We start from the raw sequence: 121,896 nt of genomic DNA, 5'->3' as shown, positions 1-121,896 counted from the left end.
AGAAGCGGGAGATGAAGATTCGGAGGATCCCTATGCCTACTACCAGGAGGGAGATGAAGACGATGGCGCTCAGTAGGTCTTAGTACGGTCGTTGCCTGTGGCAATGGCAAGCCGCTGCCTGAATTCCGCTGCCTCATCTATTTCTGCTTTTGGATGTATTCCGGATCGCTCGGTCCGATAATTTAAGACAATGCCTGCGGGCCTATGATGTAATAATTAGCACTAGACTCTCGTGTATGAGCTTTTGGTATTTCAGCTATGAACTCGTGTGTACCAGACTACTTGATCCAGGGAAATGGTACTGTTTACACGAATGATTCCTGTTATAAAAACGGGGGTCTACACTACGCCTAATAGGAATTGCGCTTCGCACTCGGTGGATTTGGCTGCGCCGCGCTGAGCCAGAGCGTTCTTGGACGCGCATTGCACCTCTAGCTGACAGAAAGTCGCTGCACTGCTTTGCCGCTGGTAGCAAAGTACTGCTGGGGAACGGAGCCTCTACCTTGTTTTGGTGCGATAGCTTGTTGCCAGACGGAGGATCAGTGCAGTACAGATTCCCAATTCTTTTCTCCTTCGTCAAGCTGAGTGACATCACAGTGGCTGCCGCTCTCTGCAACAACTCCTAGATTGCAAATATTAGGGGCGGCCTGTCTGTCCAAGCGATGGGGGAATACCTTGCGCTCTGGGACGTGATCGCCGGGATTTCTCTTGACCCCAGAAGTACGGACTCTATGATATGGAAGGCGGCACCTAATGGTGACTTCTCGGTGCGGTCTGCCTACTCTATCCTTTCGGCCGGTAGAACATCCTGCCCGCTCGGCAAGATTATCTGGAAATCCCACGCACCAGCAAGATGCAAGTTCTTCATGTTCCTTGCGGTCCGCAATGCTTGTTTAACAGCTGATAACCTGTAGCGCCGAGGCTAGAAGCTTGCACCAATTTGTCACCTTTGTTCTAAGGATGGAGAGTCCTGCCAACACATCTTCCAAGCCTGCACCTTCTCGCAGCAAGTTTGGGTGCAGGTTCAGGCTCGTTTGACCCTCTCCTGCTCGCCGCCGTCCTCGGACTTTGCCGGCTGGTGGCTCGCTGCCGGCAAACTGTTGCGAAGATCGATCGCAAGACGTTTGACGCCGGGGTCATCCTCGTTACATGGTTGATTTGGAAAGAGCGCAACGCACGGGTTTTCGAGGGAACGGCCTCGTCGGTCACGCAGTTGTGTGCGACCATGTGTGATGAATGGGAAACTTGGAAATCAGCAGGGCTAGTTACCTCGTTGAATGTTGCTGCAGTGCCAGCTTTAGAAAGATTACAGACTTTGTAATTTGCTTTTTGTTGTAAAGGCGGTGCTCTGACGCACTGCATTTGTACAGTTTTTCCCCTTTTCCTTAATATACATCGGTCGGCATTCTTCGCCGTCCCGGCAAAAAAAAAGATTGAAGATTAATTGTCCCAGAAACAATTGAACTCAGCTTTATTAATCATTCCTTCCAAATGCATCAATCTGTTTTTGACTTCCCCACTTATTAAAATCATTATACAAATATATATATATTTATTGTGCTTGCATTGCTGATGTATAATTTCACCACATAGCTAGTAATTATGTAATGGGAGCTTAATTGCAGGGAGTAGGGAGCGGCGGTCCGCAGAGGCACTTGTTGTGGAAGAAGGAGTACTGATCGAACCTCGCGGCGCCGGCGGGCAGCTCGCCGCAGAGGTGGTTGTAGCTGACGTTGAAGTCCTGCAGGCTGCTCAGCCCGGCCACCTGCGCCGGCACGCCGCCGTACAGCATGTTGTGGCTGAGGTCCAGCGAGCTCACCCCTTCCTGCAGCCGCAGCCCGGTCATGTCGAAGCTCAGCGCGTTGCGCGACAGGTCCATCACCTCGAACGCCACGCCACCGTACTCGGCCGGGATGCCGCCGGTGAGGTTGTTCCGCGACAGCCTCAGGTAGGCGCCGCCCTGCTGCGTGGTGTTGAGCTTGCTGAAGAGCGCCGGCGGCAGGGGGCCGGTGAGGCGGTTGCGGCTGATGTCGATGCCGCTGAGGAAGGGGAGGGCGGCGAGCGACGGCGGGATGGCGCCGGTGAGGGAGTTGAAGGAGAGATCGAGGAGGGTGAGGCTCTTGAGCCCGCCGAGGAAGGAGGGGACGGGGCCGGAGACGGCGGTCCAGGAGATGATGAGGAGGGAGAGGCGGTTGAGCTTGGCGATCGCCGGCGGGATGGGGCCGGAGATCTGGGGGAGGTGGTGCCACGTGAGGGTGCGGAGGTGGGTGAGGCCGGCGACGGCGTCGGGGATGGTGCCGGTGAGGTTGGCGTCCTGGAAGACGGAGAGCCCGACGACGCGGTCGGTGGTGTCGTCGCAGGTGACGTCGTACCATTCGCAGCAGAGGTTGTCGGGCGTCCAGGAGGCGAAGTGGTAGGGGTCGCCGAGGGCCTTCTTGATGGCCAGCAGTGCGGCCTTGTCGCCGGCGTTGCACTCCTTCTTCTTCGTGGTGGCAGCGGCGGCGCCGGCCGCGGCGAGCACAAGAACGACGACCATGGCGCGCATCTTGTTCTTGTAGGATATCGTATTAATTAGGTAGTAGCCTCCACTCCAATTTAGTTGGGCATTTCAGTGAGTGAGCTAGATGATGAGATGTGTTATATAGAGAGAAAGGGGGAGAGGGAGATTAATTTGATGGTTGGTATTAATCAACTGTTGTTGTTGACTTGTTGTATGAAATTATTTGGAAAATTAATCGCAAGGAAGAAGAATCAAGTTGAAAAAAAAAATCCAACGCATGCAATAGCGAGTCAACAAAAAACATTGACCACCGTACCCATGCAAGCGTGCATGCTCTGCTCATTTAATGCACATGCATGTGAGTGTGAGGCGCCGCAGACGCAGTTTCTTGAAGCCGCCAGGGAGCCAGCCAAACCAAAGTAGGAGTAGGAGATAAAATACAAATACTGTAGCAAGCACGGGAAAGCCAGGGAGAATGAAATGGTCAAAGTTGGCAGTGCCAAATTGCCAAACTTGTCCAAATGGAGAGTCAACCCAGGCCTACCACGCCTGTGCAGGGACAGAGCACCTTATTGATCTAGGACAAATAATATTCTTCTGCTTGCTTATTGATCTTGGACCACCATCATCTATCCATGGGAACATTATTGATCTTCTTGTCCCACAAATATCCAATTTTCTATTCTTATCTTGTGCATCTACTCGCTCCATCCACAAAATTAAGCTTTATCATCTTCGTTTCTCTTCTATGCTTAAGTAGAGACCATGCCTCCAATTGTCAGTTGCAAATGTCCCGTATTAGAGCTTGGCTATGCCAAAAGTTTAGCCGAGCGTCGAAGCATAGAAAACAGTCTTAATGAAAGGCATGATCATCCTTTGACATCTGAACTAATCTGTCAGATATTAGCTAGCTTCAAAAAATATAATCTTTTAAGATAGTTGGAGTATAAGACTTCTATAAATGCTCATATTTCTAGAGAAAGGGAGTATCTATGGTGGAGATGATGCGTATGGTACAAATGACAGAATGATCATTTTCCCATTATCTAAAATTTATAAGACACTTTGATTTTTTTCCCCTTAGTTTGTTAACTTTACATAAGCACACGCATGTTTAGTGCGATTCGGGCATGGGGGGGGGGGGGGGGGGCTAGTTGGGGCGTGCGCGCCCCCCACACGCGTTTCGGGACTAAAGGTAGGAGGTATAGTTAACTAATCAATTAATTAGTTTTAGATAATTATAGCTTAAGATAATGACAGTAGTAGTTAGGATTTTCTTTTTTTCACAAGATTTTTTAACTAACAAATTGAAAAGAAATCTATTTCTGAAGTCAAATTTTCAAAATTTTAAATCCAGATTTAAAAATTTTAACTCGAAATTTGAATATTTTTTAAGTCAAATTTTAAAAACTTTTAACTTTTCATCTCACATTTGAAAAACTTTCAACTCGAGATTCGAAAATTTTCAAGTCCAGATTTGAAAATTTTGAAAACTTTCAACTCGAGATTTGAAAACTTTGAGCTCAGATTTAAAAACTTTCAAGTCCAGATTTGAAAATTTTGAAAACTTTTAACTCAAGATTTGAAAATTTTTAGCTCGAGATTTGAAAACTTTCAAGTCCAAATTTGAAAATTTTTAAGTTAAGATTTAAAAATTACTAGTAAACTAATCAGTAGTAAAAATAGGAGACTAATCATTACTCCCTCCGTCCCACAATATAAGGGGTTTTGAGTTTTTGCTTGCAACATTTGACCACTCGTATTATTCAAATTTTTTTTGCAAATATAAAAAACGAAAAGTTGTGCTTAAAATACTGTGGATAATAAAGTAAGTCACAAATAAAATAAATAATAATTTTAAAAAAAAATTGAATAAGACGAGTGGTCAAACGTTGCAAGAAAAAACTCAAAATCCCTTATATTCTGGGACGGAGGGAATAGTAAACTAATTACGATTTTTTCTCCCGTGTGGCAGAAAAAAGAAAAAAAAGGAAAAAAGAAGAGACGGCGGTGCGCCAAAAGAAAAAGAAAAAAGAGAAAGAGGCGTGCGCGCGTGCGTGCATGGGCCGTGTGGGCCGGAGTATGCGCCGGCAACGCGTGCGCGGGGATTAGCTTTTCCGGGCATCGGGTACCCTAGGCCATTGTCCGAAGCCTGGCATCCCATGGCCTTGTGGGCTGCTTTTTTCTACCATGGATTGACTATCAAGGCCCAACCCGTAATGGGCTGGCCCAGGTTATGGCCCAATCCTAGCTCATATAATTAGAAATAGATTTGCTAGAAAACTTTCAGATAAGATCTCAGTACTATGTAACCAAACCATTGTTGAATTTAAGTTTTATTAATAAGTTATATCGTAGTTATATTGTAGTTAGTACAATGTAATTACACTTCAATTATACTACAGATATATCTGAAAGTTTTTGAAAAAAAAACCTTGCGACAGTTTTTTAGATACTCCCGTTAGAAAACTTCGTATTTGCTGGTACAATCAGTTTTATTGTGTGTTGTAAATTAAGTTGAATGAAACACATTTATAGTAGCATATCCACTCCAATGTTCATCTTTCAAGTACATCTGGAACTATAATATAAAAGTTGGCTGATTGATTGATCATATTGCAAGACGACATGAACATTGTTCTCTTCACTTACACTCGTTCTCCGTACATTACCAGTTTTCCAGTCGTAGCTAGCACAGTACAATACTCGTAATTACTAGTAGGATTTAACAAGGAGTTCAGATAATTAATTTTAAGTAGCGATTAGATGTAGTTTAGTTGAAAGTTTTTATATAAATGTTTTTGTAGTATTATTTATCGACGACGGCAGGCGGTGGCGAGGGGAGCGCCGCAGAGGCATTTGTTGTGTTGGTAGCAGTAGGCGTCGAACCTGGGCATGGCGGGCACCGCGCCGCACATCTTGTTGTAGCTGACGTTGAACGTCTGCAGGTTGGTGAGGTTGGCCACCTGCGCCGGGATCCCCCCGCGGATGGCGTTGTGGCTCACGTCCACGTAGTACGTCTCCTCCGCGAACTCCACGCCGGACATGTTGAAGACGAAGCCGTTTCGCGACAGGTCCACGTACCTTGCCCGCCGGAACACCGCCGACGCGTCGCCGGTCAGCGCGTTCCGCGACAGGTCCACCAGCGCCAGGTTCGCCGCCGCCAGCAGGTCCGCCGGGACGCTCCCGGACAGGTTGTTGTGCGACAGCCGGAGGTACACCTCGTCGTCGTCGTCCTGCAGCTGCAGGTTGGAGAAGAGGCCCGGCGGGATGGGGCCGGAGAGGCGGTTGCGGCTGAGGTTGATGGCGGAGAGATTGGTGAGGGCGGCGAGGGAGGGCGGGATGAGGCCGGTGAGGGAGTTGAAGGAGAGATCGAGCATGGTGAGGGAGGTGAGATTGGCGAGGAAGGAGGGGACGGGACCGGAGACGGCGGTCCAGGAGATGGTGAGGTGGGTGAGGTCGGTGAGGGCGGCGAGGGAGTCGGGGATGGGGCCGGAGAGGCTGGGGAGGTGGTGGAGGAGGAGGGTGCGGAGGTGGGTGAGGTTGGCGATGGCGTCGGGGATGGCGCCGGTGAGGTTGGTGTCCTGGAAGACGGAGAGGGAGACGACGCGGCCAGAGTCCTGGTCGCAGTCCACGTCGTACCAGTCGCAGCAGGAGGTGTTGCGCGTCCACGACGCCAAATTGTAGGGGTTCCCGAGGGCGTCGTCGATGGCCAGAAGCGCCGCCTCGTCGTCCTCATGGCATTGCACCTTCTGCTGCTGCTCATCGTCGTCCTTGGCCATGGAGGCAGCAGACAGGAGGAGGACGGACAGCAGCAGCAGCAGGAGGAGCTTCACATCCATGGTCATCATCATCATCATATATATTGGTCGTTTAATTTTACCAGCTTGAGCTAGCTGCTTAATCAATTGCCGACTGATCGAGTATGTATGTATGTATGTATGTTTGTGCAATTGGAGTGAGGTCGCAAGAGATATTGAGATGCATATGGTGCATGCAATGCCGTGTATATATAGCCTCGCCTGGGCCCTGCTCTCTCTCTCTCTCTCTCGACTGAAAAGAGATCTTTTTCAGGTGTTAAAAGGTTATTAAGTTGGGAGCACCTGCACTACTGAGACAGAGATAAAGAAGCTAATTAAGATAGATAATTTTGGATTAAAATATTGGGAAAAAGCGCAGGCAAGTGCGCGACAAAGATACATGGAGGCAGGCCAGGCCATGCAACGCCAATGCAGTAGCGACATTCACTTACTAATTGCTCAGATATTTCACCCAGTAGTAGCATTTGCATTGCGGACCTAACCTCATGTGATCTGAATCTGACTGACATGGATATGCATTTACTAGTATTTCGCCGGTCTTTCCATCGATGGATGCTTACTTGCGTGGACAGATAGTTGCAGACGGCCAATTGCAACACCAGTATTCACGCATGCTTCACGGATTAACAGCCCTTCTAGTGAGGGAGGAGGCACTGAATTCTCATCACTCAGCACAGGAGTCAGGAATCGTAATGGCCAACCAACTGGATTGTTATTGCCTGCAGCACATTAATTGTTCCAACAGGGGCAAATGCTCTCCATCTTTCTTTCTTCTATTAGACACAAAAGGCCTTATGTTTTGTCTACAGTGTAAATTAAATCCTAGCGACACCTAAAATTATGTGGCCCATCTTATCCTATCAAAACAAAACAACAATCCTATGGACAAAAAAACATCATGGTTTCTGGTCGACCACCGGAAGCTACGGTATCACCTTCCAGGACCACTGCTCTCTCTGCCTCCCTCCAATCGCCATGATCAACGATAATGCTTCATTTCAGATGGTTTCAGACCGTATCGCTGCTGAATGCTCCTTCAAATGCAAAGGGGAGGCTTCACCACCAAATTATATATGCTCTCCTTTCATGACGCATAGCACTGAAACAGAGGCACGCGCATCCATGGTTTCCTTGTCTTGTAACTTTGTTATCTACTAACGAGCCAGCTTTGTTTAAATATACCACCTTTCCTGAAGTTGCGTCCATGTGGAGATGCAGAATCACCTTGATTTCGGTAGCACTGAAAAACACAATGTTAAAATGTTTAGACGACTTTATGCGCATGGTTTTTTTAAAAACAAAAGCAGCTGCTAGAAAAAAAATAATAGCACAAGCAGTTCCAGCTCATTTCTCAAAGGGTTAGGCAATCCAAGTAAACCATAGATGTCCAATATCCAAGTTGCTAAGCACAGCTAATTTGATAATGCTGCTTTTGTACGAGAGAATTCACCTGCAATGCATTATCGGATAATAATCCAGAGTATGCATCTAACAACCAATCACGTTTTCATTCAAAGAAGTAAATAGCAAACCAAACAGCAAAATTGTTTTGAGTTGACATACCCTGTAGCATACAACTGAGTCATCTGGGTACATGACAAACAGCTTGGTGCCAAGGCGAGCTCGACATGAATCACATATGCTCTCGTCAGTTAGCTGCACATGCCTTGACCTCTCCTCTAATCTGGTCAACCGTGCATCAAGGTTCGTTGCGCGTGATAAATTATGAACTATCTATCAATAGGCATAGAGCGAAAGAGAAAATGGTAAGTCAAACTTCACATAAAAGATAAGACCAACCTGGGAGCAAGTTTGAGTTCAAGAGAAATATTAACAGTGCAGAGGCAGAATAGTTCCTCAAACAGTCACATTTCAATAGAAGACATTGGCTGAAAAACAGGAAATGATTATGTTTACCTGCCCTTGACGATGATGGTGCACCCGGGCTCTCAGCATTCGCAAAATTGTATCTGATGCTAGCTGAAGAGGCATATCAGCAGATAATCTCTGGCAAAAATAATTATAGCTCAGGCTTCAGAATTCTTGTTCTAATAAAAGTAGCACAAAATAGGATGATCATACCAATAGCAGCGATAATATAAACATAAAAGAACACGGTGGGATGCCCCTACACCAGTTTTCTATTATCCATGTATTCTTTATTTCTTTCAAAGACCAATACACAGAGATTAACAAACAGGACATCTCATTTACCTTTTGTTATATATCAACTCCTAAAGAGAAGGATCACAGCAGACCTCTATAGACCAGGATGATTAAGGAATATCAGGAACCCAAAAAGGTAATAAATACTAAATACAACATTCAGGCAATGAGCATTTGATGGTTCGGAATCCTGTTCTGAAGGAACAAGTGCACACTCATTTTTTCTGGGACAACACAAATTGCTTTTCTAGACTCACTCCCCATGATCATAAATTACCAAGGGCTAGAAACACTAGCCCCCATGTTAACTAGCATGCACATCACAAATAACAAATTAATATCATCAAATAGGTTCTGATCATACTTCTGTAAGAAAGCGGTACCTCCAACACTTGTATTGGATCCAATGATTCCCCATGGTTATGGAGAAGTCGAACGGCTGCTGTAAACATGGGTCCTTTCCCATTTTTGGGGTCCAGATACAAATCCAACAGCCTGAGTTCACAGGAAGATGTAGAGAATATGAACTAAGGACCAAGGTCATGATGCATGAAATTATGCTAGTAATACTAATAAGTCAACATAGAAAAGCTAAAATCAAATCAAAACATAGAGAATGTACCAAGAATACTAACAAGCCACCATGTAATAAATACTGAAGTGAGGTAATAACATACTGAATATAGGCATCATCTCGACCAATCTCTGCACAGTACTGCTCAGCAGCTTCACTATCCTCCAGTTTCCTTCATCATAAATGAAGAAGAACCAACAAGAAAGTTAGGGAACAGAACTTGTAGGGGTGTACAAGTCCAGTTAAACAAAACATTACTGCTGAAATTTACAAGTAACAACAAACCAATAAAAAATAAATGCAGCACAGGATCTTACAGCGCTAATATCTGAAGTACAATGTTCTCTTGGCCCATCTTCCTATACAAAATAGCCTGCCAGAAGGAAAGAGATTTTTATGTCAAATATGTCAGATATAAGCGATGAGGACTATCAAGCAAGCATAAATTTCAATGGGTAGGACACAAAATGAGCTGGCATGGAACGCGAGAAGGAAGAAATAAATTGTATAATCACCTTTTCCAGCCATAGCTCAGATTCTGAAATCACATCTAGCACTTCTTCTGGGTCATACAAATCTGACGATTGCAAAAAAAATTGCAACCTTTCCCTCAATAGATAAATGAACTGCATATCAGAATCAAATTCTTTATTGTTTCTCTCTTCATTGTTGGATCCCAAACAGACTGCGTCCATGGCAGATCTGGAGAGGGACAATGCATATGACGTGTGATAGTGAGGCTCATCACATTCCTGTTCCTCAATCAACCATTGCAAATATCTGCAAAACTTAGCATATTCAGATTTCAGAAAAGCTGAGGAATTTATTCAGCAAGAGTACAAAAGGCATAGAACACATAGAGCTTTCAAAGAAACATGCAAATGGTAACTATATTTGATTAAGAACTACCTAATATAATATGCATATGATACAGTAGCTTCAAGTCATAATGTGTTATTTCATTGAGCCTCATTATGTTTCCTTCATATATATTTAGAATACGCTTAGGTCCTGTTTGATTTATACCCCAATTCAACCATGCCAAATAATTGGCAACACCAAGAAATTTGTCACCCATTTGGTTTGCAACCTAAAGAACTGCCATTGCCAAATTATTTGGCATCACTCTTATGCCCATACAAATTAGAACCCACTCATTCTTGCCAAAATTTTTGGCAATAGACAAATCTTGTCATTGCCCAAAAAAATTGGTAACACTAGGAATGGAATTGATCCAAACAGGCCCCCCTTGGTTACAACTATTATTGTCAGCATTTACTCGAATAATCTGGCATGGAAAGACAAGATTATCAATCAATCGTATCAATGTTCAGGTCACTCTACAGTGGTGATGGATCCCAAGATACCAAGTAATTAGTAAGAAGCCTGACAAACTGCTATTAGTTCATTGTTTATGATCATGCAATTGTATAATGAACAAACTTGCACAACGTATACCCATAATTCACTCTGTTACTATTTAACATTTTTTTTAACAAGGAACATTGGAGGATCATCATGGAATCTTGAGTTCTAACTTGTAATGATTTTGTCGATTCATTATATGTACCTTTGGTGAATGCCAACCTTCTCTGGATCAATGGCAGCAACAACCTTTTCTGTAGAATAACAATCATCCAGAATAAATGTTAACGCATGTTAGTTACACCCAAAAAAGTTTCCTAGCAGCCCTAAGTAGCAAACACAATTTTCTGGATGCAATATAGGCTGATATAGTGAAAATATTGTTAGTTCTAAAATAGGAGAAAGAGAGCCCATCGATCCATGATTACATATGCCTACTACCATCCACACTATGTTATATACACATTCATAAGTCAAAAGGAGAAAAAAAACTGGAAATTGTGTTGATCTGCCATGGATAAGCCATAAAAGGCACACTGGTATAGTGGTTTATCTAAAACAAAGCAATTACCAGGAGAAAGCTGTTTTTCCCTCATTTCAGATGTTAAAATTGCAGTTGCAAGCTCTTGATCAATGTCTGCCACCTAAACGCAAATAGTCAGTAGAAGTACACAAAGTGGAACAGATCATTGATCATGGAGTCCTTAGTGTGAAGTAAATACCCATCCAAGATGCTCCAGAACAAGGTCCTGATCAGATGATGCTTGAAGTATCTTGGAGGCTTCAACGGCAGCAATTTCCTCACCAGACATTTTACCAACAGAAGTTTCAAGAGAGTCAGTTTCAGGTAGGATTGCATGATCCTTCCACAAACCAGTGCTGTAATTCCTTGCCAAGATACGCCAGATACCAAGGGATTTGGAGCACATTCCTTTACTGCCATATAAGAATGCAAGCGTCCGCAGATGTCCAGAGTCATCCAAAAGTGATTCTAGTTCCTCCTGCACCACCATAGTATTTTTATTGTATCTTTTTTTTAATTTGAACACATAAGAATATCACTGAACTATATGTAGTTATGTACTGTTCTCAAATGAAGAGTTAATGTCGATTTAAGTATCGTAGGTGTGTAACAGTCTTAAACGCTTCAAGGTTGCAGATGTTTAAAGGATTTACATACCACAACACAGCTATTCTGAGATGATGCAAGCTTCTCCATGTCATCAACAAGATTGAGAGCTCTATAAAGATACATCAGAAGAGTATCAACCCCTTCCATCTCTGAAGAAGATAAATCCTTCTCTCGGGATGCACACAGGTACCTAGTTTCATATAGCATTCAGACATCAGCTGGATGGAGCAGCTTATTTGCAATTCGTAATGAATAAAAAATGTCGTGAATGAGCAAACCTGATAATATTTCTGATTGCTACTTCCAGCAGATCAGCTCTGCTTGGTGGATTTGAAAGGAAATCATCATCCACAACTGTGTCCACACCTGCCTTTTTGAGAAACAATGCCTGTTGAAGTGTTACTAGCCCATCATCAATAACTTCTTCAAGAGGCTTTGGGGGAGCATGCAAGCCCCAATAACGCTTTCTTGGCACCTAAAATTTACAAAGTTCACAATCAGATAAAAAACTGCTGAATACAAAAGGCAGCCAATCATAGTGGAAGATGAGCAGTTTGTCTTGAGAACTTAATCAGTATGTTAGGTGATGAAAACTACAGATTCCATTTGACAATTACAAAAATATGTTGACAAATTAATCTAGCAGATCAAAACTTAACAGATGTGCCTACCAATATAAGCTTTACGCTCAAATTTGAAGGAACCAGCTCATGTTGATACTCAAGAGGAACGGGTTCATATATCAAGAAATTAATGAAGTCTTATCCATTGAAAACCACATTAAAGAGATAAAAGAAGTTGCAGCATTCAACATGAACTTTTCACATACAGAAGAAAAGGTTAAGAGAGTATCATGAGAAAGGTTGTGCAGTTAGTCAGCTCCTCGAGCACATTACAGGATAAAACATAAAACAAGGAATGTGTTAAAACAGTTGTCTTATTTATACCCAGTGGCCAGTGGATTTTACAAGGCGTATTTTGATTTCAAAGAGTCTGCAGTGTTAAACCTTGAGCATGGATTTTTTTTGTCATAAAATATATTCTAAATAGAACCAAAATTGTGTGAAAACATTTTGAACTGGTATTTGTAACTTGTCTAGTTTTTGGTCAAAATCTACAACGTTTGACTTTTTAAATCAAAATATGCCTTATAGAAATCAACGAGGAGATACAGCATTACAATTAACATGTGGTAATGAGGCATACCAGATCTGACCAACGATTAGGGTCCCGCATGATGAATGGAAATATTTCTGCTGGTTGCATAGTTTCCGAGAGCAAGAAATGATTTACAGCATCCTCGAAACGCAAGTCGAAAAACAACAAGAATCCAAGTTGTGCATGCACAAAGGAAATCATGTCATTTGAGATTTCCCCATCGGCCTCGAACTCTTGTAACAAAGAAATAGCTTCTGCATAACTCTTTCTTCGTAGTAGTGCCTTGATCTGTTCCACCGCTGATACTTTACGGTAGCAAAATACCTGGCCAAGCCAATAAATGTGTCCATAAGTACAGTGTGTGATACAAAATCGACATGATAAAATGGCGCTGCACATTTATGAGAGAATCCATTGTCAGGGTTTCACTTGAGCATACAAAATCATTGTCTTGTCATTGGAAATTGTAATTATTGAGTATTACTAACAAACACAGAACGCAGCTCAGTAGCTAAGCAATCCGGTAGAGCAGATTGGAAATTTTGAGTCAAGTTGCACCGATGGATGAGTTGACATACCTACGTTACCTTATAAGCCGTAGCAATCACAACTACGTCGCTGCCAATTCCGGCATCCTCGCTTGCTACAATTAGTCCACCTGTACCAGGCCTTGCAAAAGGAATAGCCTGCAAATGTGCGCCGTTCTTTCTTCTGTAGACATCTACCTTGGAGTCCCCGGCAACAACAACATAGGGGTACACCTCCGCTATACAATCCGGCGTGGTGTTAAAGACGAAGCTGCTTCCAACGGGATGCCCCGATCGGTCCACGACGACACCGACATTGTCGACGAGCAGCATGACCTCGTCGCCCCCGGACAGGGGCTTCACCCTGGGTGGCCTGGAGGACTCAGGGAGCGTGAATATATCGCCACCTTGGGCGTTCGTGGTGGAGAAGAGCGAGTAGCCCGAGGCAGTGCCGACGAAGACGGAGTCCCCGACCCAAGCGAGCGCCTTGACGCCATCGACGAGGGCGATGTCACGCGTCCGCACCTCCAACTCGTCGGCGTCGTGTAGGGTGAGGTCAACGAGGAGCAGCTTCTTCCCGACGGAGACCGCGAGGGAGCAGGAGGGGCGATCATCGTCGGATTCGGAGGCGCGGGCGGCGACGGCGGCAACGTTGCGGACGGAGCCAAGGCGGCGGACGGGGCGGGAGAGGAGGGGGTCGGCGAGGAGGAGGAGGCCGTCGGCGAGGAGGAGGAGGCGGGCGACGGCGGGGAGGGGGAGGATGGCGGAGACGGGGCGGGTGGGGCCGATGGGGAGGAGGCGGAGGAAGTCGGGGGAGGGGGAATCGAGGGTGAAGAGGAGGAGCTTGCCGCCGCCGGTGCCGAGGTAGAGGTATGGGGAGGAGATGGCGGCGGAGCGGACGGTGAGCGGGGAGGAGGCTGGGAGGCCGGCGAGGGCGGCGGGGTCGAGGGTGGCGAAGGGCTCGAGGGCGGCGCGGGAGGGTGGAGTGTTGGATCCCATGGGTGAGCTAGGGTTGGGAGCAGGGGGACGCCATAGATAGCTGGGGAAGACTAGAGTGATCGATCTCTTCGAGTCGAAGGAAGAAGACGACCAAACAACTACTAGTCTCTTCTCTCTTGTAACAGTGTTAACTCCGATTAGATTAGAGGAGTCCACCAACAAGTCTAACAACTTGGTTAGTTGGTGACTTTGTTGTTGGCGAGAGATATACAACTCTTTAACCCGAAATTCATTCAAATCTTCACAATTTTCACTCTAAACTTATTTAGCATACTATCTCCGTCTCAAAATAAATAAATCTATTATTCGTAGTAATAAAAAAAATACCCGTGCGTTGCAACGGGTAAAAACATTTTTTATCATGTACATTAAGCTCCCTTGATTTTGGACCGAATGCTTCCTTGTTTTTTGGACCGAACGTTCATTCCTTCCTTCCTTTTCAGCTGCTACCTTCACTGCTCGGCATATCTCTCTTCGGCTCAGCCCACAAGTGAAGCTGTAGGCTCAGCTCGAACAGTCTCGTGTCTGGCCTACCTCTTTTCAGCTCAACCCACAAGTATTGCTGTAGGCCCTGCTCGAACAGTCTCATGTCCGTACCATGACGAAGTCGATCCTCTCCGTCAAATGCGGTCGAATCTTTCTCAATCTCCAAAATTGTTGAGATATTTTGATCCACTCGATCCTCTTTTTTGATTTTTTTATCAAAATCGAAGTGATCCTCTTTTTCGATTTTTTTATCAAAATCAAAGCAATCCATAAAACTCAGGATAAAAAATGACGAAATGAAAAGAAAATTCCGAACTGAAAAGAAAATTCAAAAGGAAAGTAGTGGAGAATCGATTTTTGCAATTAATTGAATGAGGCAAATCGACGTGGCGGCGGCGCTAGGCATACATAGCTGGGCAAGAGTGATCGACACAAATCAAAGGAAGAAGACGACCTTCTCTTCTCTCTCTGTAACAGTGTTAACTCCCATCAAAGGAAGAGTTCACCAGCAAGTCTTTGCTGTTGGTGATAGACGCCACTACAACTCCTTAACCCGAAATCCATTCAAATCTCCACCATTTACACTCTAAACTTCTCCATTTAGCATATTCCCTTCGTATCAGAATAAACAAATCTAATACTATATGAGTAATATTTGATTATTTTAGTACACTTTGGTCTAAAATATTCGATATTCGTGATAAGATTTTCAAATTTCAACCATAAAAAATCTCTAAATATTCAGTTTAAAGGTATACTTGGCACGGGTATTTATTATCAGAAAAATTGTAAAAGTTTAATCAGATTCTGTTCCAAACATTAAATATTTTTTTACCAGGATAGTCCATTTACATTTCCTATCATCAATATAGTTACCTACCTATAGAAAACTTCACCAATTAAACCATGTCTAATTTTGAGCTTATTCATCCCGCTAGAGATGAAGAACAAGAACCAATAAACCACCGCTAAGCATTATCATCAAAATAGACATACCCAAGGAATGATAAAATAGAAAAGATCCATACCATACCGGTATGCTTGCTACTAGTAGTACTTTATACAAGAAGATGGAGTACATTACATACATATAGTTATAGGTGCCATTGATTGTACGCTAGGAAACATAATCTCCATTCATATATGCTACAAAATTATTAGTAACAAAGAGATGAGATGACCGTAACATAACAAATATGCCAGCATTGCTGCAGCTCAAGGCGTTGTCATTCCCATTGGGGCAGCCATATTCCAGTCTCTACCCATCATCCAGCCGCTGCTCTTCATCTCCTCTCCAGCTTCTTTACAGATTCGGTCCAGCATGGCAAGGAACTCCCTCACACTGCCAAAAACTCTCGCCATGTGCCCTTCGTCGCCGCTGCTCAATTCACCATGGAAGTACTCAGTCACCTCCTTCACACAAGACAGGCAGATGCTCTCTTGCGCCTGGAGCTTCAGGATCTCCTCCTCTGCCTGCCTCAGGAACATGCTCATTGTGTTGTGGAACCGCCTCGCGCTGTCCGCTGAGGTCACCATGCTGTTTAGCCTCAACACGTCGTGGATCTTTCCAAGCCCTACGCCGAGCTCTGAAACATCTCTGCTGAGCTTCATCATATCGATGGATGAAGCTTTCTTGGTATTGCTCAGCTCAGCCGCAAGTTTTGACACAACCTGAAGACCATGTTTTCTGTATTCCACATCATACTGCTGAGTAGTATTTGCATTCGTTTTGCACACCGGACTGTAGCCTTCAGGTTTCACAATTTCATGGACAACAAATTGCAGGAGAGCAGCCTTGCCATCAGCTCCTTTCACATCAACGATCTTCAGCAGAGTGTTGGGTTCCATGGCATGTGAATTCGGAGATCCTGTATCGATACTCATCAAGTTGCCAAAGTTCAAAACAGCCTCAAGGACCTTGTGGAACAACCTGCTGTTTTTCAGCTCCTGGCAAGCTGCCTGTATGAAAAACGATAAGAAACCCTCAGAGATGAGTAATACTATAAACAAGGAAACAGTAAGTGAGGGTCTATTCCATTCACAGATTCAAATCATTTGTGTAAATATTGATATGCATAATACCCAATTGCATATGAAAGTTTTGTTTTGCTTCTTTCAACAAAGGGTGCAAAACAATTTGTACAAAATATTCAACCAAGGGCTCAACTATACCTCAAGAGTAGCATATGACATTCTGAGCTGATTGACCTCCAAATAGAAGTTGGCAACATAGAGCATAGCATCCATTCTCTTGAACGCAAATGGAACATCTAGCACTGCCTTTAGAAAAGCTTCCACAGGGCAAAGTTTGGTGGATAGATCATCTTTGAAATATTTCAGTTTAAGCTCTTCCTCATTGGTGAGGACCATTTGCATGAGCATTCGCAAGGCTTCAACTCCCAAACCATGTGCATTACCTATATCCAGCAAACACAAATTAAACCATGTCAACTCCCAAACGGCAGGAATTAACAGTGCAAACCGTACCCATATTGTATTAAGGCATAGCATGAAAAGTGAACAAATAATGTTATCAGGCTCAATAACTGATTAGCTATGATGTTTGTAACAACTTGAATGCAGATCTACGTTGCTGAATCAAAATACAGAAGCCCACCACAGGGAAACACATAGTCACCAAAAAAAGTCTATACCAATATGGCAATATTGGAAAAATGTGGCCAGTACTATATTGATACCAGAGGATGCAAAATACTGAAAACAAGTGTTTTTCCCCCTTTACACAAAGAGGAGGCAACTACAAAGAAGAGATCAGACGATCACAAGGGAACAAGGAAATTTCATGTGCACCTATGTCAAAAGGGCGGGTTGTGAAATAAACTATTTCAGTCAGCTAATCAGGCCATGTGGGACAATCACAGGGCAAGAAACAAGTTCAGCAGGTGGTTCAAACATGAAGTTAAAATGCAATAAACACTGAACCAAATTGTGCAATATAACTGGTGAAAAGGCAACCAAAGTTGAAAGGACAGAGGCACCATGCATCATCTATTCATCGTTGATGGTGGGCATAATAATGCATCGCAAATATGGCCAATGGTAACAGCCACCCATTCCAAAGGCCCCCACAATAGGTGAACACTAGTTTCATTCAGAAAGATGACAACTTTAGACAGCATAATTCAAAACCACAACATTGCGCGCCAAATCCAATTGCTAGGAAGAAGCAGCCACACATACCTTCCAAGATGGCTTCGCGCACTTGCTCCTTGGAAATACCCAATGCTCCCACCAGCATTCCAATGCCATGGCACCTCGGAGCGCCCAGTAAGCACACCTCCCTCGGCATCGCCGCCACCATGGAGTTGTTCAGATATAGGTGGATCATCTCATCCTTCATGCTGCAAATTAACAGGAAAAGCAACAGGAAGCCATCAAATCGAAATAATTCTTTTAAAAAAAGTTAGCAAGTTGAGATCAAAATTGAGTGGTTGCATTGGGGGTGCATCTTACTGCAAAGACCCGGGCTTTAGCTTATCCGAGTGCAAAGGCCGCGACTTGCGCATGCTCTTCTCGGACGGCGAGTGTTCCTCCTCCTCTTCCGAAGGAGGTGCTTGAGGCGGCATGGGGACGAAGGGGTTCCAGGCGTGCGCTGCCATTGGCTCCGGAGGCTGCGGCCTCCGCTTGGGGGGCGATGGATTGGGGGCTCGGGCACGCGGCTGCGGGATGGAGGGCGGGCGGAGATGGACAGGGCTGGAGCCGAGCGTGGGGGAGGAGGCCGACGGCGAGGAAGGGGATAGCGAGGAGGAGGAGGCCTCGGCGGCGGCGGGTGGCGCGGTGCTGGGGTCGGAGGCGGAGCTCCGGGATGCGAACTCGCCGGAAGGTGGGCCGACGCGTGGGAGCGGCGGGAGAGGGCGGAGCTCTGGCGATCCCGGACGGAGATGGGAGGTGGTCGGGGGCGGCTGTTGCGGCGGGGCGGCGAGGGTGCCGAGGTAGAGGAACTCGGTGCTGGGGTTGGAGGAGGAGGTGGGCATTGGCGGCGGCTTGAGGCGGCGTCCCTCCTCATCGCCGTCTCCGTCGTCATCGTGGTGGTGGTTGGTGGCTCCGGAACGGGATGAGGGCGAGCGAGCGTTTGGGTGGGAGTGGGAATGGTGGCGGTGGCGTAGGCGGCGGAAGAGGTGGAGGGAGAGGAGGGCGGAGAGGAGGAGGAGGCAGAGGGAAAGGAAGGAGAGGAGGAGGGCCTGGAGGACAGGGAAGCGGCGGGGTGGGCGCTGGGTGGGGTGGACGAGAGTGGAGATGTTGGCCGGGAAAGTGGGTAGGCCGCCGTCGCCGGATGGCTGCTGCTGCTGCTGCTGGGTAGGGGGTGGCGGGGCGGCGAAGTTGGGGAAGAAAGGGTAGTTGGTGAAGGGGTAGGCGTCGGGGGGAGAGGGGTTGGCGGAGGAGGGGAACTTGGGTGTGGGTGTGGGAGGTGGTGCTGGCGCCGGCGGCGGGGGAAGTGGCGGTGCGGGCGTTGGCGATATCGAAGCGGGTGGCGGTGGAGGAGTGGGGAGGAGAGGCGGTGGCGGTGGCGGGATGCGATGGTGGCGGCGAGGAGGCCGGGGCGCAGGGGGCGGAGGTGGAGGGGTGGGCGTGGTGACAGTGGGGGAGGGGAGAGGTGGAGGAGGAGAGTCGGGAGAGTGGAGCTGCTGCAAGGTGGTTTGGGTTGGGGAGGAGGAGCGGTGGTGGGTGTTGTTGTTGGGGACGGAGACGGCGCTGCAGTAGGGTGCAAGAAGAAGAAGCAGCAGCATGAGATTGAACAAGGAGAAGAAGAGGGGTGGGGAAGACGACGGCATTGCCATTGCCATCGCCATGGAGGTAGGTTTGCCGTTGCAAGTGCAAAAACAAAGGATGGGTTTTGGGGAGGTTTCTCTACTCCCTCCTCTCCTCACAGAGACTGTGCACAAGTGCAGTGATGATCCTGGCCCTGGCCGGTGTAGGGGGGCCAGCTAAGACGGTGGCAGGAACGGCAGCGGCAGCATCTTTGCTTGGTTATTGGATTCTTGGTAGTAGTGGTGATGTGGTGAGTGCTCCTCCTCCTCCTCCCTTCCTCTTGCTCTGCCTGCGCCTCCGTGTCTTGTTGTCTTGGGAATACAATTAAAGAGGTCTTCTTTCTCACTGGTGATGGATTATTACCAGTGGGAAATGCATTTTATTAGCCACTAGTAGTAGTAGCACCTCCACTTTTGAAAACTGGTGTCCTTTTCCTGTCAGTGTTGTCTCTCTTTAGTTTAAATAAAATGGACAAATGAAACCGAAAATGCAACCTGCTCTTTCTTCGGCTACAGCTTTATTTCTGAATGAGCACTACTACGGCTGTGTGCATCTAAACTTCACTACTTTTCTATCACATCAACATGTCATACACACAACTTTTCAGTCACATCATATCTAATTTCAACCAAAACCCAAACTTTAGATCCAACTAAACACAGCCTACATCTATTTTTTTTACAAAACTCTTACAAATAATAATATCAACCGTTTAACTTAAATATATAAAAATTATAGATAACCTGAATGTATTTACAGCGTGACATATAAATGGCCCAAGAATAATTTATATTAAAACTAATCTCCTAATATAATAGATTTGCTGTAAGATTGTTTTCGACATGTTAGCTTCTCCACAGTAGCATAAAAGACGGAGCGAACCAATAACTAGGGCCTGTTTGGTACAGCTCTAATTCCTAAATATAACTCCAGGAGTTAAGTCTGGAGTGGAATTGTGGAGCTGTCAAAACCCAGCTCCACAGCTCTAATACGTTTTGTGAGAGAGCTCTACTCCCAGTTTTGGTGGAGCTGAAATTGTTTGGTTGAGCTCGAGCTCCAGGAGGGGTGGAGCTGGAGCTGGAGCTGGAGCTGTGCCAAACAAGCCCCTACTCTCATTATCTTGTGGCCTGGTGCATTGGCAAGCCATCCTTGATCGTATCCGTTGTGGTTAGGAAAGCTGGTGTTGCCACTCGACATGGAAGAGGAGGTCAAGCTTGTATCGTTGCATACCTAGGGCTGGGACTATCATCGCTAAGAGCATCAACACCAACAATAGTTGTGGATGCCATATACCTTAGGTGGTATCACTGACGTCCCGTGTCTCAGTGCGGACTCTCTAGCTGAAAACTTAGTTATGGTTTTTAGGATATTTAGAATAGTGACGATGATACTCTAGATGCTATGATATTTTTTGAGATGTCGTATTGTAGGTTTCATGTTAATGGGTGTTCTGGATAACTTCTGTCTTCGACAGATCGGCTTCGATGGCTATGGCCCGGCTCAGTTACTCTCTAACATCAATTTTTGTTTTGGTTTGATGCCTGTTCTCGACAATGATGTGTGTGGAATTCGATCGACGCAACGATCAAAGTTGATTTTAGACATTCTGATTTTTCAATATGAGAAAAACACAAAGACTACATACAACTTATAAAGCATTGAGAAGAAAATAATAGTTATGCGTATTGTTGTCAACTATAGATAGTAAGTCACTATCTTTAAGGTATTATAAGTTGTTTTATTGGTTTTAATCAAGCAGTGATTTAAAAAAACCTAAGTCTACTGTAAACTGTAACTAAATGGTGGTAGAACATATATGGCCTCATCAGATGGCCAGATGCTTTGGCTGATCAGCCATTTAAGCAAAATAAGCTAACCAATATACATTGAAATTTAGCTGAATTAGAGGCAGTTTTGCCTGATCAGCCAAAACATTTGGCCATCCGATGAGGACCATATTATACACCTATTATAACACAAATCAAACACAATATCGTTTTGTCTAAGAAAAACCATATTAATGTATACTCTCATAGTAGGGTATGAGTATTGGAAATATCAAAATCACTTACCTATTCATTCATTTTAAAATATAAAAAAATTTTAGTTAGATATGATGCATATTAGTTGCGAATGTGGAAAATAAAGAGTATGTAATAAGTAGTGGTGTGTATCAGGTGGTGTTTGGGAAGTAGGGACTAACACACAAAAGCATAATTCCCTCCTTCCCAAACACCACCTCAGTGTAGTATGCATGTAATATGGGAGGGAAATTTGGTTTGGAACTTAAATATAATATAAGCTCTCTATCATAGATAAAAAAAATATTCCTTTCAAATATGGCACTGTTTAGTTTCAGGGGTAAAATTTTTTGGCGTGTTACATCGTATATACGAACATACATTTGAACATTTGAAGTATTAAACGCAGTCTAATAACAAAACAAATTACAGATTCTGCCTGTAAACTGCGAGACGAATTTATTATTAAGTCTAATTAATCTGTTATTAGCAAATGTTTGCTGTAGCACCACATTGTTAAATCATGGTGCATTTAGGTTTAAAAGATTCGTCTTGCAATTTACATGTGGTCTATGAAATTAGTTTTTTTTTCTATATTTAATACTTCATGCATATGTCCAAATATTCGATGTGACAGGGTGAAAAATTTTTGTTGGGGACTAAACAGGGCCTGTATAGGAGTACTCCCTCCGTCCCATAAAAATCCAACCTAGTATTGGATGTGACATATCCTAGTACTATGAATCTGGACATACATTTGTCCAGATTCATTGTACTAGAATGTGTCACATCCAATCCTAGATTCGTTTTTTTGATAGAGGGAGTACTCCCTTCATCCTCTAATATAAGGGATTTTGATATTTTATTTGTACTGTTTGACCACTTATCTTATTTGAAAAAGTTGTGTAGATATAAAAAACAAAAAGTTGTGCTTAAAGTACTTTGGATAATAAAGTAAGTCACAAATAAAATAAATAATAATTCTATTTTTTTTAATAAGATGAATGATTAAACAATTCAAGTGAAATGTTAAAATTTGTTATATTAGAGGACAGATGGACTACTCCCTCCGTCAAAAAAAGATAAACCATGGGTTTCCGTGTCCAACTTTGACTGTCCGTCTTATATGAAATTTTTTTATAATTCGTATTTTCATTGTTGTTAGAAAATAAAACATGATTAATATTTTATGCGTGACTTATCTTTTTAATTTTTTTCATATTTTTTTTAAATAAGACGAACGGTCAAATGTTGGACACGAAAAGTAGGGTTTTTTTTTTTTTTTTGACGGAGGGAGTAGTTACGAAGGGGGCACAGGGAAATCATCAAAAGGGGGAAATTGCACTCGTAGCTCTGTAAGGGCTGGATCACGAGCTGCATAGGAATGTGGTGGTACTAGTGCAAAAGCAGGGATGGTAGTGGGGTGCAACGTGCACGGCTGCACGCACCAAAAAAATGTGTACGCACATCACCTCACCAGCGTACTGTATGGAGTACAGTAACAGCACGCAAGCACACGCACACGGAGACACGAGTCGCAGAGATAGGCTTTTGGCGGGAAGCGGGCCTCTGCCATTCCCTCCCGCCATCTTCTACATCCTGCTCTCCTGTGGCCTTCTCCTTCCTCCATCGCCATGGTTGGACTGGATCACTGGAAATTGGATGCTAAAGCTTTGTTTGCTTCCAACGACATGCATCCAAAAGAAAGGGCGCCTGCTTCCCGGCCTCTTGTTCTGCTTGCTTGCCTGCCACTGTGCCACTGCCGACCAATCTCCTCTCTTCTTTTCTTGTGATATATTCCTATATAAAGTGTTACTTTTTGTTCGATTTGTCAATGAACTATATATTGTGTGATTATTACTGCTCTCCATTACTAATATTCAAACAAGAGGAGAAAATTAATGTTCAACAAACTCGTCACAAATTAAGTTTGTTATGTTTGTCCGCCCCTCTGCCTGTCGGGATGGGATGCATATGGATGGAGTATGAACAAACCTGATCTGAAGTAGTATAGTTGGCAAAGTCGGTGAGATTTGAGACAAGGGTCAACAAAGTACTTGAGGTCGTTGCATGCGTTGATGAGTCGTATTAACGATCACTTCTTCTCTTTATTTATTGATGAAGCCTGTTATCTTTTGCAGGAAGCCGGTCGGTTATCCGCCGCCGAGGATGAAGAGCTGTTGAGGAGGCTGCGACTGCTGCACTGGAAAAAAGATGGACGACGACGACCATGACCACCACGGCAACGGCAACACCCTCTTCTCCTTGGCCTTGGCGCGCTCCTGCGGTGAAGTTCATCTCATCGGGCCGGCTTGCAGTTTAGCCCAGCCCAGCAAGGCCCATTGGCCCACTGGGAGTGGGAGGAACAGGACGGGGGGGAAACCGAGCTCCTCATCCTCGAAGACGAAGACCTCTCTCTCTCTCTCTCATACGCCTGGCGCCGCCTTCCTCCACCCCACTCTCTCCTCCTCCGCCGCCGCATCCTCACCAACCCCCAACAGCCTTCCCTCCCTCCTCGCCAAAGGTAAAAAAAAAACTTAGCCGGATCTCTCATCTGGAGACTTGCTCATCCTTATCTATCTTTTGGGGATTTCTTCATCTCATTCTCATGCATGGTGTAGGCCAAAGTTTATTGCGATGGATCTGATGTTTGCTTACATCCTTTCCTAGTCAATTTCCTACTCTGCCTAGGAGTATATTAGAGCGAGGGAGTCTTTTTACAAACCAACTCTGAATCTGAACAAAAAAAAAAAAACCAATACAGAGACCTGTCTGTGCCGATAATATGAAAATCTTTGCTTTCTACACAATTACTGCCTTTGGTTTTTGGGTACCACTATAAATCCAGTATAAAAGGAGCTCTGAGATATTTATGATTTTAGTGTACTAACATCATCAGTAGCTGAAACAGGTGATGATGAGTTTCTACGCTCTAATACTAAGGCCCTTCACTCTGAATATGATAGCTTATTTTTTATTTTAGGGAGATCAAATACTCTCCCTAAACAGTAAACACCCGAAATTACTAGTCTAGCCAAACTCCAACCATCAAAGCTAGTTTAAATCTCTAATCTTTCTTTGGTCTAAAATTATTAATCTCTCAAAATTTACTGCTGTGAGGTAAGTCTTTTCCTTTTCCATGTCCAAATCAATCTAGGCTATGTTCTGGTATGGTTCAATCCCCTCCCCACTGCTAAGTAAGCTAATGTTATGCTCTCGAACTTGCCATTGCCAGCTGCACTTGTAGCAGATGGGTTCTGTCCAGGATTGATATTCTAGCACTGACTAGCTCGAGTGTTTTCTAGTATAATCGGAACTTGTATTACAAATTCCCACTTTTAGTTATACTGTGATTTAAAGACAAACACTAGTTTAGGTGGTGTTTGGATCCAGGGACCTAACTTTAGTCTCTGTATTTAGACACTAATTTAAAGTATTAAATATAGACTACTTACAAAACTAATTACATAAATGAATGCTAATTTGCGAGACAAATTTTTTAAGCCTAATTAATTCATAATTAGAGAATGTTTACTGTAGCATCACATAGGCTAATTATGGATTAATTAGGCTCAATAGATTCGTCTCGTGACTTAGTTCAAGATTATGGATGGGTTTTATTAATAGTCTACGTTTAATGTTTATAATTAGTGTCCAAACATCCGATGTGATAGGGACTTAAAAGTTTTAGTCCCATCTGAACAGGGTCTTAGTCTTGAGGCTACATCAGCAAACCATATCTATCTTCAGTTTAAATTCATATATCCCATAAAGCTCTGTGCCTTGGCTAAGGTCAACTGGCATCAGTGTGGCACCACTTCTTCCTGTTTCTGTAACATTCTCTTCTTCAGTTTCTGCAACAACCGGTGCAAACTAAAGATGGCGGGATTCGGCAGCCTGGCACCCAAGACCAAGAACTTTGTGGTGGCTGGAGGACTGTCTGCTTTCGTCCTCGGCGTGTATTACTACACCATGAGAGCGGTGGGAGGCACAGATGAGCTGCAGGTCGCCATTGATAAGTTTGAAGACATGAAGAAAAAGGATGCTGGGAACTCATCCACCGCGGGATCCTAAGAACAGGGTTTAGAATTGGCTCCATGTCCGCCTCTATACTGAACTGATGACACTTGGTTTTGATCCTAAGAACATGGTTTAGAATTGGCTCCATGTCCGCCTCTAGCCCTCTATACTGAACCGATGACACTTGGTTTTGTACAATAATGGCTCGATACTAGGTTGTGCTTATGCTTTGATGATAGGCTGGAATAATTTTTGACTGAATGATGGCTGCAGAGTTGGATTGCAGTTTTAATTTTCTGAAAGTTCATATAACAGTATGATGACCTGTGTAACTTGAAGGTTTCTATTTGTCTGTGGGTATGCAAAAGACAACAAAAGTGTAGCAATGTTATGGGACTATTATCACGTTAGATTCCCCCTCTTGTATGATGTATCAATCACCTTTTTATTGAGTAGCCCAACGACATATAGCAGTTCACATGTTCACATTTATTTCTTAAAGAGTGAAATAATATATTTGTAACCGGACACAAAAGAATGGGTTGTTTGGTTCATGTGCTATGAGAGGACAAGCGTATACTAATATCCTCTTCTGGAAGGAGGAAGAAGAAGATGACAAGGTCCTTTCTTCTCCTCCAAGAAGCTGTAGTATTATTCAGGTTTAAGGTACTGATCTAATCAAGACAATCTATCATCAAATTGAGCTTTGATCTGGTATTGCCGATGCCATATTATTATTCCCAGGACTTTGTAGTTTGACCTACAATATGCTTTACAATAATCCAATGTACTACTCCATTTAAAAAAAAAACCCTAATATAGTATTCAGATTCATGGTACTCTAGTACTATATTTGTTTTCCTTTAGAATGAAGGGAGTATTATTATTTGCCCTTATCAAATTACCAACATGCCTCTAAACTTATCCTAAGGCCTTCTTCGGTTAATCCCATCGGGATTAAGGTGCGGAATTAATCTACTCAATCCCTTCTAATCCCTCTCTCGTGCGGAATAATAGAACAGTCTAGAGTGAGTAACCTAAGGTGCTTGGACATGAATAAAAGGATAGTAAAAAAAAACTATCAACTATGAAAATAACACACGTGATCTTTTCTGCTTATTCAACATATTATTGACGTGGATTATTTGCTCTATACTTCTAAAATTACGGGCTCAAACAATGTTCTTATAGTATAAGGCCATGTTTAGTTCCCACGAAAAACTTTTCACCCTATCACATCAAATGTTTGGACATATGTATGGAGTATTAAATATAGAAAAAAAAATAATTACACAGATTACGTATAAAATGCGAGATGAATCTTTAAAGCCTAATTGGACCATGATTTGACAAATATGGTGCTACAGTAAACATTTGCTAATGATAGATTAATTAGGCTTAATAAATTCGTCTCGCAGTTTACAGGCGGAATATGTAATTTATTTTATTATTAGACTACGTTTAATACTTCAAATATGTGTCCATATATCTGATGTGACACGCTAAAAATTTTCACCCCCTTGAACTACACAGTGCCTTATACTATATTCCCCTACATTTCTCCCTCACACACACACGTGAGTAGTTGATTCGACCCTTTTTTTCTTGTGATGCGTATTCGTTGCTGACCATATATATCATGTAAGTCAGGCTCTTCTAGTGTGGCTACGAGCTGAGTCCGACTTGAGTTTATTCTTGGGCTATTCCTCGACTCTAGGTTGGGTGAGAGACTTGTTTGTCACGAGATGGAAGTAGCACTAATTTTTGGCTAAGAACAAGTTTGAGTTGGACTTATCACGCAATCACACTAGATGAGCACGATCTAGCTTGGGAATGAGCAATTTTCAAAGCGACAGTGTTGGGTAGGTTGGTTTTTGCAATATAAATAGGTTTCGAGGTAGAATATCAAAACAAGGATGATTAAAGTTGAGGCAGTTTATGCAATTTTGTGATAAAAAGGAACATGGGACGGATTAAAAAAACGTAGTGGCAATGTCGTAAAAAAAATAGGATTAGAGGGGAGCGTGGGAAAAAGAAAACGGGTAATATACTGTCTAACTTCAACAGGTGACCGTCTCAGATTGAGATCTCCCCTTGGCCTCCCTGCCCCGTTAATAATTACAGTATTCTATTCTCTCTCTAGCAAACAAGTAGGAGTAATTTTCCTCTTTCTTTATTCTACTAGTCTAGGGAAAAAAAAAAAGTAGTCGATCGATCGATCGAGAGGTTTAATCTGTCCTCCCTCTCGCCGGTCGCCGCCCTCGTCCCCGCCGCCGCCGCCGCCGTTAGATTGAAGCAGAGCTACAGGCAGGAGGGGCTTCTCCTCGCGCGCCGCCATGGTGCTTGGCAACGTCGCCATCCTCGTCGGCTCCGGTGAGTCACTTTCCGCCGTCTGCTCCCTCCTGAGGTCCACCCGCAGCCCTAGCTAGCTTCTCGTCGCCCAGCCCAGCCGGTTGACTTTCGACTTGGAGATTGATAGATAGATAGGAGTAGATGCCACTTGCAACCATAGCGCAGTCATAGATAGATTACCAAACCAATCCCTCCCACTTCTAGGGAATACCACTACCAAATCCCAACTTATTTGCTCATCTTGTACGGAGTATTTTGCTTTACCAGATTCCAATACATAGATTGATCTAGCCTTTTAGGGCCGGGGCCGGGGTTTGTTTAGTTCAACTAAGCTTTCGCTTCAAACCAGAGGGGAACTTATTACCTGGGTATCCCACTGCTACATGAAACACCACTGTCAAATCCCCCCCAACTTAGTGGCTTCCCCAGTACATAGGCTGATCCTGCCTTTCTTTTTATCTTAAGTATAATTACGCCTTCACTAAATAACTATACTAGTTTTACTCGGTACCAATGTTTATGTTGTTTGCTTGCCTGCAGGAATTCTTGGATCAGTTCTTGTAGGTGGTGATGCCAAACTCCCTAGTGCCGGGGAGGTACTTTCTGGTGCTGCCAAGGTATTGTATTATTGCCCCTCCATGTCCTAACTATCAACCCAGAATACTACTGCTATATTGATTATATATCTTATAACTCACCGTCACATGATTCCTTTCCCCCCTAGTTTGTCAAGAAGCATGGAAACGAAGGGAAAGATACATCGTCTAACACCGATACACACACCGCTCAGCTATTATCTCAGGTCAACCATCTCAGACAGGAGATACAATCTCTAGGCTCAAGGCCTGTTACAGTTGTCACCAATGCTGCTAGATCAGGTAAGTTCCTGCTGACTAGTTACTATGTTTTAGTTACAGACTTATGCATGGGGCACAGATCATACAAACATAAATTTCACATGACACTAGACTTTGTGTATGCCCCGATGTCGACATCTCTTGCTAAGAATTAATGCGATTTTAGAGTGTTAGATATTTCTATTACCTTTCGATTTTTTTTTCAGACTTGGTCTGTTGTTTTTATATCTACATGTTCGACAGAGCTACAATTGCGTTGTCTGTTCATATACAGAGTATACCATTTTGCGATTCAGTTCACATGTTCTTTTCTTTTTCTTTCCTTATTATTATTTGTCATGGTCTTGGCTATGCACTACTGATTATCATTATGTTATTCGCTGCATTATAAAGGTTCTTGGACACGTGAAAGTTTTTATAGTTGCTAATAAACTTTCATCATGCTCTTTTGCCTTTAAACATACACAATTACATATGTTTGCCCCTCTAGGTTACACACATTCTTTCTCAAATGTCCTTGAACGACATTCATGTAAATCCTTCTTCTGTAGGACCTGGTACATTTACTATAACAGCAGTGGTTGTTGCTGGGGCTGTTGGCTACGCCTACATTAAGTGGAAGGTAATGTTTGATTCTTTCACCTCAATGGAAGTACAGAATGAGGAGGACATAATCTTTGATTATTCTAGTTGCTATCTTGATGTTTATTGTTCTGTCCGTCATTCTAGATCATGGACGCAAGTGCATATTATTACAATCCTATCTTCTTGCCATTTCTTGTTTCACTGTTCTAGCTAGTTTCTAAAGTTACATAGATTTGCAGGGCTGGAAACTTTCTGATTTGATGTTTGTCACGAAGCGTGGCTTATCTGATGCTTGCAATGTAGTTGGCAGCCAATTGGACAAGGTTTCAGATGATGTCACTGTAAGTTTTTAACTTCTTTCAGCAACGCTGAACTCAAATGTGTTACTTGTGATTCCATGTTTTCATTGTTCCAACCAAAACATCTTACTGGCCTTTGATTTTCACTATTCAGTCTGCAAGGAAACATCTCACTGGAAGGATTGATCGTGTGGATATCAGTTTAGATGAAACACAAGAAATTATTGAAGGGACAAGGGATGAGGTTGGAACTGTTTTTCCTTTTATTTTTTGTGTTTACTTTTATAGTTTTTGATGCATTTTCGGCGACCTAATGGCATTTCATGACTGACTTGTAGGTCACAGTCATCCATGGGGATCTGAGTGCTTTCCAAGAGGATTTACAATCAGTTAACCTTGTAGTTCGGAGTCTGGTATGTGCCTCGTACCGGAACAGATTCTACCTTATTTACTGAATATCCAGATTTCTACCTTATTTACTGAATATTACTCGTGTACATTTTTTGTATCTTGTATCATGCAGGAATCAAAGCTTGTGAGTCTGGAATACACCCAGGTGAGTAGAAAGCTCATGTTTTTTTTTTAGGAAAAGTAGAAGCTCATGTTACCAGTACATATTACCAACAAACTCATCGACATGCTCCTAATGCTATCTTCTTGAAATCATTTTAGGATCATACGGCTAATGGAATATCTGACTTGGTTGAGTTCACCCAGAAAGCCACTATTCGCCAGGCAAGTTTGAATGGTCTAGTGATTCCTTAATGCCATGCTTCTTCTATGCTTTATTTAACAAAACCAGTTGCACCTCAACTATAAGCATATTCTTTTCCTATATGCTTATTCTGAAGAGATGTTTTGATTTTCAGGTCCCAGCAGCATCCGTTCCTCCAGCTATTGGATCTTCAGAGCGAGTTGTTAGGAGGGTAAAGGCTTGCACTTTTCCCAGCTTTGTCATGGTCGGAACATGCCCCAGTTTGTTGACTTGGGTTCATGTGTTTCTGGTTGCAGGTTTCTTCGTTGCCTCAATCTACTGCTCTTCCAGCTCTGCCGACAACCACACCTGCAGCTGAACCATCACCTAGGGCAGAGGTGCCACAGGTGTGGTTTCAGTTTGACGTTGCACTTTGTTGCATGCAATTTCAGTTTCCTCTTGCGCTTTCCATGATTGAAACGAGCTATTGCTGGACTTTTGCAGGAGGAACAGTGGGGTTTTGTGAGCAAAACATCATCTAGTAGGGAAGGATTAGGGCGTTTGCAGCAGCAGCGGAGTGTTGTGACCAGAACGTCGTCTATGAGGGAAGGACCTCCTGAATCTTCAAATGGAGCCTCATCCTCAACTGGAGCAAGCACAGGAAGGAACACAAGCACAGGAACAAACACAAGCACGGGCAGATTTGGTGGGCTTAGGCTGCCTGGACTTGGGTTTCTTGCAAGTTCGACGAGTTAGTTGGTGAGGTGTTTTTATTTAAGTTAAAAGATGGTGCTGCCAGGAGCTCTCCATTGCTTTGCTTGTAGTTTTAGGTTGTACAGTAGGAGAGAAGAGATAACAGTAGCAGTGATGTGATGGAACAACACATATACGTGCGGGGCTGGGCTCGTTTGTTCTTGAGGAAGCCAAATTTTTGTAGAAAAAAGAGGAAAACATGTGCACCTATGTGTATATCTATCTATAGCCATGAATGCATCATCCAGGGCAACACCTTGGTCTTTCATGTCGAGATTTTTAACTTAAAATGCCAAGAGTACTAGTACTTGGTTAATTAATTTTATGAAGACGAGTCAACTGGTTGGTTGCCTTTGTTACTAGTATCTTGTATGACATATGCCGATATTTCATCCAGCTTAGGGCCATGATTCGTTTCAGACTTCTGTTACTGTATATATGTCATATGATATATGATTTGCTTGGAATTTCTGTTAAGATCCCGCTACTGTATCTCGTATGATATACAGTATATGATTCGTTTGGTATGTCTGTTAAGATGTGCTACTGTATCTTGTATGTGACATGCTGATATTTGGTACTCCAGTAGAGATCTTATAACAGGAAAAAAATGTGAAAGAAAACAAACTTACAAAACAGCAGCCGCCTGATATGATCTGATGAGAAAGAGAAGGAAGAAAAAGAAAGCCGAAGATATGGGCCGTGTTTATATGGGCCCAAGCCCTAAGAGGAGAGTCTAGGCGACGGGACGGGAGGCTTCCTCCTCCTCCTCCTACTCGAGACTCGACGCCGCCACCTCCACCTCCCGTCTCGTCTCCAGAAGCTTCTGGAACACCCTTCCGGCTTCAATTCCCCCCTGCTCGGGTCGGGTAGCTCCCTTCCATCATCCATGGCCGACGCCCCCGCCGCCCTCTCAGGTACAGTACCATCTTCCAACTCAACTGTTGACCTAGTACTAGTACTGAGGTCTGAGGTCGCTTCGAATTCATTGGCTGCAGCTCGGAGCAAGGTGCAAGCTTTCCTCGAAGCGGCGCGTGCCGGTGATCTCGACTCCCTCAAGAGTAGCTGCCCCCATGCCTTCCCTCTCTCTCTCCTTTGCTTTCCTTGCGTTTCTTCTCATCTCCTCTCCTCATGCGCCATTGCAGAGCTCGCTGCGGCGCTCGACGAGGAGGGCAAGGGCGTCGCCGCCGTCGCTGCTGCCGTCAAGGACGCCAACAAGCGCACCGCCCTGCACTTCGCCGCCCGCGAGGGCCGCACCCACGTCTGTCACTTCCTCATCTCCGACCTCGCCCTCCCCGTCGACCCCAAGGACGACGATGGTACTACTAACTATCACTATCTCTTACTCTCATCTGATTTCTTCACAATCTCTCATCCATCAGTTTACATCCACTCCACCAGGTGAAACTCCACTCATCCATGCTACGCGCCAAGCCCATCTCCAAACTGTAACCTATCTGCTTCACCATGGAGCAGATCCTTCCGTTGCTTCTTCCCTCGGAGCCACGCCATTGCACCATGCTGCCGGCATAGGTAAAATTCATCATCTATTTGCCATTTCACTTCATTCTTTCCATGGATTGATGGTCTATACTCTTTTCTTTTTTCTCCCATTTTGATTGTGCCAACGCCTCTATAAATGCGTCCAACACCACTCTCCTTTTTTTTTGTTTGCATCTGCAGGGAACCTGGACCTTATGAAACTATTTCTCTCCAAGGGGGTTGATGTTGAATCAGAAAGCGATGCCGGCACACCCCTCATATGGGCTGCTGGTCATGGACAGCAAGAGGCAGTCAAACTTTTGCTTCAACACGATGCTAAGGTTGCTCCTCCATAAATCCACTATCTCCTATCTCACTTCATACCTCACTGATTTAACGAACCTGAGCTTCTAGTCATTCTGTTCAGAAATCTTCATTATGCTGAAATTTTAATATGTCGCCTTTTAATATTGTCAAATACTAGTAGCAACTGACACTTTAACAGTAACCACCAAGGGTTCTCAAGCTTGCTATTGTTAAGAAGATGCTATCTTTTGGTTCTAATAGCATCCGTATCTATTATGTTTCTTTGAATTGGACAGGCTTCTCTTTGTTTAGCACTCAACCACCTTTCAATCAGCCGTTCATGTGGCCTTTCCTTAACTTTTTTACTGAAGCTAGTTATTGCTTGGCAGCCAAATACTGAAAACGATGATGGTATTACGCCTTTGTTGTCTGCTGTTGCAGCGGGTTCCCTCCCATGCTTGGATATTCTAATTCAGGTACACAAATCTAATTTCAAGAGTAAAATACCAAAATCTGTTGCTTTTACTTTAGGATATTATCCACTTCGATGCCATTCATTGGTCATATGGTTTCTGTATGCTATATTTCCTTGTTTAATAATCTGGCTTGTGCAATGGGGGTTCAGACAAGCTCATTTTTCGTGTTATTGATTAGATTGCTGCATGGCAAATCATAGTATGTCACATTCTTATATGTGTGCTACCTATATCAAAAGATTTTGATAAGAGGATCAAAGTGTCTGTTCTTACTTTTGTCATATGCTGTTTCTGTTCTTGGTTTTGTTTGATCCTCTGTTGCTTCTACACCCCTTACATCTATGATTCGTATAAAAAACCGATCATATAATCTGCTACACAGGCAGGTGCAGATCCGAATATCAGAGCTGGTGGAGCAACCCCATTACATATTGCTGCAGATGGTGGAAACATGGAAATAATAAATTGTTTACTTAAAGCTGGAAGTGACCCCAATGCATGTGATGATGTAAGTTGTACATTAATCAGAATTCCAGTGTATCATTAAATATTTAAATGTCAATAGCCAGGTTCATGTGCATTGATTGGTCAAAATGATTCGTAAGAGGGTGTCAAGCGTTTTCTGTTTGTTCCACACCATGTATGATAATGAATATCCCTTTCTTGGTCAGCATGTGTTACTCTGAAAATTTCCACCGTTTCATTATGCAGTGAATAACTATTGTAACCCTGTAGTGTATTGTTTAGCTGGATTGGCAACTGCTTTTGCAATTCCACCATCTGTCCTTTCTTGCATTATTATTGAGCAAACAGCACTCGGCTGCATAATTTCACTGAAGGACATGACTGTTGATTTTGGTGTAGCAGTAGAGCTAAGTAATGCTAATGGTTGAATAACTATTATATTCTTCTACAGGATGGACTAAAGCCAATACAGGTTGCTGCTTTGAGGAATAACCGTGAAGTTGTGGAACTTCTTTTACCTTTGACATCACCAATTCCAGGTGTTTTGAGTTGGAGTATTGATGGAATTATAGAAAACACTAAATCAGTCGAGGAAAAGGTGCAACTTCAATCTTCTCATGATCTATTACTAGTTGCAAGTTCTTTGTCGATCCCAATGGTTGAATAAATTTTGCAGGCACAGGTAAAGGAAGCTACAACTCAGAAAGCAGACAGATTACAAATACCACAACTTGTTGAGGTGCATTGCAATTTACTTTTATAGTTTTATTCATCTTCAAGGCTCCAACTATTTAATAACTGTAAGACTCAAGATCTAACTATTGCTGCAAATGGTGCTTTCCTGACACTGTACAGGTGTCATCTGAGGCAAAAGAGAGATCATTGGAGGCAAAATCGAGAGGTGATGATGCCTTCAGAAATAAAGACTACCTAGTAGCAGTAGATGCCTACACACAGGTAAGAACCAAACCGCAAGACAGCGTGTATTTTTAGAAAAAGCGCATAAGTTTATCATATGAACCCAAATTCAAAGAGTAGAATGGAATGGAACTGCATTTCAGGCTATTGAGTTGAATCCAAACGACGCCACGTTGCATTCAAACAGAAGCCTTTGCTGGCTACGGGCAGGGCAAGCTGAACGTGCTCTGGAGGATGCAAGAGCATGTCGAGCGCTGAGGCCAGACTGGGCGAAAGCTTGCTACAGGGAAGGCGCGGCACTGCGCCTGCTGCAGGTCTGTTGATTTCAGTGATAAGTTTGGGAACTGATAGGCAGTTGTGATTACCTACCTATATATTTGTTGCTGAAGTTGTTGCGGTGATACCAACAGAGGTTCGAAGAAGCCGCGAATGCCTTCTATGAGGGGGTGCAGCTTGAGCCAGAGAACGGCGAGCTTGTGAGCGCGTTCAGGTAGTAAAGCCTTCCTCTGTGAGCAAAGAAAAGCAATGAATTCCTCCGTTGTTTAGCAATTAACATAGACATATATAGGGTGTCGTTATGATTGGTTTGGAACTCATGTGTGTATGTGTTTGTTATTCCATGCGACAAGTGAAGTTGATTACTTAAACTGATTGACAGGGAGGCGGTTGAAGCCGGGAGGAAATTCCATGGGACGGACAAGAAGCAAAAGGCAGATGCATCAACGTGATGTGTTTTTGGAATGGCTTAGACCTATACAAGGAGGAATCACTGAATCTGTACCACTAGATTAGTATTAGTTTGGCTTGGCCAAGAAACGGAGCAGCTGAAATCTGAACACCTCTTTTGATGTTGCTACAAATTTATTATATTAGTATCAATTACTATCAGATTGAATTCTGTTTGTGTCGTGGCTGGTTCTAGATTCGAGTGGCTAAACTGTACCCATGTTCTTCAGCATTTCTTTAATCTACGGTATTGAGAAATTCATATCTTCCTCATCATAGGATGATTGATTACCTAAGGAGCTCCCTCGTCCCTCTGAACTCTTGGCATGTCAAGAGACAATGGAATGGATGGCATCACGCATGGCATTAATCAAAGAAAATATCATGAGTGAATACACAGTACTATGACGACGATAAGGTTTGGGGGGGAAATGTTTTTAGAGAAAAAAAAAACTCCATAACAAAGATGTTGGAAGGAAGAAAAAAAAATGTTGGGAGGAAGAAAAGAAAAGGTCTCAGTCTATATATATATATATATATATAAAATATATATATATATATATAGAGAGAGAGAGAGAGAGAGAGAGAGAGAGACGCAATGGCCCAATGAAGAAAAAAGCCCAATAATAGTAAGTAGAAAGCCCAACACAGACACAGAGACAGGGCAGAGGAAGAGGAAAAGCTGTTCGTCTCCCCAACCCCAACCGCGACGAACTAGGGCGACGGGCCATCGCCGTCGTCGCCGCCGCCGCCGCAGCTCGCGCTCGCTCTCCTCCTCTGGCGCCGTTCCTCTTTCTCCTGCGTCGCCCCATCGACCTCGACCGCTCAGGTAAGCATCCGCTCGATCCCCTCGCCAACTATCCCTTCAATTACCTACTTTTTAGGACGTTAGGATTTGCCATCGGAATCGCGGTGTTGCCGCGAATCCGGTAATTGATCTCTCGCCCACCTTCCTGCACATGCACTTTTTATGCAAAGAATCCTCCTAATAGCCAATTGTCTAGGCAGATCTGGCAGCCGAAGAAACAAAGATAGATGATCTTGAATTAGGGGATGACTCCTCCTTTTAAAATAAAAAAAATTAAGATAAATGCCACTACACTGTTTGCTCTGATTTAACTTGGCACACAGTCATGCCTAGTTTACAGCTTCTTCTTCTATGCTCCATACTCTGTCAGTATCAACCAAGCTGTATAAATGTTTCTCATCTTCCTTCACATACAACCAGCACAATGTGCTTCATTGTATTATGCTACCATATATGATGAACATGCGCTTTTTACGACTGCATTTCAATACCTCCTGTGTATGTGCTTGCTGCATTGTGTTACTACTTAAGTAAACTTCATGCTGATGCCTCAACCTGGTTTCCTTTTGGTTACTTCTATTGCAGCGTCTGTTTGTAACTTTCTGTTATGGGTGACTACACCATCCAGATTAGCACCAAGCTAATCGACCAGCTTGCTCGTGATGACGAGAAGATCAAAAAGAAAACCAGGAAACCCAAGCCTAAGAAGACTGTCAAACAACATCAACAAGAGCCCCAGGACAACTCAAGGGAACTCCCAGCTTCTGAACCCAAGGCTCCTCCTGGCTGGCCACTGCAGCCTCCCATGTATCTCCCCGTAACCCCTGCTCCTCCACCACCCCCACCTGCTTTTTCAGAGCTGGAAGCCATCCGTGCCGTTCTGGAAGAGAGCGAAAAGGTTCAGGAGAAGCTGGATAAGCAGCATGCTGGGATGCGCGATGAACTCATCAAGAAATCAAAAGACCTGCGTGACAAGGAGTTCAAGCTGCCGTACCAAAACCCCACGCCATGCACTGAGGAGAGGTCAAACTGCCGCCAGTGTTACGTGAGCAATGCACAGGACCCACTCAAGTGTGCTGAGGCAGTCAAGAGATTTGAAGCATGTGTTCGCCTGGCGAGGCAAAGGGGCAACACAAAAGTTGCTCAGTAGCCCTGGAAGATTTGTGATGAGGAAAGAACTGATATACGATTTTGCTTTGCTGTGATGATTTAATAACCTGGAATTTTGATGAGACCTAAGACATATTTCTACAATTCTAATGGCATCGCACCAGGCTAGGTGAGGAAGCTACAGATCCTTGAGTTTAGGGATTCTGTATTGCAAATATTGGGTAAAAATGAAACATGAATTCTGGGTGTTTTTCTCTGATTGGTATCATGAGTGAAAGCGTTATCCATACATAATCTATGCTGTTGCCATTTGCGTTTTGCAAAACCCTTATTACTCGTCTGCTTTTTACTCCCTGGTTTCTGTTGTGGTTTAGCTATGCTACTGCAGCATGGTTCTTCTTGTGGTATCAATCCCTGATTAAAACCCAACCATTGATAGTCATCTTGTGGGATTGAGCATTTTTTTTCTTACTGGTAACCGAGCAAGGCGAGCATGCATTAGTAACTGTTTAGTACTGCATTGTTGGCTTCTCCAACAAGATGTCTTGGTGTAAAGATAAGATGTCGAAGAACTTTATGGTGTAGTAGTTTCAGAAGTAGATATCTGATATCATAATGCACTATTACAGTCAGTCTTAAGCATTCATGGATGTTTAAGATGTTAGTCTTTCAGAAATCAGAATCACCTGGATGGAGTACCTTAATTTGCCTGGCTTACAATCTAGAATAGTGTTTTTGCTTGTGAAATGGTAGGTTCTTATGGAGACCTAAGAGATGGATTCCATCTGTGTAGGAGTTGGAACTTGGATTTCTCTTTTGCTATAATACTGTCTATGTTGCTGCTAAAAATAATCCACTGCGTGTAATAGCTACGGAGTACAAAAACAAGCCCAATATCTTTTTCAGCTTGATCAACTAGGTACAAGATGGAAAGCTAGTGCATGTGTTGTTTGCAGCTAATGTTTAAGTAATGTATACTCCATTTTACACTTGTGAAGGTCTTTTTAAGTGAAACATCTGCGGCTGTCGTGATGCCTGTATATACGGTCAAATGTATTGAATATCAGAAAGCGAAGGGTATAAAGAAATGGAGGAAAAAAGAAGGCAAGAAAGAGATGTTGCATAAACGCTCTCCATTAAATAATTCAGCTTTCATCCGTGACGTTTCAGATGAAAGGGCAGGGAACCAAAAGGCAGGCAAAGGTGTGAGTGAGGCTGACTAGCATTTCGCTTGCTCTTATCATCTTAAGATGATGGCCGGTAAACGTTCCTGACCAGACAAGGCCCCGTGCGAAAATTCGATCAATCAATCTATGAGTGGTAACAGGAATCTATCTGATAGTATGGTATCTGTCAAGAGATTAGTTACTTGTTGTGCTTGTCAGCTTCATCCTCTAGGTAAAGCCTGTGGTGCATTGCATATATACAAAACCTCAGCTTGAAGCTTCAGTTGGGAAAACAGAATGGTATAAAACTTCAGTTCAGCTGGGAGTACAAACAGGTAGCGTATAAAGTAGACTAGTACACATATACACACGCAGATGGAGTGGTTGGATGGATGGATGGATCATGAGCAGTGATGAGAGACGTACTACGCATTAGCACTTGCAGTGTCAACGTAAAGTTGATGGCACTGGCGCCTTGCAATTTCCCTGTCCTGATGGACTCTCTGATTCTACGCTTCAACGACTTTATGCTTGATGTGGTTATCCATTATTATAACTAAATGTTTTTGCAACGCCTGTGTTAATTTGTTTGCCTGTCATACATACATACATACATACATACATGCATATATTTTTACACTTACACCACCGAATACTGATCGCGTTGATCCATTTCATGGATGATTCTGAGCACACGCCTTTAAACTGTACAACTAGCTAATTGAATCAGATCGAGAACAGGCCATCCAATGATTACATTTATACAGGAGATGATAATAATAACATGAGTAATAAGAGTAGAGGCTGAAAATTTGGGAGAATATATGTGCCAAACTGCTCAATTAAGCTAGCTATGAGATCTGAATTTGATAGCAGTGCCAACTGCCCATGCATATATAATACTAGTAGAAAACAGTAATAATTTAAAACAGTCTTGGTTTATGCATGGTTTGATGTGCTGAACATCAAGGAAGCACCATGTAGATAGTAGAATTAATATGAGGTAGGATATATATGGAGGAGGGGAGAAGACAGGATGAGCAAGAAAGAAGAAGATAGAGATTACAGAGGGCAGGGCAGACGAACTGCAGAAATGAAGAAACTAAAGAAGAAGTAAAAATTAATCGGTGGTGATGTGTACTCCGATGACGATGACAAAGAGGGTGATGAGGGCGAAGTAGATGATGGAGTGGACGACGATGGACATGGCGCTGGTGTGCAGGTTGCCGAACTCGACGAAGTGGTGCCTCCCGGGGAGCTGGATGAGCAGCCCCGGCGAGAGCAGCACGAACAGCACCACCGCGATCACCACCGGCCCCCAGTCTGACATCCTTCCTAATTTCCTTTAATTAATGCTTGCTTTGCTTTCCTTCCTTAATCCTTCTTCCTCCTATTTCTTTCCCGATAGAGCTTCCTTCTTCTTCTTCTTCTTCTTGTTAGGAGCAGGAGGGTAGTAAGTAAGCGAGGCGAGCAGTAGTAGGAGCAGGTAAGGTAGGGTATGCAGATGCAAATGACTCACTCACTGTACTAGTATTGGCAACGTACGTACAGTACAGAGAGAATGAAAGAGAAAGAAGGTGAGGTGCGGTTCGTGGGAGTGGATGGATGGAAAGCACAGCAGAGAAGAGAAGAGAAGCGCAGGTTATTAGGCTCGAATTCGATCGGTGCCTGCTCTACACTGCAACTGCAACTGCACTTGTTGATCATGCTTTCATTGCCATTCCATATTTCTTTCTGTACCGGTTGTATGCGGTTGGTGCGGCTTCGCTTTCTGTTGCACATGCTGCTTGCGACTCATTGCTACCGTTTCCTCTTTCTCCACATAATACTCGCAGCAACCATCTACTGCTGTTACTTACTATACTACTTCTCTATTCACATCCCATCTATTAATCTATAGTATTATTACTATATGTGTATGTATTATCTGCTTATATATCTCGTTGATTGATTTCATCCTGCACTTGCAGCGATTACTTTGGTCGTCAAAGTCATCATTTTGCTGATTACCCGGAATTAAGGACGGACTCCTGTCTATATAGCATATATACTCCTGTCACAATAGGCAGCAGTACCATCGCTCGTCTTTATTTATTTATTTTTACATTTATTGATAACGGACACACAATGAATGAATATATATAATTTCATGCTGAGCTCAACTAGCAAACTAAACTAGTAAAAAATTAAATGCTTCTTGCATGCCTGAGCCTGACTCAGCTAGTGCTCACCTAATGACACTCGATCTTCTTTTCCTTTCTGAACAAGCTCAAACGCATTTGAAGAGAGCACTACTGCTAATTGCGTAGTAATTGCGTGTGCTAATTAGTTGCTAGTAATAGAGAGGAGCACAGACTGTTCGATGGTGCTATCTTAGCTAGCTGCAGCAGCAGGAGCTCCTCCCTTTTTAATGCTTGGACGGATTAGATAGAGGGGACTATTACAACCAATCTCAAGCTTGTGGCTCTAGTAAGTGCTTGTGTTTCATGTCTCGCTTTCAGCCTTTTCTTTCTATGGCCGGACCAAAATTTCAGCGCAAAAGGATATATAGATCAAACAAAATTTCTTTTCTTTTCTTTTCTTTTGTGCGTTGAAAAAGAAAAAGAAGCCGATCAAGGTCGGATACGCAACCAAAAGCCACAAGTATGTCTGGAACATATGGATTGAGCTATCAAGTTAAGTTGTAGCTGGTCCAGGAGGAGGAGATGACCAAATACAATCGATGGAGTGACCTGGATATGCTGCTGCCATTCAAAAGCAGAGCAGTACCTCAATCAATAATGCATGGACATTTTCATACCAGTGCAAAACATAGTATTCATCATCCATATATTTTTGTCCTTTTTTTATATATATATGGTGTGTTCCATTTCATTAATCCCCCCCCTTTTATGATGCATTCGTGGTGATCGACGGGTCTGTGTTGCTTCATCTGAATGAAATCATAACTACTTAACCTTTGCTCTGGAAATTAAGATGAAAATTATTAAGCCAGTTCTTAAACCAAATCATCAGATAGATGAATTGATGAGAGTAAAGCAAGGAATCTTTTTTTGGTGCCTAGGCTGCTTGCACAAGAAGATATATATCTCCATCAGCCTCTCCAACTAACCATTAATTTAAGAGATGATATAATCCAACTGCATTTGTGAGATGAGTAGAGACAACAGCAGTACATTCATTATCGATATCAGGATGGAAAATGTGCAGCTCAGTGACGCATGCAATCAGCCGAGATGTCGTGTCAGTGTGCTAATCTCAGGCCACCTTTCATCTGGATCGATCGCCTGCCTAATTCACTTACGTTTCTCCAACCTGTTGTTTGCCCTCTTAACTGTAATCCGCGTAAGCATACTGCAGAGGTCAAGCAAAGCGGCTGGCAGTAGCAGGCTTGAGCATTTAGTTTTTGGTTAGAATCTAACAACATGATTAACAAATCGATTAACTTTCTTCAGCTGAAACTCTGATTAAGATGGACCGAGCAGCTGAGTTCAGTTTGTTCAGATGCTACGTTATGCTGCCAGTACCTTTCTGGTTATTTAATCATTATTATGCTAGGCAGATACCAAATTTAATTCAGTTCCGGGTGGAGCTAGCAACGCCACACCACACCACACCACACGGATAAAATTCTTGGAGATTTGTTCAATATAGATTGTGAAATACTACACTCTATAGATGTGTGATCTATCCTGAAGCTTGGTTGCAGGAATAGAATAGGATGGATATATGGATGGTCAGTCGGTTGTACTGTGCACATAATGTGTAGCTTTTGTTTTGTAGCTCAACTTAATTTGACATCCATCCAGCTCCAGGTCCAGGCCCAGGTCCAGGTCCAGGGCAGTCGCTGTGAATGGCGATGGGGCAACTACTTCATGCTTTCCATTACCATTGTGCCACGCAAAATGCCACCAAAATTCTTCCTCCTTGGGACCCTGCTGCTACTGTACTGATGCTGCCCTGCACTCCCAATGGTTTTGGTTGCACTTGCAGCAATTAATTAAACTGCCTCTGCTGACTATATGTTATTAGTATCTCCCTATTATAGTACGAGATAACTCTTGAGGTTTACAAACTACCACATTAACAATTATATTGTGTTGATGTAGATTAATTGACACAGTTTTATACAAAATATAATTGTATCTATTGAAAAACAAGGTAAGAGTTGTGTATGAAATCTAAAACATATTCTTAAAAATCTATTGTACGCAAAATACAATTGGACGTATAGACATAGAAGCTAGTGGTAGTATATCAAATGTAATTCTACTTTCAAAGATCTATTGTATACAAAATACAAATATCTATGGAAACAAAATATATGTGTATGCCAAATCCAGCTCTTACTAAAAAGAAAAAGAAAAAAATTGGCTTCGCGTAATTTTGCGTGGGAAATTTGCTAGTTGTAATTTACTTGAAATGCTATGAATGGTGCACTTTTGATTTTGCTACATATATATGTGGAGGAAGAAACTAAGTAATGAGTAACTCTGAAATCAATTCCTTTGAGTCACAATATTATGCCAAGAATTGGAAGGAACACACAAATAGTAGTACAAATTAACGAGCTAAGGTGAGTAGAGATGATGGATGGAGGTGCATATATACTGCTATACATATGCAATTGAGATTACCTAGAAGAAACAAAGAGAGAGAATCAGGGAGAGGAGCCAAGGTTGATCTGGACGCCGATGGCGACGAGGAAGATGGCGTCGAGGGCGAAGAAGAGGATGGTGTGGACGAGGATGGAGACGACGCTGGTCTGGAACTTGCCGAACTCGATCAACCTGCACTTGCCTGGTATCTGGAACAGAAGCCCCGGCGACAGCAGGATGAACAGCACCCAAGATATCAGCACCGGACCCCAGTCCTGCATCTTCTTCTCCTTGCTTGCTTCTTCTTCCTCTTCTTGCTTGCTTCTTCCTGTTGCTCTTCTTCTTCTTCTTCTTCTTCCTACTGATGATGATGCTCGAGGCTTTCCTCCTTGTGAACGAACCAACCAACCAAGGATCGGATATGATGATGATATAGGAGAGGAGAGGATGCTGCCTACTGGAGTAGTATTACATTCTTCTCTACATACAAGTATGGATATGCAGCTGACCACAAGGTCCACTCGATGAGGAATGTGCGGTGGAGATATATATATCTACCCACCATAATGTTTACTATACTACACTAGTACTTGCTGCCTATAGTCCCATCACTTGAATTGCATATAAGAAAAAGATTGGATATAAACTCCCCTCTTTTTTTTACTAGTAATTATTATAGCCCAGTTTCCTGATTAAAAATTGTAGTATTATTAACCCAGATTAAGCTGTGTTGTTGCAAGTCAAGTCACAGCAACACTAGCAACAGCCCCGTTCGAATGTCCTGAAAACGGTGGATTAAATTTTGGATTAAAGTGGCATGCTTTTCAAACTGCTAAACGGTGTGATTCGTGCGAAAACTTTTTATATGAAAATTGTTCTAAAATATCAGATTAATCCATTTTCAAGTTTATAATAATTAAAACTCAATTAATCACACGTTATTATCCTCTCATTTTACGTGAAACACTTAATCTTTAATCTTTAGGAGATTCAAACACCACCAAATTCATCGGTTATTTCCTCATCAGCTGCAAGCCTGCAATGTAGTACTTAGGTAGCATCAGCTAGTTCTTTCTACCTAGTGCAGCGCCCAGTATAAGGCCAAAACCAGAGGATGTTCAAAGAGCAACTGAGGGGTAAAGTTTTCACGTGTCATATCAGATATTATATAGGATGTCGCATCGGGTATTTGGGCACTAATAAAAAAACTAATTACAGAATCCATCAGTAAACCACGAGACGAATTATTAAGCTTATTTAATCCATCATTAGCAAATGTTTACTATAGCACCACATTGTCAAATCATGGAGCAATTAGTCGCAATCTGTGCAATTAGCTATTTTTTAGCATATATTTAATACTTCATGTTTGTGTTCAAACGTTTGATGTGATAGGATGAATTTTAGGGTGAGATGTAAATAGGGCCTTAGTAAATACTCCCTCCGTCCCAAAAAAAAGGCAAATCCTGAGTTTCCGTGTACAACTTTGACTGTCCGTCTTATATGAATTTTTTTTATAATTCTTATTTTCATTGTTGTTAGATGATAAAACATGATTAATATTTTATGTGTGACTTGTCTTTTTAATTTTTTTCATAATTTTTTCAAATAAGACGAACGGTCAAACGTTGGGCACGGAAACGAGGGTTTGTTCTTTTTTTTTAGGACGGAGGGAGTATGCAGCAACAAAAGGTATTGGGAAAGGAGTAACTTTAGTCTGCGTAAGCACGAAAAGACAGACATTTGATCTTTCATGAACCACAACATTATTTCCTGACCCTCGACAGGTAAGAACGTTTTATTCCAGCCGAACAATAGAGGATTCTTCTCAACTTAGAAATCTTGGCCTCAACTCAGCATGATCTCTGACTGCGCGGAGAACATGCGATAAGTTCACAGCTTACTATGAAACCGAAAACAGCAAAGTCTCCGGGGGAAGAAGATTAACCCTCTGGCACCTATTAGACCACTGGAAGCTCCCCACACTCACTGATGACCACCTTCTTCTTCGGGCGGTCCCCTCTGTCAGTCTCCTGCGATTCGATCATCTTAACGATGTCCATGCCTTCAATAACCTGCCCAAACACGACGTGCCTCCCATCCAACCAAGGTGTCTGCATTCGCAGGTAGCAGTCAGCGCAATGTAATTTTGAGTGAGTTTCGACACTAGTACACAGTGAACATATCAGTACAGTGTTACCTTGACAGTGCAGATGAAGAACTGGCTGCCATTGGTGTTTGGCCCAGCATTGGCCATGCTGACCACTCCAGGTCCAGTATGAACCACTACAAACATTACAAGACATATAATCAGCACAACCACAAGATAAGAAGCAGAAAGAACGATCAGATTAGGTCATTTGTCAGACGTACATTTGAAGTTCTCGTCTTTGAAGGTCCGGCCATATATGCTTTTCCCTCCAGTACCCTGAAATATTCATTTTTTGAAACCTACTTTATCCACATGCAGAAGTTGAAAGCTGAATGGTTTGATGTAGGCTAGGTCAAAAATTCATAATTCATGAAACCAGGCAGCTGCATGATTTAATTTAGGCCATCAATTTAAAGAAAAAGGATTTGGTGCTAATCTCCTTGTAATCTAGCCATGAAGTCAATAATCACTGCATACACATTATGCTGATCACAAACTACCAATTCATACTCATAATGTACATGATGCAAAGCAGTATAATGATCTAAAACACCATAGGGCAAGCACTGAAGTGCATAACACAAAGTTGTATAATGATCCAAAACACATATATAGGTCAGCTTTCTATCCAAAACAGCATAAAGCGCTAACATTGATAAAACAAATCAAACTTTTTTTTTTGGAGAAATAGTTGGCTCAATGGTGATAGATAGAAACAAACACATGAGCTCATTCAGTGTTGTGAGTAATGTTACACTATGTGACTTTTTCCAATAGAGTTTGTCAGATGAAACAGAGGAACAAGTGCAACATAGGAGTAGATTATAAAGAAAGTAAATAATGAAGACATACGTTGCCCTTGTCAAAGTCTCCTCCCTGAATCATGAAGTCCTTAATGACACGGTGGAAACTGGACCCCTTGTAACCAAACCCTTTTTCTCCTGAAAAGGAAAAGGGCAATGGTATGTGTATCATGCACCAAATCTGGGTAATCCTGTAAAGTAGTAGATGACAGAAGAGAAGAAAAGCAAGAAGCCCTTTGTACCAGTGCAAAGAGCACGGAAGTTCTCTGCGGTCTGGGGAACATCATCCCCGTATAGGCCAATAACGACCCTCCCAACGTTCTTCCCAACAGGGTTTCCGATGCTTATGTCAAAGTACACCTTGTTTGTGATTTTGGACTGGAGGTCCACTTCCTGCAATGTATGGGAGAAGTTTAGCAAAACTGAAAGAATAAATTTGAAGCGTGGTATCCAGTTCTCCCACATAGGGTAAGAATAATCGATACTTGCGCTGTTCTTTTATGTATGATGTTAATTGAACTAACCAACGTCATATATTAAAGGAAGGAGGTAGTATATCGTAAGTTAACATCTAGTGGAGGAAAACATGAAAGCGCATAGTGCACATGGTAAAGGAAAACCCAGCTTTCAGTAGTACAGAAGGGCAACGTGTTTCCTCACAATGTTGCAGGCAGTCACTGATGATGAATAACGTGTTTACATTCAGTGCACATACAAGGTAAGACCTGTAAGTAGCAGAACCCTATGGTCGAGGCAACTAAAATTATTAATCAGAGCAGGTGAATACATAATAAAGCATTGGTGATGATAAGCCTGAGATTGCAATTTTGGTAGCATAAATTTCACCTGGTGATTTAAAAATCTGATAACAAAATTTGACATACAAAGGCATTACTAGTATTAGTTTTAATTTAATGGTGTTGGAAGGTTGAGGTCATCTGTGCTAACCCAATATCTCTTCCTCCAAAGAGGCAACAAACAGGGGCCGGTATTGCGGAGGCTGATTGCATAATAATAGTCCAGTAAGGTGGAGTAGTAAATTTGACTACTAGACAGGATTACAGGAATGGATGCGGTGCGGCAATAGAAAGATATATGTAGGGCAGATAAAAGAAGAAGATCCGGGGACACAGTACCTTGGGGTCAGCGGTGGCGGAGGAGACGAAGCGCGCGCGGCTGTGAGCAGCGGAAAGCGCAGGAGTGAAACCTCCAAAGACGGCCGATGAGGGGAGGCGTGCGGTGCCGGTGCCGGTGCGGATGGAGAGGAGCGGCGAGGGGGTTTTGGAGGCGAGGAGGGCCCGCTCCGCCGCCGGCCGCGCGATGGCCTGCAGTGCAAACACAAGAGAAGAAAGAGAGACGATAATAAGATTGAGAGCTCGGTGGGGAAGAAGAGGAGAGCAGAGGCCATGGATGAGTGAGCTTACGAGTGTGGCGAAGGAGGTTGCGGCCGCCATTGTTGATGTTGAGGAGGACACCCTTTCTCTCTCTCTCTCGCTCAGGTGGATTGGGATTGGATAGGTAGATAGGGCATTGCACTGGGATGAATGGATGGCATTTTTGCATATGTGTGCACAGGAAATACAATAATCACACACACCTCCTTCATTGGGGGAAGTACTATATTTTGTTTTTGGGACCAAAAGCATCTGTTAAATCAACTCTATTTGTCCCAATCCAACTATTTAAAATTTATTTATTTACAGTGTCTCTTTCTATAATATATCGGTAAATTATCAATTATTCTACAATATACCATCGGACTATACTATTTTCAAAAATACTCAAAATACACCCTATAAGGTTAATATTTGATTTATCCTACCATAAGTTTCAGAAGAAAAAAAATGCTAGTTTATGCACTAGTTTCAAGATTTTACATTTTTATATTTTTTTTTGAAAAAATGATTTATCCATTATATACTGCAAGAATTTTTTTTGCTGTTTTTAATGTAACTTTTTTCGAGAACATATCTCATTTCTAATGTAAATTATCTTTTGCGTAAGTAATTTCTCTCTCATAAAAAACTCAAAAATATTTTTTTTAAAAAAGTGAAAACTTGAAATTTATATATAAACTTTAATGTTGGGTAAGTAAGCTACATAAACAATTCATATTTTTAAACCCTTAGATGAATAAATTAATTGTTAACCTTATATGTATTTTGGGTATTTTTTAAAACTAGGACCTGAGTAAATATTTTTCTTGAGTTTTAGGTTATAAGACTTCACATTCATATATGTCTAGATCTATTAACACATATATAAATATGAACAATGCTAAAAAATAAGAATAGGAGGTGGTATTATTTTTTTTGGGTAGAGAGAGAGAGGGGAGGGGTGGGGGGCGCATAGGAGGCAGGAGGTAGTAAAATGGGCTGATGGGCATAGTATTCACGGGGGCCCATGTAATAGATGGGATGGGCTTGAACACACATGTAATGTAACAATAGCCTCGGTCGAGGTGAGGTGGAAGAAGCAAAGCAATCTCCGTGAGCGGTGATGGCGCAGCAGTGGCGATCTCTCCTCTTCCTCCTCCTCGTGCCCTTCGCCGCCGCCGCCGGGCAGGATGCGCCGTTCGTGGTAGCACAGAAGAAGGTTGCGCTGTCCCGCCCGGGTCCAGGCGTGGAGCGCCTCGCCGTCACCCTCAACCTCTACAACCAGGGTTCCGCGTCAGTCCCCTCCCCATCTCATCTCCCTCTTCCCCCAGATTTAGATCCACATCTCTCTCTCTCCCTCTCTTCACTTTGTTAACCTATTATTGCTCTATCCGCCTTTCCTTATTGATTAATTCGCATAGGTCAAAAACAACGGGAATTCCTACTGTTAGCTAGACTTGATAGATAGCCGCGAGCCCATGTTTCCCTTTCTCTGTGTAATAATGTCAAGCTGACTCACTTGTTGATAACACAAATTATCACGCTACTATTGTGCATATATACTACTCCTACATGACATGACATGATTGATAGTCACATACACACACATCAATCGCTAATCCATTTCTCCATCTATCTAACCACACTGCTATTTTAGGGAAGGGGAACCGGAATCCTCATTATGGGGGTGTTTACATCCAGGGTTGTAAAGTTTTGGCGTTTCCGGGTATTATATAGGGTGTCGCATTGGGTGTTCGGCACTAATAAAAAAACTAATTACAGTAAACCGCGAGACGAATTTATTAAGCCTAATTAATCCATCATTACCACATGTTTACTGTAGCACCACATTGTCAAATCTTAGAGCAATTAGGCTTAAAAGATTTCATCTCGCAAAGTAGTCGCAATCTGTGCAATTGGTTATTTTTTTAGCCTATATTTAATACTTCATACAGGTGTTCAAACGTTCGATGTGATAGGGTGTAAAATTTTGGGGTGGGATCTAAACAGGCCCTATATTCTTCACTGCCAGTGCCATCAACCATTCATCTTCTATTATTCTATCATGTTGTTTACTACTCTCTCTCTCTCTCTCTCACATTTTTTACAGGACCGCCTATGATGTTAGCTTGAACGACGACTCTTGGCCACAGGAGGCTTTTCAACTTATCTCTGGAACCACATCAAAGATTGTGGAAAAACTTGATCCGTTAGTAACAACACTTACTAGTTACTTATGCTTTCTCACACCAATATTTGCCCTTTGACAATCCTTTTTACCTCTTGTGCTTTCAGTGGTGCTACTGCTTCCCACAACTTCATCTTGGAGACCAAAGTGCAGGGCAAGTTTCAGGGCTCTCCTGCCATTATCACATACCGTGTTCCCACAAAGGCCGCACTTCAGGTACATCAAAATTTTCATACTTACACTTCAGGTACTCATGCAATTTGATGCTTGTCATATGCTTTGTTTCACAAGTTAAACTTGAATTTTCGTTTCGTGATGCTTTGTTTCACATGCCATCACAATCGAGTGAGTATACCGTTAGTATTGAGCACCGGATGAGCCTTTTCTAAGGACTGCAGTGTGATCGATCTCATTATTCCATGGATCATAGTGAAAGGGGCTAACTTTGCTCAGCTTAAATAGCTCATTACGACCCTAGTACTTGGTGTTCTAATTATCATTTTCACCATACTATTCCTGCACTATTCTCTTCTTGAGTTTAAACTGCCAATTATTTTTCTCAAGGAGGCTTACTCAACGCCCATGTTTCCACTTGATATTCTTGCTGAGAGACCTCCCCAACAGAAGTTTGAATTGGTTAGTTATCTCATACCATTTGCTTTCATTAAGAGTAAAACCTTTCCTGATTCTTATGTCTCAACGCCTTACTTTTTTGGTGCTGGTACTCAACTTATGGATATGCAACTTTTGCACTTGACCTTTCCAGGCTAAGGTACTGCCATTGCCCTCTGTTTTATGTAAACTTATGTGTTTTATCTAAGTAGGAAATAGGCGATAAGAAAAGAAAACCATATGGCTAGACATTGTGATCTAATGTGTTAACAAACGTCATCTGCAGAGACTTGTGGGGAAATATGGGTCGCTGGTCTCCGTTGTTTCCTTTGTCGGTGTGTTTATCTACCTGGTTGCAAGCCCGTCAAAATCCACTGCTGCAAAAGGAAGCAAGAAGAGGCGCTAAATCTGTTTTGTTGCCTTTTTTTTGTTGTACTTGGTTTTACAAGAATGTACTCTCTCAGGTTTTATAAGGTTCTCCTATGTACTCTAAGGGATTAACTAGACTAAGGCATCATCTGTCATTTTGGCCTTCTGTAGTTGAGCATCTCGGGTGAGGCCTGAGCTGACTGACTTAAAATCAGAGGTGTAGATTTGATACATCTTAAATCATTTTAGTACATTCAACCTTTTGTGCCTGGTTCTCATTTCATCTCCCGTCATGGGTCAAGGGTAAGAGTGTTGTCTATTGTGATTCGGATAGGGCTTGAACCTAGCTTCAAGCGATGTTCTTGGGGAGATTTTGTTTGATTGCTACTGTAAGCGGTAAGATAATAGTGTATGATATGGTAAGCTTAGCCGTTTCTTTTTTTTCCCTGAGGAGCAGGTGAATTGTACAAGGAGCAGATGATGGATTGAGAGGCGAATTCACAGGGTAATATGTTTCCCTGTCTCCTGAATTGCTAGTTCAGATCCTATTCTACGATGTACTGCGGAAAGGGACCACATGATGCATGTTATTGAAAATTGACACTGGTGCATCTTGTGTTCTGCATATCTGAGCCTTGATGGAAAGAAATTATAATTCTTTGAGTTAGAACTAAACTGAGGTATGAATGGCTTTTTTTTGGTTTTTCACGGTGGTGCAGCGCTCAGGTGTGTGTTGGGGGGAGGAGCAAGGGGATGTAAGGAGGACTCTGTTTTTACAACCGTAGAGATAAGTACTGGTAAGTATGAATCAATCATCGTCCTATTTGTGTGCTAAAGCTTGGAAAGACAAGATGATGCAGATGCAGTACAAACCGCTTACTACTCCAAATAACATGATGCTGGGGCAGGAGCCTTGTGGAAGTTGGCCCACCCAATTAACTGCACAGAATTCTAGCCTATCTGCCCACTATCAGTCACATAGGAGTATATATAAGCAGCAGCTAGGGGGGCTAAAGAAGGAAGAAAAGCAGATAGAGACCTGAATCCTCAACTCAACTGCAAACAACTCTTTCTTACACATAGCACATACTAGGCACATAGGAGTTACTAGAGATACTACTAGGAGTAGTAGCAATAGAGCATCAACATAGGAGGCAGCTTACCAATGGAGAGCTTGTGTGGGCAGCTTGAGCATGAACATGAGCAGCAGCTGCACCAATCCTCCTCATCTTCACTTCTCCCCTACTGCTTCCTTTCTGCTCCAGAGCCTCTTCCTGTCCCAGGCTTCCCTGCCGGCTGCAGCAACCTTGAAGAGAAGGCAGCAGCAGCCATGGCGGCCTATGAGTATGAGAGCAGCAGCTGCAGCTCCCTTGACCCCACCTCAATGCCAATGGTGTACTCACCAATAGTGCTGCAGCCACAGGAGTGCCCTCTTTCCTTTGTCTTTGACAATGCCGCTGCCGCTGCCGGCGACAACAAATGGGTGCCTGGCATTCAAGGAAGTTGCCCTTGTTCATTGGGCTCAACTCAAGATATGGTAATTAAGCTCCTACTACATGTGCTATCTTTGCTCGCACTTTGCCATGAAAATGTATATATACAACTAGATGAAACTGCAAAATTCAGTAATATATATTTTTTTTTTCACAAAGTGTTTCAGCATACATATGTTTTTTTTTTACCTCAAAGGTTTAGCTTCTTCCCACATGATGCATGATATATTGAAGAGTTATTTGCTTGGTGATCATCTTTATCTGAAAAAAATGCGGCTTCGTCCTACTAGTACCAAGTGGAAATCTACCCAAAACCTGGAACTAAGTGCATATACATATGTAAATGTAGCAGTGACTGCTTTCTGATGCAAGTAGAATTATCATTGATGTTTAAGTTGTTAACCCCTTTGGTAAGTGTCCAAATATGTATGATGGGCCCATTTTATGTTGTGTTCATGTAATGATCTACCTTATGTGGTGCTGGGGGTTACTATGTGGTCTTGCCATTTAGGATGCAAGTTGGGGCAAGAGTAGAAAGCACAAGAGGAGCAATGTGGGCTTGAAGGGACTTGAGGAGAAAAAGGCAAGAAGGGTGGTACTACATCAACATGATGATGATGTGAAGAAGAAGGCCAAGGAGGCAGCAGGTGGGGAGCCACCAGCTGGGTACATTCATGTGAGGGCAAGGAGAGGCCAAGCAACAGACAGCCACAGCCTTGCTGAGAGGGTCACTCACTCACTCACCAGTCTTTTGTTCTCTTATCTGAATCGTTGTTATCTTAATTAGTAGTAACAGCTGTTTGTTAGTGCCCTTCACTTAACTACAGGAGTAGTAACATCTGTTGATTTGTTACTTATAGGTGAGAAGGGAGAAGATCAGTGAGAGGATGAAGATGCTGCAAAGCCTGGTTCCTGGTTGTGACAAGGTCACAGGGAAAGCCCTCATGCTAGATGAGATCATCAGCTATGTGCAATCTCTGCAGAACCAAGTTGAGGTGCTGCTATATGTCACTCAGATAAGAATTGAAATAGCTAATTGAGCACGTAGTATCATCGATGGCTCTTCTGCTCTGTATATGAAGAACTGATTCATTCTTTTGTGCTCATTCAGTTTCTGTCCATGAAGCTTGCCTCCCTTAGCCCTATGATGTATGAGTTTGGACCGGGCATTGATATGCACCCAGATGTTCTTCGACAGGTAAAGTAAAAATAGGGAACAATGACAGCATCAATCCAAACGCAAGCAAGCATCTCTGAAGAATTCTGTGATTCCAGTTTTGCTTCTGCCATGCATGCGATCAATATCTCTGACTCTCTTAGTACTTAGTATTACCTTCCTTGTTTGATTAAGCTTGCAAAGATGCCACATGAGATGGTGCAGTGCATGGGCCAAATGGGGAGTACAGGCATTTCACTCCAAGGACTAGGAGGAGGACCCACAGGCTTTGCTCAGGTCAAGATGATAACCATAGTCTCTCTGAATCTGAACCCAATCTGCATGACTGCATCAGATGTGATGTCGCTTCTCCTGTGTTGAACACAAATTATTCCACCAAGCACTCATCAAGAGTAGTAGGAGTAGCAGATAAGGAAGGCAATGTGACACTGATCATGCATGCGCTGCCTGTGCTTCACCTTTGCATTGCAGGATGGCAGCAGCCACATGAACATGGTGGTGATGCAAGTTGGAGAGCAAGGCCAGCAGCAGGGCTCTCTTCACCAGGTCGAGATGAGCAGCCACTGCTTCTTTCATTAGTAGTAGAACCCATGCATATTCTGGTAATTGAGATACAAGCATGATTGATTAGCAAGAAGCAAAGCTTATGTTCTTTGCAAATGGTGACTGATGATGTGTTAACTGTTGCATTTGCCAGACTAATGCAGCTATCTAGTAACATTTGTACAAACTAGGAATGGCCACGAAGCAGCATCACATAGAGGAGGAGATGCCGAATCAACAAGTGAAGTGAAGTGAGCAAGCTGAAGAAGAAGAGTGGGGCAAGCCGACAGAGTTGAACCTCCTGAAGATCTCACAAGGATCCTTTGGTTGCTGGCTCAGCTGTACCATCTCCTCCTGGGCTCCAAAATCCACACTATCGATATCTCTGCCTTCACCGTCACCAAGACTGCATGCAGACAGTACCAAGACGAGGACATGTACTGTTGCTCCTCCTGCGTTTCGCTTCATTCATTCATCTGCTGCTGTGCTGTTCCTCCCCCTCTTCTGTGTGTTGCATCTGTAGATACTCTACTCCCTTTTCATGTGTTTAATACTCCAGAAATGTGCATGTGTGTGTGTGCAATATGCATGCCTTGCAAATGTGTACTTGATGCTGCCAGCCTGATCGATATGACTTGGCCTCCTGCCTCCAGTCCTCTCTTTTACACTGTACCATCTCTCTCTTTATCTCTGCTCTGGGATCCATTCAAAGCTTGCAAATGCAAATGCAAATGCAAAGTGGAATCTTTTATTAGGCAACCTGATCTGACCTGACCTGCTGCTTGTACTCCTATTTGGACACATGAAAAATGAAAATGGTAGGAGAAGCAAGGGCCATATCTGGGCTTGTAGCCAGTGAACATTGGACTTGGAAAGATTCATCAAAAAAAAAATTTGCTTTCCCAAAGCTGCTGCTGACCCAGCACCTTTCAGAATTCTCAGATCGGATGCTTGTCTTTTGAGTTTTGAGCCTTGACCAGGTTAACTACATACTCCTATGCAACTTCCTTTCTGCAAGCTATGTTATGTACAGTACATCTGTACATGTATGACGGCCGCTGTAGATAGGACTACAGTGCTATGTTGCCATGCATGCTCTGCTGCACCTTTTGGGCTGAGAATTCAATGTTGTTTAATCCTTTTCTGCTAGGGTTGGTACTATAGTAGGGATAGCATTCACAATGAGTTCATCAGCTGGAGCCAATATTCAGCTCAAATTAAGGCAAAGCATTTGCAAGTTAATCCGGTCGCCAGTAATGCATACACCTTTCATCCTATAAAAAAACACTTGTATAATATATATATGAATTTAGATATATTCAAATTCATGTTTAAAAGTGAACTTATTTTGAGACAAATGGTGTAGACACTCGACGCATTAATAACAATGCACTCAGTCACACTAATCAAGCTTTTACTTTTCTTGCCACAATCTTCAGTATACATCAGCCCAACAACACTCCATAGATCGCTTATACAAATATGCTCAAATTCTGGAGCAGTGCAGACTAGTATCAAATCTCTCTAGTCTACTGGACTTCCTTGAGAAAAGTAACTACTCCCTCTGTGAACTCCGTTTCACAATGTAAATCATTCTAGCATTTTTCACATTCATATTGATGTTAATGAATATAGACATATATCTATCTATATATCTATCTAGATTCATTAACATCAATATGAATGTGAGAAATGCTAAAATGACTTACATTATGAAACGGAGGGAGTAGTAGTAATAATACACAAGATATCTGAATCAGGTAAAGCAACCAAACTGAACAGGATATCACCAATCCTTCATGAACTGCAAGCCAGCAAACAGATTAGTCTGATGACATATGCCGACAAGTGAATGGACAGAAAGAGGTCTGCAACAGGCAAAACCATTGTTTCGAGATGCAAGGGCAGCTCATCACCAACACAGAATAAGGACTTATATATGTATGCCCCAGCAGCCAATTAAATTTACACTGTACTTCAAAAAGTAACAAATGCTTACATATAGACCCTAAACAAAACAATGAGAAAGCTATTTCCAATCTTAACAAATTGCAGTAGTATATGAGCAAAGATACACTGAATTTGTTATTGCATACGACATTATGTTTTTACAAAACGAATCCAATCAACTACGGATCGATGCTTGTGGCACTGTCGGCAATCCCAATTCGTCCTCCTGCACCAACAAATAAAAGCAACTTTCAAATTATTATTATTGTTCACAAGAGAATCCATTAACTATGCCTAAATGGGGTATTTGTTTCCAAAGCTCTGAGTGAATTCATTATAAATGAAGCCAAAGGGCCTATTTGGCATGAAAAGGTTTTCATATTATCCTTTTATGTGCCCCCCATCATCGTCACGTTGTGAATATCTGGTCTATAAAGGGCAGGTCGACCAACTGTAGAATATAATCTATACCCCTACAGACTTCGGTTACACGGTGTACTATCCTATCAGCTACTCCCTCCGTTTCACAATGTAAGACTTTCTAGCATTGCCCACATTCATATAGATGCTAATGAATCTAGACATTATTATATATATAGATTCATGCTGCATCTATATGAATGTGGACAATGCTAGAAAGTTTTACATTATGAAACGGATGAAGTACCAAATTCTGCAGTGAGTAAATGAATTCAAATCTAATAAATACAAGTACAAAGATCTTCAAATCTGCATCCTATCAAATAGTTCACATCAAGATAAAGAAAATTATTTAGAGTGAACTTCTAAGCAGTCTTATTGAAAGTAAACATTGTCACAGTCCATGTACCTGCTGCCGGTTTGGTGGGGCGGGTGTGTGACCCGTTGGTGCAGCAGGCAAGTTAAGCTCAGAATCTAGATCTGATTCCTTATCTGGTTGAAGGTACGAGGGGACTGAATTTGATTCAAAGTCCATGTCGGCTTCCAAAGCATCAAGCTCTGCATTTTCCACATAAAGAATCAGGACATCAAGCAGACAAGCATTGTTTCTTTGCTTTCGGTAAGTCAACACATGCAAAACACAGAACTGGTGAAGGACCAATAGCAAAGTACCAAAGAGATGGATTCAGAAAAAAATAATAATTCATGAGCATCTAGACTGTTTTCTGCCTCAACACGCATACAAATTTAGGTTGAAAAGAAAATCCACCAGATCACCATCAGAAACTGGAAATTATTTTCAATTAGACGGCAGTAAGCAGCTATGGCAAACCCTGACTACACTATGGACAGAATTGTGGGGAGAAAAAACAAGTTGATTGCATAACTTCAAGGCAAACATTTTTGTGGTGCCAGTATAATCTACGAAAACTGAAAAATAAGATCCATACCCCCCATAAGTTCTTCCTCGTCAATGTCATCAGGGACATTGTAGCTTCTTCCGAGAGTTTCCTGTATTTCATTGCTCACATCCATAAGATCCATCATCTCGTCTTGCAAGCTCTGCAGATAAGAAAAGCATGGGTCTAGATTCAGATGCAATTGGAAACAGAAGAAAACAGGGAAACAACGAAAATCCATTGCAAGCCAGAAAATCTTGAAAACATGACGAATATGTTACACAAAAAGATGCTGCGTACATCTATATCTTCAAGCTTGACAGTTTTCATCATTCCTTTCAGCTCTTTATTGGCTGCCTTCATTGCAGTCATCTGCCCAAATGAAAACACTTGTATCTTAAGTTTGGGAATCAGGATGTAAAACATCATGGAAATAAAACTTCTTGAGTATACTATAGCTATATACCGTTTGCTGAGCATCTTTAAGTCCCTCTGATGCAAAAGCAACTTGGTCAAGGTTATATGTTTGGTTGTACAGCATGTCACGCTGCCCTTCGTACCTGTCAGGAAAGCATATATAAGACAGTATACAGATGAGCACAGTACCGTAATAGAGTAAGTAATTCGAAGGAGAAGCAAAAGAGCTCAACAAGATATACAGAGTGAATGGTAAATGATGATTGGGTTCCTTAACTAAGTAATAAAATAGAAGTCTCTTTTTTTCTTATAACATAACTGCTACCCTTAGGAAAATCTTTCAAAATATATATGAAGAACCACAACGGTACTTAACCAAAAAAAGAAGATGAAGTACACTTAGAAAGGAAAAGACTCTGTGCTTATGAAAGGACACAAACAATTTACAGAGTCAAAATTATGCCTCTTTTTATCTCAAATGACTTGTAAGACGATGAATTGTAAAAATTGGCGTAACCGGGACTTGGTACAAGATGCAACGGTTTATAATGTCATCAATGGCGAGTTCTTTAATTTTTCATTCATGTGTTGTTGTTGTCCACAAGGAAGAAGGCAGTGCAACAATTTGATAGGCAACACAAGGGCAGGTTGCAAGAGCTCAGCTTTGGTGTCTATGTATGATATTTGGGTGAGGGTTGGATGGTTGGGGTTGCAGTAGAGATTATTATTATTAGGCAAAAGTAGAGTAACCAATCTTCTTCTAATCTAATCTAAGAGTATATAAGTATGATAAGTAATGATGATGAAATAAAAAAAAAGGGGAGATATACATTCTTCGCTGCTTGAGGACCCTCATGGCGCGTGCCTTGATGGCCTCCTGGGCGGGGCCTGGCCTGGTCTTCTTGATCTGGTCCTTGTAGCGGGCGAGCTCAGCGTCCAGCTTCTTGATCTTGTCGTCCACGGAGTCGCCCCTCTTGCTGATCTGCGGGTTTGTTTGATTCGATTCATTCGATTGCTTGGTGGATGAATTGAATAGAATAGAACTGAAGATGGAATCGAAACAAGAAAGACAGAAAGAAACCCGATCGGTGGCATCCTGGATGCTGGGCGGGGGCTCCTGGTTCTTCTTGGCGCCGAAGATCTTCTTCATCGGAAGGAATCGGAGGCGGAGGCGGCGATTGGCTTGGATTTCCTCCTCGTGTTCTTCTTTCTCCTCCTTGCAAGTAGTCCGAAAAGAGCAGGGAAGGGAGGGGAAATTTCTCCTCCTTACGTGTCTGTTTGTTTCTTCTGTTTGACTCGTTTCGGTTTCTCTCTCCCTTCCTTCCAGATCAAAGTTTTTTTTTTCTCTTTCTGTATATATATATATATATATATATATATATATTTCTTTTTTTTTTCGGGGATGTATATATATATTTCCTCCTTGTGTGGGAGGGATAATGCTTTCAGAAACGAGTCCTCCTCCGATTTGGATTATTCTGGTCCGTGTGCCTATCTGATCCACTGCAAATTAAGGCCCATCTCAGCCCCAGCCCACCTCATGATCAATCAAAGGAAAAAAAATTCAAACTTCCCGCAAAAAATTCGCATTGAAGGATTTTCACGAAATGCCAAAGTTTGACACATTTTAGGGTTATCAAATTTTAATTTTAGTATCGCTAGATGTCTTTTCATTCATTGCCTCACTAAATTTTGCTAGCCTTTTCGTAAGGACAAACTTCCAAAAATGCGAAATGATGATAGAATGACATTAGCATACATATGTTTAGTTTGTTATTCTACCACCGTTTAGTACCACTAAATTCTGATAGATTTGAAAGTAGTAGTAGCAAACTAAACAGGTTCTTAGTACCTTTCTACTAAATTAACTAATAATATAATAAATTGCAAGGTGGGTATAATAACTTAATTAGTAGTTCATCTTGAATTGACATTACAAAATCATATCAAATGTGTGTTATGTGGGTTATCCATTGACCATACTCACCTCTTTTGTAAACATGGGTCGCGCACGGTTTACAAAATAAATCAATTACTCAATACTTTTAGTAGTAAGGATATGTTTGGTTCGAAACCCTAATTGGTAGTGTTAAACCTTTGAGTAAGTTTTTACTATAATAGGGAAGAGTAGTATCAACTCTGTTGATTTGGGTAAAAATTAGTATCAATCCAAATGACTGACTAGTTATACTATATATATTAAACCCAATATATATACACACGTAACCTTTCTAAAAAATTCTGATTTTTTTATCATGATTCAGTAGCGCAACTATTTCTGAATCTTCTTGAATCATGTTTCGGTACATAGAGCACTTGTTCATATTAGGGACAATTTTATTTTTGCCCCTACTTTGATGTCCAATATTGATTTTGCCCATGTTTTTTTAGGTTTTTGTTTTTATCCCTACTTTTTTTTGAAACGAATCAACCGTTTGCCTCTGTTACGTTAATTCTGGCTAACGGTGTTAAATGTGGGGGTAAAAAGATAGGTATACTCTTAGATATTTTCTCGCACTTTTGACATAATCAAAATACAAATATCTCGATGCCATTCTATAGCAGTAATTTAATTTGTCAAATTTTTGTGAAAGTTTACCAAAATTTGGATCAAATTTGAAACATAGGAAGAATCAATTTACAACATGTTCAAAGTTCGTGTCAAAATGGCTTATCTCAAAGTAGGGCAAATGTGCAAGTGGTGTACAAAAGTACGGGGAAATATCTAAGGCTATGCTTGTCATTTTTACCCTCATTTAACAACATTAGCAAGAATTAACGGAATAGGGGCAAACGACTGACTCGTTTCGAAAAATTAGAGGCAAAAACGAAAAAAATAACTGAGGCACAATCAATAGTGTACATTGAAGCAGGAGCAAGAACGAAATTGCCCCTTCATATTAAAGTATAATTATTTTCTTCAAACATATAGCATAAGGCCGGGAGGCGATTAATTGTTGTTACTCCATGAGCGAGCATCCATGCCAGCTCAATCCAAGACCAAGAGTTCGTTTACTCGGTTACGTTTCAGCTTTATTAGCCTAGTTGCCGCGGTATAGGATCCATCGATATTATTCCTGACTTCACTGGAAAACTACGGCGGCTGGCCTGCTACTCTAATTAACTATATGTATAAAGTTAGTGGAATTTATTTAATTAATTACTCTACGCATCGATCACAAAATAATATGCTACCCAATCCGTTGCATGTAGCTAGTTCGCCTCCCCTCTAATCTAATCTAAGTATATATACATATTTGTATTCGGGAAACTAATGAGATTAAACTGGTCCCTTGCGTGCGTGGACGGACACACAATGGAGAAAGAAATTCTAATTAAATTAAAGGCCGATGGAGAGCTTATTTCTTTCTTCATTTAGCCTGTGTTCGGATATGGGAAGTAATTAAATTAAAGGCCGATGGAGAGCTTATTTCTTTCTTCATTTAGGCTGTGTTCGGATATAGGAAGTTGGGAACTAAACTCCCTGCACGGAAAACGGAGTGATCCATTAGCACGTGATTAATTAAGTATTTGCTATTTTTTTAAAAAAATGGATCAATATGATTTTTTTAAATAACTTTTGTATAGAAACTTTTTATAAAAAATTCACCGTTTAGTAGTTTGAAAAGCGTCCGTGCGGAAAATGAGAGAGAGGGGTCGGGAAAATGGGATTGCAATCACAGCCTTATAAGATCAATTTGACTTTATGTGTTTGCCGAAAGACGTGTAATTATTAATACGATGATAGATGTTCACATTCATGTGGGTTGATGTGAACAAAACAATCTCAACTATTCAAATGAATGAAAAATATCAGAAAACAAAGAAAATATAACTGTTCAAATGGAAACATATGCAGTATCGGTCGGAAAATTAATTAGTAATTCTCGTAAAATACGAACGGCCTCTATGTATGGACAAATGGAGATGGACATGTACTAGGTATTTAGAATTTTGGTTGATGGTGATTCTGCCCCACCAAGGTTATAATGGAATGAAATTATTCCAGTCAAAAAAAAGAAATAAAGTAATCTACCGTATTATAAAAACAACAATTTTTGTGAAAATATGGTAAACCAAACAAACAGTCGGTGGGGCAGAAAAATCATTTGTGTTTCTATTTGCTTTCTTTTTTTTTTTACTATTTTCACCTGTTTTTGTTGATAACCATTGTCAGATGGTTCAATTGGAAAAAAGAAAAGGTACTCCTAAATGAAATCAGAACGGTACGTAGCCGGTTGGTCCGGAATTACCAACACCAATTTCACCATTAATAAAAGCCATGTCTTATTGTTATTATTGCTTTAGTCCCGTGTCAAGGTTTATAAGTCATAGTAAATAAGAAAAATCCCAGACGAATATATTCAAATTAACAACGTGGAGAGGATGCTTAATGGAAAATAGATAAAATAAAATAATTAGTAATAACGGTAGGAGTACTAATCTATGTACTTTGTGGCTTTCCTAGGTAGTCCGGTGTCATCTTAGGACAAATCTATGTGTAACCTACATTTTATGGCCTTTCACAGTGGACCACGCGGGGCGAATTGCTTCATACCTCCACCCTACTTGCATGATGCCGTGGAGGAGAGAGGGTGTGGGCCCTATTACCTTTGCATAGGCTCTCGTCCCTCGGGTAAGACGCGAGTTCCTTGCCTCGAAAAAAACTAGAAAAGCAGCATAGCATCCAAAGCATCGATTCTGGAAAGCTCACCCCACCCCCGCCATGCCTGGTCCCTCACCACACGCGGTCGCTGTTGTCGAGGACACCGCATCAGCACATCCGCTACCAATGCCACCGAATCTGCAGAGGAGGTGAGGAGGAGATCGGGAATGGAGCCGTCAGACCCGAGCGATGGAGGAGGCCTCCTTGACCTCTTTTTTTCTCTCTTTTACTGTCTCGTCAACAAACCGCGCGAAAGGAGAAAGAAGACTGCATGTGTCATGAGGTGGTGTGGCTCTAACATAGTAAGCCGAAGCCACTTCTACGCCGTTAAGCCGTCACATGTATGTATGTATGTATTGTTACGTGCCATGTGCAGATCATGTTGTGCTGTATGTATTATTGTTGCTGCTTCTACCATACTATCCTCTCCATCTCAATATGTAGCAATCTAACATGGGATTAGATCTATTTCTCATTCTAGATTGTTACATATTGTAACGGAGGGAGTACTGCCTAGGAGCAAGGGAAAAACAACGAAGCTTCTGTTGGAAGACTGTAGTACGAACAAACATGCACGCGTCCGTCGCAGGATGTTACTAGTTAGCTACAGCAGCAATTACTATCTTACATTTTCGGATTTTTCCTTTAATGATAGAATTTGGATCCAAAATCTCAAGATACTGGTCTCTCTCTCTATATATATCCATATACACGCTCAAGACAGTAGACAAAATCCATAGCATCTAGTACGTGCCAACCATGAATCAATCAGTAAGTACATGACATCAACATTACTCTATCATGCAAGTCAGCTATAGCTAGCTCGAGAACACAGAGAGAAAGATACTGTATCGTATCAATCATCATAAGAAGTTTTGATTTTGGTCAAACTTAAACTACTTTAAATTTAACTAAGTTTATGTATAAATATAGTAATATTTATAATACCAAATTAATTTTATTAAATCAACAATCGAACATATTTTCATAATAAATTTGTGTTGAATTGAAAATATTATTATTATGTTCTATAAATTTAATCAAATTTGAAGTAGTTTGATTTTACCAAAGTCAAAACATCTTATAAACTGAAACGGAAGGAGTAGTTATTATTATTATTATTATTATTATTATTATTATTATTATTATTATTATTATTATTATTATAAGGTAATAGTAGTGGTTTAGTTGTTTGCGGAAGCATAAGATACACGTGATGTGGACACGTGATTTTCGAAGAGATTATTTCTTTTGGAGTAATCAATGGCCAATGTCCACATGTTTAAGATAAAGATATGTTCGCCATCAATATGCTGCTGCTGCCTCCTATACTCCTCCATCTAACCTTCAATGGATGTGACACGGCCGTTGCACCATCTCAAAATATAACAAAATTTAACTTTCGATGTGGATATTAAAGAGTTAAATATAACAAATTTTTACTTTCGACACGGATATAAAAGAGGGGATCATATATTTTATGCACAAAAACCTCCCGTACACACTTCATACATACTAACTAGCAAATATCACGAAAAATTCTATAAAAAAGGCATTTACTACTAATAGTATTACACATATCTGCAAATTCATTATATTTTAGCCGTAACAAAAAAGTGAAAAATCTAACAGTTTTACAGGTAAAAATCTGTCAGGATTTTGTCTTTTTTATTACGGCTAAAATATAATGAATTTAAAGATAAGATTTCACATGTAAGTGTAATACTATTGGAAGTATGTGTCAATTTTTTTTAGGATTTTCTGTGACAATTGCTAATTGGTGTACATGGGAGGCTAGTATGCATAGGATATGTTTTTTTTTAAAAAAAAACAATGTGAGTAGGATATGTTTCCATTAAAGAGAGGGTTAAATAAAATTATCTTCTCAGGATGGATTATATATAGACCTAAATAGTTAGGGTTTAAATAATACCAAAAGTACTATAGGTAGTTTAGTGTTAAATGTCACTTCATACAAATATTAGGTTGTTATATTTTGAACAAAATTAAAAATGCAGAAGTTGTATTTTGGGATCGAGGAAATACCATATTATATCAACTACCACTAATAAAGTAGGAGTTATATACCATGAAGATAAGTGTATAACGCCAACTTAGAGAGCGTTTGAAAAGAGAGGAAATGAGAAAATCGATAAGATACACTAAACAAGGTGATAAATTAGCGCGTTAAATATTAATTATTTTGAAATTGAAAATAGATTAATATGATTTTTTAAAATAACTTTTCTATAGATTTTTAAAGAGTATTTTCAAATTTATACTAATATCACTATTAGGCAGGACACGGGAGGTGATGACAACCGTCTCGCGTGAACGGGAGAGGTTACGCCTCCTGCATTGCACTTTGCTCTCCCAATTCCTTATTCAATTCCCTCCGCTCTAAAATAAATTTATCTTTACCTTATTTTATTTATTTAATAAGTTCACTTTTAATCATCACTACATCAAAATGTGTGTAAAGGTAAGAAATAATTGTCTTAGAGCAAGTTTTATAGTAGATGCGACTACCACCTCTAATCTTAACCATGTCATCTACTTAATAATTAAGAGGCAACATGTATAATACATTACCTCTAATACACAACCCTAATAATTATTTTGTTGGTTCACTATGACATATCTCACTATCTCTTTATACATCTCATCTTCTCAACCAATCATAATATTCCCCATTTAATTCCATTAACTTTCTTTCAATCTTAAAACTCCTGACATTTTGAGACGACCACGTAGAGCAAGCCGGGTGCATTTGTCACTACACTTTTCTAATTTCTACTCCTTATTTTTCACGCTAACGTTTTCCAAACAACTAATAATGTGTTTTCTTAATATATATATATATATATATATATATTAAAGCTTCTTTAAAAACTATTAATCTATTTTCAAGTTTTTTATTATAATAATTATTTAATTAATTATGTGCTAATATCTATTTTAGATGCACAAGAAGTTTCCAAAAATTCTACAAGAGCATACGGTATGGGGAATCCAGGTCCAACAATTGTTTTCTCCTCTCGCCTCCCTCTAGCTCTTGTGTACGTTGTGTGTTGTCATTGTGTGTCTGTCTTACGGACAGTGGTACTCAAGAGAGCATCTAGTACTACTCGTGTCGTTGTGTTGGTATGTGGTCTTCCTCCTCGTGTCTGTCGCTCTGCTCTCCCCTCTTCCTATTCTATGATATGGCATGGCTCCATTATTGATTGCTCTACGGATGGCATGGATGGAGGTTGGTCTCTTCTTCTTCTTCTTCTTCTTCTTCTTGTTCCTCTTTCCTCTCCCGCGTGGCCGACCCGAACAAGGGAAGAAGAGAAGAGGAGAGTAGTGGCAAACTAGGCTAGTACTCCTGCTGCTCGCCTTGTTGTTTGCGTTATTGTTTGTTTGCGTGCGGCGGCAAGGCAACGCGAAAAAAGATTTGTTTTTTTCTATTAATATTATTTTGGAGGGCCAGGGGCGGTTCTCGTCTCTTGTTTGCTTGCAGTGCGGGGGAAGAAGGAGATGAAGCCCCTGGCCAGGGTTCCCCGCCTCTCTCTCTCTCTTCTCCAACTAGTTAAGCTAAGCTAATGTCCATTTCCATCTCCATGTCCTTGCTTCTTTTCTTTGGAATCGCTGCCTTACGCTCACCGAGAAGCAACTTGCATTTTCAGCAAGCAACCATTTCTTTCATATAAGCAAACCCCAATCCAATCCAATCCCAACCCCAACCACCTCTGCTCTGCTTCCTTTCCCTCCCTGTTACTACTGCATTTTGCCATTAATCTTCTCTCTCCCTTTCCGCCTCCTGCAACCTCTTCATTTCTTTGCTGCTGCTGCTTCAGGTGAGCTGAGTCGTCCTTTCCTCCCCTCATGCCAAAATTTCTAGAGGCTTCAGCTTAATCGTCACATCTTTTTCTTACACAAGTTTTATTATGAGATCACCACCACCTCTTCTTGCCTCACCACCTGCTGGTTTCTCTTTTTTTTTCGAATAAGAGGGCAGGAGGGCTGCCTCTTTTTCATTAATAAAGAAGGAGCTGGTTTCTCATTTTTACCCTGCCTTTTTTTTTTCCTTCTCTTTTGGCTCGATTCAGTTTATCCTCTGCTGGTTTAAGAGAAATATATTTTCTCCTTGTTGGAATGGGCCATCTTTTTGTACATGTGTAGTTGCTCTCCTCTAATCCCTAACCCTTGAGGGGCACACATCTTCTCTCTTTCTTTTGGGTGTCCTGTTGCTAATCTCTCCTGTCCTTGTGCAGGAAGTTGATGAAAGGGGCCAAAAGTTTGAGAGATTGAGGCGGTGAAGAAACCACAAAAACAGGAATCCCAAAGTGACCCAAGGCAGGAAAAAAAAAAGGGCTCTTCCATTGCACCTATGGTGATAGCTTCTGGAGCCATTGACAGGAGGCACCTGTCGCCATTCACCCCAACTTCAGACGACTCCTCATCTTCATTCTTCTCTCAGGACCTTGTCCCTACAGAGGTACGAGTAATAAACAAACCAGAAAACCATCCTGCCTGCCACTGATTTCTTTTTATTCTGCAAGACTGTAGCACCTCAATTATTTTCCCTTCCATGCTTCATTGCAGAGGCAAGTTGGATTTTGGAATTCAGAGTCAATGGTGGATCACAAAGGTGTGGATCATGCTTCATTTGAAAATTATTATCTCATGGTTGTTGCTTCTTACATGATGGAAATTATTCAGATTGGTGCTCTCTTCTGTATTCTTGTTAATAGTAATCTCCTAAATAGATCATACCTGACTTGCCTTACCCAACTTATGCTTGAAAGAACAGTTCGGGAACTCATCTTTCATGTTTATGGGAGATATTGGTGATTGCTTGTTATTGTGGTCACTTCCCGCCCGTTCTTTGCCACCAATTTAACTAACTAACTATAACCTATAAAACCAGAATTTTTAGGCTGTTGTATCATTTATTAGTTCAGATTATTTACTGCCAGGGATTTCCTGTTTAGACTAGATACTGCACTGGTTGGCTAAAAGTGATCAAGTATCCAATTTTGGTAGGTAAAGATATCCCTGAAACAGTTCAGCAGGGAATGAGTAGGAACTTTACTTGTGGGAGAATGCTTACGGAATTTTGTCCCAAGACAGTTTGGTAGGAACTAGTTGGACGGTTAATTTAGCACAGTTCGATATTAAATGATCAATTTATCATATGATACATGTATTGAAGGTTGTAATATGGTGATAGGTTAAATAGTTCTTCAGGAACTGACTGTGATCATTAATGGCAGGGAGCAAGTCAGTTTTTGCTTCTCCACTTGAAAAGATCCAACCCAATGGAGCAAATCATGCAGGAGGTCCGGAAACTCCAGGAGGTCAAGCCTTCAAGGGCCTGGACATCCTTAGCCTCAGCAATTTGATGCGGCAAGAAAATGCTTCAGGTTCACCGTCACTTTCTTGGGGTGAGATCCTCACAAACCCTATATCGAGGCTTGGCTTGTCTACAAGAGAAACAGCTTTTGTTGATCCAACTACTGCTGATCAACATGTGCCTGGTTATGGGAAGGGACTTTCATCCAGCTCCCTCTCTGAAGTATTCAGTGGCAAATGTGAGTTCCCTTTGCCTTCTTTTTTTCCCCTATAAGCCGTGTTGATAGTAGAATTTTATCATCTTGGTTGCACTACAACCAAAAGTACTGTTTTTGAAAGAAACCACAATATTGTTCATTGAAGATTAATCTTTTCTAAGAGTTCATGATGTTCTGCAGCGAGAGAAATAGTAAGTGGTGTTCTTTGTCAATCTACTGGGACACATACCTCCATCTACGACGGTGATGAACCTCTAGAGTCCATGGAAGCGATAGAAGCTCAAACTATTGGAGATCTCCTTCCTGATGATGATGATGATTTAATATCAGGTATTGCCGATGGATTTGAATTTACTGGCATGTCGACCAACCAGGATGATGCCGATGAAGATATATTCTGCACTGGAGGAGGAATGGAACTTGAAAACAATGATTCCATAAAAGGTGACAAAGTTCAGGATGGATCCTTCAAGAGCCAAATTTCTTCAGGACACTCCATCAATAAACAACCTTCCCGAACTCTTGTAGTCAGAAATATTACTGCTAACATCGAGGATTCTGATCTGACGGTTCTGTTTCAGGTATTGAACCTTTTCCTTATTTCATTTCAAATTTTGGTTTTAGTTTAGTAAACAATATCCTTTTTGAACCTATATACACACATATATATCTTTCAGCAATACGGGGACATTCGCATGCTCTATACCTCCTTCAAGCACCATGGGTTTGTAACTGTTTCTTATTATGACATAAGAGCAGCCCAAAATGCAATGAGAGCGCTGCATAGCAAGCCTCTGGGGCTGATGAAACTTGATGTGCAATTTTCTTTTCCTAAGGTATGCATAATAATATCAGTAGTTTTGAATTAGGCATGCTACCTAATCTATATATCTTCCTTATCATGCCATTTGTTACTTGGGCAATGTTGTTCTGTTTCATTTTTCATTCTAACTTGCTACAAAATCATGCTATTACTTTTACTGGTGCCCCTTGTTTATTTATTGGTTTTTGTTCCTTTTAGCATGCAATAATCATTTATATTCTATGTTTTGAAAATTAAATGCTGTTTTTACATAGTACTGAGACACGCAGTCGTTCCGGTAATTGCGCTACTTCTAACATGCTATATATTTGCTCTAAATCTGTCTGCATGCCACTTTATGAGTTCAATAGTTAAACACTTAATATCTGATGCTGTCATGTCGCGTACTTTGCTAGGAAAATGTTCCAGGCAAGGATATTGATAAGGGAATGTTGGTGGTATCTAACATTGATTCTTCCATCTCCAATGATGATCTTCTCCAAATGCTCAGTGTTTATGGTGATGTAAAGGAGGTAGCTATACTGCCATAATTGAGTAATTGACTACAAAACTGAAATCCGCACACTATGGTAATCATTTGTTGTTTATAGATTTCCAGCTCTCCTATAAGCTGCACCAAGAAGTTTGTAGAGTTCTATGATGTTAGAGCAGCAGAAGAAGCACTACATGACCTTAATAAGGGTGGAATTTCAGGCCCAAAGTTCAAGGTTGAACTTAGCCAACATGGAGAGGCAGGATCTTGGTAATTTGCTTGGCTGAATTTTTTTCTACCCGTTTTTGGTATTATCTTTTCATACTCGTGCTAGCTATCGTTGCCTTCCTTCATACTATAGGTTTAGTATGTTAGTTACCTTTGGGAGATGGGATAATATCATAATAAAATATGTTCACTGTTTTCTTAGGTAAAATTATGCAAATACTCCTAGATGCAAGGAATGTATCTCAAGTTCTCATTCACGGTTTTTCTCATAGCTTTGCAGCCACTAACACACCTATTGGTCGTTCTTTCATTTTGTGGAACAGCCAAATATCAACTCTATGTCAATCACTTGAACCTTTTAAATTTTCATTAGGGACAAACCAACTGGGCGTGTAACTTTTTTTTAAGCGTTATTTGATTAGTGTGGTGAAGATTTTATTTATGTACTTAACAGCTTGAGGCAGCAACATTCTAGAGAATGGAAGCAAGACAGTTTGCCTCACCAACCTAAAAACTCTTCACCTGGGACCATTGGTACAATATATTACTTGGATATATTTTGGAAATTGTTGATCATTTCCTAGTTTGAGATATTTTGACTTATTTTGCCCTTTTTCATGCCAAAACAGGAAAGTTGGGCACCAAATGTCAGGACAACAGAACTGTTCATAATTTATTTTCTCCAGTTAACCAACAATTGGAGAGCCCAACCCAGTGCATCTCTACGACTGGTCCTCAAATTTTATCTTCACCTATCAGAATTAAATCTACACTTCAGCACAATAATCAAGCCTCTGTTGGCGATCTTAGTGGACCTCTTGGTCAAGGAAACTTTGGACGTGGAATACAAACCCTCCACCCACGCTCATTGCCAGAGCATCACAACCGCATTTGTAATAACTCTAAGTCCATGACAGTAAGTGGTAGGAATGCTAGCTCTAGACAAGACGGAGTGGATCACAATATCCAAAAAGTGGGCCCTGCTGGCTTTTGCGGTCATTCTTTTGATCAAAATAATGAAGGTAACAGTTCTCAGCTTCAACTGCTCATTGTTGGCTTTACTAACCTATGTTTTTATTACCATAACAACATAATGGTGAACCTTTTTGGAAATATTGGATGATGTAGTTGATGAATTGACCAGCTTAATGATTTTTTTTGTTAGAATTTCATCAGCACAGAAATTGTTTTTTGCAGCATTTGGCTTTACTGAAATTGGAAGTTGCCCCCTTCATGGATATCACTACACCTGGAACCACACAAATGTTTTTCCACAAAGTCCCTCAGCTCCAATACTGTGGTCAAACTTGCAGCACCCAATGCACGTGCATAGTTATCCTGGTGTGCCGCCTCACATGCTGAACACAGGTTCTTATCCCATGGACCAGCATCACTTGGGTTCAGCTCCTGACAATGGAGGCAGTTTTGGAAATGTTCACTCTTTTCATCCAGGATCTCTCGGAAGCATAGGTTTGCATGGTAGCCCTCAGTTATATCCATCAGAATTATCTGCCTTTGCATCCAGCAGAGGAAATTTTAGGGAGGCCATGTTCTCCCCAGTTGGCGGTGGATTTCAATCCCTTCAGCAAATGTGCAATGCAATCAATGGTCGGAATCCTATGATCCATGTTTCCACTTCATACGATGCTACTAATGATCGGATGAGGAGTCGCAGACATGATGGAAATCCTGCACAGTCTGAAAACAAACGGCAATTTGAGCTTGACATTGATCGCATAGCAAAGGGTGAAGATTCACGCACCACCCTGATGATCAAGAACATACCAAACAAGTAGGTTCTGCACATCTTGCCACCGGTTGCCAGCTGTCTTGCACATTACTCAGGTATCTTTTTTTTCTTCTGTTGACTCAAGTCATACTTGATGTGATCCACAGGTACAACTGTAAGCTGCTTTTGGCTGTCATTGATGAGAACCACCGTGGAACCTACGATTTCATCTATCTCCCAATTGATTTTAAGGTCTACTTTTTTTTTCTTAGTGTAAAAGATTGCAACTGTGAGTACAATTTCAGGACTGACTTTTGCAATGTTCACTTTTCTCAGAACAAATGTAATGTGGGGTATGCTTTTATCAATATGACTGATCCGCAGCACATAATCCCATTCTATAAGGTATACATATCATGCATGCATTACTAGTTAAGCTTCTCCGTTTTCAATGTACCTTCCAAGATCTAAGCATAGCATATGATATAACAGTATTTTTATTATTGTGTTGCATTCTTTTTTGTGGGAGGAAGATTTTTTAACAAGTATTTCTGCCCTGTAGAGTACTGCCAGTTTTCCCCTGGCATTTTCTAATTGAAAGTATGCATAGGATTAATTGGACTTGACATTTGCTGCAGACATTTAATGGCAAGAAATGGGAGAAATTCAATAGTGAAAAGGTGGCGTCGCTCGCATATGCCCGGATTCAAGGAAGGAGTGCTTTGATTACTCATTTTCAGAATTCTAGCCTGATGAATGAAGACAAATGGTGTCGACCTATGCTTTTCCACAAAGATGGTCCAAATGCAGGAGATCAGGTGTGAATATCTCTAGTGCTTACTGTATACACTAAATATACCATATGAGTGACCACTTCTGACTGACCCTATTCGCACAAAATGATTGACATGGCGGTTTTATACATATTATTATTTTCTGATAAAGATACATATTATTATTGCAGGAGCCTTTTCCTGTGGGGAACAATGTCCGGTCTAGGGCTGGGAGAAATAGGTCGCTCATCAGCTTGGACACTAAAGATGCAAGTCCGTCAAGCTCCCCAGACCAAGAAAGCAATTCTGTCGGCACCGCGAACTCAACTTGCCGTACGACCTTGGAGCAAACCTAATCACTAACTGGAGGGCACAAGAAGCTGTAATGATAAACTAGGGAATTCCCAGTTTTGCTAAGTATTTATTTGACTATCAGGGAGCCAAAGTTTGTGACCTGTGAGTGTAATGATGAATGAAAGGCTCTGCCAGGCAAGGCATCACCTCCACTAAAATTATGAGAGGGATCATCAGTTTTGCCCTGTGTATGGATGGAGCTGTGAACTGGTTGGTATTGTAACGGTACTACTACTTCAGTAGAGCAACAAGTGTGTGCGTGTGAATGTGATTGACTCTCTGAGAGATGAGAACTGGAAGCTGTACAGTTGATGAGTTAAGTAGTCGAGTCTTTGGTTGAGATTGACCACCGAAAGTACATTCATTATCTTCTCAGATTGACTGCGCCTTGATTCATTCATTTCATGTACTACTAGTACATGTGTCTCTGATTCTTGTACCCCTTGCACATCACACAACTGCATGGGGAAATTGTACACGAGCTGTTGGAGTTCATTGCACATCAATCTCAAAACCTGCAAAAAAGAGTGCTGTGCAGACCTAGCTAGGCAAACTTAAAAGTCTAAGGGCAAGTTTTATAGTAGTGGTGAATACAACCTCTAATTTAAATATATCATCTACTCATTAATTAAAAGGTAACAAGTGCAATATATCACATATAATACACGGCCTCTAATATTAATTCACTCTCACACCATCTTACACTTGTTTTGAAAATTATGGAGATTACCCAATGCTCATTCTCTCCTAACTTCTCTCATTCACCTCATCCCATCCCTTAATCTTATGTGGCAAATTTAAGAGCTAACATATAGGAGCTCTAAGCAGCAGATTAGATGAGATGGTTTACAAGACATTGCAGCAAGAAACAAGGCAAACAATGATAGTGCTAGGAAAAGGAGTAGCATGAGAATCCAAGGCAAACCATGCCAGTAATTGGAATTGGAAAGTTGTATGAGGAACATCCATCATACATCCATACAGGTAAAGGTAAAGCAACCACTGTATATAAGTATATATTCCTTCAACTAACAACCCAACCCAAGCCATCCCAAAAGCACACCGCGGCAGTTCCAGTTCACCCCTTGTGGATCAAAAGAGCTAGAGCAACAGCACGAGGCAAACGGCCTAAATTACTAAATAGATAGAATATACGAATACGACCCCAAAATGGCTCCAGTCTCCGTCTTCTTCCCCTCTACAGCCAGCCAACCAGCCATTCATCCATCTTCATTCAGGCTTCAGCGCGGGTAGCCCTCCTGGTCCTTGTCGCAGGGCTACCATCAGCTTCACCGCTAGCCTTTGCGCTGCTCCTCGTCACCCTGCGAGGGCTGCTCACAACAGGACTACCGCCACCGCCTTTGGCATCAACCTCACTACTCTTCCTGCTGTTGCGCTTCACAGGAGTTCCGCCGCTCAGGGGAGCATCCTCTTCCGCTGCTGTCTCCATAGCATCACCACCTGTTTTCATCCTTTTACCATCATTTGTGGCAACAGCATCCCCCTTGCGCTTCCTTGCCTGCTTCTTCTCAGCCTTCTCAGAAGCCCGCTTCGTCGCCTGTTTCTTTTCAACTGCAATGTCCACCACATCAGCACTGTCCATCTTCTTGTCACCTTGTTCTTTCTCATCCTCTCCTTTGCTCTTCTTAGGCTGCAGGTCCTCTTCCTTGATTACAACCACAGCCTTGACCACTTTGCCATCATCCTTCAAGCTGCCATCATCCTTCAAGCTGCTATCATCCTCTCCCTTCTCTAAAGCTTCGTTGTTTCCATCATCTCCAGATGACTCAGCACCATTGCTAATATCTGAGCTTGTCTTGGTATCACCTTCTTCAACAGCCTTTCTTTGCAAGGACTCAATCAAATCCATCATCTCTCGATTGATCTGAAAGAAGCAAACAAAGCCAAGCATGAGCAAGAGAATTACATGTAATAGCATGCTTCAACAAACATAAACTTGTTGTACCTGTGGATTCTCTAGGAAGTCACAAATATCAGTTGGACATGAAGGGCACTTCTTCACAATCTTCTGTGCCCTTAGAGTCCGCCCACCCCGGCTTCTCTCCCTCATAGACGATTGACTACCATATGTCCCAACCAAACACAACTTGCAGAAGTTATGAGCACATGGAGTAGTGAGTGGTTCCTTCATCACTTGCTTGCAAATGGAACATCCAAACTCTGCAGGAAACATAAACCAATATAGAGTGAGCAATTTAGTGCTTCGAAGCTACGAACACAAGTTGTAATAGTACATATCTAAGTAACAAGCATGCAACAGAAAGAACCTTTCAGCAGCCTTTCAGCCACAGACATCTGGGCACGCCTTGCAACCCTCCGGATTTCCTTGTCAGTTGCAGGATCCCCTGATAGGTTAGGCTTTCTGCTGATTGGTGGAGGCTTCACCCACTTCCAGCCTTCTTTCTCCTGTTATGAACCAATAGAAATCAGAGGTTAGCGGTAGCATAGTATGGTGACATGGAGCCAAAATAAAGCATTATATGATGATATTGCATCAAATAGAAACATGCACATACATCAAAGTCCCATGAAGGAGTTCCTTTCCTCTCTGATATGTCTGTTGCACCTTTCAGCTCATCAACTTTGGGGAGTGGCCTCGGACGGTCACCATAAATATCACTTAAAACCAAATAACATAATGTCAGTATGAACAAAATGTGTTGCTCAAATGAATAATGAACAATATGCATGTCTCAAGTCAAAAGTAAGCATTTCAACGAACCTAGTCCAAGGAGCTGGTTCATTGTCACAACGTACAAAGAGATACCTGCAAACCTTGAATTTACCCTAAGAGACAAGACAGCAAAATATCCATTATGTTTCCAATAAAAAGAATTATCAACTGATGAACTGCAGAGCACAAAACTACAAAGCAACATTCACAAAGCTGTGTACAAGAGAATGGCATTACCTGAACACTAATCTTCCTCCAACATTTTTCAATCCTGTAAACTCCATCATACCTCACACCAGCTTCAGGAGCATATGAAGAACGCTTCTCTTTGTGGGACCTTTTTTTAAGGGAATGTAATGAGTTAGGGGGGCATGACAAACTATAAATCATTTGAATAGTGAAAAGGATATATATTTGGATCATCAATAACAGACAGACAAACAAAAGAGAACAAATATATACACTAAACAGTAGTACTCCATAGAGCGACAGTAGTAGTCCTACAAAAGTTATCTGTTCCAAGAGCCAACAAATATCTACATAACTATAACAGCGGCAGATCAGAATTATCTTTCTACAGCAAGATTTTACCAATTATAATAATAATGGAAAGGCACAGATTACAAAGGTATGACAATTTACTCAGGCATAACATTATCTCCTTAAGATTAAACTGCTAAGTGTAATCATGGCAGAAAGAACATACCGCACAACCCTGACAGGGTAACCCTTGAGGCAACTAATACGAAGAGCAGCATTCAGCTTCTCAAATTTCTGGTCTGAGGACTGCTCCTTGTTTGTACGCTTGTTCCCACTTAGATCTCTTCCACCACTGTACAAGTATAAATTATATTATAGAGTGTATTAGCAATTGCTCATATCAGAGATCACTGAGAAAAACTGAATGATGGCAAATGGTCAAGTTTGCTAACCTTCCAGTATATAGAAACCATTCCCCATGGTCCTCATCATCGACATACCCACCTGAGAGGGCTACCGACTGAGCACCATGTGTGGATTGGCCAGCAATACCAGCCACGTGAGGAAAATGGGCACCCCATTGCCTGCACTCAAGTCTGTCTTCCCATGTATCCCCAACTAGAACACCAATGCTTCTCTTGGGGTCATTCTCTGCAAGAATGGGGCCAAAATGGTCGGGTGGGATAGTAACAAAGATCTGGCCACTTGAAGCATTAGCTTTTCCAGCCCTCTTAGCCCTTTCAGTTGTAAAAGCCTTGTCAGGTCTATCATCATTTCGTATGTAATGATACGCAGCTGCAGAGACAGCTGAGTTGGCATTCTTTGAAACCTTAGCCATACGGATAACAGAAACTAATGCTGAGTTGATTCTTGGCTGCTCTGCCATTTTTGCTGGTATTTGTGCCCGGCATTTACCACATGTCCTTTTTCCGCTGTGGATCCATTTCTGGAAGCACTTCAAGCAAAAGTTATGGCCACATGGTGTCTGCCCAAGACAAAAGTAGAATCTGATGGTTAGAAACGCTACCCAAAAAAAAAGGGTCCAATGAATTGACAGAATAGCAAGAACTTTTACCTACCTACAATGCATGGATCAAAATAAGAATTATGTGCAGAAACTGGAAGGTTAAACCAATACCCCAAAAGAACAAGACAGCACTTTTAACAATGCAAGGTATTGCATCAATCCAGAAGAACAAGCATGTGATGGCAATAGAAGCTAGCTGTACCACATACAAATGTCTAGTGACTGATTAGGCAGCCGCTTGGGTGATGTAATGAGCTAGGCTGGCAAGGCAGGACGGTGTAAGCCTAATCCTGGAGCCTAGGCAGGTTACGTGGATTGCCTTTTTAGAATACTGTTTGCATTATCAGAATTGTACGGTGGATTTGGTATGAGCTAAAACAAACATATCTAGGCATAGTAAATGTGTGCATGTGGTGAAAATTAGGAGTGACATACCAGTTGGCATTACCAAAGCAAACAATTATCATCTAGAAAGGGCATGCAATCGATGTGTTCAACAAGTTAAACTTGAATTGTAACAAGCATTGCAGTCTCAATTAATAGAAATAAAGAAATGTAAGCATCACTCTACGAGGTGCGTAACATCGATGATCTGGTTCATGATAATCAGTTAAGAGTGGTCTGGTGGGAGGATGTAAGCCTAGCACCTAAGCAGGTTATGTGGGTGCCTTTTTAGAAGACTTGTTCCGTTATTGGAATTCAAATGGTAGCGTAGATTAGGTCTGACCTAAAACAAACAAACACACACACACACACACACACACACACACACACACAGATGCCATGAAATAAGAAATATAAGAAATGAGTAGCAAAAGCAAACAATATCATGTAGAAATGGTACATGGTCATTTCAACTAGTTAGAAACCTTAAACGATAACAGGAAATGCAAATTGAACCAACAGAAAAGAATAAATGGCAGCGTCAACTCAAAATAAGATTGACGGATAATCAGGGATGATACAACTCTAATGTAAGTAATGAATATAAATGTGTGAAGAGAGGGGATAGGATAGCCCCCATCATCACCCTAGCGTTAAGATAAATCATCGTACATATAAGCAAAGCAAGTAGTAAGAGGAAGAATGGGGGAAAGGCCCCGCAAGAGTACTGACGGTGACGGGGCGTTCGGGCAGCTTCATGCAGAAGGCGCAGCTGAAGTTCTTGCCGATGACCTCGAGGACGTCGTCCCCCTCGTCATCATCGGCGTCGGCACCGGCGGGCGCGGCGCCGCCGAGAAGCTCCTGGCGGCGGCGTGCCTTTTCCTGGTCGGAGAGGGTGGCGTCGCACTCGATGGCGCGGATGGCGGCGACGAGTTGGCCGGCACTCCCAGGGGCGAGCGGTGCCGGGGCCGGGGGCGGGGCGTCGGTGGAGTCCCCGGAGCAGTCGGGGCAACTCCATTGGGCGGCGTCGGCAAGGGCGGGGGGCTTGGAGAGGCAGGGGGAGTGCCACGGGGTGGCGCAGGTGGAGCAACGGAGGAGATCGACCTCGGGAGGGGAGGCTACGCGGCAGACCATGCAGACGCCATCGCCGTCGCAGGGGAGATCAGGCATGGCGGCGGCGGCGGCTAGGGTTTTTGGGGGCGAGGAAGGGAGGGAATGGAGGAGGTTTTGAAATCTCAAAAATTTTCGATCTCAAAACCCAACCCGACAGCGGAGTGGGGTGGTCTCCTCCTCTTCACTCGTCCTTGCTATTTGTAGCCCCCCAGCCCCAGCCCAGGCGTCTCTATCTATCTGTGGATCGCCGGAGGGAGACGATGATGGACCCCACGCGTCAGCTGCCGTGGCTTGGTGTGAACGCGTCCCCCGCCCCGCACTCACTGCCAACCGGACCCCACACGCCACGCCAGGCTACCAAAATGAAATGAAAAGGATCCCTTCTTTTTTTGGATGGGAATTGGGAGAAGCGCGCGCGCCCCCACACCCGCCCGCTCCCGCGCCCGCCGATGGAAATTGGGAAGGAAGGGGAAACCAAACAAGCAAGAAAGGAAGGAAGGAAAACGCGCGGCAGGTTGAAATGACCAATATGCCCCCCACCTTCCTCTCTAGTCTCTCCATTTGCCAGTTGTCCACACCCCACCACCCACGTCTTTCCCCCTTCAGCGGCGTGACCCACCGTCACAACACTACTCCACCCCCCCCTCTCTCTCCTCTCCGTCACAACTTCCGCAAACAAACATCCATCCATCAACTCCTCACCTTTTTTTATAATAATGGATTAAACCGCCCTTTACACCTAAAAAGAATATCCCTCACCCCTCACGTTTTCTAAAGTCTTCTTTTAACAAAAGCTAAACCGGACCATATAAACCAATATATAGTTTTCCTTTTTCTGGCCCATGGTTATAAACTTTGCTTTTAAAATATAGAAACAATCAAAATATAGCATAAGAGGCTCTACATCTTTGAACGACACAAGATAAACATGCATACAGCCACTGTCACGGTAGCTAACCAATCTCAACACAGCAAAAAACATATGAACAAACACCCGTCAACATTTTTATTCTTCCCATACAACATTGACCCGATGTTATCGAATAAATCGGAAACCAAGGTCCTAAGTCAACACCGCAGGTATAATTATCGACGACCTGATAGAGAAGTCTTCCCAAATTTTCCATATATAGCCTTACGAATGGAATACCCACCACCAAAGGGATAAAAAGCAAAAGACTTTAGAGAAGCCAAAGTCCCATCAACATCTAATCGATCTAACCTCATAAAAAATTTATTGAAAACCTACCGAAGACGAACGAGGAACTTGTTCTCTTCCTCCTTATCTCCGGCGATAACGCACGGAGATGACATGGAGGGGAGGGGACGAGGTGGCGGCGGAGTCGCTCCTAACAGTCGAGTTGTGAGTTCCTTCGGTTTGGGTAGGGCGGATGCATTTATATGCAACCAAATGGGGGACATCTTCATCCCTCCTTATCTCCAACGAGGACGCGAGGAGATGAAAATAGGGGAGGGGCCGATGAGGTAGCAGCGGAGTCACTCCAGACGAGTCGTGAGTTCTTCTGCTGGGGGGAGGATGTATTCATGTACAACCAAATGAGAGGCATGCTCCATTCATCCTTATCTCCAGTGAGAACGCGTGGAGATGAAAGGAGGGGAGGGGACGAGGTGGCGGCGGAGTCACTCTAGACAATCGAGTCATGAGTTCCTTATGCTCGGGGGGAGGGGGTGTATTTATATACAACCAAACGAGGGATAGGCTCCCTTCATCCTTATCTCCAGCGAGAACGCGTGGAGATGAAAGGAAGGGAGGGGACGAGGTGGCGGCGGAGTCGCTCCAGACAGTCGAGTCATGAGTTCCTTATGCTTGGGGGAGGGGGTGTATTTATATACAACCAAACAAGGGACAGGCTCCCTTCATCCTTATCTCTAGCAAGAACGCGCGGAGATGAAAAGGGGGAGGGACAATGTGGCAGCGGAATCACTCCAAACGGTCGTAATTCACGATATTAGATCCATGCCTCTAATAACGCCTCGTCCATGCACACTGACTCTTTCGATACCATTTCACTTACCTCTATTGGTCTCTTTCTAACAATACGTTTGCGTATTATCCCAAAACTATCCTTTTATAGTATATCTAGCATGCCTCGATTTTACACAAGCTAAGTTGCTTTTAGAAAGACATCTTACTTGAATCACATGCTTTTTTTTCATGTTTTAGACTAATGAAATGGGATTGATGACGGTATCCATGTTGGATATATTCGTAACGGTACCGGTACGGAGGGTACTATTGACATCAAGACAAAAGCGCTTGCGTCTTAGGAAGAAAATAATATAGTTTGGAACAAAACGACATGCCATTGTTGTCATGCCAAATCAAACATGTTGTGCTTGTGGTATTTTATCTTCTATAATATTCCCGTCCTATGTTCCATTTTTTTAAAAAAAACTTCAATTCAATTATATAGAGAAGGTAAGGCTGCAGCAAGACAATAGATATAAAAAATCAATACAAATGTTCCAATAACACGTAGGGGTGTAGAGTAAATTTGATAAAACTTATGGTTATAAGATATGAATATCTGAAATGTATTTGGGTTAGGCTTTGTTTATGAAACCCTAGCCTTAGAGACGGACGTCTACTTTCATCGTCGTCTCATTTCAATGTATCCTTGTTTCTATCATCAATTTTTATAAGGCTGATGGAAACACGTCCTATCTCCTTAGTCAGAGGTGTTGCTCACGTTAGACGTCTCTCTTCAAGGAGTGACTATGACGCATCTTATATACCTCGAGGACATTAATTAGTGTCGCTCTTATTGATATACTCTTTTGTACAAAGACTAATAGTGGCATGACATATCTCTTGAGCCCGATAATGAGATAGGATAACAAACATGGTTTTGATTTATGTATCTCTTCTAGAGACCAACAATTAGATTAGAATTAAATGATAGAAGTGGTAATCTTTACCGTTGATATTTTAGAGGCAACCAATATAGAATTCGATCACAACGGATATAAGGAATGATGAAACGATGGTGTAAATGGTGCCTTTTTTTAATCTTAGCAGAACTGTCGTGAAAGCGTTTGATAAACTTTCTCGATCTGATCTAATAAAATGAGCATAACGTAAGGAGGATTATTACTCTAATGATGTGAATCGTGTGGTGGTTAAGCACGTTTGTTTGTGCAAAAGCTGAGAGAGAGAGATGGTTGGATTTGGGGCAAGACAGAACCGGACTGAAGTGGAGATGAGAGACGGTGTCTTACACGGACTCCGAACGGAGGCTGCTTGGCTTGTGGGGGATGAGATGAGATGGGATGGGGGGTCTGACGTGCGGGGCATGGTCCCATGCGTCATACAGACAGAGGGGCCCACCCCTAATAAATGCCGGGGCGGGGGTCTCTCCTCTCCTCCCAAGTCCCAACCCAACAAACAAACAGCGACGGAGAAATTATTTTCTATTTTTTTGTTTTTGTTTCCGGTTCGCATCCGCATCGCGGTCGCAGTGGTGGTGTGCCGGCGGCGGTGGAAGAGGAAGAGGAAGACGAAGAAGCAGCAGCCAGCAGCAGGTATGCCCGCGCCAAGACCATCCATCCCCTAGGCCCTAGCTACCCCGTCCATCCCCCTCGCCTGAAACTTCCTTCGCCGATCTATCTCCGTCCATCCTCCGACCACCGCTCGCCGTCGCCGTCCTTGTGCCTCCGCATCCTCGCCCACCGGTGAGCACTCACCCCACCCCGCCCCACCCCGTCCCTACATCTCCTCTCTTTTGCGCCCCCCTAACCCTATCTTCTCTTCCAGATCTGCAACTTATTTTGCCCTAATAACCTTCTCCACTCTTATGTTCTACCACTAACGACACTAGTTTCTTCCCAAAAAAAAATTGGGGCTTCAGGTCCGCTCTGATGAGATCCGCCGCTATCCTCCTTTGTTTATTTTTTTTATTATTATTTCAGTATTTTTTTTACCTAATAACCCAACGCCCTTATACATGCGATTTCCAATTTCTTTATACTACTCCACTACAATAATTTCGATGCTGTTTACTACCGCCCACTAGTATTAGTTTATATTATCGGGTAGTGAATCAAAGATTGAGTTGTGAAATCATCATGCGCCTTCCTCTTCTCTTTGTTTCAGGTCTCTGCTACACACTACACTCAGAGAGCGAGAGGCATGGAACACTACTCGACCAAGTTCAGCAATGGAGGAGGGAGACTAGTAGACCCCATGCCCGACCGAAGGTCAAGATTTTGGCAGATGGATTCCCAACCCACCGAGCTCATCTGTCCCATGCCTCGCCGCCCGTCACCCCGCCCTCCTTTCCTATCCGACTCCATCAACAGGTCCACCCCCAAACCCTAATCAAACCATATTGAGCATGGGTCTCCTTTTTTTAGCTGCAATTTAATTTAGCACATATCTACTCCAGGCTGTACACTTGGATGCAATGCATTCGTTCCAACAAAGGAGCTGAGGCTCACCAAAATTTATGCACATATGGTACCAATAACCATACCACAACACTGCCCATAATTTTAATTCAATTCAATAATTGTCAAAAGATTCTTTCATGCAAAATATTATTCTACTATATGCGCACAATAGTGCCTAGGCTCTAGTAACGACAGCGAGCATGTAGCGACAAATTCAGCAATGGGCATCACACGGTTCACATGTGACGACAAAATATACGTTTCACATAATGACTTAGGGTTATTGCTGACCTGTGCGCGCTTTTTAATTATTTGCAGGACATTACCGGTGTACAGAGCTGACTCTGCTTCTGATGTCCTCGACCTCATCCTCAGTAAGGTGCTTTACCTGTAGCTTCTTGCGGCTGTCTGTAAACTGTCAATTTACGCTAGCTATCTATGCTGCCTCCATACATATTCTGAATTTATAATTCTCCAATTGTCTCGTTTTGTTTCAGAATGACCCTGATGTTGATACTGATTCGAGCACCCAGGTGGGCTTTTTCTGTGGCTCACCTCCTGTGCGCGCTAACAACCCCATTGTCCATGATCCACAGTTTGGTAAAAACATACCTTCCTTTTCTCCTTTAGGGAGTTCTTTCGGCAAAAAGTCTGCTGGAAGAGCTGAAGTAGGTTCTCCATCTTGCGGGGCGAGCAGCCCAAAAGTTAGAATTGAAGGTTTTGCTTGTGGGAACAAGGAGCCCCACTGTGCAGTCACCTTTGCCTGAGCATTCTCATTGACCCTAACGCTATCCTGCCACCAAAACTTGTAAATTTTCCGTGTGCTGAGGAGGGCATAAATTAGTTTATTTTAGGCTTCTTTTTGTCGAGTTGAGTTGGCATTGCCCTTCTGATTGTGGCTTTTGAAACTGCACAATCGCAGAGAGCTTTCGGATGTACATAAATGAGGTCTCCCGTCTGTAGCTATATCATCTTGTGTGTGTACAAAAGGTAGTAACATCCAGGTCCATGGTGTCGGTCAGTCTGTAAATACTGTCGTGTACTGGCATGTAAGATGCAATCAATCGATCAATTAATGTGAAAAATCCTCATTAGTCTGCTCGTGCCCAGTTCCATCAATTGTGTGTTTGTGAATGATATGAGCCTGTGTACTGGTGTTGTAAAAAGGGAAGGTCACCTGTGAATCTATCTAGCTTACTGAAATGTTGTACTGTTGCTGAGCTATATGTGCAACGAGATGAATAAGTTGTAAAAAGGGCAAGAGTTTGGTGGTTCATTTCATCCAATTCAATTGGCATGCATACTGAGTGTTGTGTGATCAGGCAGAGTCATGTTGGTGTTGGCATGCATATATATGGTCGCCTTAGGTGTAGGCCAAATTTAAGATTTAGTGTGTGTTGTTGTGCCTGACGATTGGCACCGTGTGTTGATGTAACTGGTATTGTTGAGGCTGGCTAAGCCCTACTGAATTTGTGACTGGGGAGACAAAAGGAAGGCCAAATCAGCTCAGCCAGGAGGCTTCAGAAGGAATGTTTGCAACTTGAAGTTAATGGATGTATTGTTTACAACTAGACAAGACAAGACTTGTACAGAGGGAGGGAGGAAGTGTATATACAGTAGAGAATTACAGACATATATAGAATACAATTGACGAAGAAGAATGAACTAAACCCCAATGGATGGAGCAATGAAAGAGTGAGTGAGTTAGCAGCAAAGCAAAGGGCTATCTGAGGATGGTCCTGGAGTGCCTGAGGATCATGTGGAAGCATGGCTTGGGCGTGGTGGTTGCTGCCTTGGGCCTGATTTTGCCGCCGCTGCCCTGCCGCTGCTTCCTTTTACTAGGCGTCACATTGACAAGAGACGACGACGATGGCTCCTCTTGGTGGTTGCTCCTCTTCCTGGTGATGGCTCCGGCGGCGGAGGAGTGCAGCATGCCCGGGGGAAGGGTGGACTCGAGCAGCAGGAGGGTGGCGCAGCGCTTGAGCACCTCCAGGTTCATGCGGGCGTCGTCAAGGCTCCTGTGGCTCTGCTTGCCGATGCCGAAGTAGGAGGCGAGGGTGGCCATCTTGAGGTCGCCGGCGCGGCGCCCAAAGTCGTGGGCCAGCACGTTGAGGGAGTCGACGATGGCCACGGGCTCCGGCGCTGCCCGCCCGATGGCCGCGAACGCCTCGCGGATGCGGTGGCAGTCGAAGCGCTGGATGTTGTGCCCCGCCCACACCCGCCCGTCCAGCACGCCGAAGATGCGCTCCGCCACCTGATCGAAGCTCGGCGCCGACGCCACGTCCACATCCACCATAGCGGCGAACCTCTTGGACACCGCCGACATGTCGCCCGGCCGGATCACCGTGTGGTAGCTGTCCACCTCCACCAGCCTCCGGGGGCACACCACGATGGCCCCGAACTCCAGCACACTACGCTGCCCCTCATCCGCCGACGCCGCCGTCGTCTCCACGTCGAAGAACACCATCTCCGGCCGCCGCATCGTCGTCCTCATATTATTCATATACTCTAGCTATCTATCCGCCTCCTCTCGCCTACCCTACCCTATAAGATCACAGACACAGAGTCGATCGTTAATTTGTTAGTTTCCCGCCCCGCGCTCATCGATGATAAATGTATGGGGACGATTCATCCATATATATTGGCTAGCCTTACCAACAAATTAACAAAGATCGATGATGGATCTTCCAACAGTGCAAGCAAGCAACAAACCCAGCCGCCCTGCCTGCCTGCCTGCCTGAAAGAAAAAGGTAAATCTTAAGCTTATTCTACTATAGCTCATTTCTTCTTCAGCTGCAGCTAAGATATAGCTAGCGTGCATGCCTGCATTTTATGCACAAGATTATTCCATGTTTATTTCACAAGCAACCTAAAAACTAACAAGCCTAAGCGTGCGTCTACGTGCATGCAGATATGTGCAAGGAATCGCCAGCATGCATGCATCAAGCGCAATTGCATTTGGAAGGGAATTAGGAGCAAGATGAATTACGCACGCCTACTGCATCTGCATAGCTCTCATCTCACCCAAAAAAAAAAAAAAACTGCATCTCAATACACCACCAATATACTACTACTAGTACTATGTATTAGCCAGCAAACTGCTGGTCAAGTAATTTAACCGGCCTCAAGTAACAAGTGTTTGCTTGTGTGTCTGGGTCACCGTTTCACGCACGCACCCTCCCACTGCAGGCAAAGCCAAACACACACACACATATTCTCTTCGCTCTTTGTTATTCTTCTTTCTCCAATTCTCCTCCAAACTGCTTGTACGGTGCTTACCAAACTCTGACGCTAACTAACTATACACACCACCAGAGCTTCCAATCCTTCCTCAAACTAATCCACACAAAACAAAATTAATTTAACCCCTCCAATCCACTCTCATTTCTAGTGGAGTTACCAACAGTCAGGATACTACCTCATCTTAACTGCAGAGTTCTAACCACATACTGCCTACTTAATTAATACCAGCACCTAAATTAAACAGCACATCCAACTACCCCTAATCTCCCATCCATCAACACAATAACGCCCATCAGTTACAACAGCAAGCTTACGCACAGAATTTTGCAACTAATCTTTCCTGAAAAGAATGATCAACTGAATGCTTTCTTCATTTTAGTAGACTCCTCACAGTTCCAACATACACACCACCTTCCTTACCCACAATACTCTTGAGATAAACCAAAAAAAAAGCTAACCCAGATCTCAGCGCTTTAATTCAGCTGGTGAATGTGCGAGATCAACTTCAGCATATATTTGTAGCAAACAATCAACAGGCGTCCAAACTTCACTCCTGCATACGGCAAAATTCCCAAACAATATATAACACTCATTAACACAACTCATATCTCTTGTGTTCGACAAGACTCTATAGAGGCGAATTTCACCACACGTACCTTTGTAGTTACATCAGCATCTTCCAGGCAAGTGAGGCAGCTCAAGAGCCCTGACGATCCTGCACCTGCATGTTCCAGACAACCAGGCAATCAGCATTCTCACCCCTTTCACTGGATGAAATCAACATTACTAGACAATGACAATAACACAAGGCAAACACCTCTGTTTTCTGCACGAAGCCAATCTTGTGAGCACATCAAGGCCTCCAGTGTATCAGGTAAAAGCTTGCTACGCTGTGGACTCAAAACCCTTCCAGCAATGCTAAACGCCGATTCAGAAACTACCCTTGAGACAGGAACCGCTAAAATGTCTCTTGCTAACATCTGCAGAGTTGGAAACCTCTTCCCCATAATCTTCCACCAATCTATTATGTCAAAGTCTACTGCTCTAGGGATAACAGGCTCGTCCAAGTATTTGTCTAGTTCTGACTTGACATCTGCACTAGAGAACTTGAAAGCGATATATAGATCGAAGCTAGATAACTGATCTGGACCCTCTTCCTCCCCCCCACAAGGCTGCATTGCACCGACTTTTGATTGGGGACCCTGATACTGTTTGATCAAATCATAACAGAGCTGCCGGACTCTATTTATCTCATTGTATGCCTCATCACCAAAAATTGAGGGGAAATAAAACTGCAGTAGCTCAAGCTTATATCTGGGGTCTAGGACAGTTGCCACAGCCATGAGATCATGAACTTCAACGCAATATTTCTCAAACAATTCGGCTATTTCATTTCTCATCCTTCCTATCAGTTCATCCTCACACCCAGGCCATCTCCTCATGGCCATCCGAATTCCACAAATCTTGGGGAAGTACATATTAGCAGTAACATACTTAGCCTCTGAAATTAGTTCTGCAATGTCAGAAAACAGTTTCAACTTACTGCAGACCTCTTTTGCTAATTTCCAGTCATCATCATCAGGAGCACAAATATACTGTTCCTCTATTTGCCTTAAGTGATCAAAGACTTGCTTGTAGCTTATGGCAACATTTAACATGGATAAGGTAGAGTACCATCTATTATTACAATCAAGAGTCAACTTCTTGTCGAGATTAACATTCAAACCACGAGCAACATCAGCAAACACTACATCTCTTTCAGTTGTTGCTGTCCAGAAATCAACACTGGCGCGGATCCTATCAACAGCACCTCCCATCACACCCAGGCAACTATTGGCAATTCTACTTAGCACATAGGCGCAGCATCTCATGTTCAGCAAAGACCCACCTAACAAAAGTTGTTCGGTATCCAGCCTTTGCTTTAAGAGCCCCGTAACCGTATCATCTGTAGAACAATCATCAGCCATCACCATTGATACCCTCCTTCCAAGATTCCATTCGTTCAAACAAGAAGACAGAGTTTCAGAAATTGCTTGAGCTGTATGCGGCCATGGCACATGTATAAAGCTGCATGTGGCAATCAAAGCACAATAAGTTTTTACATTAAAATAGTCTGAATAGAACTTTGGACCGAGAAAACTGCAACTATATTTGAAAATATACATACACACATCTATGCGCTCGAAAAATAATGAAAAAGGAACACACCTCAGTAGACGGCACTGGAATGTCCAGGATTGGTCGATAAAATGAGCTCTGACAGCCACATAACCTCTATTTTGATCATCTGATGTCCATATATCTGCTGTTATTGCAATCCGACCTTTAGCCTCCCACAAAATTTCCCTGGTTCTGACCCTCTCCGTCTCATAAATGCTGATAACATCCTTCTTAAGACTACTGTTGGGAACCAGCTGGAACAATGGTTGAAGAGCCCTAACAAACCTTTGGAAACCGTAATGCTCCATAATAGACAAAGGATATTCATGCAAGATAATCATTCTCGCAAGCTCCATCCTGGCAACATCCTGGCTAAAGGTGGAGCTTTCTAAAGAAGCAACAGTGGGTTCCTGATCAGTATCCTTTGTACATTTGGAGGGAGTTGGCTTGCTGACTTTATTACTCCTGCGACGAGGACATTTGCTGAGATGATCGTGCAAATGTTTGGTGCCATTCTTAGTGTCCCCTCCGAGCCTCTTATGGCACCATAGGCACTCGGCTTTCCACTTGCTGTCGATTTTCTTCCTCTTGAATTCTTTCCACACACTCGATGTCAGCTTTCTCTTACTAACATATTCTTCTTCAACAGCATGACTGGAATCAGGAGCAGCAGTTGAGTTTTTGGCAGCTCCAAGACCCAGAGGGATGTCATCTTTCATAACCAACTCTGAATTCTGCAAAGTAGAACAGGCAACAGGGGTAGTGAGAAACAAATGGCAGTAGAAAGATGATAATTCTCCCTGGATTTTCTTTTTCACTTGGGCTAATTTCTCATCTCTATCTCTACTATTATAAAAATTCAAGATGTTTTTGCGGTACTTTGGTACGTCATCCGTGTATGACTCGGTTTTTAAGTTCGTTTGCTTTTGGAAATACATATTCGTATTTGAATAGGTTTTTAAGTTCGTTCGCTTTTGGAAATACAGAAGGAGTCGTATAAGAAATCCTTTTTTTAAAAAAAATCGCATGCTAACTTACACGGTTGGACTCCTAACTACAGCTCATGATTTTTGTAAAATACATATATTCAAGCAAATTTCTACAGTGAATTTCACCTGACTTAAAACATATAATAATAATAAGATTAAAATAGTCTTTTCCCGTTGCAACACACGGGCATTTTTTCTAGTCATCCCTTAATTGAAAAACCAGATACAACTCATAGCTCACACTCTCAAAACAGGATAAATATTGTCCCCGTTTGACATGGTTTTGAGCAGCATAGGAGGTGAGGTCCACTTGTCATTGAGGATAAATGGTGGGCCCACACGACAAACGATGATCAAGCAGGTCCCATCTCCAGTTTGGGTAAAACCCCTGTTAAACAGGTTGGAGGTACATGTTTTTACCCGGTTTCAAGAGTTAAGGGACTGATCATATATGTATATTACGCCTAGTCTAAAAGGAAGGAGAAACATAAATTTTCTTATAATCTTATTGAGCAATTGAGCAAAGCTGATGAATTTTCTACTAGTTGTATCGAACTAGAATGAATACAGGGAGGCGCGAGAATTCAGAATGTGTAGGGGCGGAGAGGAGGAGGGACCTTGGACTTGGAGTTGGAGCGAGCAAGATAGTCTTGGATGGACTTCATTGTTGAAACCCTAGCTAGCTACATGCCTCTGCCGCCGCCCATCAAACGGACAGAAAGGGAGCGCCGTAGCTAGGGAGTTGGATCTGGCCGGAGGAGCGTCGGCGTCGGGCGATGGGCGCGGGGCGGCGGCGGCGGCGGTGGCGGCGGCAAGGGAGGCCGGGAGGGAGGGAGAAGCTTCGGTGCGGTGCGGTGCGGATGAACAACTCGATCCGGTCAGTTCAGTGCAGGTGGGGCGGAATGGGTTGGGCTGCCCGGCCCACCATGTAAGCCCATAAACCGCATTCCGGCCCTGTGCTGTGTCCCTTTCTTTTCTCTTTATCTTTATCTTTATCCTTACCAATCTAATCTAATCTAACCTATTTAAAAAATACTTAATTTTTCACCGCGCTTTCCTCCGCAGGTTCACAATTCCGACGAAAACCGGTCGAATTCCATAAAATTTCGACGTTTCGACACGGCTCGGAATTAAGTTTCGATTAGAATTTCAAAGGTTAAACAATAGATTTGGTCAAAATTTATCAAAAACCGATCGAAATTTATAAAAAACCGTGATACCGATGGAGGTCAAAATTTAGTGGTCAACCGGTAATGTGAACCATGTTCCTCCGTCGCCGGCATCCGCCCTCTCGGTATTCTTCTGTCGTGTGCGCATAGAGACAAATGAGAAGGCCACCATGGAGCAGCTTTGCTGCCCGGGGTATGTGTCTCACACATCCTCGACACTCAAAGTTCGTGGTCTGTCTATTTTCACCGAAAATAATAAAATAATATCTTAAGAGTCTAACAGCTAATTATTTTTACAGTGTCTACGAGAAGATACATATTCTTTGGATGTCTCACAATAAAGACCATAAACTCTGAGTGTCCTATAACAAATTTTACCATATAATAAAAATAGAACCCCATATTTAGAAACACGTGATGCCCCGTTTTGACAGTAATGGATCCCCCCAAATCCACTCACCTCCAACAGTTGGTTCCCCATCTCCATCATCTGTGGGGAGCGAGCCCGAGAAATTTAGGGTTGAGAGGTGAGTGGCGGCGGAAGGAATCCACAAGTTGCAAGGGTGTGGAGGCGGAGGAGTGGCCTCGATTGGGGATCGGAGGAGGTGAATCTCGGTGGAGAGGCACAATCCAAGGCGATAAGCGTCGATTTGCAAGGGTGGTTCGTGGGCGAATGGCGAATCAAGGGCATCCAGGCGGAGGGTGGCGTCGGCGTCCAGCCGTGGTGAGGAAGGTCGCCCTCCCGCAGTGGCGCACCAAGGGGGCTCCTCGCAAGCTGGGAGTGAGCAATCCACCAAGGCTGGAGGTGGAGAGATGAGGGGCCAGATGAACAAAGGGGGGAAGCTGCAGCAATATCGTCCAGTTCATAAGGAGAAGAATCAAACTGAAGAGAAGATTGCGACATCTGCAGTGACTCCTCAGACTGCAACCCAGCAACCAACTCCACCACCCAATTCTCGCACTGGTATGCAAACTAACCCACAGAGAATTTTCTGCCACAGATGCAAAGGTTTTGGCCACATGGCTAGGGATTGTAGCAATGTTGTCTTCTGTATAAATTGTGCCAAACCCACACATAGGACAGAGGATTGCATCTATGACAAGCAGCCGAGGCCTATGGCAAAGCTAGTAGGGTATGGTGCTCCAGGTTTAGGTTGCATCTTAATTCAAAACACTAAGCCTGACCCACCTAAGGAGCATAATAATCCTCTGGCTATGATCTCTACTGTCTTTGGTGGAGAATTGACAGAAGCTCAACTTGAGCAAGGTTTCACGCAACAATTTAAGTGGAATTGGGTTTGGAAAGCTAAAGCAATGCCTAATGGAAGCTTTCAGATGAGATTTCCTAACAAGATAAAGTTTGATGAGCTTGCAAACTTTGATTATTTCAATGTCAAGGGCACTGATGTGCAAGTTAATGTGAAAGAATGGACCCAGGAATCTGAAGCAGTTGGGAAGTTGCATATTGTCTGGGTCAAAATCACTGGAATTCCTGAGGAAATGAAGGGTTACCAAGCTTTGTATGAAATTGGGTCAAATCTAGGGCCTGTCTTGGAGGTTGATATGGCTACTTTCAGAGCTAGCAATGTGATCAGGGCAAAAGTTGGAATGATGGAGCTGGGTGTTCTGCCTTTGAAACTAGTGTTAACTTCTCCCAAGGGACTTTTGTTCCAAGCTCATTTCAGTCTAGAGGAGGTGGTGGAACTGGGGTGGTTTAGTGATCAGCTAGATGACACTTTTGAGAAAATTGAGATACAAGAAAATACTCTGGAGGGTAGCAGTCAGAGAGAGGGTAAGCAAGTTGTGGTGGTGGATCCCATGACAGAAGATCACCATGTCAGTAAGACGGGTAACGGGCTATTGAAGTTTGTCAGAAGCAAGTCCTGGTGCCAGAATTGATGCTGGGAGAACATAAGATCAAATGTGCACAGATCTTGAGAGACATGGAGTTGGCAATGCAACTGCAGAAAGGAGACTGTATTCTGACTCAGTGCTGTGAAGGAAGGAAAGAGGTTGGGAAAAAGGAAATGTCACAGGAGCAGGTTGATACTCTACATGAACCGATGAATCAAAAGTTGGCTGAAGAATTAGAAAGCTCTTAGACAGATGTTCCAGGGGATAAGGAGAATAGAGTCAGTTTTGATATGGGTTTGAATCAAGAAGACAAGGACAAAGTAGATCCGGGGGACAGTGAAGATTACATGGATTCTCAGGAGTCTAAGGGAAGTTTTGCTAAGAGGTTGGGGATTAATCTAACTGAAGAAGCTCTTGGAAGTCAAGATGAAGAGATGAGGAGAAGCAAGAGACTGAAAGACAAGGAAGATAAGAGGTCCCAAGAGATGGCAATGGAAAGGAAAGAAGCACAAAATGCTTTCATCAATAAAAATTCCCTCCTTCATACATGAATCAAATGTCTCTTTAATTGATATGGCTAGTGTTTTAGGGGTCAATCTGGGTTGTGCTGTTGATGATATAGCCTCTAATATTAATCTGATTAGAGACTTAGAGATGGCCAGAATTAACCTCTTTCTGAAAGAGGGAACAAATTCTGAAGGTCAACATTGTCTTGATTCCTTTGATAATTCAAATCCTGATTTAAATGTTTTTTCTGATGATTTGGATTCTGAAACTAATGATGAGGATTTTAAAGAAATTGAGCATGTGCTTAAACAGATTCAATCTTCAGCTAGAAAAATGAAACAGAGAAAGGGGAACCTTGAGATTTTCAAGGTAACCCCCAAAGTTGTCAGGAAAAGAAAAAAGAAAACTAAAGATTAATGAAGGGCCTCTTTTGGAATATTAGAGGGATGGGAAATCCAGAAAAAATAGGTCATCTTCAAGACCTTGTTAAAGATTTAAAATTAGATTTTGTAGGTATTTTAGAAACCATAAAGCAGAACTTTACTGCTAGTATGTTACAGAGCTTGAGTGGTAAGAGAAATATGAAGTGGACTTGGCTTCCACCTTGTGGTAGATCTGGAGGTATCCTGGTGGGAATAAATGAGGATAAGTTCTCTATTTGAAGGGAGTCAATGGGTGACTTCCACATCAGACTGCAGTTGCAAAATGTTTGCAACAAGAAAATCTGGGATCTTCTAGTGGTGTATGGAGTAGCTCAAACTGAACATAAAGCTGCCTTTCTTGCTGAGCTGTCTAAGGAATTCCAAGCCTCTAGGAGACCCATAGTGATAGGTGGTGATTTTAATATCCTGAGGAAAGAGAGTGAGAAAAATAAAGCTGGAGGTTATAACAAATGGAGTTTCCTTTTTAATGCAATTCTTGAACAAAACAGCATGAGAGACATCCAAATGGGAGTGAGACAATTCACTTGGTGTAACAATCAGGAAAATCCTACCTTAGAGAAGTTGGACAGAGTTTTCATAAACAATGAGTGGGAAGCTGATTACCCCTTACTTCTGTTCACTCTTTGGTTAGGGCACTTTCTGACCATAACCCCATACTATTAGATACTGGAAATCCTGACAAAAGAGGAGACATTTTCAGATTTGAACTTAGTTGGTTTTTGAGGGAGGACTTAGATAGCATTGTGCAGGAAGTCTGGAATGATTCTTACTCAGGCAGCACTATTGAAAGGTGGCAGAAGAGATTTGGCTGTCTGAGGAGAAAGCTGAAAGGCTGGAACAAAAACTGGGAGGGTGAATACAAGAGAAGGAAATATGAAATTTTGAGTAAGATTGATGTTATAGACTCTAAAATTGAAACCTGTGGCATGAATTGGAGGGATAGAGAGGAAAGAAGAGAGTTGGAGCTTAATCTGAAATTCACTATTAGGGAAGAAAAAACAAAGTGGTTTCAGAGGAGCAAAGAGAAAGAAACTTTGGAAGGGGATTGCAACACCAAATACTACCATGCAAAAGCAAATGGTAGGAAGAGGAAGAGTAGAAGTTTTTCTTTATCTCAGGATGAAGGCCTTATTGAAGGTCAAGCTGAGCTGTTGAGATACATCACTGCTTTCTACAAGGATCTTTTTGGTCATTCAAAACTGAACAACATAAAATTAGATATGGGAGGTGCTACCAAGATAACAGAGGAAGATGCAGCTTTGCTGATTAAACCTTTTTCTCTGGAGGAAGTGAAAAAAGTGGTTTTTGATTTGAAACAAAACAAAGCCCCTGGTCCTGATGGGTTCCCTGGGGACTTTTACAGGAAGTTTTGGGACTTGATTAAAACAGATTTTCTTGAACTTCTTAATGATTTTCATAAGGGTGTTTTGGACATTGAGAGGCTTAATTTTGGTATCATCACTTTGGTCCCAAAATCAAAAGATGCAGCACAAATCCAAAAGTTCAGACCTATATGTCTTCTGAATGTAAGCTTTAAGATCATAACATAAGTGCTGATGAATAGGCTGGACAACGTTATAAATTATATAATCGCAAGAAACCAGACTGCATTTCTCAAAAACAGATTTATTATGGAGGGGATAGTAATACTTCATGAAGTATGGAATACTTCTCACAAAAAGAAACAAAGTGGGATTCTTTTCAAAGTGGATTTTGAAAAAGCTTGTGATAAGGTTGATTGGACCTTTGTGTATAGAATGCTAATTGCAAAAGGTTTCCCCACATTATGGTGTGATTGGATTATGAAAGTGGTGAGAGGGGGCAAAGTTGCAGTGAGAGTTAATGATGAGTTGGGTCCTTATTTTAACACACATGAGGGGCTTAGACAAGGGGACCCACTTTCTCCTCTGCTTTTCAACCTGGCAGCAGAAGCTTTGACTGTTTTGATACAAAGAGCTGAAGATAATAAGTTGATTGAAGGTCTGAATGTGAGCAATAACAACAAAGTGACTATCCTTCAATATGCAGATGACACCATCTTTCTGCTGTCAGATGACTTAGAACAAGCCAAACATCTGAAATTCATTCTCTGCTTGTTTGAACAACTATCTGGACTCAAAATAAATTTCAACAAGAGTGAGGTGTTTTGTCTAGGTGAGGCAAGAGAGAAACAGGGCCTCTACAGTCAAATTTTCACTTGTAAAATAGGTGCTTTGCCTATGAGATATTTGGGGGTTCCTATTGATCAAAAAGGATTGCATAATAGTGATTGGAAGGCTGCTGAAAACAAGATGGAACATAAACTGAGATGTTGGCAAGGTAGATTACAATCAATTGGAGGGAGACTGATTCTCATCAACTCAAGTCTCAGTATTGTCCCTTTGTACATGATCTCTTTTTATAGATTACCATAGGGTGTTAAGGAAAAAATGGAAATCTTTCGAAGAAGACTTTTGTGGTAGGAAGAACAGGGGAAAAAAGATATCACTTGGTTCAGTGGCCCATACTTTGTTCTCCAAAAGATCATGGAGGTTTAGGCATTCTAGATTTAGATACAATGAACATTGCTCTTCTTTGCAAATGGATATGGAAAATTGAAAATGAATCAGGTTGGTGGCAAGATATACTAAGAGATAAGTATCTCAAAAACAAAAATCTTGCTGGTATCTCTGTCAAAGCTGGTGATTCACACTTCTGGCAAGGGCTCATGGAAGTTAAAAACATCTTCTACAAGTTCTGTTCGAAGAAAGTTGGTGATGGGGAAAATACATGCTTTTGGGAAGACAATTGGATTGGTGGTAGACCATTAAACATTCAATTCCCTTCTCTGTATGACATAACTTTTACAAAGTAAGTTTCTCTTGCTAAGGTCAAAAAAGAGGGCTGGGGGATTTTCAAATTTAGAAGAACTCTACATGGTGACAAAATGAAGGACTGGAACACTTTAAAAAACTCTTGTGGGGAGGTTCACTTGATTGAGGGGTGTCCTGATAAAATCTGGTGGAATTTAACCAAGAATGGAATCTTTACTGTCAAGTCACTATATAGTGCTTTGAAAACTCAACATTATGCTTTCCCTCATAAAAAAGTTTGGAAGTTCAAGATTCCTCTCAAAATCGAAGTCTTTCTTTGGTTATTTCTAAAAAACAAGATTCTCACCAAAGATAACTTATATAAGAGAGGTTGGAAGAAAAAAGACAAATTGTGCCAATTTTGCAGCAATACCGAATCACTTCAACACCTGTTTTTTGAATGTCCTTCAGCTCATTTTTTATGGAATGTGATTGGGTGTGCTCTAAACCTGAAACCAATTCTCAATAAAGAACAACTTTTTGGGAGTTGGTTGTCAAATTTTAACAAACACATGAAATATTTGGTGATGGTTGGAGTAGCTGCTGTCATCTGGGCTTTATGGAGAACACGAAACAGAGCTTGTTTTGAACATGTTTTGCCATATGATCCTATAGAAACTGTGTTCCTGGCTTGCAATTGGACTGAAAACTGGGTTGTCTTGCAGAAGTTGGAAGCAAATCGAAGAAGATTGGTACTGGGAGCCAGACTCATAAAGCAGGTGGCAAGTGAGGTCTTTAGTTCAAGACAGCTGGAGACCAGGTGCCAGAAGACTGAAGATGTGAAGAAGAAGGAGTTGTTGATGTCCCTCAAAGACTAAAGTTGATCTAGCAGTACCTTTCTACCGTAGTGATTTGTTTATCAATCTGTCAGCAGTTCTTCTGTTTCTTTTAAAAACTGTTACTTCCGGTAGGAGGTGGTTTCCCTAGGCTATTCTGAATAGCTTCTGTCTCAATCTAGTTCCATCCTTTTTTTTCTTTTGCTGTAATGGCTTCCTGTAGAGACCTTTTATCATTTCTCTTAATGGAAATGGGGGCTTCAAGCCCTAGTTCTAAAAAGAAAAAGCTAGTTGTATAAGAATTATGTCAAAACCAAAAGAAGAAAAAAAGAGAGTGTTATCTCAATCTACCTTGATTAACAAAACTGAATTTCATGATGATCAAACATAATTGAAGCAAAAAGTGTAAGACGCATTGGAATGATTAACCTAGCTATAAGGCTCAAGGTTCCTATAAACCTCACAAATTAAAAGGCAAAAGAGGATAAGGGAAATACTCCGTATTCAAACCTTGGGATAGGAGGAACAAAGAAATACGTGCCAGAATGCATATTACAAAAGAAACTCCTGCATGCGGTGTGATCAGAATGGAATTGGTGGGGAACCAACTAGTGGCAATCGCAACAGCTCATGAAAGAAAAATAATTCAAGGTAACACCTGAAAAGTTCTAAAAAAAAAGTTACACCTGAAAAGGGGCATGATATATATAATTGCATTGAATAAACTTACAATTCAGTACAACGTTATAAGATTTTTCTTTCTTTGACACACACACACACACACACATATATATATACACACACACACACACATACACGCAAAGAGCAAATTAAAGAAATGTTCCCAGTCTTAAGTAAATGAATTTGTATAATAACTGCTATATACTGTACGTTGCTTAACTCGTGGTGCTGCTCGATCAATTTTAATTTAAACCTCAAGAAACAGGGAGGCAAGAAACTGTACCTGTCCATATAGGAGTATTATCGATCCTCCCTAAAGAACGTACTGATCCACCCGTGGCGGTGGACTGCACGCCAGCTAATTGTCCACAACGTACCAGTACCAATACCATAATTAAGCAGCTAGCGGTCGAGGAGGACACGACGAAGCCGCCAGCTTAGCAGCCGGAGGGAGCATCCATCGTGGTGGCCCGGGCGTCCTTCCAGTTCCAGCGAGGATCCTCATCTCGATCGCGCGATCCACAGCCACACGTACACCTACTATATACGCACGCACTCTGCAAAGTACTAGCTAGCTAGGAGTAGATCGATCGATATAGTATGTCGTTCCTTAATTTTCTGCACCCACACCCAGCTGGCCATGCCATATTGCCATGCAACTATTGAAGGAAGCTAGGATCCACCTACACTGCACGCGCACCTTGAGCGAACAACCTCGTATGTGCGTATGTTAATTATTGTCCTCCATATATGCATGGATGCCACTGCCACCCGCACCAGCATCTATCGCACTCACGGACCACAATCGTCTCCTCTCCTTGCTAGCTTGCTACCACAATCATGCATATACCAGTTTGCCTCATTTTTTTTTCTGGGGAAATAAATTAGTTGTCCTTGAATTATCATCTTATCTGTCTTGCTTGCTTTCCAACAAATAGATTCATGTTCTTGCGTGGCTTGTCTCTCGTCGGATGACGGTCGGAGCGCACGTGATGCCCGGAGTACAGAGCGAGAATGGAGAGATTTTTGCTCCATCTGATAACCGACCCGTTTTCTGTTTTTTCTGAGAGGACCAACCAGGACCTAGAACCAACCTGATGGACAGTAGAGACGCTACAAACACATTGAACCTGAAACCGATCGCATCCACAAGAAGACGGACGATAGAAACCTTACAGTACAGGTATTTTAAGTAGGTTAAGATTAAAATTAAGATAAGATAAAGATAAAGGAGCAAAGTATACTTTTAGTTAATTAAATTTAGTAGTTGCCATGTCAACGGTTAGCAAAACATGATATTGACTACCAAGAGCTGCCGCCGGATCCACGCTAGAGGGAGGCGGTGGAGCCTGACTGCCAAGGTTGCCCAGCCAGCCGCCGCCACCTTTGCTCGCCCGGCCGCCTACCGCCGACCTGGAGGACGATAAGAGAGGAGAGGAGAGTAGGGGTGAAAATAATAGAGTGGATAGGAGAGGTGAATAATGTGAGGAGAGAGAGAGAGAGAGAGAGAGAGAGAGGAGAGGAGGTGAAAATTTGAAGTGCCTTAAAGAGAAAAGAGAGAGGAGAGGTCCCTGTCTACTTCATCGCAAGGCATCTCCAGTCTCACCCACGGCTTGGTTAGGTCTTTCCATTCATGCCACAACAATCGCAACCGCAAGGTCCTCATGAACTTATCCAAGTTTAGAACCCCCAGGCCTCCCTGACTGGTCGGCAAGCACGTCTTTGTCCAATTGACCTTGCATTTTCCTCCAATAATATCTCCCGTGCCAGCCCAGAGGAAGCGGCGTCGCTGTTTGTCTAGCTGCTCCAAGGATTCCTTCGTGATTTCCAGGGCGGCCAGGAGGTAGATTGGTTGTGCTGAAAGTACAGATTTGACGAGTGTGGTTCTCCCAGCTGACCCCATGTTTTTTTCCCCTCCAGCCTACTACCCTCCCCGAGATTTTGTCGAAAATAGGCTGCAAGTCTGTCTTCCACAACCTCCCAAGTACTAGGGGAAGCCCTAGGTATTTTAGAGGGAAATTTGCCCTCACCGCTGGAACACCATCAAGGACACCCGCCAAGTCAATGCTATCACATCTAATGGCCGCCACTTGGGATTTCTGAAGGTTGGTGACGAAGCAGTCCAGAATGTCCACGAAAGCTTTTACATTGCCTCGGGTGGGATTAATGAAGATGATGGCATCGTCTGCATACATCGAGATCCGTAGTTGAGTCGTTCTACACCGTAGTTTCGAAATTGCGCCCAGCTCTATTGACTTGGAAAGGATTCGTTGGAGGAAGCTAAATATTTATAGCTTTGACTAGAAAAAATGTCCGTGCCTTGCAATGGGTAAAGATGTTTTCTCGATGATACAACAACTATTAGAAGTTGGGCAATAAATTGAAACATTACGATTGCTATACATTATAATTGAAAAAGTTGATGAAAATCCTAACATTAGGATCGCTATACATTATGATTAAAAAAGTTAATGAAAATTCTTTCTTAGATTTGGGCCAGAAGCTCATTCCTTCATTCCTCTTTAGTCCTACGCTAATCCGCTACCTCCCTCTGCTCGGCCTGCCTCCTTCTGCCCATCTCGAATAGCTGCCTACCGTCTTCAACCTCCCGAAGATAGTCCCATAACCATACGATGCTGGAGCTGATCTTCCCCGTCAAATCCGGCCGAATGTTTCTCGATATCCAAAATTAATTGAGGGCTTTTGATCCACCGATCATTTCTTTCCCTTTTCCAAAAAATAGAGCGTAAAACTCGGAAGACCGGGAAGATCATGGAGATTAAATCCGACGAATTAAAGCTGAATCGAAAGGGAAAGTCATGTAGAAAATGATGGAAAATCATGTAGAAAATGATGAGCGAGTAATGAGAAATCGATTTTTGTAATCAACTGGAGGAGGAAACGCACGATTGATACAACCGCGGCGGGAAGGCGCGTGGTGCAACAGATCGGTTGATCGGGAAAAAACAGATAGAAGTAAAAAAAGTTGCAACAGATCGGTTAGGATCGGAAAAAACCAGTGGCAAAAAAAAAAGCAAGCTGCGTATTTTTTTAGGTTCGGCCCGGGCGGCGGCGGGGAGACGCGTGGTGCATCAGTTTGGATCGGGAAAAACCAAGGACATAAAAATAGATAGAAACAAAAAAAAAAGTGCAACAGATTCAGTTTGGAAAAAAACCAGCTAGCAAAAAGGACCAAAATTAACCCGAGGCGCCTACCAAGTAGATCGGAATTGTTTCACTAAGCAGATAAAAAATGTTTCAATCGTTTAAAAAGCTGAAACGCAACCAAATCACCTCATGAAACATTTTGCTAAAACGTATGAAACAATGGTTTTTGAAGCTCTTTCAACATATATAAAAATAATGTTTCAGCAAATAGCGAAAGGACCTTTCACTACAACATTTAATCTATATATATAGTGAAATATCATGAGTATACCTGCTGAAACATTGTTGGTGGAAAAAAAATGAAATGGATTTCCTTAATAAAGCGTTATCGTAATATGTGGGTGATTTGTTGCAACGACGTATGTGGTGGCACTACGCCAGATCCTCACAGCTCTGATGGGATACCTGTGACGGGCAAATGATTTGGTCACTGATGACCATCACCTTTGACGGGTCATACGGGATGCCGTCATCAGTGAGGCATCCGGCCGCGGCCCGTCACGGGTATCCCCTCACCTGTGACGGGCTGAAAGGCAAAGCCGTCACAGGTGAGGCAGTGATGGGTTTTCTGTCCAACCCAACACTGGTATCCCCTCACCTGTGACGGGCCGCGGCATTATAAGCCGTCACAGGTGATGGGCCGCCACCTGTGACGGATTTGTTTTCCGGCCCGTCACAGGTAGGTCGATACCTTCGACGGGAAACTCAATTGAAGCCCGTTAAAGTTATGACCAACACCTTTGACGGTTTTTTTACTTAACCTGTTTGAGGTGTGTTGGGTCTATAAATACCCCCTAAACCGTCAACTGCTTTCCATCCCGACAAGTTCACTGTTCACAAATCGGTTGAGAGGGCAGGGGGCGAATTTTTGCTAAAATTGAAGATAAAAAACACATTATTCTCCATTCATTCTCGATCGATCATCATATATTTTTCTTCCTATGTTGTTGATTTCAGATGGATCGTAGTTGGATGTACCATGTTCATCGTTCGTCTACAGAGTATAGAGAGGGGGTCACTGAATTTGTCACATTTGCAGAGAATGACAGAAAAAGTAGGATGAGCATGTACATATTGTGTCCATGTAGGGACTATAAGAATGAAAAGATGAACCTTGATAGTTCAGAAGCGCATTCTCATTTGATAACGAATGGATTCATGAAGAAATATACATGCTGGACCAAGCATGGAAAGCAAGAAGCGCCTGATGCCGCAACTGAAGAAGTGTTGGATCAGGATGTAGAGAACACCGCCGCAGCTCGAGAAGGCATGTTCGTACCTTCTCCGTTAGGTGGAGAGACCATAGATTTAGACACTCAATGTCTATCTACAATGTTGCATGACATTGGAGACACAGAGGACAACGACAGAGATTTTGAGAAGTTTTGTAAGTTGATGGAAGATTGTTAGATGCCCTTGTATGATGGATGCAAGTCGAAGCACAGCAAGTTGTCATGCGTGTTGGAACTCATGAAGCTTAAGGCTAGTAATGGCTGGTCCGACAAGAGTTTTACAGAACTTCTTGAGTTGTTAAAGGACCCGTTGCCAGAGGGGAATAAATTACCGCATACGACATATGAAACGAAGCAAGTATTATGTCCGTTGGGCCTGGAGGTCAGAAGAATTCATGCTTGTCCAAACGACTGCATTTTGTATTACAAGCAATACGCAGACTTGGATGTCTGCCCTGTCTGTGGGGGCATCTAGATACAAACGAGTAAAGATTAAAGGTGAAGGAAGTAATTCAAAGAGGGGAGGCCTCGTAAAGGTGGTATGGTATCTCCCAATTGCGGAGCGCATGAAGAGAATGTTTGCGAATAAGGAACAAGCTAAGCTAGTGCGCTGGCATGCCGAAGAACGGAAAGTCGATAGTGAGCTGAGGCACCCAGCAGATTCAGTACAGTGGAGGACAATCGATAGGATTTACCAGGAATTCTCAAAGGACCTAAGAAACATGCGTTTCGCCATGTGTACGGACGTCATTAATCCATTTGGTGATTTGAGCAGTCGTCATAGTACATGGCCAGTTCTGCTTGTTAACTATAACCTTCCTCCCTGGTTGGGCTTCAAAAGAAAGTATATTATGCTTGCCATGCTCATTCAATGACTGAGACAACCTGGCAACGATATCGATGTGTTCCTTGAACGAGGTCAATTTACGCTAGAGCTTCACTGATGTGGTTGACTATGTCAATCGGTGTTTATGGGCCCACCAAGACAAGGAGTACATCATGTGCGCACACAACCAGGAGTAAGAGGACAATACCCTTCGTGTATATTGTTTTTGAAGTTAAGGTTCTTATTACTAACGCTACATAACCACCGCGCAAGCAACATTGGATTCTCTTAGCCATTGTACCTAAGTGGAATAGGGTTACCTACCTTAAATCCAATAAGACGAAAGATTATGATTTCACTGAAATCACCAAGGCCTTAAATATGGCTTGGGGCCCATATGTGGAAAAGGGTGGTAGGCACAAGGAGGGCAAGGACGAACTTTATCATGACCCCAAGTTTGCATGCGCACAACATATCGGAGACCAGTGTGGTTTCCACGTGTGCCACAACATGTTAACACTTCTAAGAGAGGTGAAAGATTTCGATCCTGAGGTTGTTGTTAATGGCAAATAAACTCATTTCAATACCAACATTACTATTCTATACGTGCTAACCTCTGATTTATTAAACAGAAAGGTAGAGATGGCTTGAAGATTTCACCCATCAACCCCCTCGCTATCAGAGGTGAAGTGTACGCCTTCATTCTTGCAGAAATAATGAACAAGAAAGGACGTTTTCACGTCAAATAGACTCGTGAACTGGGCTAGATGTGATGTCGTGAACAATACAGTTATATAATTTCTTGTGATGTAAAAAAAGTTGTTTTTTATGATTGTACATTATGAGTGCAATGTAATTTACTTTCATATGTGCAATATTTATGGTAGTTTGCTAAATTGTCATCAAATTTGATCAACTACGATTTACGTTGTACTATTCATTTGTTTTCTCCTTTTTTTTTCTAAATGACAGGTCGTGGAGGTCGAGTATATTATGGCTTTAATCCATTTGGTAAGTATATATGCGGTTCTATGAGCAACGACCGAAATTGTGGCTTTCAAGGGTATGAATTTGCTGTGCAAAATTGTGGCATTTGAACTGCATATGTGAATGATGTCAAATCTTGAGATGGATCTGTGATGTTGGGGTCTGTGATGTTTGAGATGGATCTGTGATGTTATATTAGGGGGGTGACTGGAATTTACCTGTGATGTTTCTGTGTTTCAGAGGGCATGGCTAGCAAATCCTGAGGCTAGCTAATATTTAGCATTTATTTTTTTTCTGGAATTAACACATCAGTGACGGGTCGTAAAAAAAATCCATCAAAAGTAACCTCACCTCTGACGGACTCGCAAACATAGGCCCGTCAGAGGTGACCCACCTGTGACGGGCCTTTACTTTTGGGCCCATCACAGGTGTGCCACCTGTCACAGCTTCTATCTACCGGAGACCATCACCTGTGACGGCCTTTATTTGGAGGTCCGTCAGAGATGTGTCACCTGTGACGGGTCCTAGGCTAGCGGAGACCAATACCTCTGACGGCCTTCTAGTAACTTGTCCGTCAGAGGTGGATGTCATCTCTGACGGCCAGCCACCTGTCAAAGGTGACTGGACACACCAGTGACCACTTATCACTGACCAAGCCCAAAGCCGTCAAAGGTGAGGGTTTGGGCCCGTCACAGGTGACCTTGTCCAGTGTAGTGTGGGGCGCGTGGTGGGAACAGCGTAGGAGGCATGGGAAGCAGCGGGCGCCCGATTTTTCTGTCGCTGATCGGGCGCCCAATCGCTGACATTTTCCAAATTAACTGAAAGATTTGCCAAAAAAAATTTTATTATTATTAGGTAGGTATAGATATAGATTAATTGGATTGGATCATACCATTAAACCTGAGGCAGCAAGTCTCTACTATTATAAAAATTGAAGATGTTTTTGCCAGTATTTTGATACGTCATCTGTGTTTGAGTAGGTTTTTAAGTTTGTTCGCTTTTAGAATACAAATCCGTGTTTGAGTTGTATTTTAAGCTCGTTCGCTTTTGGAAATACAAAAGGAGTCGTATAAAAAATATCATTAAAAAAACCCGCACGCTAACTTGAGATGAAATACAGACTCTTGCAGCTTATGATTTTCGAAAAAAAATATCTAAGCGAATTCCCACAGTGAATTTTATCCTAGCTAAACCGTATAACAACAATAAAATTAAAATCAATGCACGGATATTGTTTTGATAGTAACACATACGTTTTTGGACCTAGTCCGATCGAGGTAGCCAGTACCGTTCTCACGAGTTAATTATTGTCTTCATGGGCCAACCATAGAAAAAACATGGCAACACAGGGGATCTAGTCTCGATCGATCATCGTACGTGTTTCTTAATTCGTACTTATATGAGGAGCAGAATTCAGAGGGCAAGGACGCCACATGCTGATTGTGTGAATGCAATGCAATAGTACATGCATCAACACGAGCTCAATTTGGTATATGTGGTGCACTATTGTTGTGAACAATTAGTTTCATGTGCCTGAAAGCACCAGCATATACTACGACGTACACCTAATTAATTTCCTAGCTTGACTGTATATATCCTTGGTATATATAGAGGCTGGATTATTAAAAATCCATTATCTAAAAAAATAATTTACTAGCAGACGTGAAATGGGAAACTCTTTTCTTTCCTTAACAAGATATATCCCTTATTTTTATATGACATTCTCAGATAATTATAATTTTTTTTTAAAAAAACTAGCATGATAGATCAATATGAGATATGTTACTTCACAAACACATGTAAATTTAAATTCAATCTACACATATAGAAACAAAATAACAAATTTCAGTATGAATAGTACACACTTCACAGTTAATTTTTTTTCTACTTATACAAGTTGAATTTGCATGTATATAGAGTGATATATCACATATTGATCTATATTGTTATTTTTTGTTATTTTTTTGATGATTTTATAGGTGATATCTACTACAAATATATATGCTTGGTAGGGGCATGCCCAAGTGTCCATTTTATGATGGGAATACTCCGAATTCTTGATTTAAACATCGCTCATCATACGGCTCTCAAACTTAATTAACGGAGGACACAAAGAAAAATCCATCGAGATAGGTACATAGAGGGAGCTATTTGCTAGAAGTAGACACCACCCGCCCTATGAAGAAAAAGTGACATATTATAATATAATGAATCTGAATATGTTTTTATTCAGATTCATTGTATTAGGTTTAATCACATTCAATCCTACGTTTTTGTTTTTTTTTTCAACGGATGAAGTACTGTACTGGTCTGTATCGTATCCTGCTCACAAAAGTTGGGACAGGGAAATGAAAAAGCCATCGGTGGAATCGGAGAAATTAATTCAATAAGTTAATGTGCACATCTATAGAAAATTTAAGAAATGTTATTGACGAACGTTTAATTTCAAGAAATGTCATCGTGCAATTGATATATTTTGTCACCGAAATACCACTGCCGTTAGGATTCCGTCCTCTCGCGCCGTTAAATACTCTATTCATCATATAGTACTTAACGGAGGGTTGCTAACGGAACCCTAACAGCGATGGCATTTCATAGAACTCACACGTGTCGATGGTATTTTTTAGAATTGGGTGCTTATTAGTGGTATTTCTTGGATTTTCTCATCTATTTAAATTCAATTTCAAGAAGAGCACGTCGTACGTTTCGCTAATTATTAAATTCAAATTTCGGATTTGTTAACTTAAGTATTTTAGGTTATTAATTAATTAAGACGACACTCCAATACATTTAATTACAACTTGGGTGCTAGTTCACTCTAAATTTTTGAATTGTTAAATATATTGTTCAATATATATATTTTTTTTAGAAATACAGTACAAACGCAGGCGCTCACAACGTGCGCACACTCACTCCTATGAACGCACACACGCACACCCTACCCCTATGAGCACCTCCAGAAAACTGGGCCAGCATATCTTGAGATTGACGAAGTCACCACAGGCGCCTCGCTGTCGACGGGTACGTCACCTACCATTGAAAGAATAATTAGCCGTAAATGCGAGCACCCGTGTCAAATCTAGGATTTGAACCTGGGTGGGCTGGTTCCACCACAAAAAACCTAACCAGTTGAGCTATGCTCACTTCGCATTGTTTAAAATATAATTAAGACCCCAAACTGACGCATGTTATATATATATATATATATATTATTTATTTATTAAAATAATAAGAACAATAGTCCAGTTTACACCTACAGTGGCGAAGCCACCGGGGGTGCCGGGGTGGGCCTGGCACCCCCCATCCCCATGCGCTGCAAATTAACCCCCCGATGATTAGCCATCTAATCCATACAATTAACTCATTAGCTAGTTGCAAGTTGAGCCTATACATAACTGACCAATAGATTTTAGCTTTATGTGATTACCTGAGTTAATTAATGTAACTAAGCGATGTGGTTGCAAGTCTCCAAAACTAAAACGGATAAATAGAAATGATGTCTTGTCACTCATGTATTCAGTAAATTTGGTGCTATTTAGTTGCCTAATTTTAAAAAATGATTCTTTTATGTTATATTAATGTGCATTCGGACATACACCTTCCATCCTAAAATAAGTTCAGTTTTTTACATGAATCTAGAAGAATGTGTTGAAATATATCCAAAGTCATATCAACAATCAATTTATTTACATATTAGTGCAAATTAACCACAAAATTCAAAATATTATTATACGAGGGACGACTACGCATATTAGAGCGAACAAGAGGTGAAGTGAGACCAACATGCCACTCAGCATGAACTGAGCCATCAAGATCCACACCGTTGTCTATCGAAGCGCTGGCGAGTTCTTACATTTCGTGGCTAGCACCCCCTATCATTAAATTCTGGCTTCGCCAATGTACACCTATATATAGCTTCGATACCCAATTAAAGTTAATTTAGTTAAGTGGAAGCTAATTAATTAAGTATGTACTATGTAATTTAACAGTGAAATAATTAAGTGTGATACCGGCAATCAAAGATAAACAGTAAACTAATTAATGCTCTAGAAAAAATGGTGTGATTATTATTTAGGCCTTGTTTAGTTGGGAAAAATTTTTGGGTCACATGGGCGGACACATATTTAAAGTATTAAACGTAGTCTAATAACAAAACAAAAACTACAGATTCAACCAGAAAACTGCGAGACGAATTTATTAAGCTTAATTAATACGTCATTAGCAAATGTTTACTGTAACACCACATTATCAAATCATGGTGCAATTAAGCTTAAAAGATCCGTCTTGTAAATTGCTGGCGCGTACGCGTGTGCTAGGATCCCCATAATCCTTTACTTTGATTTAGGAAGAACAAGGTATACAAGCAGTCATTATTCCTCAAGAGATTTAAAATCCATTCCAGTCACAACAGATTTATATATGTTAATTACAACACAAACACAATAAAAACGTATTTATAATAAGATAGGAGGATCACATATAGAAGAGAAGTTGTGGCCCGGGCCGGCGTCCTTCCACTTCCAGTTCCAGCGAGGATCGGCCACTCGCAGCCCGCGCGATCCACAGCCACACTACGCCTACGCGCGCCGAGCAAGCACCTTGAGCGAACAACCTCGTATGTACCACTGCCACCCGCACCAGCATGCATCGCACTCACGGACCACAATCGTCTCCTCTTCTAGCTAGCTTGCTACCACAATCATGCATATACCAGTTTGCCTCTTTTTTTTTCTGGGGAAATAAATTAATTAGTTGGCCTTGAATTATCATCTTATCTGTCATGCTTGCTTTCCAACAAATAGATTCGGACTTGGCGATGCATCTTCTTGCGTGGCTTGTCTCCCGTCGGATGATGGTCGTAGCGCACGTGATGGCCGGAGTACAGAGTGAGAAGGGAGAGATTTTTGCTCCACTGATAACCGACCCGTTTTCTATTTTTTTCTGAGAGGACCAACCAGGACCTAGAACCAACCTGATGGACGGTAGAGACACGGCAAACACGTTGAACCTGAAACCGATGGCATCCACGAGATGACGGACGATAGAAACCTTACAGTACTGATATTTTAAGTAGGTTAAGATTAAGATTAAGATAAAAATAAAAGAGCAAAGTATACTTTTAGTTAATTAAATTTATTAGTTGCCATGTCAACGGTTAGCAACACTTGATAATGACTACAAGAGCCACCACCGGATCCACGCTAGAGGGAGGCGGTGAAGGAGGTGGAGCCTGACTGCCGAGGTTGCCCAGCTAGCCGCTGCCACCGTTGCCCGCTAGAGGAGAGGAGAGTAGGAGTGAAAATAATAAACTGGATAGGAGAGGTGTGAGAAGAGCGGGAGAGAGAGAGGAGATGAGGTGAAAAATTCAAAGTGCCTTAAAGGGAAAAGAGATAGGAGAGGAGAAAAAAATCTATAGAGGAGGTATTTTCGCTTGCGGACCACTTAAGAAGTCTGAATGCAAAAATCTATTTTTGCATTTAGTTCTTTAAGATAATTGCATGTGTAAATAGGCTTATTTTTACATGCAGCCACTTAATAGGTCTGCATGCGAAAATCGATTTTTGCATGCATACCTCTTAAGGAGCCACATGTGAAAATGGAGGTCGATTTTTGCATGTGAAAATGGAGGTAGATTGATTGTGTCGAAAGCACAAATTTGACGAGCGTGGTTCTCCCAGCCGACCCCAGGTTTTTTCCCCTCCTGCTACCCTCCCTGAGATTTTGTCGAAAACAGGCTGCAAGTTCATCTTCCGCAACCTCCCACGTACTAGGGGAAGCCCTAGGTATTTTAGAGGGAAATTTTCCCTCATCGCTGGAACACCATCAAGGACACCCGTCAAGTCAATGCTATCACATCTGATGGCCGCTACCGAGGATTTCTGAAGGTTGGTTACAAAGCGGTCCAAAATGTCCGCGAAAGCTTTTACATCGCCTTGGGTGGGATTAATGAAGATGACGACATCGTCCGCATACGTCAAGATCCGTAGTCGAGTCGTTCTACCCCGTAGCTTCGAAATTGCGCCTAGCTCTGTTTCCTTGGAAAGGATTCTTTGGAGGAAGCTAAATATTTATAGCTTTGACTAGAAAAAATGTCCGTGCGTTGCAACGAGTAAAGATTACGATATTAGAACTGAGCAATAAATTGAAACATTACGATCGCTATACATTATAATTGAAAAAGTTAATGAAAATCCTATTTTCCTATATAGTTGGTACCCACCAAGGAGAATTTACTCCTATAAAACAAGGCATGCAAGAAGCCACATCATCAATAACTCTAAGCCATCGGATCGCATTAGTACATAGTTATCAGTCGTTGGATCAAGAAGCTACTCATTCATCTAATTAATCATTGATTACTTATCCAGTCACCTCCCTTTAGATCATAATCACGCGTGACATTGTTATCCATTCTGCACATAATACTATGTTTTCTCCTCCCAAGTCTTCCAAGATAATGCAAACTTATCTCCTTTATTTAGTACAACTCAAATTATTGTATAAGATGTGAGTTTTGTTTTGTTACAAACAATTGAATAACATAGAGTAATTATGCATCATTAACCCAAACCAATTTTTGAAACAAGCTTGAGATAAAGCAAAGATGTGCAAACTACCCTAATTATGACGATATCCAGATTGTGCATGATAATAACTTTCGTATATCATAACAATATAAAATGTAGTTTTTTTAAAAAAATAAAACATGAATTGTATTGCAATAGCAAAGGCTATATATGAAGCCACATTATCATTTATTTTATATATATACAGATTAACATCTAATTATTCAAAACATTAATTTTATTTGACGATAAAACTAGCAAATCCCGCGGCAAGGCGCGGGGTGCCAACTAGTTCTTTCTTAGTTTTAGGCCAGAAGCTCATTCCTTCATTCCTTTTTAATCATACGCTAGTCCACTACTCCTTTTTAGTCCTACGCTAGTCCGCCACCTCCCTCTGCTTGGCCTTCCTCATTCTGCCCATCTCGAATAGCCGACTACCGCCTTCAACCTCCCGAAGATAGTCCCGTACCCATACGATGCTGGAGCTGATCTTCTCCGTCAAATCCGGCCGAATGTTTCTTGATATCCAAAATTAGTTGAGAGCTTTTGATCCACCGATCATTTCTTTCCCTTTTTAAAAAAATTAGAGCGTAAAACCCGGGATAAAAAGGACTAGGAAGATCGTGGAGATTAAATCCGACGAATTAAAGCCGAATCGAAAGGGAAAATCATGTAGAAAATGATAAGCGAGTAATGAGGAATTGATTTTTTAATCAACTGAAAGAAGAAACACGCGATTGATATGGCGGCAAAGGGGAGGCGCGCTGTGGAACAGATTGGTTGATCGGGAAAAAAACAGGGGGGCGCGCCAGCAGCGAGCACTTCCCCTCTCCCCTTAAGTCTTAAGTACTATACTAGTTAATATAGTTAACACTAATGATAGTAACTAGGAAAGATTCTGGAGATATTTTGGAGATTTTTTTACTAACAGATTGAAAATATTTTAAGTTAGATTTGAAAACTTTCGATTTAAGTTTTAAATTTTATAGTCAAATTTTAAAAACTTTTAGCTTAGATTTAAAAACTTTCAACTTGATATTTGAAAACTTTCAACTCGAGAATCGAGATTCGAAAACTTTCAAGTCCAGATTTGAAAAATTTGAAAACTTTTAAATCGAAATTTGAAAATTTTCAAATCAAGTTTCGAAAACTTCCAAATCGTGATTTGAAAATTTTGAAAACTTTCAACTCGAGATTTGAAAACTTTCAAGTCGAGATTTAAAAACTTTTAAGTTCAGATTTGAAAATTTTCAACTCAAAATTTATAAACTTTCAAACTCAAAACATGCTAAAGATTAAAAAAAGTTAGAAAAAAGTGGGAAAGAAAAGGAAAAAAAGGTTAAAAAAAGAAAAAAAAAGTGCGGAGAAGGCGCACGCCGGCGCAGGGTCTTCTGGGCCTGAAACGCGCGCCGCCGGCGCGCTCGCTAACTAGCATTCTCGAAAAAACAGATTGACACAAAAAAAATTGCAACAGATCGGTTTGAATCGGAAAAACCAGCGGCAAAAAAAACCAGGCTGCGTTTTTTTTATTAGGTTCGGCCCGAGCGGCGGGGAGCCGGGGAGGCGCGCGGTGCATCGGTTTGGATCAGGAAAAACCACGGACATAAAAACCGGACAGAAACAACAACGGATCGGTTGATTGGAAAAAAAAACCAGCGAAAAAAAGGACGGTAAAAAGGACCCAGATTAAGAGGAGGCTTTGCAGAAAGTTTTTATTATTTTTATTTGGTAGGTATAGATATAGATTAATTGTATTGGACCATACCATTAAACCTGAGGCAGCAAGTATATATACGTTTGTGGACTTCACGAGTTAATTATTTTCTTCATGGATACCATAGAAAAAACTTGGTGACACAGGGGATATCGATCGATCATCGTACGTGTTTGTTACTCCTAGTTCCCTAAATGTTTGAGACCGTTGACTTTTTTAAACATGTTTAACCGTTCATTTTATTTAAAAACTTTTATAAAATGTGTAAAACTATATGTATACATGAAAGTATATTTAACAATAAATCAAATGATACGAAAAGAATTAATAATTACTTAAATTTTTTGAATAAGACGAACGGTCAAACATTTTTAAAAAAATCAACGGCGTCAAATATTTTGGGATGGAGGGAATAATTCGTATCAAATTATATGTGGAGCAGAATTCAGAGGGCAACGACGCCACATGCTGATTGTGTGAATGCAATGCAATAGTACATGCATCAACACGAGCTCAATTTGGTATATGTGGTGCACTATTGTTGTGAACAATTAGTTTCATGTGCCTGAAAGCACCAGCACTTCCGTTCAAAAAAAAGAAAGCACCAGCACATACTACGACGTACGTACACCTAATTAATTTACTAGCTTGACTCTATATATATCCTTCGTTTATATAGAGGCTGGATTAATAAAAATTCATTATCAAAAAAATAATCCCTCCAGTTTTTTTATATGACATTGGCTACTTCAACTTTATACTAGCCAACATTATACATGTATGCATGGAAGTAGTAATTTACTAGCGGACGTGAAATGGGAAACTCTTTTCTTTCTTAACAAGATATATCCCTTATTTTTATATGCCATTCAGATAATTATAATTTTTTTTTGAAAAAACTAACATGATAGATCAATATGAGATATGTCGTTATTTCACAACCACATGCAAATTCAAATTCAACCTACACAAATAGAAACAAAAATAACAAATTTCAGTACGAATAGTATACACTTCAGAGTTAATTTTTTTTATACTTATACAAGTTGAATTTGCATGTATGTAGAGTGATAAATCACATATTGATCTATGTTGTTAATTTTTTTTTCCAAATTTTTTGATGATTTTGTAGGTGGTATGCATAAAACGAGAAGATATCCCCTCGAAATGAAAATCCACCTCCCATGTGATATCTACTACATATATATATATATATATATATATATATATATATATATATATATATATATATATATATATATATATATGGTAAATTTGTTTGGTGCTCCATGGTACCCGGGCACCATTGTTGAAATTGAGTATATACCCAATTCAAATGAGTATGAAACTTTTTCAATTACTTAGGTATTAACATTAACTACTTTACTAACTAGTTTAAAGCAAGTTTGAACTGAATTTGAACTTGTTTTTGTTAGATTTTGATTCTAGGTATATAGCATCCATACATATTATTAGTTAGGTATGTAATCATGAATTGTGAAATAAAGTTAAATTTGAGTTGTTTTGTTGATAAGTATAGGTATGAATCAAATTATTATAACTAGATATATACTCACAATTTAAAAAATTTGAGTGATTTTGTGCATTAGATACCATGGTGCCATATATATATATATATATATATATGTTCGATACCCAATTAAAGTTAATTTAGTTAAGTGAAAGCTAATTAATTATCTATGTAATTTAACAGTGAAATAATTAATTGTGATACCGCCAATCAAAGATAAACAGTAAATTAATTAATGCTCTAGAAAAAAATCGTGTAATTATTATTTACAAATGAAGCAGTCGTCACATTTGTTGTTCACAGGTGACGTAACGTGGATGTCTCTATAAGAATTGACTTGTCAAATTTGTAAGAACCACCTGACACCTGTCTAGCAACCTGCATATCGTCGTGGTCGTAGTCTAACTACGCTTGCGCCTAGTGTATACATGTAGGGAGATGGATTTTCATCCTCGGGAGGTGATATCATCTCGTTTTCTTATATGCTATTTATAGGTTATGAAAAATTGTTAACATAATTAATATAAAATATATCATTTCACAAAAATACAAGACAAATACATTTTTTACAAGTTAAAAGGAATAAAATAAATTGAAAATAGTTAACACATATTTATATTTATTTTTCTTACAATATATGTATATTATATCCGTATTAATAGACTATTATTTATATCCGTATTAATAAACTGAAAATAGTTAAATACATTTAGTGGTTAAATGTATTTATTTATTAATTAATTGAAATATTATTGATTAAAAATTAATATTAAAAATTTTGGGGAAAAATATATTTTAGCGCGAATATTTTTCCAGGTGGCTAGACTAGTATTTTCGTAGGCGGCACATCATGCTCTCGTTCACCTAGGAAAATTGATCTTCCCAATCGGATCGGCCGGCTGCTGATTGTTTTCGCATGTCTTTGTCTACAGGTGGACTGGCCGTCCGCCTAGGAAGACCGTTTTCATCAGTGTAGAAAAATGGTGTCAAATTTTTTGAAAGAAAAATATTGATAAATGCATACGCAGTCCCTATATGGCTATATATATGGTGGTAAACTGGCATGCACACATGCTGTTGTGAGTAGTGATTAGCTAGGCGGCTATTAGCAGCAGCAACCAGTGCTTTTTGCGTATGATAGATGATGCACAGTGCAGCTGGAGCAATGGAGCTGCTGGCGGCGTCGCAAGAAGCAGGCGGCGTTGTGGTGGTGGGCATGAACAGTGGCGACGCCGGAGAGCTGAGCTACGCCAACAACTCGGACATGCAGCGGACGATCGCTGCGGCGACGAGGAAGGAGCGGCAGGAGATGGCGGCGGCCGTTCGGCGCGGTCGGCGGCAGGCGAGAGCCATAGCCATCGCCGACCTCGGGTGCGCCACAGGGCCGAACGCGCTGCTGATGGCCGGCGACGCCGTTGAGGCCATGCTGGGCGACGCGGAGCGGCAGCAGGAGGCGGCGCCTGCAGAGTTCCACGTCTTCCTCAACGATCTCCCCAGCAACGACTTCAACAGCGTGTTCCGGCAGAAGCAGAAGCTGGTGGTGCCGAGCAATAATGCCAATAGCAGCCGGTGCCTGGTGTCGGCGTGGCCGGGGTCCTTCTACGGGCGCGTGTTCCCGGCGGATAGCCTGGACTACGTGGTGTCGTCGTCGAGCCTCCACTTCCTGTCTAGGGCACCCGCAGATGCGGCGCCCAACGAGGGGAGGATGTACGTGTCGGCGTCGTCGAGCTCGAGCTCCAGCTCCAGGGTGCTGCACGCCTACAGGGCTCAGTTCCAGGCCGACTTCCGCCTCTTCCTCTCCTGCCGCGCCGAGGAGGTCCGCCGCGGAGGCGTCCTCCTCCTCACCTTCGTGGCCAGGCGGGAGGCGGTGCCCTCGCCGCACGACTGCCACCTCTGGGACCTGCTCGCCGAGGCCGCCGCCGACGACAGGAGGCTCGTCGACTCCTTCGACGCGCCCTTCTATGGGCCCTGCCCGGAGGAGCTGAGGGAGGCCATCCGCGAGGAGGGGTCCTTCCAGGTGACGAGGATGGAGCTCTTCGAGGTGAGCCGCTCCCGCTCATGCCAATTCCAAGCAGATCTAGATCAGCTGGCGGCTCAGACCAGCAGCACCATCAGGGCGGTGGTTGAGCCTATGCTTGGACCACACTTCGGGTGGGACGCCATGGACGCCCTCTTCCGGAGGTACACCCACCTGCTCCACAATTACTACCGCCACAACAACGACCAGCTCACCAACGTCTTCCTCGCCTTGCACAAGATTTGACTTCATTCATCCCATCCTTCCTTCCTTCAACCATATATATATACCACATTCCCTACAGTATCAGTATGTATTACTGTATTTCCAAAACGTACCTACAATATATACCACGTGTCAGTTCTACGATACCCGGATAAAATGATAGTATCGTTTCTAAAATCGGGATACCAACTGTTTCATGTACTAGACAATATTTAAATTCAAAACTATTTAAGTGTATTTGTGTTTATGTATCTTCAAAATCAATCTTAAATAAAATTATTAGAACTAGTGAGTGGCTTTCTCTTGACAAATGTCTCTTTTCATGTACTATTCTATTTATTTAGAATGGCTATATATATTTAATATAAATATTAAATTAAACTTAAAAAAATAAAATATTATATATCCCGATACTACGATGCGATTAAACAATCCGATACTACTCACCTTCTACATGTTCAAAGTGTATAGTACAACTTCCATTCTAGCAGTATATTATATATATACTAGTATATATCTGTTCAAAGTGTATAGTACAACTTCTCTTCTAGATGTGATCCTCCTATCTTATTATAAATATGTTTTTATTGTGTTTGTGTTGTAATTAACATATATAAATCTGTTGTGACTGGAATGGATTTTAAACCTCTTGAGGGATAATGACTGCTTGTATACCTTGTTCTTCCTAAATCAAAGTAAAGGATTATGGGGGATCCTAGCACGCGCGTACGCACCAGCAATTTACGCGCGCCAGCTGGACCCCGTCACCGCATCCCTCTTTTTTCGCACTTTTTTGACGCGTTTTCTTCTCTTTTTTTTCGCTTCTTCCTTTTTTTTAATCTTTCGCATACCTCTTTATAAATGTAGAATTGAAAATTTTTAATTTTGACTTGAAAGTTTTTAAATTTTAGTTGAAAGTTTTCAAATTTGAGTTGAAAGTTTTTCAAATTTGAGATAAAAAGTTGAAAGTTTTTCAAATTTGACTTCAAAAAATTCAAAATTTTGAGTTGAAAGTTTCCAAATCACTAGTTGAAAGTTTTCAAATCTGAGTAGAAAGTTTTCAAATCTCGAGTTGAAAGTTTTCAAATCTCGAGTTGAAAGTTTTCAAATTTTATCTTGCAAATTTAAATTCAAGTTGAAAATTTTCAAAGTTTGAGTTGAAAGATTTCAAAATTTGACTTGAAAGTTTAAATCTTAAGTTGAAAGTTTTCAAATCTGACTTGAAATTTTTCAATCTATTAGTAAAAAAAATCTTCAAAAAAGGACAATCTTATCTTAATTAGTGTCATTATCTAAAGCTAACTTAGTTAGTTAGGCTTAACTACTCCCGTCTCTCGTGAAAACGCTCGCGACTTGCTGTTCTCGCGCGTGCGCGCGAATTAGCCATCTCGACATTTGTTACGTTTGTTACTCCTACTTGGTTCCTATACTGATTTGTATTTCGAAAAGGTTTTTTTTTGGAAGGACAAAAACTTAGATATTACTGCGGAGAGAATTAAGCAGTTTGTATCAGAGGAGAAAATCGTTGTGGCTGATTTGGCCACGTCTTGCGACGCCCACAAAAATAGGAACAAATTGTGGTTCACATGGATGGTCCGCTAGTAGTATTTCTGCTTGCTTTTTGCTCATGGAAATTATGAAAGGACTAAGCAACTGGACATTTAAGGGGTGGTAACTAGCAAGCATGAAGCATGGGCTAACTCGAAGGGGCGCAGCTAATTCGCGCATACGCGCCGCTATGTTAACTCGCTCGCACTACCACGTGGCACATACAACGAATCCTCCCATCACGCGATTAGAGTAACGGTGATTATAGATCTAATTACGGTGCTACAGTAATTTCTCAATAAAAATAATTGATTTAAAAATTCGAGTTGAAAGTTTTCAAATATTGACTTTAAATTTTTCAAAATACAATTTGAAAGTTTTCAAATCTGAGTTGAGAGTATTTCAATTTTGAGTTGAAAGTTTTGAATTTTGAGATGAAAATTTTGTCTTTTGAGTAAAAGATCTTAAAATTTGAGTTGAAAGTTTTGAATTTTGATATCAAAGTTTTTATTTTTGAGATGAAAATTTTGAACTTTGATTTGGAAGTTTTCAAATTTTGAGTTGAATGTTTCAACAGTGAGTTGAAAGTTTTAAATTTTGAGATGAAATTTTTGAATTTTGAGTTGGAAGTTTTCAAATTTTTAGTTTAATGTTTTTCAACCGCAAGTTCAAAGTTTTTAATTTTGAGATGAAAATTTTGAATTTTGAGTTGGAAGTTTTCAAAATTTAAGTTGAATATTTTTCAACCGAAGTTGAAAGTTTTTAATTTTTGAGTTAAATGTTTTTAAATTTCAGGTTAACAATTTTATTTTTTTTGGGTATGACTTCTTTTTCTAGAGAGTTTTAAATTTTATGTATAGATTTTTCAAATTTGTAGTTGAAAAGGAAATAACCTTTATGTAAAAAGAAAAAAGAATGATTCAGATCGTGATTATCAAAATCTAATTACGCTAGACATGATCTTATCTGATATCGTGCGTACGTGCGCGTGTTTTCACCTTCCCGGAGTTGCGTGGTAGGCCGGGCCGAAACAGCTGTGAGGTCGTAGGCCACAAAACGCGCGTGACTTAGCTTGCTAACGCATTTGCACGACACATCGACATCTATTGCGGCAAAAAATCAAGTTCAAAATCAAACAACACTTTGAGAAAAAAAAAGAGAAACTAACATTTATTTAAAAAAATCATAATTATTTGGGTGGTATTTCAATAAATTAACGAGGATCAGAATAGTTCCCCTTCCCATCAGTTGTTGTTTTTCCTTTTACCTTTTGTCAAAGTGTATACTTTATCCGTTATAAATATTACTTATATTTAAAAAAACATATATAGGAATAATGAAATATTACTATGAAATCCGTCATTAAATAACAGGTTCGGATAATTAAAGGAGGCTCTATCCCCAATATGGAATAAGTTTATCTGAGGTCCCTTAACTTGTCAACGAATCCGATTTTCGTCCTTCAACCGATAAACCGGATACAACGGGTCCCTCAACTGTCAAAACCAGTGCAGATTAGGTCTCTCGGCGGTTTTGGCTGACATGGCGTTTACGTGGCTAATTTGACTCAGTCTTCATCTGACGTGGCATTAACGTGGCGCTTACGCGCCAATTTGAGATTGAAAAATAATAAACCCCGTGGGACCCACATGTCAGTTTCACACATAAATTAATTAAAAAATGATGGGCCCACGTGGGCCCCACATGTCTTTCCCACTCCTCTTCTTCCTCCTCTCTCCCCATCCCCTCTCCTCGCATAACGGAGAGTCAGCTACTGGGGTGAATCGGCACCACCACCACCAAGCGGCAGCGAGAAAGCGGCGGCGGCGGCGGCGCTGGTATTCCCGTGCGGCGGCGTCGGCGACGAGCCCAACGTGTCGCGGCGAGGCCCACCAAGCGTCGCACCACGGGAATACCAGCCGACGCGCCCCTCGCGGCCGCGCCCCCGGGACGGCAGCCTCCGAGCGCGCGCCACCTCGATATATACCCCACTACCCATGCCGCCACCGTTTCACCGCTCTCTCTCTCTCTCTCTCTCTCTCTCTCTCTCTCTCCACCTTGGTTAACCTGAGCCGCCGGGTGCTTCTGCATCGCTTGCCGTACTCAATCATTCCTGCGATGGCATCTCGAGGCGCCGTGTTGCTCGCCTTGGTCGCGGCGGTGGCCCTGATGTCCGCGTCGGCGGCGTCGGCGCAGGTGGACGGAGGCGTGCCGCCGGCGCCGGCACGGATCACGAGCGCGGCCGCGGGGGGCGCGGCGTCGGCGGCGCTGGCCGTGGCGTGCTATGAATAAAGATGGATCATGTGTCTCGTCTCATTCGTCACTAATTTCTGTGTTTCAGATCTTAGCTATTAACGTCGACACAATTCCCTTTTTGTGTTTCAAATCAGGCTCTCGATTTCGAACACAATTCGATTTCACGTCAGTGATGCACTGATGCCTCGTAACGCGGCGGATGAGTTCCCATTCCGTCTGTCCCGAAGGCGCTGCGAGCGCCGAGCGGTGGGTCCTGGGACGCTGCGGCGCTGCCGTTCGGGTCGTACCTCACGCCGGCGACGACGAGAACGACAGCGGCGGGTTGTACCGCACACCGGGTCCGGCTACTCGTCGGGATCGCCGCCGACGCCGCCGCACCGGAATACCAGCGCCGCCTCCGCCTCCGCCGCCGCCGCCTTCTCGCCGTCGTGTGGTGGTGGTGGTGCCGATTCCCCCGGGCCGATGACTCTCCGTCGGGCCTGCAAAGAGGAAAGGGGAGATGGGGAGAGAGGAGGAAAAACAAGAGTGGGAATGACATATGGGTCCACGTGGGCCCCATCATTTTTTATTAATTTGGGTGTGAAACTAACATGTGGGTCGCATGGAGTTTATTAGGGCATTCTCAACCCAATGACTAGGATAGTGTCCATAGCATTAAATAAGTTGCCACCTATGACAAAAAAATGATGTGGTAAGTGAATAAATGAAAAAAGTGAAGAAAACCATGTCTTGCATGAGACATGGTTTCTACACAACATCCAAGACATCATGTGAGATAAGTAGCATTAAATTGAAGTATGGAATAGTGGTGTTTGCATTGGAAGAGTAGTGTCTAGTACTAGTTTCTTGATGATATGGAGTTTATGGAAACCATGTCTAGTGTTATGGGTTGGGATTGCCCTTATTTTTCCGGATCGACTTGCCACGTAAGCGCCATGTTAGATAAAGACCGCGTCCAATTAACCACGTAAGTGCCACGTTAGCCAAAACCGCTGAGGAACATAATCTGTACTGGTTTTATAGTTGAGGGATCTATTGTATCTGGTTTTTTCGGTTGAAGGATGAAAATCGGATTCGTTGATAAGTTAAGGGACCTCCGATGAACTTATTCCCCCCACATTGTGGTGGGATACAAAATAAACATTTTCCTTGAATTTTGACCGTGTTAATATCTATTGGGCCAAACGGAGACCCCAAGCCTTAGCCCATTTCTACGTCCGCCGCCCGTATGTGGACGCATCACGTCTGATCTACTCTCTGTTGTTCCATTTTAAATATAGGGTCCGTTCAGATTGGTATCAAAATAAATCTTTTACTAAATTTTAGTAATATTAAAATTTTGATAAATTGGTAATATTGCCAAAATTTTGATAGGATTATCTTAATAATGTTGTCAAAATTCTATACATATTTCTAATATTTGGTAACAAACTAAACGTAGCCATATAATTATCAATTTTACCAAATAATGATATGATTGAAAATGTCATCAATCTGAACAGGCCCATAGTTGTATGTTTATGTGTCTAATATTTCATCATTCGTCTTATTTAAAGAATTTATAAAAACATAGAAAAAGTCATACATAAAGCACTATTCAGGTATTCAGGTTTTATATGCTAATAACAATAAAAATATTCATCATATAAAAATAAATGATATGGACGATCAAGTATTAGATATAAAAAGTTATAAGCACTGCACAAAATGAGATGAAGAGATGAGGTAGCACGAGGCATCTTCTTGACATCCGTCAATCCTCTTTTTCCTCCGACAGGTTGAGGTGGAAGCCTGCCTGCCTGCCATCGACATTGGCCATGCATGGCTGCTGCGGCAAGCTCAAGTCTATGTAAAAACATTTTAGCACAAAATAAATATATTTAAAAAATACATCACGCACGTGGCCTACGGGGGGCAGAGTTAGGCGCTTGGAATATTGGGAGTTCATCTAATTGTAAATTTAATGAAACTAATTAATTTTTTTATTGCAGATGTTGTTACGTTCTGTAAACTTGGTAAAGTTTAAAAAGTTTGACTTAAAAATATAAAACACCGTACAATATGAAGCTAACTAGGAGTAGTAATTAGCCATAACTCAATTTATGCCTCCTTTTAGAAGTTTAAAGGATTTGTGGAGGGATTGCAATATTTCTATATGAAAATTTTCTATGTAGTCTTTTGAAACATATTCTCAATTCATATGACATTTCATAGGAAGGGCTCAACGAGGGTAGATTTTTTAGGAAAAAAAAGCAAGAGTTTTGACCTGTTGAAAAAAATTCTCTAAATCTATCTCTGGATGGTTATTTATGTATTTTTGTTGTATTTTTAATTATCTATTTTGCGTATACATTAGATATAAAAACTTTGTGATTTTCCTATTTTTAATTAATTGTCGCGTGTGAAGGGACCTTAGTGGTAGGATGATGATACATAACCCCTCCATTTCTAAATATTTAACGCCGTTGATTTTTTAAAATATGTTTGACTGTTCGTCTTATTAAAAAAATTAAGTAATTATTAATGTTTTTTCTATCATATGATTTATTGTTAAATATACTTATACGTATACATATAGTTTTACATATTTCACAAAAGTTTTTGAATAAGACGAACAGTCAAATATGTACTTAAAAAATTAACGGTGCCAAATATTTAGAAACGGAGGGAGTACTACTATAGTAGCTAGAGTAGATGTGTTGACAAGGGATTGAGTGAGTGCGTTGTAACGGTGGGCATGGAGTGGCCTTGTAGCTAGGCTTATCATGATGATTGATGATATCGGAGTAGAATTTATCATCAAGGCCCAATTAAGGGGCAGGGCTCGATCAGCTGTTTGTGTAGTTGGAGCGCGCGGTGGAAGATGAACAAGCTCAGCAACCTAGCTAGCTAGTCGTATACCGATCGATC

At 41.9% G+C, this 121,896-nt stretch overlaps 16 protein-coding genes and 1 pseudogene across 24 annotated transcripts in view; 9 read left to right on the top strand and 8 right to left on the bottom strand.

Annotated features, from left to right (window-relative positions):
- Positions 1–1,444: 1,444 nt before the first annotated feature.
- Positions 1,445–6,483, bottom strand: LOC127773345 (probable inactive leucine-rich repeat receptor kinase XIAO). Its single transcript, XM_052299409.1, has 2 exons — positions 5,317–6,483; positions 1,445–2,608 (listed from the first exon to the last, which is right to left on the bottom strand). Exons 1-2 carry the CDS (start codon positions 6,358–6,360, stop codon positions 1,616–1,618), a joined length of 2,037 nt encoding a protein of 678 aa, XP_052155369.1. The 5' UTR covers positions 6,361–6,483; the 3' UTR covers positions 1,445–1,615.
- A 571-nt stretch (positions 6,484–7,054) lies between these two features.
- On the bottom strand, positions 7,055–14,341 carry LOC127773950 (vacuolar sorting protein 3). Its single transcript, XM_052300196.1, has 14 exons — positions 13,304–14,341; positions 12,765–13,040; positions 11,837–12,033; positions 11,607–11,748; positions 11,149–11,427; positions 10,998–11,070; positions 10,632–10,680; positions 9,577–9,841; positions 9,379–9,434; positions 9,165–9,233; positions 8,871–8,982; positions 8,239–8,328; positions 7,885–8,055; positions 7,055–7,561 (listed from the first exon to the last, which is right to left on the bottom strand). The coding sequence occupies exons 1-14, from the start codon at positions 14,240–14,242 to the stop codon at positions 7,469–7,471; spliced, it is 2,811 nt and encodes a 936-aa protein (XP_052156156.1). The 5' UTR covers positions 14,243–14,341; the 3' UTR covers positions 7,055–7,468.
- A 1,151-nt stretch (positions 14,342–15,492) lies between these two features.
- On the bottom strand, positions 15,493–19,770 carry LOC127775142 (formin-like protein 14). The gene is made up of 4 exons (XM_052301454.1): positions 18,203–19,770; positions 17,930–18,090; positions 16,901–17,145; positions 15,493–16,687 (listed from the first exon to the last, which is right to left on the bottom strand). Exons 1-4 carry the CDS (start codon positions 19,537–19,539, stop codon positions 15,944–15,946), a joined length of 2,487 nt encoding a protein of 828 aa, XP_052157414.1. The 5' UTR covers positions 19,540–19,770; the 3' UTR covers positions 15,493–15,943.
- Positions 19,771–27,600: 7,830 nt separating this feature from the next.
- Positions 27,601–31,369, top strand: LOC127773932 (uncharacterized). Its single transcript, XM_052300178.1, has 12 exons — positions 27,601–27,912; positions 28,432–28,508; positions 28,616–28,769; positions 29,300–29,370; positions 29,573–29,674; positions 29,787–29,876; positions 29,971–30,045; positions 30,156–30,188; positions 30,305–30,367; positions 30,502–30,558; positions 30,644–30,733; positions 30,831–31,369. The coding sequence occupies exons 1-12, from the start codon at positions 27,876–27,878 to the stop codon at positions 31,080–31,082; spliced, it is 1,101 nt and encodes a 366-aa protein (XP_052156138.1). The 5' UTR covers positions 27,601–27,875; the 3' UTR covers positions 31,083–31,369.
- Positions 31,370–31,806: 437 nt separating this feature from the next.
- Positions 31,807–35,681, top strand: LOC127773931 (uncharacterized). The gene is made up of 13 exons (XM_052300177.1): positions 31,807–31,996; positions 32,078–32,140; positions 32,225–32,398; positions 32,481–32,612; positions 32,763–32,902; positions 33,257–33,343; positions 33,726–33,851; positions 34,260–34,406; positions 34,485–34,547; positions 34,664–34,765; positions 34,870–35,040; positions 35,137–35,216; positions 35,385–35,681. The coding sequence occupies exons 1-13, from the start codon at positions 31,969–31,971 to the stop codon at positions 35,452–35,454; spliced, it is 1,383 nt and encodes a 460-aa protein (XP_052156137.1). The 5' UTR covers positions 31,807–31,968; the 3' UTR covers positions 35,455–35,681.
- Positions 35,682–36,097: 416 nt separating this feature from the next.
- On the top strand, positions 36,098–39,738 carry LOC127774607 (uncharacterized). The gene is made up of 2 exons (XM_052300877.1): positions 36,098–36,281; positions 36,846–39,738. Exon 2 carries the CDS (start codon positions 36,868–36,870, stop codon positions 37,408–37,410), a length of 543 nt encoding a protein of 180 aa, XP_052156837.1. The 5' UTR covers positions 36,098–36,281; positions 36,846–36,867; the 3' UTR covers positions 37,411–39,738.
- A 5,120-nt stretch (positions 39,739–44,858) lies between these two features.
- On the bottom strand, positions 44,859–51,878 carry LOC127775039 (photosynthetic NDH subunit of lumenal location 5, chloroplastic-like). The gene is made up of 8 exons (XM_052301348.1): positions 51,798–51,878; positions 47,514–47,624; positions 47,226–47,414; positions 46,332–46,482; positions 46,139–46,227; positions 45,508–45,562; positions 45,335–45,420; positions 44,859–45,248 (listed from the first exon to the last, which is right to left on the bottom strand). Exons 1-8 carry the CDS (start codon positions 51,861–51,863, stop codon positions 45,096–45,098), a joined length of 900 nt encoding a protein of 299 aa, XP_052157308.1. The 5' UTR covers positions 51,864–51,878; the 3' UTR covers positions 44,859–45,095.
- On the top strand, positions 48,523–50,912 carry LOC127775041 (uncharacterized). 3 transcript variants are annotated; one of them, XM_052301353.1, is made up of 6 exons: positions 48,531–48,758; positions 49,576–49,674; positions 49,761–49,869; positions 50,218–50,289; positions 50,420–50,425; positions 50,552–50,912. In XM_052301353.1, the coding sequence occupies exons 1-6, from the start codon at positions 48,589–48,591 to the stop codon at positions 50,669–50,671; spliced, it is 576 nt and encodes a 191-aa protein (XP_052157313.1). In that variant the 5' UTR covers positions 48,531–48,588; the 3' UTR covers positions 50,672–50,912. The 3 variants fall into 3 exon arrangements, with proteins under 3 accessions (XP_052157312.1, XP_052157311.1, XP_052157313.1); XM_052301352.1 differs by having other exon boundaries at positions 48,523–48,758; positions 50,221–50,425; XM_052301351.1 differs by having other exon boundaries at positions 48,528–48,758; positions 50,218–50,425.
- An 86-nt stretch (positions 51,879–51,964) lies between the features above and the next one.
- LOC127773344 (transcription factor bHLH137-like) lies at positions 51,965–53,974 on the top strand. The gene is made up of 6 exons (XM_052299408.1): positions 51,965–52,171; positions 52,639–52,854; positions 52,988–53,122; positions 53,239–53,325; positions 53,776–53,850; positions 53,936–53,974. The coding sequence occupies exons 1-6, from the start codon at positions 51,965–51,967 to the stop codon at positions 53,972–53,974; spliced, it is 759 nt and encodes a 252-aa protein (XP_052155368.1).
- Positions 53,975–55,244: 1,270 nt separating this feature from the next.
- LOC127775040 (vacuolar protein sorting-associated protein 60.2-like) lies at positions 55,245–58,861 on the bottom strand. The gene is made up of 7 exons (XM_052301349.1): positions 58,615–58,861; positions 58,364–58,515; positions 57,583–57,676; positions 57,417–57,488; positions 57,168–57,279; positions 56,627–56,775; positions 55,245–56,023 (listed from the first exon to the last, which is right to left on the bottom strand). Exons 1-7 carry the CDS (start codon positions 58,681–58,683, stop codon positions 55,973–55,975), a joined length of 699 nt encoding a protein of 232 aa, XP_052157309.1. The 5' UTR covers positions 58,684–58,861; the 3' UTR covers positions 55,245–55,972.
- Positions 58,862–65,311: 6,450 nt separating this feature from the next.
- On the top strand, positions 65,312–72,508 carry LOC127772883 (protein MEI2-like 3). Of its 4 annotated transcripts, XM_052298874.1 has the most exons (16): positions 65,610–66,038; positions 66,456–66,679; positions 66,787–66,832; positions 67,458–67,775; positions 67,935–67,997; positions 68,085–68,335; positions 68,432–68,590; positions 68,973–69,089; positions 69,168–69,319; positions 69,732–69,811; positions 69,907–70,299; positions 70,475–71,069; positions 71,174–71,258; positions 71,343–71,411; positions 71,645–71,824; positions 71,971–72,508. In XM_052298874.1, the coding sequence occupies exons 2-16, from the start codon at positions 66,572–66,574 to the stop codon at positions 72,133–72,135; spliced, it is 2,781 nt and encodes a 926-aa protein (XP_052154834.1). In that variant the 5' UTR covers positions 65,610–66,038; positions 66,456–66,571; the 3' UTR covers positions 72,136–72,508. The 4 variants fall into 4 exon arrangements, with proteins under 4 accessions (XP_052154832.1, XP_052154833.1, XP_052154834.1 ...); XM_052298872.1 differs by lacking the exon at positions 65,610–66,038 and adding an exon at positions 65,312–65,449 and having other exon boundaries at positions 67,935–68,335; XM_052298873.1 differs by lacking the exon at positions 65,610–66,038 and adding an exon at positions 65,446–65,556 and having other exon boundaries at positions 67,935–68,335.
- Positions 72,509–73,017: 509 nt separating this feature from the next.
- LOC127772884 (E3 ubiquitin-protein ligase ORTHRUS 2) lies at positions 73,018–78,023 on the bottom strand. Its single transcript, XM_052298875.1, has 9 exons — positions 77,452–78,023; positions 75,761–76,293; positions 75,535–75,660; positions 75,066–75,165; positions 74,877–74,941; positions 74,671–74,773; positions 74,422–74,560; positions 74,100–74,314; positions 73,018–74,018 (listed from the first exon to the last, which is right to left on the bottom strand). Exons 1-9 carry the CDS (start codon positions 77,887–77,889, stop codon positions 73,368–73,370), a joined length of 2,370 nt encoding a protein of 789 aa, XP_052154835.1. The 5' UTR covers positions 77,890–78,023; the 3' UTR covers positions 73,018–73,367.
- Positions 78,024–81,190: 3,167 nt separating this feature from the next.
- On the top strand, positions 81,191–83,343 carry LOC127773608 (uncharacterized; annotated as a pseudogene).
- A 385-nt stretch (positions 83,344–83,728) lies between these two features.
- Positions 83,729–86,027, bottom strand: LOC127773607 (protein NEN4). The gene is made up of 3 exons (XM_052299736.1): positions 85,944–86,027; positions 84,898–84,979; positions 83,729–84,786 (listed from the first exon to the last, which is right to left on the bottom strand). Exon 3 carries the CDS (start codon positions 84,743–84,745, stop codon positions 83,966–83,968), a length of 780 nt encoding a protein of 259 aa, XP_052155696.1. The 5' UTR covers positions 84,746–84,786; positions 84,898–84,979; positions 85,944–86,027; the 3' UTR covers positions 83,729–83,965.
- LOC127773606 (zinc finger BED domain-containing protein RICESLEEPER 2-like) lies at positions 85,841–89,488 on the bottom strand. The gene is made up of 5 exons (XM_052299734.1): positions 89,252–89,488; positions 87,694–88,379; positions 86,303–87,552; positions 86,142–86,206; positions 85,841–86,038 (listed from the first exon to the last, which is right to left on the bottom strand). The coding sequence occupies exons 1-5, from the start codon at positions 89,297–89,299 to the stop codon at positions 86,033–86,035; spliced, it is 2,055 nt and encodes a 684-aa protein (XP_052155694.1). The 5' UTR covers positions 89,300–89,488; the 3' UTR covers positions 85,841–86,032.
- Positions 89,489–113,943: 24,455 nt separating this feature from the next.
- Positions 113,944–115,821, top strand: LOC127774147 (probable jasmonic acid carboxyl methyltransferase 2). The gene has a single exon (XM_052300431.1). It carries the CDS (start codon positions 114,082–114,084, stop codon positions 115,201–115,203), a length of 1,122 nt encoding a protein of 373 aa, XP_052156391.1. The 5' UTR covers positions 113,944–114,081; the 3' UTR covers positions 115,204–115,821.
- A 5,879-nt stretch (positions 115,822–121,700) lies between these two features.
- LOC127772603 (abscisic acid 8'-hydroxylase 4-like) overlaps positions 121,701–121,896 on the top strand; it is a 2,704-nt gene continuing 2,508 nt past the window's right edge. For 2 of the 4 annotated variants that reach the window (XM_052298552.1, XM_052298551.1), the window contains exon 1: positions 121,702–121,896. This exon is cut by the window's right edge and continues 1,031 nt beyond it. The gene's annotated coding sequence lies outside the window, so the exon portion shown is untranslated. The other 2 variants (XM_052298550.1, XM_052298553.1) reach the window with 2 other exon arrangements.

The sequence above is a fragment of the Oryza glaberrima genome, chromosome 5 (genome assembly GCF_000147395.1).
Source record: "Oryza glaberrima chromosome 5, OglaRS2, whole genome shotgun sequence".
NCBI classification, from domain to species: domain Eukaryota; kingdom Viridiplantae; phylum Streptophyta; class Magnoliopsida; order Poales; family Poaceae; genus Oryza; species Oryza glaberrima.
This window is presented reverse-complemented; position numbering and strand designations above follow the sequence as displayed.

What these genes read in the sequence shown, in the direction of transcription:
- LOC127773345 (XM_052299409.1), bottom strand. Translation starts at nt 6,360, where the DNA reads ATGATGATGATGATGACCATGGATGTGAAGCTCCTCCTGCTGCTGCTG. An exon ending in CCACCGCCTGCCGTCGTCGA is followed by an intron (nt 2,609 to 5,316) that starts TAAATAATACTA and finishes CTCACTCACTGA; the next exon opens with AATGCCCAACTAAATTGGAG.
- LOC127775041 (XM_052301351.1), top strand. Translation starts at nt 48,589, where the DNA reads ATGGCGCAGCAGTGGCGATCTCTCCTCTTCCTCCTCCTCGTGCCCTTC. An exon ending in ATTGTGGAAAAACTTGATCC is followed by an intron (nt 49,675 to 49,760) that starts GTTAGTAACAAC and finishes TTGTGCTTTCAG; the next exon opens with TGGTGCTACTGCTTCCCACA. An exon ending in CCACAAAGGCCGCACTTCAG is followed by an intron (nt 49,870 to 50,217) that starts GTACATCAAAAT and finishes ATTTTTCTCAAG; the next exon opens with GAGGCTTACTCAACGCCCAT.
- LOC127773606 (XM_052299734.1), bottom strand. Translation starts at nt 89,299, where the DNA reads ATGAAGTCCATCCAAGACTATCTTGCTCGCTCCAACTCCAAGTCCAAG. An exon ending in GCTCCAACTCCAAGTCCAAG is followed by an intron (nt 88,380 to 89,251) that starts GTCCCTCCTCCT and finishes TCTACTTTGCAG; the next exon opens with AATTCAGAGTTGGTTATGAA. An exon ending in GCTTCGTGCAGAAAACAGAG is followed by an intron (nt 86,207 to 86,302) that starts GTGTTTGCCTTG and finishes TGGAACATGCAG; the next exon opens with GTGCAGGATCGTCAGGGCTC.
- LOC127774147 (XM_052300431.1), top strand. Translation starts at nt 114,082, where the DNA reads ATGATGCACAGTGCAGCTGGAGCAATGGAGCTGCTGGCGGCGTCGCAA.
- LOC127775040 (XM_052301349.1), bottom strand. Translation starts at nt 58,683, where the DNA reads ATGAAGAAGATCTTCGGCGCCAAGAAGAACCAGGAGCCCCCGCCCAGC. An exon ending in TCCAGGATGCCACCGATCGG is followed by an intron (nt 58,516 to 58,614) that starts GTTTCTTTCTGT and finishes ACAAACCCGCAG; the next exon opens with ATCAGCAAGAGGGGCGACTC. An exon ending in CGAGGAAGAACTTATGGGGG is followed by an intron (nt 56,776 to 57,167) that starts GTATGGATCTTA and finishes TGGAAAATGCAG; the next exon opens with AGCTTGATGCTTTGGAAGCC.
- LOC127773950 (XM_052300196.1), bottom strand. Translation starts at nt 14,242, where the DNA reads ATGGGATCCAACACTCCACCCTCCCGCGCCGCCCTCGAGCCCTTCGCC. An exon ending in CTGAGCTATGGCTGGAAAAG is followed by an intron (nt 9,435 to 9,576) that starts GTGATTATACAA and finishes TCCTTCTGGCAG; the next exon opens with GCTATTTTGTATAGGAAGAT. An exon ending in ATCCAATACAAGTGTTGGAG is followed by an intron (nt 8,329 to 8,870) that starts GTACCGCTTTCT and finishes TATTTTTGCCAG; the next exon opens with AGATTATCTGCTGATATGCC.
- LOC127773607 (XM_052299736.1), bottom strand. Translation starts at nt 84,745, where the DNA reads ATGAATAATATGAGGACGACGATGCGGCGGCCGGAGATGGTGTTCTTC.
- LOC127773931 (XM_052300177.1), top strand. Translation starts at nt 31,969, where the DNA reads ATGGCCGACGCCCCCGCCGCCCTCTCAG. An exon ending in GCTTGGATATTCTAATTCAG is followed by an intron (nt 33,344 to 33,725) that starts GTACACAAATCT and finishes TCTGCTACACAG; the next exon opens with GCAGGTGCAGATCCGAATAT. An exon ending in CGGCACTGCGCCTGCTGCAG is followed by an intron (nt 35,041 to 35,136) that starts GTCTGTTGATTT and finishes TGATACCAACAG; the next exon opens with AGGTTCGAAGAAGCCGCGAA.
- LOC127775039 (XM_052301348.1), bottom strand. Translation starts at nt 51,863, where the DNA reads ATGAGGAGGATTGGTGCAGCTGCTGCTCATGTTCATGCTCAAGCTGCC. An exon ending in CCCACACAAGCTCTCCATTG is followed by an intron (nt 47,625 to 51,797) that starts GTAAGCTGCCTC and finishes CATTCATCCCAG; the next exon opens with TGCAATGCCCTATCTACCTA. An exon ending in GAGACTTTGACAAGGGCAAC is followed by an intron (nt 45,563 to 46,138) that starts GTATGTCTTCAT and finishes TGAATATTTCAG; the next exon opens with GGTACTGGAGGGAAAAGCAT.
- LOC127774607 (XM_052300877.1), top strand. Translation starts at nt 36,868, where the DNA reads ATGGGTGACTACACCATCCAGATTAGCACCAAGCTAATCGACCAGCTT.
- LOC127773344 (XM_052299408.1), top strand. Translation starts at nt 51,965, where the DNA reads ATGGCGGCCTATGAGTATGAGAGCAGCAGCTGCAGCTCCCTTGACCCC. An exon ending in ACCCAGATGTTCTTCGACAG is followed by an intron (nt 53,326 to 53,775) that starts GTAAAGTAAAAA and finishes TTTGCATTGCAG; the next exon opens with GATGGCAGCAGCCACATGAA. An exon ending in AGCAGGGCTCTCTTCACCAG is followed by an intron (nt 53,851 to 53,935) that starts GTCGAGATGAGC and finishes ATGATTGATTAG; the next exon opens with CAAGAAGCAAAGCTTATGTT.
- LOC127775142 (XM_052301454.1), bottom strand. Translation starts at nt 19,539, where the DNA reads ATGGCGATGGCAATGGCAATGCCGTCGTCTTCCCCACCCCTCTTCTTC. An exon ending in CTAAAGCCCGGGTCTTTGCA is followed by an intron (nt 18,091 to 18,202) that starts GTAAGATGCACC and finishes GTTAATTTGCAG; the next exon opens with CATGAAGGATGAGATGATCC. An exon ending in GCGCGAAGCCATCTTGGAAG is followed by an intron (nt 17,146 to 17,929) that starts GTATGTGTGGCT and finishes TGCTGGATATAG; the next exon opens with GTAATGCACATGGTTTGGGA.
- LOC127772884 (XM_052298875.1), bottom strand. Translation starts at nt 77,889, where the DNA reads ATGCCTGATCTCCCCTGCGACGGCGATGGCGTCTGCATGGTCTGCCGC. An exon ending in GGCTGAAAGGCTGCTGAAAG is followed by an intron (nt 74,315 to 74,421) that starts GTTCTTTCTGTT and finishes TGTTTCCTGCAG; the next exon opens with AGTTTGGATGTTCCATTTGC. An exon ending in ACTTCCTAGAGAATCCACAG is followed by an intron (nt 74,019 to 74,099) that starts GTACAACAAGTT and finishes TGCTTCTTTCAG; the next exon opens with ATCAATCGAGAGATGATGGA.
- LOC127773932 (XM_052300178.1), top strand. Translation starts at nt 27,876, where the DNA reads ATGGTGCTTGGCAACGTCGCCATCCTCGTCGGCTCCG. An exon ending in TGAGTCTGGAATACACCCAG is followed by an intron (nt 30,189 to 30,304) that starts GTGAGTAGAAAG and finishes AAATCATTTTAG; the next exon opens with GATCATACGGCTAATGGAAT. An exon ending in CAGAGCGAGTTGTTAGGAGG is followed by an intron (nt 30,559 to 30,643) that starts GTAAAGGCTTGC and finishes TTCTGGTTGCAG; the next exon opens with GTTTCTTCGTTGCCTCAATC.
- LOC127772883 (XM_052298872.1), top strand. Translation starts at nt 66,572, where the DNA reads ATGGTGATAGCTTCTGGAGCCATTGACAGGAGGCACCTGTCGCCATTC. An exon ending in CTCTTCACCTGGGACCATTG is followed by an intron (nt 69,812 to 69,906) that starts GTACAATATATT and finishes ATGCCAAAACAG; the next exon opens with GAAAGTTGGGCACCAAATGT. An exon ending in TTTTGATCAAAATAATGAAG is followed by an intron (nt 70,300 to 70,474) that starts GTAACAGTTCTC and finishes TGTTTTTTGCAG; the next exon opens with CATTTGGCTTTACTGAAATT.